The sequence below is a fragment of the Bos grunniens genome, chromosome 3, assembly GCF_055505025.1.
Source record: "Bos grunniens cultivar Pamir isolate PY7600 chromosome 3, Bosgru_T2T1.0, whole genome shotgun sequence".
Classification (NCBI taxonomy): domain Eukaryota; kingdom Metazoa; phylum Chordata; class Mammalia; order Artiodactyla; family Bovidae; genus Bos; species Bos grunniens.
The window spans coordinates 102,399,818-102,539,748 of record NC_141167.1 but is presented as its reverse complement, the minus strand read 5'-3'; the positions used below and the strand labels follow the sequence as shown (position 1 = coordinate 102,539,748).

The 139,931-nt window shown below is 43.0% G+C and overlaps 3 protein-coding genes, 1 long non-coding RNA gene and 1 pseudogene across 28 annotated transcripts; 1 reads left to right on the top strand and 4 right to left on the bottom strand.

Annotated features, from left to right (window-relative positions):
* Nucleotides 1–14,382: 14,382 nt before the first annotated feature.
* On the bottom strand, nt 14,383–16,386 carry LOC147376464 (uncharacterized). The gene is made up of 3 exons (XR_015161011.1): nt 16,246–16,386; nt 15,487–15,575; nt 14,383–14,521 (listed from the first exon to the last, which is right to left on the bottom strand). It is a non-coding gene; the product is annotated as an uncharacterized LOC147376464 (long non-coding RNA).
* Nucleotides 16,387–17,580: 1,194 nt separating this feature from the next.
* On the bottom strand, nt 17,581–24,945 carry RIIAD1 (regulatory subunit of type II PKA R-subunit domain containing 1). Of its 2 annotated transcripts, XM_086392718.1 has the most exons (6): nt 24,830–24,945; nt 24,253–24,329; nt 19,502–19,548; nt 18,774–18,929; nt 18,278–18,404; nt 17,581–17,699 (listed from the first exon to the last, which is right to left on the bottom strand). In XM_086392718.1, exons 1-4 carry the CDS (start codon nt 24,911–24,913, stop codon nt 18,823–18,825), a joined length of 315 nt encoding a protein of 104 aa, XP_086248844.1. In that variant the 5' UTR covers nt 24,914–24,945; the 3' UTR covers nt 17,581–17,699; nt 18,278–18,404; nt 18,774–18,822. The 2 variants fall into 2 exon arrangements, with proteins under 2 accessions (XP_086248844.1, XP_086248843.1); XM_086392717.1 differs by lacking the exon at nt 18,774–18,929.
* A 6,090-nt stretch (nt 24,946–31,035) lies between these two features.
* On the top strand, nt 31,036–46,409 carry CELF3 (CUGBP Elav-like family member 3). 20 transcript variants are annotated; one of them, XM_086392685.1, is made up of 14 exons: nt 31,036–31,461; nt 32,218–32,323; nt 33,531–33,613; nt 38,785–38,833; nt 39,171–39,299; nt 39,560–39,639; nt 40,723–40,866; nt 40,982–41,123; nt 41,358–41,507; nt 41,922–41,987; nt 42,266–42,394; nt 42,624–42,767; nt 43,696–43,833; nt 45,397–46,409. In XM_086392685.1, exons 1-13 carry the CDS (start codon nt 31,204–31,206, stop codon nt 43,821–43,823), a joined length of 1,608 nt encoding a protein of 535 aa, XP_086248811.1. In that variant the 5' UTR covers nt 31,036–31,203; the 3' UTR covers nt 43,824–43,833; nt 45,397–46,409. The 20 variants fall into 20 exon arrangements, with proteins under 20 accessions (XP_086248811.1, XP_086248833.1, XP_086248815.1 ...); XM_086392701.1 differs by lacking the exons at nt 31,036–31,461; nt 32,218–32,323; nt 33,531–33,613 and adding exons at nt 36,523–36,627; nt 37,568–37,590; nt 37,687–37,824 and having other exon boundaries at nt 42,269–42,394; XM_086392696.1 differs by lacking the exons at nt 31,036–31,461; nt 32,218–32,323; nt 33,531–33,613 and adding exons at nt 36,547–36,627; nt 37,568–37,590; nt 37,687–37,824.
* Nucleotides 46,410–51,845: 5,436 nt separating this feature from the next.
* SNX27 (sorting nexin 27) lies at nt 51,846–131,558 on the bottom strand. Of its 5 annotated transcripts, none has more exons than XR_015161009.1 (13): nt 131,096–131,558; nt 105,704–105,935; nt 83,428–83,620; nt 81,803–81,867; nt 79,878–79,982; nt 76,859–76,937; nt 72,898–73,061; nt 64,629–64,718; nt 58,006–58,155; nt 57,559–57,687; nt 57,144–57,203; nt 52,782–55,757; nt 51,846–52,626 (listed from the first exon to the last, which is right to left on the bottom strand). XR_015161009.1 is itself a non-coding variant. In XM_086392681.1 (12 exons), exons 1-12 carry the CDS (start codon nt 131,404–131,406, stop codon nt 55,710–55,712), a joined length of 1,626 nt encoding a protein of 541 aa, XP_086248807.1. In that variant the 5' UTR covers nt 131,407–131,558; the 3' UTR covers nt 51,846–55,709. The 5 variants fall into 5 exon arrangements, 3 of the variants coding, with proteins under 3 accessions (XP_086248807.1, XP_086248809.1, XP_086248810.1); XR_015161010.1 differs by having other exon boundaries at nt 52,782–52,850; XM_086392681.1 differs by having other exon boundaries at nt 51,846–55,757.
* Nucleotides 131,559–139,135: 7,577 nt separating this feature from the next.
* Nucleotides 139,136–139,526, bottom strand: LOC147376460 (small ribosomal subunit protein eS27 pseudogene; annotated as a pseudogene).
* Nucleotides 139,527–139,931: the final 405 nt, after the last annotated feature.

Genomic DNA, 139,931 nt, shown 5'->3' with positions numbered 1-139,931 from the left:
TAAAGAACAGACTTTAGGACTCTGTGGGAGAAGACAAGGGTGGGATGATGTGAGAGAATAGCATTGAAACATGTATATTACCATATGTGAAACAGATCGCCAGTCCAGGTTCAATGCATGAGAGAGAGCCCTCAGGGCTGGTGCACTGGGATGACCCTGAGGGATGGGATGGGGAGGGAAGTGAGAGGGAGGTTCAGGATGGGGGACACATGTACACCCATGGCTGATCCATGTCAATGTATGGCAAAAACTACTACAATACTGTAAAGTAATTAGCCTCCAATTAAAATAGATAAATGAATTTTTTTAAAAAAGCATGCATGTGTGCTAAGTCGCTTCAGTCATGTCCAACTCTTTGCGACGCTATGGACTGTAGCCTGCCCAGTTCCTTTGTCCATGGGGAATCAAAACAACAACAAAAAAAGAATGCCTAAGGAAATTCTCTAAACAGAAAGGAAACAATAAAGAATAAAACAACTTGGAATATCAGGAAGAAAGAAACAACAGGGTTAGTGAAAATATGGGTAAAGTCAATAGATCTCGAGTTTTATAAATTATGTCTGACAGTTGATGAAAAAACTATAACATTGTCTGATCTGCTTCTAACAATATGTGTATGTTAGTCACTCACTCATGTTTGACTCTTTGTGACCCCATGGACTGCAGCCCGCCAGGCTACTCTGTCCATGGAATTCTCCAAGAAAGAATACTGGAGTGGGTTGCCATGCCCTTCTCCAAGGAAATCTTCCTGATCCACGGATCAAACCCAGGTCTCCTGCCATTAGCAGGCAGATTCTTTGCCATCTGAGCCACCAGGGAAACTCCTAACGATACGTAGAGGAAATATTTTAAAGAATTATAAACAAGAGAGAACAGGGTATTATACAGATGTAGGGTTTCCATACTTCACTCAAACTGGTAAAGGATAACATCAGTAGGCTATGATACATTATGTATATATAATACCTGGAGCAGTCAATTTTTTAAAAAGCTATACAAAGAGATACACTCAAAAACAAAATGGAATTCTAAAAAATGTCCAAGTAATCCTCAAAAGGCAGGAAAAAGAATACAGAAACAGAATAAAAACAAAAAATGGCAGCCTTAAGCTCTAAACATACCAATAAATATATTAAATGCAACAGTCTAAATACATCAATTAAAGACAGAAATCAACAGTGTCAGTGAAAAAAAAAAAATGACCTAAATAGATACTGTCTACTGAGAACTCATTGGAAATATAATGATACAACGAGCAGAAGAGGAACTGGATGAAAAGTCAAAAGGTACAAGCTTCCAGTTATAAATAAGTACTAGGGATGTAATGCACACGATAAACATAATTAACACTGCTGTATGTTATAAATAAAAGAGCAAATTCTAAGAGTTCTTATCACAAGGAAACATGTATCTATTACTTTAATTTTGTATATGAGATAATGGATTGTCACTAAATTTATTGTTATAATCACTTCGTGATGTATGTAAGTCAAATCTCTATGCTGTACACCTTACACTTACACAGTGCTGTATGTCAAATATATCTTAATAAAACCAGAAGATATATATGTGTGTGTGTGTAAAAGATATATATATGTGTGTGTGAAAGTAAAAGTGTTAACTGGCTAATTTCTCAGTTGTGTCCAACTCTGTGCCCATGGACTGAAGCCTGCCAGGCTCCTCTGTCCATGGGATTCTCTAGGCAAGAATACTGAAATGGATTGCCATTCCCTTCTCCAGGGGATCTTCCCAACCCAGGGATCAAACCTGGGTTTCCTGTATTGCAGGCAGATTCTTTACTGTCTGAGCCACCAGAGAAGCCATATATATATAATATATATATAATATATATAAATAATGATACAGTCAAGTTAAAAGTAAAAGGATGGGAAAAGTTATACCATGCAAATATTAAACAATAGGAAGTGGGAGTGGTTGTATTAATATCAGAAAGAGTAAACTTCAGAACAAAGAATTACCAGAGTACATTATGAGAAACGCTGGACTGGAAGAAGCACAAGCTGGAATCAAGATTGCCGGGAGAAATATCAATAACCTCAGATATGCAGATGACACCACCCTTATGGCAGAAAGTGAAGAGGAACTAAAAAGCCTCTTGATGAAAGTGAAAGTGGAGAATGAAAAAGTTGGCTTAAAGCTCAACATTCAGAAAATGAAGATCATGGCCATCAGGTCCCATCACTTCATGGGAAATAGATGGAGAAACAGTGGAAACAGTGGCAGACTTTATTTTTGGGGCTCCAAAATCACTGCAGATGGTGACTGCAGCCATGAAATTAAAAGACGCTTACTCCTTGGAAGAAAAGTTATGCCCAACCTAGACAGCATATTCAAAAGCAGAGACATTACTTTGCCAACCAAGGTCCGTCTAGTCAAGGCTATGGTTTTCCCTGTGGTCATGTATGGATGTGAGAGTTGGACTGTGAAGAAGGCTGAGCGCCAAAGAATTGATGCTTTTGAACTGTGGTGTTGGAGAAGACGCTTGAGAGTCCCTTGGACTGCAAGGAGATCCAACCAGTACATTCTAAAGGAGATCAGCCCTGGGATTTCTTTGGAGGGAATGATGCTAAAGCTGAAACCAGTACTTTGGCCACTTCATGTGAAGAGTTGACTCATTGGAAAAGACTCTGATGCTGGGAGGGATTGGGGGCAGGAGGAGAAGGGGACGACAGAGGATAAGATGGCTGGATGGCATCACTGACTCGATGGACGTGAGTCTGAGTGAACTCCGGGAACTGGTGATGGACAGGGAGGTCTGGCGTGCTGTGATTCATGGGGTCGCAAAGAGTCGGACACGACTGAGCAACTGAACTGAACTGAAGAAGATCACTATATAATAATACAAAGACCAGTCTACCAAGAAAAACATGGCAATCCTAAATGTATATGCGCCAAACAAAGAGGTGAAAAACAACTGAAGCAAAAATAAACTGAACTAAAAAGAAGACAAATCCAGAATTATATTTGGAGACTTCAGTAATTCAGTAACTGATAGAACAACCAGAAAGTCAGCAAAGATACAGAAAAATTTAACACCACCATCAACCAACAGGACTTTATCAACATTTACAGAACACTCTACCCAACAACAGCAGAATACATATTTTTTATGTATAAAAAATAGGCCATATCCTGGACTATAAAACCAGTCTCAACCAGTTTAAAAGAACTGAAATCAAACTAGAAATCAATAACAGAAGGATAAGAGGAAAATCTCCAAATACTTGGAAACTGACTTATGGCTTAATGAAGTCTCAAAAAAAAATTTCTAATATATCGAACTAAATAAAAATGAAAATGCAACATATTAAAATTTGTGGCACACAGCTAAAGCAGTACTGAGGGGAAATTATAGCTCTAAATGCATACATTAGAAAAGAAAGATCTAAAATCAGTCATCTAAACTCTCACCACAAGAACCTAGAAAAAGATCAAACTAAACCCATAACAAGTATGAGCAAGGAAATAAAAAAAAATAAGGAAACAACAGAAATCAATGAAACTTATAAAAGAAAGACAATAGAGAATATTAATGAAACAAAGAGCTGGTTCTTTGAGAGGAAAAAAATCAATAAAATTGACAACCCCCTGGGAAGAGTGACAAGAAAAAGACAAAATTAAAACATAGGAATGAAACACGGCAGATCCCTAAAACCCCACAAATGCTAAAGAGATAAAGGAATACTATGAACTCTATACACATAAAATTGAGAACTTGGACAAAACAGATTAAATCCTTGGGAAAAACATTACAAACAACCCAATATGAAATACATCATTTGAACAAACCTATAACAATTAAGGAGAAAAGGAAAGATATATCCATTTGAATGCAGAGTTCCAAAGAATAGCAAGGAGAGATAAGAAAGCCTTCCTCAGTGATCAGTGCAAAGAAATAGAGGAAAACAACAGAATGGAAAAGACTAGAGCTCTCTTCAAGAAAATTAGAGATACGAAGCAAACATTTCATGCAAAGATGGGCTCAATAAAGGACAGAAATGGTATGGACCTAACAGAAGCAGAAGATATTAAGAACAGGTGGCAAAAATACACAGAAAAATGCTACAAAAAAGATCTTCAAGACCCAGATAATCATGATGGTGTGATCACTCATCTAGAGCCAGACATCCTGGAATGTGAAGTCAAGTGGGCCTTAGGAAGCATCACTACGAACAGAGCTAGTGGAGGTGATGGAATTCCAGTTGAGCTATTTCAAATCCTAAAAGATGATGCTGTGAAAGTGCTGCACTCAATATGCCAGCAAATTTGGAAAACTCAGCAGTGGCCACAGGACTGGAAAAGGTCAGTTTTCATTCCAATCCCAAAGAAAGGCAATGCCAAAGAATGCTCAAACTACCACACAATTGCACTCATCTCACAAGCTAGTAAAGTAATGCTCAAAAGTCTCCAAGCCAGGCTTCAGCAATACGTGAACCGTGAACTTCCAGATGTTCAAGCTGGTTTTAGAAAAGGCAGAGGAACCAGAGATCAAATTGCCAACATCCACTGGATCATTGAAAAGGCAAGAGAGTTCCAGAAAAACACCTATTTCTGCTTTATTGACTATGCCAAAGCCTTTGACTGTGTGGATCACAATAAACTGTGGAAAATTCTGAAAGAGATGGGAATACCAGACCACCTGACCTGCCTCTTGAGAAATCTGTATGCAGGTCAGGAAGCAACAGTTAGAACTGGACATGGAACAACAGACTGGATCCAAATAGGAAAAGCAGTACGTCAAGGCTGTATATTGTCTCCCTGCTTATTTAACTTCTATGCAGAGTACATCATGAGAAACGCTGGGCTGGAAGAAGCACAAGCTGGAATCAAAGATTGCCGGGAGAAATATCAATAACCTCAGATATGCAGATGACACCACCCTTATGGCAGAAAGTGAAGAGGAACTAAAAAGCCTCTTGATGAAAGTGAAAGTGGAGAATGAAAAAGTTGGCTTAAAGCTCAACATTCAGAAAACAAAGATCATGGCAACCAGTCCCATCACTTCATGGCAAATAGATGGAGGAACAGTGGAAACAGTGGCAGACTTTATTTTTGGGGCTCCAAAATCACTACAGATGGTGACTGCAGCCATGAAATTAAAAGACACTTACTCCTTGGAAGAAAAGTTATGCCCAACCTAGACAGCATATTCAAAAGCAGAGACATTACTTTGCCAACAAAGGTTCGTCTAGTCAAGGCTATGGTTTTTCCAGTAGTCATGCATGGATGTGAGTTGGACTATAAGGAAAGCTGAGCGCCGAAGAATTGATGCTTTTGAACTGTGGTGTTGGAGAAGACTCTCGAGATTCCCTTGGACTGCAAGGAGATCAAACCAGTCCATCCTAAAGGAAATCAGTCCTGAATGTTCATTGGAAGGACTGATGTTGAAGCTGAAACTCCAATACTTTGGCCATCTGATGCAAAGAGCTGACTCATTTGAAAAGACCCTGATGCTGGGAAAGATTGAAGGCAGGAGGAGAAGGGGACGACAGAGGATGAGATGGTTAGATGGTATCACCAACTCAATGGACATGAGTTTGAGTAAATTCCGGGAGTTGGTGATGGACAGGGAGGCCTGGCGTGTTACAGTCTATGGGGTTGCAAAGAGTCAGACATGACTGAGGGACTGAAGTGAACTGATAACAATTAAGAAAACTGAGTAATTTTAAAGTGTCCCCTTCTCCCCAGCCACCAAAAAAGCATAAACCTCTTGAGGCCCATATATTTTCTCTGGAGAATTCTACAAAATGTTTAAGAATTAACACCAATTCTATATAATCATTTTCACAAAGTAGAAGAGGAGAGAATACTTCCCAATTCATTTTATGAAGCTATATTACCCAGGGATGGGGAGAGGGGACAGACTACAACCGTACAAAAAAAAAAAAAAAAAGATAAGTACAAACAAATATCCCCCATGAATATAAATCTAAAAATCCTTAACAAAGTATCAGCAAATACAGTTTAGCAATGTATGGAAAGATTTATATACCATGCCCAAGTGGAGTTTATTCCTGGGAGGCAAGTACGGTTCAATATTCAAAAATCAACCCATGTAATCCACCATATTAAGACTCTGAAGAAGAAAATCACATGATTATATCAATTGATTCAAAGAATCATTTGACAAAATTCAACACCCACTCGTGATTTAAAAAAAAATAAAAGACTCTGGAAAATAGGAATTCGGAAATCTCTCAAACTTGACAAGAACATCTGCAAAGCCTGCAGCTAACACTATACTCAATGCTGAAAGTCTCAGTGAGTGCTTTTCCCCTAAAATCAGGAACAAAGCAAGTATATCTGCTCTCATCCCTCTTATTCAAAATAGTGCTAGTAGTTCTAGACAGGGCAATAAGGCAAGAAAGGGCAATTAAAAGGCAAACAGATTTGAAAAGAAAAGTAAAACTGTCCCCATTTGCGGATGTCCCCAAATTTTCTACATAGAAAATCTTAGTGAATCTACCAAAAAACTCCTAGAAGCAAATTAACACATTATTGACTGGGGGATTTCTGCAGAAACTAATGCCTGTGGCCAGGGAATTATCATGTAAGTGAATACTGAGATGTCTCCAGTCAATAACATTTGGGTAACAAAAGATGTATTAATGTCTCTGGTCAACAATGCATTAACACACACACACCCCTATGTGGACACCAAAATTAAAAATACTACTTATCATTGCTCAAAACATGCTTTTAGGTATAAATAACAAAACAAATACAAACTATACAATGTCATTGAAATAAAGATCTAAATAAAGAGAGACATTCTATGTTCATGGATCAGAAGACTCAACTTAGTAAAGGTGTCAATTCTTCCCCCAAAATTGATATGCAGGTTTAATGAAATTTACTATCAAAATCCTAACATTTTTTTGTTGACAAATATAGTATTGTTCCAAAATTTATATGGAAGGCAAAGGAACTAGAACTAAAATAATTTTAGAAAAAAAACACAATGAAGTGTAATAAATCTACCCAACTTTATTAATAATATAGCAACAATAATCAATGCTGTGTATTATAGATACAGAGACAGACACATCAATAAGAGGGAAAATATAGAGATGTCAGAAACAGACCCACACAGATATGTTCTACTCCTTTTTTGGACAAAGATACCAAAGTGACTCAATGGAGGAAAGATAGCCTTTTCAACAAATGACACTGGAGCAATGAGACAAGCGTAGGCCAAAACCGAAATTCAACCTAAGTGTAACGCCTCATTCAAACATCAAAACGGCCACAGACTTAAGTGTAAATTGTAAAATTATAGAACTTTTTAAAGGACAAAATCTTTAAGATCTAGGATTAGACAAAGAGTTCTTAAATTTGACAACAAAAACATGCTCTACAAAAGGAAAAATCAAGAATTTGGATCTCATCAATGTTAAAAGTGTGTGCTCCTTTGAAAGCTCATGTGAAGAGAATGAAAAGACAGACTACTGGGAAACAATGTTTGCAAATCATCTATCTACATATCTAAGTAAACTAGCTCTCAGTAAAAAAAAGACACAGGCAATGCAGTCAGAAAATGGGCAAAAGGCATGAACATATACTTCACTAAAAAGGAAATAACGAGGGACAGGAAGCACATGAAAAGATGTTCAACACAATTAGCCAGAGAAGTGCAAATGAAAACCACAAGGAAATATTACTATGCACCTATCAGAATGGTTAAAGTAAAAAATTGTGACAATACCAAATGCTGGTGAGGATACAGAGAAACTGGTCATACAGTGCTGCTAAGAATGTAAAATGCTGTAAGTGAAGTCACTCAGTCGTGTCCGACTCTTTGCGACCCCATGGACTATACAGTCCATGGCATTCTCCAGGCCAGAATACTGCAGAGGGTAGCCTTTCCCTTCTCCAGGGAATCTTCCCAACCTAAGGATCAAATCCAGGTCTCCTGCATTGCAGGCAGATTCTTTACCCGCTGAGCCACAATATATATGCAGAATGGGGTAGCCACTATGAAAAAGAACTTGGCAATTCTTTACTACCTTAAATATACACTTACCATTTAACTCAGCAGTCCCATTCCTAGATAGTTACTAAGGAGAAATGAAAAGTTACTAATAATATTAATTTAATGTTCATCAAAGCTTTATTTCCCCAAATGGAAATAACCCAAACAGCCATCAACTCGTGCATAAAGAAGAGACTACTATCTAGCAGATAAAGGAACAAACTAATGAATACAGATGGATTTAAATATATGCTATGCGAAGTAAGCTGGACACAGAAGACTACATGCTGGGGTTCAGTGGTTAAGCCTCCATGCTTCTACTGCATGGGGAGCAGGTTTGATCCCTGGTAAGAGAACTAGCACGTTTCCACGTGCCTCAGCCAAAAAAAAAAGAATACACTGTGAATCCTGCCCTCTCTCTAAGGGGTGAGCTACCTTTCTTTACACTCGATAGGCCTTCCCATAACATCTAGTGCAAGATGATATACAGAACTGAAAAATGAAAAGCATGGAGACGGAAGTGACCTTGAATGAGAGAGAGCTGGCGCACGCTCAAAATGTCTGTTGATAAATGAATGGATTCTGACCTCACCTACAGTTAGAGTAAGTTAATTATCCATGGACACATAGCACGTCCTTGTTCCTGAACTGCCATCTAGTTATTGTTCTCCAAACTAAACGAGTCTAGGTAGTTTTCTCCAGTGTGAAATACTGGAATCACATTAGATTTTGAATCAGGAGAGGGCTAGCCCCCGTGCCACACTGTCATGTGTGGGTACGTTTTTCCATCTGTGAAGTAAGACTGGCTGATCTCCAAAGCAATTTCTGCTTGAAGAAATTCTATGATTCAGTCCTTCCCTTTAGTTTTCATTTCTCTAAAGTGTGGAAACAAAACACAGTAACCCATTTAGCCTCTTTCCATCAGATTTTGTTCTCAGGTACATCTTAACTGATGTACCCTACAGCTTAATTGATGTAAACCCTACAACTAGCTTTTCACACTGTTGAAAGGAAACATACCCATCTGAATGCAGAGTTCCAAAGAATAGCAAGGAGAGATAAGAAAGCCTTCCTCAGTGACCAACGCAAAGAAATAGAAGAAAACAATAGAATGGGAAAGACTAGAGATCTCTTCAAGAAAACTAGAGATACCAAGGGAACATTTCATGCAAAGATGGGCTCGATAAAGGATAGAAATGGTATGGACCTAACAGAAGCAGAAGATATTAAGAAGAGGTGGCAACAATACACAGAACTGTATGAAAAAGATCTTCATGACCCAGATAACCGCAACAGTGTGATCACTCACCTAGAGACAGACATCCTGGAGTGTGAAGTCAAGTGGGCCTTAGGAAGCATCACTATGAACAAAGCTGGATAGAACAAAGATGGAATTCCAGTTGAGCTATTTCAAATCCTGAAAGATGATGCTGTGAAAGTGCTGCACTCAATATGCCAGCAAATTTGGAAAAGTCAGCAGTGGCCACAGGACTGGAAAAAGTCAGTTTTCATTCTAACCCCAAAGAAAGGCAATTCCAATCCCAATTTCATTCCAATTCCAAAGAAAGGCAATGCCACAAAATGCTCAAACTATTGCACAACTGCACTCATCTCACACACTAGCAAAGTAATGCTCAAAATTCTCCAAGCCAGGCCCCAAGAACAGTACATGAACCATGAACTTCCAGATGTCCAAGCTGGATTTAGAAAAGGCAGAGGAACCAGAGATCAAACTGACAACATCTGCTGGATCATCAAAAAAGCAAGAGAGTTCGAGAAAAACATCTACTTCTGCTTTATTGACTATGCCAAAGCCTTTGACTGTGTGAATCACAACAAACTGTGGAAAATTATTCAAGAGATGGGAATACCAGACCACCTGTCCTACTTCCTGAGAAATCTGTATGCAGGTCAAGAAGCAACAGTTAGAACTGGACTTGGAACAACAGACTGGTTCCAAATTGGGAAAAGAGTACACCAGTTCAGTTCAGTCACTCAGTCGTGTCCGATTCATTGCGACCCCATGGACTATAGCACACCAGGCCTCCCTGTCCATCACCAACTCCCGGAATTTACTCAAACTCATCTCCATTGAATCGGTGATGCCATCCAATCATCTCATCCTCTGTCGTCCCCTTCTTCTCCTGCCTTCAGTCTTTCCTAGCATCAGACTCTTTTCCAATGAGTCAGTTCTTGGCATCAGTTGGCCAAAGTATTGGAGTTTCAGCTTCAGCATCAGTCCTTCCAATGAATATTCAGAACTGATTTCCTTTAGGATGGACTGGATGGATCTCCTTGCAGTCCAAGGGACATTCAAGAGTCTTCTCCAACACCATAGTTGAAATAATCAATTCTTTTGGCGCCCAGCTTTCTTTATAGTCCAACTCTCACATCCATACATGACTACTGGAAAAACCATAGCTTTGACTAGACAGACCTTTGTTGGCAAAGTAATGTCTCTACTTTTTAATATGCTGTCTAGGTTGGTCATAGCTTTTCTTCCAAGGAGCAAGGCTTTTAATTTCATGGCTTCAGTGATTTTGGAGCCCAACAAAATAAAGTTTGTCACTGTTTCCATTGTTTCCCCATCTACTTGTGATGGGGACCAGATGCCGTGATCTTTGTTTTCTGAATGTTGAGCTTTAAGCCAACTTTTTCACTCTCCTTTCATTTTCATCAAGAGGCCCTTTAGTTCTTCTTTGCTTTCTGCCATAAGGGTAGTATCATCTGCATATCTGAGGTTATTGGTATTTCTCCCGTCAATCTTGATTCCAGCTTTTGCTTCATCCAGCCTGGCATTTCACATGATGTATTCTGCATATAAGTTGAATAAGCAGGGTGACAGTATACAGCCTTGTTGTACTCCATTCCCAATTTTGAATGAGTCCGTTGTTCCATGTCCAGTTCTAACTGTTGCTTCTTGAACTGCATACAGATTTTTCAGAAGGCAGCTTAGGTGGTCTGGTATTCCCATCTCTTGAATTTTCCACAGTTTGTTGTGATCCACACAGTCAAAGGCTTTGGGGTAGTCAATAAACCTTATTTAACTTATATGCGAGTATATCATGTGAAATGCCAGGCTGGATGAAGCACACGCTGAAATCAAGATTGATAGGAGAAGTATCAATAATCTCAGATATGCAGATGACACCACCCTAATGGTAGAAAGCGAAGAGCAGCTGAAGAGCTTCTTGATGAAAGTGAAAGGAGAATGAAAAAGTTGGCTTAAAACTCAACATTTGGAAAACTAAGATCATGGCATCCGGTCCCATCACTTCATGGCAAATAGATGGGGAAACAATGGAAATGGTGACAGGCTTTATTTCCTTGAGCTCCCAAATCACCGCAGATGGTGACTGCAGCCATGAAATTAAAAGATGCTTGCTCCTTGGAAGAAAAGCTATGACCAACCTAGACAGCATATTAAAAAGCAGAGACATTACTTTACCAACAAAGGTTCGTCTAGTCAAAGCTATGGTTTTTCCAGTAGTCATGTAAGGATGTGAAGAGTTGAACTATAAAAGAAAGTTGAGCACTGAAGAATTGATGCTTTTGAACTGTGGCGTTGGAGAAGACTCTTTCCCTTGGACTGCAAGATCAAACCAGGCAGTCGTAAAGGAAATTAGTCCTGAATATTCTTTGGAAGGACTGATGCTGAAGCTGAAACTGCAATACTTTGGCCAACCGATGTGAAGAACTGACTCATTGGAAAAGAGCCTGATGCTGGGAAAGACTGAAGGCAGGAGAAGGGGACGACAGAGGATGAGATGATTGCATGGCCACCGACTCGATGGACATGAGTTTGAGCAAGCTCCAGGAGTTGGTGATGGATAGGGAACCCTGTCATGCTGCAGATCATGGGGTCACAAAGAGTTGGATACAACTAAACAATTGAACTGAGTACAGCTACCAGACAACCATCTGGGTTTTGTTCTTCCAGTTCCCAGAGATGCACTTATCACTGTAATTCTTCGAGTGCTCTATGCTGTCACTTCTCCAGCTCAGTGACCAAAGTATAGGCCACCTTGTGAAGTCCTGCTCCTGAAGGGCCTGTCTTAGATTCCAGGCCAGCCGGGGCCTGTGTGAGATGGGTCCAAAGTATGACTACTGCTGTTGTGTGGGGCCCTGAAGAAGCTTTCTCCAGAAAGCTGTGAGTCTTCAGTCTCCCACAGATAGCCCTAAACTGCAACATATCAACTTGCATTTTAGTTTACTCCCTCTTCCCCTGGAGACTCTTCTCAGTAACCATGCCCTGTCCCAGGTTAAATTTACCACCTCACTGAAACAAGCACTGCTACCTACAGAGCCCTACCATGGGCATGCTGCCCGCAAGTGTAACAGCACCCCACACAAGTCCACAAGAGACATGTTATCCCCCTTATAGATGAAGAAACTCAGCACCCAAGGGGACAACAGGAATACTTTATCAGTGCCAACAGCCTGTTTTTTGTCAACAAGCATTTAGTGAAAAGCTACTGTATGCAAAGCACATTTGGTTCTTTCTGGTAAAGCAGAAGCCTCCCATGGATGCTGAAAAATTTCTGGGTTTGTATGTCTATAATGAATGTGCTAGCATGCTCCCAAGTTGTTTCTACAAAGCAAATGTTAGCATCCATAGAACTCAGATTCATGATGACAACTGTGCTCAAAGGTCAAATCTAGTAGCACGTCCCACTTTTTACAGATATGGAAAACCGAGGGCCTACAAGACTGTTAAGCACAGAGATAAGAGTGAGGAAAGAATTCAGGAAGAAGTCTGCTTGGAAGAAACAAGACTTGCCCTTCAGGTTTAATAATGGGGACATATGATATTGCGCAGCAACTTGGTGCCGGTCGATACCTGATCATCTGTTAGCATGTAGCTCCACATGCTGGGAAATGTTTTCTGGCCACGGTACCCCTCCTTGCCAACGGTTTGCTTGCAGCGGCTTGCCCTTTTCTCTTATCATTTCACTTTTGAAACTGATTATAATTATCCACGAATCCATGGGCACTCTCTAGACTATGGGTTCCTTGAGGAAAGAGTGTGTCTTATTTCCAAAACTTTGCATCCTGATTATATAATATACCCTAGTATTTGTTGAACCCACTCCAGCGTTCTTGCCTGGAGAATCCCAGGAATGGGGGAGCCTGGTAGGCTGCTGTGTGTGGGGTCGCAGAGAGTCGGACACGACTGAAGCGATTTAGCAGCAGCAGCGGCAGTATTTGTTGAATAGTAAGTGAACAAATAAATGAATAAAAACCTTGCAACCTTTCATTCTGACACTTTTAAGGAGATGTCAAAGGAGCTCATGAAGCAGCTCTGCTGGAGATAAGGCCCTGGATTTCACAACTTCTGAAAAACTTTCTATTATAGGGATCTGGGAATGTGTGAACACGGTCCCAACTCCTAGCCCAGTTCCCCTTCCTCTTGCTCACTACTTGGGCCTGGAGCGGGCATTCTCCGAGCGGCGTCTCGCCCAGGAGAGGGCAGCAGAGGCCCATCCAGTGAGATGAGAGCCCAAGCTTTCTGGCCCAGCCCTGCCTTCCCACCAGGTGAGGAGAGCAAGCCCATGAGAGCTTCTGATCCAATTATGAGGATGAGAAAACCGACACGGAGTTCGCTCTGGGTCACATGATGGCAAAGTCAGGCCTGCCCATTAGTCCCCATTACTTCTGGATGTCAGGGCCCATCTGACGTTTCCAAGATGCTCCGAACATTTTTTAGCCTAAAACAGACCTGCAGCAATGGAAGACGTCAGATCCCTGGATGCTCAGCATCTCCCGTTACAAAAGCCCATCCTTCACACCGCCTCTCCACCTACTGCGCTTCCTCCATTCTCCTCCCGGCCATGTTCCTAGGAGGTCGTGTCCATAGGGAGCATACATCCACTTCCACATCCTCAGCTCACAATCGCTACTACGTCTACGGCAGTCAAACTCCTGTCAACCCCACTGAAGCTAACCATCGGTATTACCCATGGTTATTACCCAGTTACACATCGGTGGAAACCTTTTGGTCTTAACTCCTGGGGAGTTCCCTGGTGGTCTAACGGTTAGGATTCAGTACTTTCTCTGCCATGGCCCGGGTTCAATCCCTAGCGAGGCAACTGTGATCCCACAAGCCACGCAGCACAGCCAAAAAGAAATCCATCTCGCCATTTCCTTTGCCCCTTATACAGCCCTTCTGCATAAGTAAATGATCCTCTCACCCCTCTCCTTGTCCACACAAGAAACCTGGAAGTTAGTCTAGAATCTACCACACACCCCCCCTTATAACTCCACCCCATTCAAATCACAAGCCCAGGCAATTCCTCCCCCTAAAGACAACTAGGATTCATTTCTCTTCATGCCACTGCCTCAATCAAGCCTTCATGGGACATAGTCAGGCTTCTAACCACCATCCACCCATCCAAGCAAGTGCTGCAGGTGCTGGCCCTGGAGTGACCAGCACGACAGACAAGGCCTGCTCCCCCGGGCTCACGTTCCTGGGCCACAAACAGCAGCAAGAAAACGAGCCAAAAAGATAGTATCAGACAGTGGTAGGTCCTGAAAAGAAAACAAACAGTGATGTGATACTTTCTTAATTAAAGACTCTTAAATGTCTGGGGGAGCTACTTCAGTTGGATCCCCAGGAAAAGACTCTCTGAGGAAGTGACAAGAAGCTACTAAGGGCAGTGTTCACTAGCTAAACCCTGCTTCCCAGCCACCCTTCAAGAGGGAGCCACGTACACAGTTCTGGCCAAGATGGTAATGAAAGGTGGGGGGCGGGGGCGGTGAAGGGGGTCCTGAGGAAGCTTCTGCTTTTCTGAAAAGACAGGCAAGTACCACCGGCAAGTCCCTTCCAGGTCCTCCTGCTTTTCCTGTGACCGTGGGGGGAGCCGCAGTGGGGCGGCCCCTGGACCAGCTCTGGCAGCTGCCCTCCGTGAGCAAAGCGTGGCCTGCCTGTTTAGCAGACTCTTCCCTCCAGCACAAAGCACCCCAGCTTGCATCACTAGCTCTATGAGGTTCTGAGGAAGGGAAATCCAGGCAGAGGTCAAAGGCCTTACAGTGGGAACAACCTTGGCGTGTTCGAGGAGGAGAGGAACGATGGTGTGGCGGGAGCCCAGTGCGGCAGGAGGAAGGGAGCAGAGCGGGAGACGTGTTAGAAGGTGGAGGGACTTGTGAAGCTTTGTAGTCCTGGGAAACGCAGCTGGATTTTAAGTGCATGGAAGACCACCAAAGGGTTTTAGGCAGGAAAGTAACACTTATTTAAGTTTCTTAAAAGATCATTCTAGCTGCGATGTGTGGAAAATGAGTCAGGGAGGAAGGGGCCAGAAGACACTGCTTGGGGACTGAGCCAAAGCTGCTCCCCTGCCCTCCTCTTTTGCCCTCTTCTGCTTTGGAAGCAAGGAAGAAAGGGGTGATGAGCATCAGCAGGCCACCAGCACCCTGCTGAGCAGAACAGAAGCACCGAGATACCCTGACTGCCCCAGGCCTCTTCCCTCACGTCTGCCTGGCAAACCCCTTCTTACCCATCACAGGCCAGCTTCCCTGAGGCTTCCCTCACTCCACAGGCAGACCGGGTGTTCTTTCTTCTGCCGCCTCGGGCATGACGCCCCTGCTACCATCATAGGTATACAACAAGATTGGTCACTCAACTATACAAGCATTCATGCTCTCCACAAACACACACTAAGCACTTGCTGTATTCAGACACAGTGATAGGAAGTCAGAAACTCGACAGTGAACAAGATCGCCTTTTAGGTGTGGTCCCTCTGCCCTGGTGGAGTTTTTGATCTAAAAGGTGAGGTAGGTAGACAGCTGAGGTTTAGGGAGTAAAGCGGCCAGTCTCCCAGACACTGAGCTGTTTACAGGGAGGGCGATCGCCGCCTTACCCCCAGGACCTGGCACATGTCTCACACTACGACCTGTGTTAAGTGCATTCTTCACTCTGCCGCTGCTGCTGTGTCGCTTCAGTCGTGTCCGACTCTGTGCGACCCCATAGACGGCAGCCCACCAGGCCTCCCATCCCTGGGATTCTCCAGGCAAGAACACTGGAGTGGGTTGCCATTTCCTTCTCCAATGCATGAAAGTGGAAAGTGGAAAGTGAAAGTGAAGCCGCTCAGTCGTGTCCGACTCTAGTGACCCCATGGACTGCAGCCTACCAGGCTCCTCCGTCCATGGGATTTTCTAGGCAAAAGTACTGGAGTGGGGTGCCATTGCCTTCTCCAATTCTTCACTCAGAAAGGCTTTCAAATGTATTTTCAGTGGAATGCATTTCTTCTTCTTACCAGGAAACTCCCCAAGCATGGACCGTTGTACTGTCGCAGTATTAAATCATGCATTCGAGCGCCCTGAACAACACTCTGCTCTCTCTTCACATTGCTGCAGGTCTCTTCTCCCACAGAAGGCTCCAAGAATGTCTGATGTAACACTTCACATCAGGGGTCCTTCGTGGATGTGTGTTTGGCTGATGGCTTCGTTTGGATTTTCTAAACAGGGACAGCTCATTATCAGATCCGTGGCTGCTGAACTGCGATTCTGAAAGCACTTAAAATAACTCCTCAGGTTCCTATCACATAGCTTATTATCTGCAGTTTTAATAGTTCTGTGTTAGTCAGTCAGTCGTGTCCAACTCTTTGTGACCCCATGGTCTGTATGTAGCCCAGGCTCCTCCACGGAATTCTCCACACAAGAATACTGGAGTGAGTAGCCATTCCCTTCTCCAGAGGATCTTCCCAACCAGGGATCAAATCCAGGTCCGTTGTCGCCTTGCAGGCAGATTCTTTACCGTCTAAGCCACCAGGGAAGACCAACTGTTCTCTAACTGCCCCATTTGGTTGCCTTTTCCACTACTTCAGTAGCTGGGGACAAGACAGCAGAGACAAGGCAAATAAGAATACAGCCCCCTGCTTCAGTCTGTATTATTAGTATTTGGTGTTTCTGTAACCATGGTGAGGCTGACAAGTGACACCCAAGTGAGAGGTCCTTCCCACAGCGGAGCTAGTATGTTGTGGAGCCAGAGATGCAGACACATACGTGCAAAACTTTCCTGCCTCCTAGGCCTAGAAAGGACTCCATAGGGCCAGCGGGCCCACTCTTCTGCCTCTAACGCTGAAAACGAAATGGCTGGGCAGCTTGTTCCTAAAAATCCCCAAAACCAAAGTCCACCGCCTCTTGAGTCCCTCACTCTTATGCATGAGCCTGAGTGGGTTTTCGATGTCTAATCTCATTCACTCTTGCTGTTCTTCCAACCCAATTCCTCTGATTATTGCTTCTATGGAAATAAAAGTTAATCATCACCTGTACTCTCGGTACAGTAACCCCGGAGGTAAGATAAAAAACAAAAGCCACCTCGGAAGCAGGGACTCCGCTCATTTGAGTACCACCACGGCCAGCTGTGGTCCTCTCCAGATACTCGCCACTGTTCTTCTGTCTAGTCTTGGCCCTGGGAGGGAGGGTCTGGAGGGGCAGGGAGCACACGCGGGCAGCCAGCCCACTGGCTGAACTGAGAGGCCTCTGCCATGGACACAGAGACAGGCCCTGCTACCTCCCAGGTCAGAGGAGGGGTAGAGCAGCCTCCCATGAAGGATGTCTTCCTCCTCCTGATTGAAATAAAGCAGAGAGCACAGGAAGGTCTGCTTTTAATGAGTATCTTTAAAAGCCTTTGCAACAGCAGGCGCAGCCCAGGGCAGCCTGGAAACCCACACTGAGGGCAACACAGCTCTCTGGCTTTCAGATGACCCTGCAAAAAAAAGAAATGGTGCTGCTAAATCAGGAGTGTGGCTTCTGCCCACCTCACATTTAAAACTCCCAACCTTCCACATCATTTCAGAAAGCCTGCCTGGAAAATGTGTGCTGGCCCTCACAGGGTAGCCTGGTTTGACGATGGGGGTGGGGGCATGCCCAATCCAAATGCTGCGAGGGAAGCGGCCTCCACCCCTTCCAGAAGCAGCGGGGAAGCCCTTCCACTCCCACCACCAAGGACACAAGGAAAAGGCCACTACAGGAGCTCGCAGGAAGCCTGTGGCAACAGATCCCACCCCCGCTTCCCTGCCTCTCTTTCCTCCAGAACTACTCCAACTTCCACTCTCAACCACGTCACTAGATTAAGAAGACGGATGTCTCTGCCACAGATACGCCAGACAAACCCTGGGCCTCTCTTCACAGCCCCTAATTCCCCAAGGTGGTGTCAGGAAAACTCAACACTTGCAGAAACTTCTCTGCAGACTGTTTGGTTTCTTTCACACCCCAGGCCGAGGAGCCAGTGCTTATTTCACAGGAGTGAAGAAGCCTCTGTCTGTAAGTGAGGTTAACACCCACCAAAGGCTGGATTCTTTCTGGTCTCTCTCAACAGCTGAGCATCGTGATTTTGCTAATTAAGCCGCTTTCTTCTCCTTAATTAGCTGCATGTGAATCTTGTTGGGAAGTCTTGGATCCGTGAAATAGTCTGGGATGAGAATCAAAAAGAAGAAATCATCTAAATCTAAGGGGAAGTAGACGAGGGGAGAGACAGCTCACTCTGCTAAAAAGTTAGGGACAGCTCTGTCTTGGCAGGACTGTTCCTGCAGTCCAGTTTTACGATGTAATATGAGATGTCACAGCAAATTCCAGGGTCACCATCTGCACTGCCCCGACCCCCAGCACTTCTGAGCCTCCAGCTCCAGTGTTCCCGGGAAGGGGGACACGGGGTGGCCCCGGTCCCCACCACACCACCCTGCCACTGGCTTATCAGCTTGCTGACACACAGGAAGCCGTCAGAGGGTTGACGAGTCTCTGGCTTTCTGCTCCAGGCCCATCTTGGGGCCCAAATAAATACCAAGTGTTATTCTTGTCTCCACTCGGCCTGCCGGCTCCTGTCTGAGACATCACGCCCTCTCTGAGAATATCCTCTCCAAGGAGGGCCAGGCTCTCGCAGGATGACGACAAAGGAGGATTTTTATACACCCGGCATAATGTGAATCAGAGGCAGCATCTGCTGTGGCAGCAAAGACGTACTTAGATTCAATCAGGAACCTTGTGAGGCTGTAACGGACTCCCAGGGCTAAAAGGACCTAAGAAATCTGTCGGCCTAGCCCCTTCCCTTTAAATACCATTGACCTCAAGCCCTCTCAGGGCAGCGGAGCCCATTAGAATCACCTGGGGAGCCTTTAAAACAGTGGATGCCAGGCCCCACCCCAGACTAATTAAATAAAACCCTGGGGTGGGCCCGGGCATCGGTATTTTTTAAAAGCTCCCCAGGTGACTTTAATGCACAGCCTGGGCTGAGAACCCTGCTTTAAGATTCCCGGGAAAAGAGCTGCCTGTCTGTCCCTTTGGGAATCTCAACATTCTTAACCATCTTTACCACGAGGAAGTTCTGCCTCATTTCTTATCTGTCCTCATTCTGAGGAAATAATATGGAGGAAAGAGCGTTTTGAAGAAAGCTCCCTTGGGAGACATCGGGTGAAGTGGTAGCCCAGGCTCTGCCTTGTCCAAGTCGCAGTTCACAGGAACACTCCTGGTGCGCGTTGACCACTCACCCCAAAGGGATGCTGCCTTACTCACCTGCGGCAAATTCTGGAATGTTGTCTGGTCTTTTCAAAAACATTTCTCTGGAAAACAACAAGGGGTACGGGGTGGAGGTAAAGCAGGTCCTGAGCTGTCTGTCGGCCAATGACCTGAGACACACCTGTCGTAGCAGGCAGAGAGCCAGAGGCCTCCTGCCAAGGACCCTTTCCGGTGTGATTCTCCTTCAAGTCAGGATCCGGGGCCAGAAGCAAGGAGCCTAGGGAATGATCAGCTCACGAGACAGCGAGTGCTGTAGCCAAGTGAAGCTTGTCATTCACTTGACAATCATTTCACAAAACCAAGGCCAGGCCAGGGTTGAAGAGCTCGCTGCCTCGTCCCTGAGGGTCTCACGTGTGGGGGACAGGTGTGGCACCCACAACCTTCTGAGGAAGAGCAACCAGAAATTGCCACGGGTGGGGCAAGAGAGCACAGGAAACAAAGCTGAGCAGACAGACGTGAGGCAGCTGTTGGCCCGGCAGGCCCATGGACGCTGTGACGACACTCGCAGGGCCGGCCCACTGGGCAGCTGAGACTGCCTCACATCCCACGGAGTTTTATGGCTCATAAAGCAGGTCCACAGATATTACCTCACTCTCCAACCCCGTGAAACAGCAATGACTGTGCCCCGTTTTACACAGGAAGAAACCGAGCTTTCAAAAGGTTGACCATTTGCCCAAGTTCATGAAGTGAGTAAATAAAGGAGAGGAGCCCCAGGTCGTGTGGCTCCAAGGCCAGGGTTCTGCAACATAGCCTCGTGGCTACAGCTGCCCTGCCTGCCCAGGAGGCCCCTGCCTTCCAAGTTTCGACAATTTTGCTTCCCTTCTTTTCCTTCAATTCAACTTGACAACTGCTGAGCACAAATTAGGTGTAAGTCACTATATAAGATATGAGGGATTGATTTTAAAAAGATAAATACAGCCCCACCTCAAAAAAAAGACAGTCAAGCACAAGGAAACGGGTAAGTTCCCAAAATGCCAAGTAACCTCCAGGTAGTGCTACAGGAGGGTTCAGAATAGTGTGCTGAGAGATCAGAGAGAGGGCAGCCTCTTCAAACAAGACCCCCCAGGTCATCACACAGCATCTGGCATTTGAGATGTGTATCTTGAGGTACACATGGGACAAAGGCTGAGGGACAAGAGCCTTCCAGAACAAGGAAGCAGCAGGAGCAAAGGTCTGGAAAGTCAAGGGAACAGCTCACATTCTATTGAGAGTGAACTCCTCCAGGGTAGGAACCGCGTCATCTCCACTTTTGTTTCCACACTGCCTAGAAGAGCGCTCAGTGAAACAACCAGAGGGGTCCAGTCTGGTTAGAGTGGGGGCACATGCAGGAAATAGAGGAAAGTGAAGGAAGGCCTGATATGGAGGGCCTTAAAGGCCAGGGAGAGACATTCCTACTCAGTTCAAGAGATGATGTTGTTAGTCACTCAGTCGTGTCCAACTCTTTATGACCCCGTGGACCACAGCCTGCCAGGCTCCTCTGCCCATGAGGATTCTCCAGGCAAGAATACTGGAGTGGGTTGCCATTTCCTTCTCCAGGGGATTTTCCTGACCCAGGGATTGAACCTGGGTCTCCTATATTGCAGGCAGATTCTTTACCGTCTGAGCCACCAGGGAAGCCCAAAAGAGGTGATGGGAATGGATAAATAAAGTGTGGTAAAGTGCTACCGTGGAATACTGCACAGCAAGGAGAATGGAGGGGCTGCAAGATATTGCTGAGCAAAAGAACCAGGCACAAGAGCACATACTGTGGAATTCCATTTATATAAAGGACACAGAGGACTTCCCTCATATCTCAGTTGGTAAAGAATCCGCCTGCAATGCAGGAGACCCCAGTTCGATTCCCGGGTCAGGAAGATCCCCTGGAGAAGGGACAGACTGCCCACTCAGGCACTCTTTTGCTTCCCTGGTGGCTCAGCTGGTAAGGAATCCACCTGCAACGTGGGAGACCTGGGTTCAATCCCTGGGTTGGAAAGACTCCCTGGAGAAGGGAAAGGCTACCCACTCCAGTATTCTGGCCTGGAGAATCCCTATATAGTCCATGGGGTCGCAAAGAGTCAGACACGACTGAGCGACTTTCATTTCACTTTCAAAGGACACAGAAAGGCAATATGAATCTGAGCAATTAGAAGTCAGGACACACACACACACAAAGAAGTCAGGATGCTGACTAACTTTTTGGAAGAAGTGACTGGAAGGGGCCACAAAGGGTCTGAGGTGCTGGTCAGATTCTAGTTCTTAATCTGGACACTAGCACCATGTGTATTCTCAGCTTGTGAAAGTTCATGCCACTTTTTTGGTATTTTATATTTCAATAGAATTTTTTAAGGTGATATTGTGGATCCACTGCAGATTTTTCCAGCCAAGGAATGATGTGATTGGTGCTACGGTTTGGGAAGATTCATCTGCCTGGCTGTTTACAGAAACACCTAGTAAAGCCTTCCTACAATGTCACACTTTGTTTCCTACCTCCAGCCTAAAACCTGAGATCTCTGGGTGCCTAAAAATAGGTTAGATCCCTACTCCTTCCATTTTTCAGCTTCCAAATTCAAGGTATGAAGAGTTCCGTACACTGTATATATAAGTACAGACCAGAAAGCTGTGGCTGAATGGCCATAAATCATCAGGATCTGGAAGAGCCAAGTGGGGAGCCAGTTTCCCAACAAAAACGCTGTGGGGCTTCTCACGGCTTGCAGTGAGTCTACAGCAGAGACCTGAGGCCAGGTGAGGACAGGCACGCCGCCTGGGACTCTGTCCCCGCTTCTCCCTTCCTCTTTTCTCATAGGAAGGACCATCAGAAGCATCCAGGGCCGATGACAGGCTGATTCTGGTTCATTCTGGTACCATCCAAAGGAAATAACAATCACACACACACACACACATACGCCCTGAAAACAAACCCTCAAACTTCAAACACTTCTGCTTTCCTCCCACTTCCATCCCAGAAAGAGAAAGGCCTAAAGGGGGCCAGGAGGATTTCATGAGAGGAGCTTGAGGGACAGCAAAAGGAGAGGCCTCGTGGCCCACCTGGCCCAAGAGGGGGATGATAAGGAAGGAGAGGGAAAATTGCCTGGGGCTGTCCTTGCAGACGCCAGGCTACTCCTGGAAACTGTTCCTGGGCAGAGAAGCAGGGCCATTCCTGCCATGTGATTAAAACAGTGCCCTCTTCATTCACTACCCCCACTGCTTTTAATCCTTTTGTCTGTGAACATTGCAAGTGAGATACTTCAGGTTTTACCATCTATTCCCAATCTCCATGCTGGAATCATTCCTAACTTGCATTGTGAGCTCCCCAGGACAGGACAGATGTCTTCCTTTATCTCCCTTTAGAAGAAAAGGTACAGAAAGTGATGGCCCGATCCCCAGGGCTGGCACTTCCCGAGGACCCCTAATCGATCTTTTGGCCAAGCCTAACCCCTAGCTCAAATAAAACCAAACTTCTCAGATAGGTTCCCATTTGCCCCTTCCCCTTCCCCTATCTGCCCCCTGAGACTCCACTGCCATTTGGAGAAATGGCTAAAATATGAAGAACAATGAAGCATGAAGAAAGACACCCCTCTAGGCCTACTTTTAAAAAGACAGGGACTTCCCTGGTGGTCCAATGGTTACCACACTTCTGCAAAAGGGGGCTCAAGTTTGAGTTCGATCCCTAGTCAGGGAACTTAAGATCCTGCATGCACTCCGGTACGAGCGAAAAAATAAAAATCTTTAAAAGACAAAGGAGAGCACAACTTCTGGCTCCCAGCTCCTGTGTGCTTACAGTGAAACGCGGTGGAAAAACCAGGGGTTTGGATCCTGGTTCAGCATCTGGGTAAAGTACATCATGCGTAAAATGGAACTGATAATAAACTATCTTTGTAGAGCTGCTGGGAGAATCAGCACACATGTACCAATTTGCCATACACTGTGTGGGCCCTGGGGACAAAACCATGGCTCTACTAGCTTAGAGCTTTGGTCCAGGGAGAGAGACAAAAGATGGACAATGCAATTACACTACAGTGTGATAACTGCTAATGGAGGAAACCAACGCAGTGCCTGGATATGGAAGCCATTATTATTTAAATCTTGTCTATTTGTCTGTAGCCAAACAGTATTTCTGAGATAGCTCTATTGTTTCCATCCATTGGTGCGCCATGATTTTTTTCCCTCCTCAGTTCCTTGCTTTTCATCCCATTAGGAAAATTTTCCATTCAAGCAAATGCCACGCTGAAAAGCAGTGTGGGGGAAGGGAAAAGGTCTCCAAGATATGGTGGAAAATGGTTTTCTTTTCCCCAGGACTTATAGGGGAGTGGCTTCCAACCCTTGGAGTCTTTCTACTATGTTCTCTGGTACATCTGAAAGGCCAGACAGCTATAATTCTTTTTTTTTTTTAAGTTCTAATGATCTTGTTAAATACCACTGTGGAGAATAGTGTTCTACACCCAGTAGCTGTCTGCTGAGTTTCTCAATGCCAAATTCCTTCTTCCAAGTGTCAGAAGGTATATATTTATCTTCACAGCTAAAATGAATGCATATTAATATTTCTGAGATAACTGAAGGAAGCCTCTAGAAATAACAAGAAAATCCTGGGTGTCACAGGCCCCAGCATTAGAAAACATTCCATCTTAGGATATTTTCTAATCTTCAGACCCTAAAGGAAGCAACAAGCTGTGTTTAAACAAAGAGGACGTGACTCACACTCATCTATCCCCAACGAGATTTGGTAAAAAATTTACACTATTTACTCAAGGCCAGTCTGGAAAACCACCTACCTGAAGAAACCACTTATGAGCAACTCCACTTCTTTGTGGGTCCTAAGGTACTTTTCATTAGTAATCCGAGTTTGAATCTGGGGGTCAAGAGCAAAAAGGTCACCCTCCATGAAGAGAAAGATTTCAGGGTTCCAGGCGGAGGTGCAGAGGGCTTGGGGAAACAAGGGGCTCCCTTAACCCGGGTCTCTTCCCAGGATGTTTGAACAGTTAAGCCATCTCTCTTCTTACAGATTATTAACATCTCCAGTGCTGTCTCAGGCTCAGGCTTAGGCGCCTTAACTAAAGTCGGGTGTCTACCGCTGGGAAGTTCTTGTTTGTATCTAAGTTAAAGTATCCGGCAGTCAATTCGGTCCATTTTTCTGGTACATTCCTATTTTAGTTCTTTTTGCACTTTCAAGCGCCTGCGGGGATCTGTTCAAGGACCCAGAAGCCAGGGGTCCGCCGGAGGTGTCCCCATCCCGCAGCCTTCCGCCCCTTTATCTGGGCACAGGCTCCCGAGTCCCTTCTCTCTGGGGCCCGGCCCTCACCCGGGGAGGAGCTGCACTCCGATGGAGGCGGGAGTTGGGACCGCACCCACCTTGAAGCCGCGCAGCTTCTCCAGCTGCTCTGGGCTCAGTGTTTCGGGGTACAGCCCCTTAATCGTGCCCGTCAGGTTCGCCATCTTGTCGCGGTCGTCAAGGCGACGGGCGGCACAGCAGGTGAGGACCCGCCCCCAGCCTGGCCCCGCCCTCAAGCCCGGCCCTCTCCAGCAGGGGGCGGGGCTGAGAGAACCAATAAGGGGGCCATTCTGAAGTCAGGGAGTGAGCTCCAGAGGGATTCTAAAGGACCCCCTTCCGCAGATTTGGAGACTGTATTTCCAGCTTGACTCTGTGTGAAAATGAGTCCTTCTTCTTGACCTCACCCAACCTCAAATAGTTTTTTCTTTAACTTGAGAGCAAAACTGGAAAGACAACTGTGGAAAATTCTTAGAGATGGGAATACCAGACCACCTTACCTGCTTCCTGTGAAACTTGTATGCAGGTCAAGAAGCAACAGTTAGAACTGGACATGGAACAACGGATGGGTTCCAAACTGGGAAAGGAGTACTTCAAGGCTGTATATTGTCACCCTGCTTATATGCAGAGTACATCATGAGAAATGCTGGACTGGATGAAGCACAAGCTGGAATCAAGATATCCAGGAGAAATATCAATAACCTCAGATATGCAGATGACACCACCCTTATGGCAGAAAGCAAAAAAGAACTAAAGACTCTTGATGAAGGTGAAAGAGACGAGTGAAAAAGCTGGCTTAAAACTCAACATTCAAAAAACTAAGATCATGGCATCCGGTCCCAACACTTCATGGCAAATAGATAGGGAAACAATGGAAACAGTAACAGGCTTTATTTCCTTGAGTTCCAAAATCACTGCAGATGGTGACTGCAGCCATGAAATTAAGATGCTTGCTCCTTGGAAGAAAAGCTATGACAAACCTTAAAAAGCAGAGATGTTACTTTGCTGACAAAGGTCTACTCAAAGCTATGGTTTTTCCAGTAGTCACGTATGGATGTGAGTTGGACCATAAAGAAGGCTGAGCACCAAAGAATCAATGCTTTTGAACTGTGGTGTTGGAGAAGACTCTTCAGAGTCCCTTGAACTGCAAGGAGATCAAACCAGTCGATCGTAAAAGAAATTGGTCCTGAATATTCATTGGGAGGACTGAAGCTGAAGCTGAAGCTCTGATACTCTGGCCACCTAATTGGAAGAACTGACTCATTGGGAAAGACCCTAATGCTGATAAAGATTGAAGAGAGGAAGACAAGCGCATGACAGAGGATGACATGGTTGGATGACATCACCAACTCAATGGACATGAGTTTGAGCAAGCTCTGGGAGACGGTGAAGGACAGGGAAGCCTGGTATGCTGCCGTCTATGGGGTCACAAAGAGTTGGACATGAGTGAGTGAACAAAAAAAGAGCAAAACTGGAAAAGGGATTCCTTAAGGCAAACTCTCCCAGAATTTGGTTCCTGACCCTCTCACTTAAAGCCTTAGTAGTAGTAAAGGAGAATCTAGGCTTCTTCCCTTTCCACTGGCCCAGAAGCCAAACCCCTCCATCTATCCTGTAGACACTGAACTCTTGGGTTCTTAACAAAATATGAAAGCACCCTATAGCAAGGAATGAACCGAGTTCTACAAAGGAAGGAACATTCTCAGACTAAAAATGCTGGACAGGACCTGGGGACTTCCTGCCAGAAGTTTCCCATCTTGGACTGACTTTCTTGTGTAGATTAACTGCTCCTTATAAATTCTAAATCATGTCTCCCACTCCCAATGATACACAGGAGGGGAAAGGCAGTTGGTCTTCAAGATGTGTTCTTCTACTAGCTAATTAAGAAGAGAAAGTGAGACAAAAAGGCAGAGAGCTGAAAATAGCACCTAGAAAGGGCAGGAGGCTGTCTGACAATACACACAAGTGCTGAGTTTCTACACCCGCAGAGATCATGCCCAGCAGATTGCCTGAGAGGCAGGGAAGAGAGCGCAAAAGGAGGCGGTCTTTTCAGATTTATGAACAACTGCATCACGTGGCACATACACCCAAGGAGCAAGGAAAGAGCTTAACAAACCCAATATCAGGCCATGGCCTGGGAGGGGTCTCTCTGCCATCTGCTTCTCAGAAAAGACTGAGGAGGGAATTCCCTGGTGGACCAGTGGTCAGGACTTGGTGCTTTTACTGCTGGGGCCAGGTTCAATCCCAGGTCAGGGAAGTAAGATATCACAAGCTGCAGTGTGGACAAAAAAAAAAAAAAGACTGAGGAAAAGAAGTGAAAATGTTGGCAGTTCTCAAGCCAGGAGAAAACCTCCAGAGGTAGATTAAATAGTGGCCTAAAAGCTTCTTCCCAGAAACCCCATCTGGGTTAGTAATCATTTGGGTTGTTTTTTAGGAGCGTGAATTATAGTGAGAGGCTGGCCAGATAAGCTGCCATCTGTCGGAAGTGATTCTTTTCGGCCAAAGCAGAGGTTAATCAGAGGTGATGCTTCTCCCGGCCAAGACCTGTCTCTGCCCACCCCTCCACTCCCCAAAGAAGTTAGTAGTAAAACCTCTAGGTTTGTACCGTCCACTGTGGTCATCACCAGACACCTGTGGCTGAAATTTGCTGCATCAGATGAGCTATAAGTGCAAAGTACCTGGATTTTGAAGACTTTATTTTTTTAATCTTTTGTTTATTTATTCTTGGCTGCACTGCATTTTTATTGCTGTGCGTGGGCTTTCTTTAGTTGCTGAGGGTGGGGGCTACTCTCTATTTGCTTGTTCAGGCTTCTCATTGCAGTGGTTTCTCTTGTTGCAAAGTATGGGCTCTAGACTGCAAGGGCTTCCATAGTTGTGGCTTGAGGACTCAATTGCCCTGCAGCGTGTGGAATCTTCCTGGACCAGGAATTGAACCTGTGTCCCCTGCACTGGCAGGCAGACTGTCAACCACTGGACCACCAGGGAAGTCTGACTTTGTATTTTAAAAATGTACAATATCTCATTATTAATCCTTATGTTGATTACATGTTGAATATTTTGGATATGTCATATAAACTCATTGAATAATATTTTGAATATATCAGTTAAATAAAATATGAAAAGATTTTTCATTTTTACTTTCTTTAATGTGGCTACTAGAAATTTTTAAATTATTTATATATATATATATATATATCTATCTTGCATTATAGTAAACAGTGCTGGTCTGGACTGGAAAATCTACACGCGCACACACACACACACACACACACAATAGGCATATACACACAGAATTCCCTCCACGCCCCCTACCCTCGTGCATAAAATGATTAATGTCCTCCTTCTTCTAGGCTATGATCTTCTTGTGCTTTGAGAATCAATCAAACCTTTCTTGACTGACCACATCCCGTGACCTAAACCCCAAATACACATATGTGGAAATAAGAGAAGCTACTTTCATTTTTTCAAACAGCTTCCCAGGTGGCACAGCGGTACAGAATCCACCTCACAGTGCAGGAGGTGCCTAAGACTTGGGTTCGATCCCTGGGTCAGGAGGATCTCCTGGAGCAGGAAATGGCAGCCCACTCCAGTATTCTTGCCTGGAGAATTCCATGGACAGAGAAGCCACGGCGTCACAAGGAGTCAGATACAACTGAGCATGCACGCGAGTGAAGGGCCAGTTCTCACTATTGTAGATTGCGTTGGCCTGTCTTACCTCTCCACTTGAGGGAAGGAAGGTTATAGCATCAGTTCTCTCTGTACATTCTTATAGATTCTGCTGCAGAAGTCTTCACTCTTGATTTCAATTAGTGAGACCAGCAAGTGTTTGGTGACCAGTCACTCTGCCCACACATGCCATCACTACATTTTGTCCTTTCTGAAAAGCATCCCAATTATTTAGCACTTCTCAGTTCCTAAGAATCTAAAACCAGGAGTGTGCTCTCCCTTTATAAAGTCAATAATCTTTTAATGCAGGACATCTTAATGTTGAGCGCAAAAGCACAAGAAAGAGGATGAGCTTGCAGTGGTGGGAAGAGAAAGTACCCTGGAGGAATGAGGAGCTGGAAGCCTCATTTCCTCCAGGAAGGCAATTCCCCAGTATGGGCCTCTGGGTCATTTCCCCCCCACACACCCCCCACCCCAGCATTTACCTCATAGAGATACCCTCTCCCATGGCTGGAAAGAAAACAGAGATGTGCCCAAAGTCACCTAGCAACGAGGGCCTAAAGAGAGCTCCCACCTCTTTCCCCTAAAGCCTGCCTCTCCTCTCAGACTGAAACCTTCCATCTGGGGACCACAAACTAAACGAAGGATTGAAGACATTTTGCTGCCTTGCAGCTGTCTCCTCAATTGCTGACTGGGAGGAGGAGTGAGGGGAGTTCATTATAATTCGCTTTTGTGAATGTTTAATATTTCAATTAATATGATTAGCCCCAAGCCTGAATGAGCAGCAGGGCGGCAGGTCTGCTGACAAGACACAGAGTAATGAGATCAACAGGGCCATGGGGTCTTCCTAGGCTCTGTCCTCAGAGGGCGAGATCTGTTTAGCATCTCCATAAATACCAAGATCAGATTAGGAGGCAAGGGAAGGAGCAGAGGGGGTGGGGAGGTGAGTGGAAAGTTACTTTTCAGATGTGTTTGCACTCTTGACTCCCTGGCACTGCCATCTCGTATTCTGGCCACTCTGGTCAGAATGCTGGTCAGGTGGTCCTCTACCATCTGCCACCACACCCATTTTAGAGGACCCTACAGGGAGGACCTGGACATTCATACAGTGAAGTATAATCATGTCTGTACACACACACACTTTCTCTCTCTCTCAAACATACATACCTGGAAGAATGTGACTTCAGGCCACAGGAGGGAAGGGTGGAAGGGGGTTAATGAAGGATTAAGTAGTAGAAGAAAGGATATGTCTCACCCAGGGCTCAGATGAAGACACAAGAGGAAGAAAAGCCAGGCTCAACCACTCCCCGCATTCCCACTAGGAGATGTGATAGGGGAGTTAAACCCGTGGATTTGGAACCAGACTGTCCGGTCTCCGGCCTCCGCTCTCAGTTAGCTATCTCTCTCTCTAATGCACGACCTTAGGGAATTCATTTAATCTCTCTGTGCCTTGATTTCCTCATCTTTACTGGGAGATAATGATAGAGCCTACATCATAGGGTGGTGCTGAGGGTTAAACAAGTTAGTCAATATAAAGCACTTGAACAATGCCTAGGACATGAACCAACACCATAAGAGCCCTCTAAGCAGTGTTACTATTATTTCCCTTTACAGAATAAGAAGCTGGCCTGCCCAGAGAGCCTAGGAAAAGGGGTGCTGGGATTCAGGTGGGACAGGTTTCAGATGTGGAGACATCAGCCTCATTCTGGGGTGACGAAAGGGTGACAGGAGGCAGGGTGTCCCACAAAAGCTGTGAGCCCTGGTAGGTGAGCACCAGATGGCGGGCAAGGGCTGCCCCGGCTAGGAGGTTTGAGGTCAGCAGATACTCTCTGCATTGAGGGGGAGCTGTGAGCAAGCCCAGTGCATGGAGGGGTCAAGCTCCTTTGACATCATCGGGTAAACTGATTATCTACAGTAGGGCTGTCTAGGGGAGTACTGGCCCCCAAGTGTGCTTCTGTGCGACCTGACTCGGTCTCAGAGTCCCACTCAGGGAACCTAACTGGGGCAGGGGGAGGAGAAGGAAGGAGCGTTTGGGTCTCCTCTGCACTGAAGGGGAGCTTGATGGTTGTGATTCTGCCCACTGAGGCAATCAGGAATCTACTCTCATCAGAGGTTCTTTGCTTTGACTATTTCTTCAAGAAATATTTGTTAAGCTCCTACTATGTGTGAATAAGACATTGTGCTAGACACTGTGAACAGTAAAATGCTGAATTAAACGGTGTCCTGGTCTTCAAGGAGCTTCCCAGTGAGAAAGCTGTCACCACCCGTGACGCTGTCACCACCAGCTGTCACCACCACCGCTGCCACGCTGCCCACGCGCGTATTACACACAAACCCCCCAGAGGGCAAGGAGGGGGCGTCAGCAAATGCCAGCAAGATCGAGTTTTCCTTGCTCTCTTTTCTGGAAAACATACAATTCCCTCTCTGTACTCTTCTCACCCTGCTCTCTCTTCCACAATCCCGTTTCCATATTTCTCTCTGGGTCCCTTCTGCCCTTTCCCCCAGGCTCCGTGACCTGCTTCCTTCCCCAGCTACACCCTTCTCCTCACCCGCCCCTAACCTGCCCAACTGTCTCTATGCCCTCTTCTTTCCCCTGATTTCTTTCCTTGGCTCCCCACTCTCAGTCTCCCCAGATGCCGGCTCCCCTCTCTTCCTCCCCCTTGCTCCCCTCTCCTGGGTCTTCTCTTCCAGCACCGGGGACAGCTCCAGCCCCCGGAACAATGGACCCCACCTTAGGGCTCCTCTGTAAATTCTCCATCTTAGTACCTTGCCCAACTCGTGATTGGGGAGTGAGATGGGGGAAGGGTTATTATCAACAGGACCAGCTGCTCTTCTGGGGGTGGGAAGGGAGTCAGGGATGAAGGAGATAGAAAGAGGGCGTGGCTCTTGTCTGGATTGTGCGTCCCTCTCCAGGGTAGAGAATTTGTATTCCACCCCTGAGACTGACATCACTGATGTCAGGGGAAAGGAGGTGGGAGTGGGGAGGGGGGTGTGGAGGGGGGAGGTTTTTGTTGAGGAGAGCGCGGCCGGAGAGCAGAGCTCCGGGACCCAGGTGACCGGGAAAGCAGGCAGCCCCAGCGGCGGGAGCAGCCAGCAGCAGCCCAGGCCCGGGGACCGGGGTGGGGGTGGGAGGGGGGCTGAGGGGAGGACCTGAAGGGGGGCGGCAGGGCCAAAGGGACCCCCGGAGCCCTGCCGCCATCAGAGACCAAGCATCTGGCATCAGGGATCTTCGGACCCAGCAGAAGGACCAGCCACAGGGGAGGTGTCCTCCAGGAAAGCCAAGGAGAACTCCACCTGCCCCACATCAGGAGTGCCCCCCTCCCAGCGCTGCTGGCCACCATACCAGGACCCTCAGCCCTCAGCTCCCATCCCCGTCACGCTCCTCAGACCCCCTCTGCCCTCCACCTCCAGCTCTCATCTCAACCCCCAGTTCCCAGTGCTTCTGCTACCACCCCGACCCTCCAGGTCTTGGCCACACTGCCCCCCATCCTGGGATCTCTGCCAGCTCTCTGGGAGGGAGATCATTTGTTTGGGCTATGCCCCCTGGTGGCATGACAGTGTCTGCCTAGACCCCTGACCCCTAGCCTTCCACTCCCTGGGCCTCCTTTGTGTGAAGAGCTGCCCCTCTGCTAGCACTGTGGTTGGGGCCACAGGGAAAGCCAGCCCCGGCTGGGCCCCAGCCCCCGCCACTTGCCTCCTTGCTGGGCAGCTCCCCCTGGCCTTCGGGCCTCTCCCTGCTCCCCTCGGCCCCTTCTCCTGGGCCGCCCCGATGAAGGAACCGGATGCCATCAAGCTGTTTGTGGGGCAGATCCCGAGGCACCTGGAGGAAAAGGACCTGAAACCCATCTTCGAACAGTTTGGTCGGATCTTCGAGCTGACTGTCATCAAGGACAAGTACACCGGGCTGCACAAGGGTGAGGGGTCAGGCCAGGCTGGAGAGGCTTCAGGGAGTGGGCTGGGAGGCTGGGAGGAGGGGACAGGCCAGGCTGGAGGGATGGAGTGGCTGGAAAAGGCTGATCTGGAAGGAAAAGAGTTCCTGGGATGGGGAGTGTGGATGGAAGAGCTAGAAGAGAACTCAGCTCGGGTGACCAGGGGACTTCAGGTGGAGGACTCAGGAGAGCCTCTTCGGGGGAAGAGTTGTCGAGGGGCTGCAGAGGTGTGGCTCCCTGAGCTGAGGCGGATGATGTGAACGTGTACGCAAGGAAGGATGGAGGAACGAGAGAGCTGGTTTGAGGGACAGAAGGTGGGCAGGGGTGTGTGTGTGAGGGAGGTGTCGCGCACAAGAGGAGAGTCTTAGTAGCCTCAAATACTACCGGGACAGGGGTATGGACCTGGGGTCACGTGCTCAACCTGGAGAGAGTGGATGGATGTTCATGGACTGGGCAGGGCAGCTCCAGAAACTAGAGAGGGGCCTGGAGTGACTGTAGAATGACAGGGGCTGGTGAAGATGTAGGAAGTGTAGGGACTGGGAAGTTAAGGGAGCTGGGGGTGAAGAGAGGCCTCAGGGCTGTGCAGCTAAGCAGGGTCAGGCCCAGGGTCAGTCAGGTCCGGGGTCAGGCTTTGGAGAGCCCCTGGTGGTGGGGCTCAAAGGGGCCACACTGCTTCCCCGTCCACCAGCCCAGGGACTCCTGTGCCCCGCTCTTCCCTTCCTTCTCTAGTCTGCTCTCCACGCTCAGAGTTGGAAAGAAAGGAAGAAATAGCAAAAATGGGAGAGGGGAGGGGTGATGACCAAGATGGAGGGAGGTGGAGGCGAAGGAGGAAGGGGAAAGAAGACCAGCTAAGGAAGAGAGGAAACCACAGACACGTACTTGTCTGGAGATCACATGCCCCTTCTCCTCCCCCCACACAAAGCCCCAGCTTCCGACAGCCCAGGCTTCTCTCTCTTCCATCACCCCACCGTGGAAGACTCCCGGTCTCGAGGTCTCTGCCCCGTGCTCCTCAGCCCAGAGACTCCTGGGGAGAACGTGCATCCCCTCTCAGGCACCTTCCCGCCCCAGCAGGCAGAAGGTAGCAAGAAGGGAGCACTCCCTGGTCCTCAGGCTCACAGGGAAGGAGAGCCTTTTAGGGAGGGGAGATGGGGACTCACCCCAACCCGGCCTCTCTGCCCCTGCCGCTTCTCAGGATGTGCCTTCCTGACATACTGTGCCCGCGATTCAGCCCTGAAGGCCCAGAGCGCCCTGCACGAACAGAAGACGCTTCCAGGGGTGAGTCCCACTCCAGAGCCAGAGGGCTGAGAAGGGCCATAGAAGGGGCACCACCTTCCCAAGACGCTGAACATATCTTCCACCTCCTCTGGTCACTAGGAGGTCACTTCCTCCTGGTAGCTCCCCTCCTCCTTGCTGAAGATGCATGCATTTCTTCCCACCGATATGGAAGGAAAACAGCGATGAGTGGAGTAGATACAACCTTTGCCAGCAGCAGAGGCAGCCCCTTCCCCACCCGCCCACCCGCCTCTGGGGCCACATGTAGAGGAAGGACTCAGCTGGCTGGGTGGTGTGGGGAGAAGACTGTGGGCACCAAGTGCAGGGCAGAGGGGGGCAGGAGGCGCTCAGGCACTCTTTCTGGCTCTGGGGAGGAAATCTGTGAGATGGGAGAAGCGTGCTTGCACCCTGAGATGAGCAGCTGGTGCCTGCTGGATAGGCATCTCTGAGCTACTTCTGAGGTCGAACAAGCTCACCTCGTAGCTCCCAAGAGAAACCACAGGAACAGTGTCACAGGGCATCGGGGTGGATCAGGGCCTGGTGGGCCTGGGCTGGGAGTAAGCCCTGAGGAGGGGGGCAAGGGGCAACAGGCAAGGGCAGGCAGCCATCAGCATGGAGGATCCGGCCTGACCCCACCGAGCGTGCCTAGGGAGGCAGGGTGGCCTCCAACGTGGCCTCCCCCCGCAAGGTCAGAGCTCTTTGTCTTCCTCTCAGCCATCCTTGCAGCTTGTCCCAGGCCTGGGTGGGGGGAGGGTGAAGACAAGAATAAAGGCTCTCAGACTGTGCCCCCCAGTTATGCATCCTGGGGGAAAAGGATGAGCCATTTCTTTTCCGTATCTCTCGGCTTCTGTGGCCTCCCCTGGAAAGTACCTCTTGAGAGATAACTCCATCCTTCCCTCCAGCCAATATTTGCTGAACAGTCTGAGTGCTGGAGACACACCTGTCACATCCCCTTGTGTGGGAAATGGAGATGCAGCCTGTTTTTCTAGCTCTTCCAGGGAGGGAAATAGACAAAACAGATGAAAAGAGGGTGCGGGGAATCCAGGAAAACAGGACTGTCTCCATCACTCCCAACTTCACACCCTCCGTGGCTCTAGACCCTCAGTGCCCCTAGGGCAGCAGACGCACTGCCAGGTCCCCGCCTGCACCCACCATCTTCCCGGCCACAGCCCATGAAGTGAAGGATCTGGGCATGTGTGAGCAGGCTCGGGTTCTAAGAAGCACATGTGTGTGTGTGTGTGCGCGCTCATTTGTGTGTATCTGTGTGTCTGTGTGTGTGCACTCATGTGTGTGTTTGTGTCTGTGCTCATGTGTGTATATGTCTGTGTGTGTGTGCTCGTGTGTATCTGCGTGTGCTCGTGTGTGTCTGTGTGTGTGTGCTTGTGTGTGTGTGTGTGTCTGTGTTTGGGCACAAGCATCTCCAGGAAGCCTGGTTTCCATCGCATGACCTCACGACCCTCCTTTTTCTCTTTCTTCTGTGGAGGCCCCACACAGATCAACAGTTTTCATTTCCATTGCTGTTTCTCTTTCTCTGTTGTCGCCCATCTCAGAGTTCCTGTGAAAAGAGGAGTGGGGAGGGCCAAGGGAGGAGGTAGAAAGCAGGGTTGGGGGTCATGGGTGAGAGAGATGGCAGGGATGGGCAGGAGCCCCAGGGCCATCTATGCCAGCAGGGGGCTTCCTCCCTGGCCCTGTCCCCCTCCGGCCGCCTGTGTGGCTCAGGCATGGCTCCATCCTGGGTATGGAAAGATGCTGCCTCCTCTTCCTGAGGAAGTAAGGCCTGGGCTCAGAGGTGAGTGAGGAGGGCACCCCGGTTAATAATTGTCCAGCCCTGCCCTGAGCTCCCAGCTGACGCTGAGTTCTCACTCTGGCCCCTGCCCCAGATGACAGAATCCAGACGCACCTCACAGAGCTTTCAGTAGGAAATGAGGGATTCTGTCCTCCAAGGGGGCCCGTGTAGGGGGGCCCGTGTTGGGGTTTGGGGGAGCAGACCAGGGCAGCCTAGGGGAGCCAAGCTCGGCCTGACCCTGTGTGCCCCAGGTCTTTTCTCAGCCACCTGCCTTTCTGGCAGCAGTGTTTTCCTTCAGATGAGTGTGCAAGTGTGTATGTGTGAGTGTATGTGTGTGTCCAGTCTCCAGCTCTGGTGCAATTGTGTTGGGAAGTTCTCCCTACTGTCTAATCTCCATGCTTCCTTCTGCAGGTTCTTTCTTTAATGGGGGCGTTTACTCTCCTTTCCCCCATCTTTGTCACCCCAGAATCTGGAAGGTACCGCCATATTTGGGTGATGTGTAATGCTGCAGAGAGAAAGAATGGGAGCTGGACCTATGGCCATGGAACCCCATTTCCTTCTCTCCTTCCTAAGAGTTCCCCGGAGAGGCTCTGTCACAGGACCCTGAATTCTCTCTGTGAGCATTCTCCCTGTGGCCTCCTGGAGGTGGTGGCGTGAAGGACTCCTTCTATCTGGCCTACCTTTCCTGCTCTACATGAGTCCCCCCTTCACCTTGCCGTTGGGCAGGAGGATTATGGCTCCACGGAAGGGGCCTCTGTGTGATCTGGGACACCGGGCTTGAGTCTGGAGCTGGGAGTGGCAGGGCACCAGGCCTCTGCCTTCAGAAAAATTAGATTTGTGGGCATGGGGAACTCTTCTTGGAAGTGAGGTCTTTGCTCTTGGTGAGAAGAACTTACTTACAAGTGACCATGTTGGTGGGGGTCTTATAGATACTTGGTTGGAGTATAAATAGCCCCTTCTTCTTTGGGAGGCCCTGGGGAGGGCTTATCACCTGGCGGGTAGTAGCTAGGGAAGAGAGGCACCCGGCACCTGGTTGCCAGGTAAACACGGCCCAGCTGGACTCAGGGGAGGGGGCAGGTGTGCCCGAGCTGAGCTAACAAAGGCTGAGCTTCCCACAGGAAGTGCCAGGCCAAGAAGGAGAGGCTGGGAATGGGGCACTGGGGGCTACCAAGGGAGAAGGCTGTCTGTGGGGGAGTGGGGAGAGCCTTCCGTCAATGTGGTCTATGCTGTGGTCTGTGCACTTGTTTTTGTGCGAATCTATATCAGCTGTGGATATTTATTGATATGCTATTTTTGTGCCTGGGAGCCTTGCAGGGCAGGAACACCATTCTCTCTCTCTGGATCCCAGGTTCCCCATCCCCAACCAGAACAGCAAATCCCCAGGGGCCTGTTGGGAAGGGTTAGTGCCAAGCCTAAGAATTCCCCAAAGCTGTGACTCAGGTCCTACTGCTCCTGTAGTGAGGTTGAGAGGTTGGCTGCTGAGATGCCCACGAGGGGACTTCCTGGTTGCTTAGACCAGAGAACAGGAGAGGAGGAGAGTGAAAGAACGAGAGGCTGAGTGGCTGACCACTACCCCTCACTGCATGCACACACACACACACACACACACACACACACAAACACGCCCTTGAGGAGATTGAGCCTCCGATGGGATAATCCCAGATTGCTGAAGGATAAAGCTGGGGCAGATTGGTCAGAGGATTTGTGTGTCGGTTACTACCCACCCCTGCCAGCTGCTCTCAGATCCAGAGACTAGGGGGAGGGGTGGACAGGGAGAAAGCATTGGTTGAGGTGGGGCCTAGATTGGATCTGGAGCTGAGAAAACCTCACCTGCAGAGTCCAGCTGGACAGACTGGCATGATCGCCACCTGGGGACAAGGTGCATGTGAGAAGTGGGCAGGGACAACTACCATTCCTGCACTTCGCTGGGTGATGCGCTGACACATGAAGTCTCAAGGGCTGAGGGCAACCTGACTCTAGACTGCCAGATCCAGCCCATTTCACAGATGAGGAAGCTGAGGCCTAGAGGAGAGAAATGTCCAAGGTCACCCAGCTAGTGAGTGGCAGGGCCAGCCCTCAAAGTCTATCTAGTGCCTTTCCTGAGGGTTACTTTGGTCCCACCCTTGGAATGTGGATGGATGGTTACTTCTGTTTATTTTTTTGGCCACTAGAACAAGGGCAGCTCCACCAGCAGGTGAGTGGGGTGACCAGGTGTGGCCCCAACAGTCAAAGTCTTCAACAGCAAAATATATTCAGACCTGAAATACTGAGTCCTCTCCTGCCTCTCCAGTTCCTAAGATGCTCCCCACCCTGGTGAAGGAAATCAACCTGCAGGAGTCATTCCCAAGTCCTCTCACCAGACAGGAACACAGAGAAGGGAACTGTCTGCATTTCCACCGGAAGCTGAACAAAGGGAGATGCTGCAGGGGTAGGGAGAGGGTAGAGTTCAGAAGGACTTCTGGGTACCCGGAGAATCTCAAAGGAGCACGGGACAGCATTTCCCCCCCTAGAGCTGTCTTGATAGTGAGACACTAAGGATTTGATCTGGAAGAGGAAGACAGGAGATTGGACAGTATGGCTCCAGTAGAGCCTACTCAGCGCCTCCCTCCAGAATCAGGAAGCTCTCCTGGGCCCCTCCCCCACCTTTCTGCCCCCACCAAATCCTCCACCCCCAACATACCCTGTTCCCACCCCCCTCCCCACTCCTTCTCCGGGTGTGTGGAGCAGCAGAAGTGATGACGTCACCACGGTCGCCAGGGCGACGGGGACGGATAAATCAGGCTGAGTGGGCGGTTGCCATGGCGCGCATTCTCCCGTTGCCACGGAGACTGGGCATCTGCTCCCTTTGTGCTGCCCGAGTGCCTTCCCCCTGGGGTCAAGGGGTGTAGGGGGGCAGAAAAAGAGGCAGCCACACCTCCAGGGGTCAGACGGAAGTCGGAGCATCTGTGGGGTCTCCTTCAGTCTAGAGTCTTCCTTGGGGCTTGCTTGATGGGGTGGCCTCTGCTGCTCCTACTTTGTAGAACTGAGGCAGCCTTGCTGAATAGCCCTTGGTTGGGCTCTATCTCAGGACCCGGGTCCTGTGGGCAGCCCAACTCTCCCCCTAAGGAGAGCAGCACCTCTCCTTGGCCGAATCACCTGGGGCCCTACCTGAGCTTGGAGTCCTGCCCCACGAGCACCCTCCTCTCCTTCCTCTCCTTCCTCTACCTCTAATCCCCTCGGGTCCTAATCCCAAACAAGACTGAACCCCATCCCTTCGTTCCCACCAACAGTTTAGAGGGCTGGGCCTGGGGCTTACTCCCTCTAGCCTCTCTGCAGGTCCTGGCCTGGGGAGGGCACCTGGGGCGGTCAGAAGTGGTCCCCAGCAGTTCCTTTCTCTTCTCTCCTTTAGATGAACAGGCCAATCCAGGTCAAGCCAGCCGACAGCGAGAGCCGAGGAGGTAGGTTCTGTACCTTTGGAAAGGTGGGCATGAGTCAGGGTGGCCAGAGGGGATGTGATCCAGCCCACTGCTGAGATGGCAAAACTGAGGCCCACAGGGGAGTGTAAATCAGCCCTTCAGAACCGGGGTGTCCTCTCTATGTAACTGTAGCCTATCCCCCAACCATCCCCATTTCACACTCTAGAGCCATTGGTCCCCAGGGTGAGGGGAGTCCCAGGGAAGAGCGGAGGTGAAGGGGAGAAGGGGAGGGGTCTCTGCCTGTCCCAGGCTGGAGCAGGGCAGGGAAAGTGCCCCCAAGGCCCTGCATCTGCCCCTCCTCCTATGCCCTCCCCGCCAGAAGACCGGAAGCTCTTTGTGGGGATGCTAGGGAAGCAGCAGACAGATGAGGACGTCCGGAAGATGTTCGAGCCTTTCGGGACCATAGACGAGTGCACTGTGCTCCGGGGCCCAGACGGCACCAGCAAAGGTAGCCGCCGCCGGCCCTCCCCCCCGGCCCTCCCCCCCGGGCCCTCCCCCACCGCCGGCCCTCCCCGCCGGGCCCTCCCCCACCGCCGGCCCTCCCCGCCGGGCCCTCCCCCACCGCCGGCCCTCCCCCCCCAGGCCCTCCCCCACCGCCGGCCCTCCCCCGCCGGGCCCTCCCCCACTGGTTCCATGGGCAATGGGGACTATGGGGGCACCCTCCAGGGTGGGCACTCACCCCTTCCTCTTCCCTCTTGAACTCTTCAGGCTGCGCCTTCGTGAAGTTCCAGACCCACGCGGAGGCTCAGGCGGCCATCAACACCCTTCACAGCAGCCGGACCCTGCCGGTGAGTCCCACCGCTGCCCTAGCCCTCAGGCCTCTTCCAGCCTCACTGGGCCCAAACCAGACCCTGGCTCAGAGTGAGCAGTCCGTTCTGGATAGGATCTTTGGATTTATTAAAAAAGAATTTTCTAGTGGAAGAATCAAACTTCTTAGGGACAGCTTTCCCTTGGAAAGACCATCTCTGCCCCTTGTCCCCATGCCCATCCCCCATCTTCAGTCCAAAAGCCCTTGCCCTCCTCTCCAGGCTCCTCCAGCCCTCAGCCCTCTTCACTTTTCACTTCTTCTCCTTCCTCCCCGCCACATCCCTCGCCCCCAATGGCTGGACATCAGGACACTTGCTTAGTGGCCCCACATGCCCTCTGCACCTTCATCCTGCTGCCCTACCCCCTCCCCTCACATTGGCAGTGGATTAGCTAGCTGACTGCTTTCACAGAGGGCTCCCCAGCAGAGCAAACCCCTCAAAAGAAACTAGCTAGCTCCCAAGGAAGTTTGAAGTTTGGTTTCCCCAAACTCCATCAGGTTATCTGAACAGAGGCTGGGCAAGCAGGCACTTAGCAGGGACCTGGGTGAGAGGATACAGCATCAGATAGAGAAATGCGTTCCAGAGCCCAGGATTCTACAAGGATTCTTGCAAATGTTCCAGGCTAGTTTTTATTTACTAATAGCTTAGGCTGGTGTTCAATGTCGAGCTGTGTCCCCTGAGCACACCGTGAGGACTGGGACACGGGGGAGCAGCTACAAGGCAAGATGAGCTTGAGATTAAACATTTGCTATAGCTGATCCACCCTGGGGATGATTTCCAGCTCAGGATCTGCATGGAGAGGCCAGGAGTGCCCTTTGCATTCTGGGAGCATCTTCTGCTTTCCAGAACATGGCTTCATATTCCTTGACTTTTCCTGGTCTCTTGCACGACCTGTCACGGGGGGAGGGCAGGATGAAAGCCTCCCCATTTGACATCGGCGCTATGATGGCTGCCCTCCCAACGAGGCCAAGCCAGGAGTGGAGGAACTGAGGCCAGGTCCTAAAGGCTCTGGGGAGGAGAGACACTGACTCCATCCCTCTGACCACGTGTGGGGCTGGTGCTCAGGGTGCCTCATCCAGCCTGGTGGTGAAGTTTGCCGACACGGAGAAGGAGCGCGGTCTCCGCCGAATGCAGCAGGTGGCCACCCAGCTGGGCATGTTCAGCCCCATCGCTCTCCAGTTCGGCGCCTACAGCGCCTACACCCAGGCCGTGAGCATCTCCCTCCAGGGTCCTGCCCCCATCTCCCAGTGCCAAGGCCCAGGGTGGAGAGGGGAGCCGGACCAGGGTGCAGGGGCCCCACTCTCCTCTCTTCCTCTGTTCCCAGCTGATGCAGCAGCAGGCGGCCCTGGTAGCGGCTCACAGTGCCTACCTCAGCCCCATGGCCACCATGGCTGCCGTGCAGATGCAGCACATGGCCGCCATCAATGCCAACGGCCTCATCGCCACCCCCATCACCCCCTCCTCAGGTAAGGTCCAGGCAGGGCTGGGCTGGGCTGGGCTGGGGTGCAGGAGGCAGCTCATGGGAGCTTCCACATGGTGGAGGTGGGGAGGGGGGCTCAGGGAAGCGTGGGGTTTGGGAGGGGTCGGGGTCAGACAGTAGCCTGCCTCCTCCCCTCCACCTCCAGACTTGCTGACCATTTCTCTGCATCTCCGTGTGTATCTGCTTCTCTGCCCTGTCTGTGCTGCTTTCTCCTCCCCAGGAACCAGCACGCCTCCTGCCATCGCTGCCACACCCGTCTCTGCCATCCCTGCTGCCCTGGGCGTCAACGGCTACAGCCCAGTGCCTACCCAGCCCACCGGGCAGCCTGCCCCTGACGCTCTATATCCCAACGGGGTTCACCCCTACCCAGGTGGGGTTTTCTGGCCGCCTGCCCACCGCTCTCCCCAGCAACCATCCCCCCACCACTCTCACTGTGGGCAGTCAGGACCCCCCTTTCCTCTCCAGACTCCGGGGTGACAAGGCACTTTCTCCTGCTCTGTCACCCAGGGCAGGGATGTTCCTTCCCCGTCTCGGCCAGGGAAGCTGAGGCATACAGAGGCGAGGCAACTTGTCCAGGGTGGCACGGCCAGCCACGACTCAAGTCTTGCTGATGCCAGGCTCTCCCCTCTGCCCGCGACTCGGTGCATGTCCACCCTCTCAGTTCACCCCCATGCCCTCCCATGAGGTTGTCCTCCCCGCCTGCCTGGCCTTGGCTCCCAGAAGCAGAGGTGGGGCTCCCTGCTGCCTCTGAGCCCCCTCTCATGGTCAGCGCTGCTCTCCCCAGCCCAGAGCCCCGCGGCCCCCGTGGACCCGCTGCAGCAGGCCTATGCGGGGATGCAGCACTATACAGGTGAGGAGCCCCGGGCTCAGCCAGGGTGGAAGGGTTGGCGAGAGGAAAAGAGGCCTGGGCTTCCTGCTTTCTGCCAGTCACCCCCTCAGATTTACCTCAGGCCATACCTTCAAGGACACACCTTTATGGGCATGGTCTGAGGCAGCCCTCCTCTGACACCTCTCATCCTTGTCAGCTCCACTGGCCAGCCTATGGGCAGAGGGACAGGGTTGGTTAGGAGGGCCAGGGCCAGGGACATCTCAGAACCCCATCAACTCTGTTCTCCACAAACCTCCCAGCAGCTTACCCAGCAGCCTACAGCCTGGTGGCACCTGCGTTCCCACAGCCTCCTGCTCTGGTGGCCCAGCAGCCCCCGCCACCCCCACAGCAGCAGCAGCAGCAGCAACAGCAGCAGCAGCAACGGGAAGGTGTGGTGTGGCCTGGGGTGGGGGGTCCCAGCTAAGAGCTTTCAGGGGTGGGGTGCCCTTGTCATGGGCTCCAAGGCTACCTCTGGCCCCGTGCATGGGGATGAGAGTGGGTAGGGGACAGACGCAGTGGCTGGATCCCTGGCCTACATGTTGGGGGCTGCCTTCCCCGTCTGCTTGCAGTCTGTCTCCCCATCACTGAGCACCTCCTTCTGTCTCTGCTGCCACCCAGGCCCTGATGGCTGCAACATCTTCATCTACCACCTGCCCCAGGAGTTCACGGACTCAGAGATCCTCCAGATGTTTGTCCCCTTTGGCCATGTCATCTCAGCCAAAGTCTTTGTTGACAGAGCCACCAATCAGAGCAAGTGTTTTGGTAAGAACACAATGATCCAAAAGAGAAAATAGGGCACATTTTGCCCAGACTCCAGATGAGGACAAGGTCTGATGCATTTGAAGGCACTTTGAGTTGCAGTGGGGCTTCCCAGATGGCACTAGTAGTAAAGAATGTGCCTGCCAATGCAGGAGACTGTGAGAGACATGGGTTCAATCCCTGGATGGGAAGATCCCCTGGAGGAGGGCATGGCAACCCACTCCAGTATTCTTGACTGAAGAATCCCATGAACAGAGGAGCCTGCCAGGCTACTGTCCATAGGGTCGCACAGAGTGGGACATGACTGAGTGACTTAGCATGCACACATGCACATCTGGTTGCAACAGGCCCAGTATTTGAAATCCAGATCATCCAGGAGTCTGAAAGAACCATTTCTTCCACTCCTGATACCCCATACCAGCTGCTGCCCAGGCCCATCCCCTCCTCCAGAAACCGCATCTTTCCTCCTTTAAGAGTTGGTCAAATCCATGCTCCGAGTGGACTGGAAGAGGCTCAGGAGCTGGGGTAGTTCAGTTTTCAAAAGGAAGGCTTAGGAAGCAGGGTTTAGTGGTCTTAGTTCTTTGAAAGGCTGCTTCGGGGGAGAGAGGGGACGTACTTGTCCTCTGGGCTTCAGATGTCATTTAGGGTCTGCAGTGGAAGTTTCAAAAGGCAGGCTCTGAGCTATCCAGGCCAAGGAGGGGCTTCCCCTCAAAGAATGCAGAAAGGAAGGTCCTGGCATATGCAAGAGGGTGGACTGGACTCATCCACTCAACTACTACTTACTGAAAGCCTCCGGTGTGCTGGGCAGTTTCTGGGCATTTGGGAGACATGGAAAAAGTAGGGTGATTACAGGAAAGCAAAGGGTAGGCCTTGGCCTAAGCTCAGGGGAGTGAGGGGGGCTGGGCCAGGCCTTATGACCCTCTCATCTTAGGCTTTGTGAGTTTCGACAATCCAGCCAGCGCCCAGGCTGCCATCCAGGCCATGAATGGTTTCCAGATTGGCATGAAGCGCCTCAAAGTCCAGTTAAAGCGGCCTAAGGATGCCAATCGGCCCTACTGAGGGCACCCAGGTGGGTCCCGCTCCCGTCCTGTCAGCTCTCTAGCCCCTCACTGCAGCCAGGGCCCCCCCCTTTTCCTAGCCCCCTCAGGGATTCCCACCCCTGGCTCTGGGCACTCAGCGACCTGGAGCAGCTTCCTCAGCTGTTTTCAATCACCCAGGTCTTTCTCTTTCACTTTCTCTTTCACACACACACACACACACACACACACACACACCGTGACCCCAGAGAGAGCCAAGTCTGTATCTACCTGTGTCCACTCCCTAGAACTTCCCCAGTACCTGGTCTTGTTTGTCTGGTCAGTGTCCATGTGTCTATGTGTCTCTCTTTCTGGTTTTCCTTTGGGATGGAGTAGAATTAGGGGAGTAGGGTTTGGGGACTAGGGGGACTGGTTTAGGGTACTGGAGGGTCCTAAAATCACTGGCTCCTAGAATATCTGTTGTCCTGAGGAGTGGGGACATCAGGTCATGGTGCCCTGGACCCCAAGTGGTAGCAGTAGACCCATGGCACAGGGGAGAGTGACAGAACAGACTGGGGGGAGTCTGAGTGTCAGGCCTCTGGGAAGTACCGTTGGTTCAGGTGAGGTGGCTGGAATGCTGGACTGCCTGTGAATTTTACATAACAGGCCCCCTCCTCCCCATTGCCCGCCACCACCCCAACCTCATGGCCACAGAGCTGTGAGCTTTGATTACTTTTGTGTTGTTTAATCTCTTTTGGACCAAACCCCTGAAAAAAACACAACCCAAGAACAATACCCACATTTTCTGTTTTTCCCCCTTTCCCCCCAATCCTGGCTGCTTAACTCCCCCCCAACCCTGGGGGTCCCCCAGCCCAGGGCCCGTGTCCATTGTCGGCCGAAGCCCCCATCCCCGGACCCCTGCTCCGGGCCCCTGTAAGTTGCATGGAACGAGCGTGTTGTCTTTGGAGCCGATTGTTTGTTATTTGGGGAGGGGGCCGCGGAGGGAAGCGCCCCCCAGCCCAGGGTCAGGGCCGGGGGCAGCTCGCGGGACGTGCTTGGTCAACAGTGGTTGGTGACTGTGGTCTGTGTTCCGTGCATTCTCTCTGGCTTTCTTTGTTCCTTTTCCAAAAGGAATGAGAGCACCCCCTAGGGGCTGGGGCGGGTCTCGCCCACGAGACTGCAGCCCCGGCTCCGCCCCGGCCTGCTCTGCCGCCCTTTTGCGGACGCCCCCTTGCTCTTCTCCAGGTGTCTGTCCCTGTACCTCACCCTCCTTCCTCTGAGTCCCCTTTGCCTGCCTGTGTGTCACCTTGTGTCTTTGCCTCTCCTCCTCTGGCCCCTGTCTCCACACCCTCCAGCCTTTCTTCTCACGGGCTGTTTGAGTATTTCCTTCCTAACATCCTTCGGTTACCTGTATCATCCGCCTCACCCTCCCATCTCCTCTCCTCCACCCTGGCCCCTTGTCGAATAGCTGGGCGGCCAGACGGTTCAGTTTGGACCGAGGCCTTCCTGATGACCTGCCTTCCTCAGTGCCCGCGGCTCCCTCTGACCCCAGGGCCCATGACCTGCATCCGCTGCCGTCTTCCCCCAGGCCTCACCTGTGTTTCCTTCCTTCACAGGTCTGGAGACACCAGAGGAAGGGGTGCCTCACCCCTCTTCCCACGGCTGGCCCCGGCCCTCTCTGCACATCCGCCCTGGGCCTTGTCTGGGCTCTGGGGCAAACGCTGCTTCGTGGCCCTGGGGGCACAGGACACCGGCCCACTCCCATCACCCCGCCTCCCCCAAAGGGCCTTTTCCTGCCAGGTGCCCTTTTGGCCTTTTGTGAGGGAGCACGGACCAGGCTCGAAGGCTCGGGGATATCTGCCTTCTGCTGAGGCTCCTGTGATGGGCCTCCTGTGCCCAGCTTTCGCGCCTCCCTCCTCCACCACTGGGCCTCGTCTACCTGTGTGGCCCAGGAGGGCAGTGGGGGCCTCCGACACGCTCCCCACCCACCTCACCCCAGCCTCTTCCCCACATTAGGGGGTTTCTCAGAAGCTGGTTTTCACACTCCCTGCCACCCTCAGCTTGAGGTAGGATAACCCTTAACCCTGGGCTCCCAGCCCTAAAACACTGCCTCCCCTGAGGGCCCCCCTAAGGAGGGTGTGGGGGAGCCCTGAGGGCTGCCTCTCCGCCAGTCAGCCACAGAGACCCTCCTCCTTTCATGAGGAAAAGACCTCCCCCAAACCCCTAAAAATGTTTACAGTCTCTGCTGGTCCCCTCCGTGTAAATACCACTACCACCCGTGCGTTATCCAGCCCGGCCCAGCCCGGACGCTGCCATCTCTCTTTCTGGGAGTTTAGACAATATTTCCCTTGGATTTTTTCTCTCTCTTGATTTCTCCCTTTGCTTTGGGGGGTAACTGGGTATTTGGGAAGAGGGGTGCGGGGCGGGCTAAAAGGGTTTATTACCTGATCATTTTCTTTAGAAAGAGGTTTTAGGGAAAAGAAATGGGGTGGGGGTGGGGGTGGTAAGGGGAGAGTGGGGAGTCAGTTTCAGACACTTCTCTATGCTTAACTTATTTATTTATTGCATTTTACTTTTAAAGAGTTGGTCTTTTCTGTCTAAATAAAGAAAAAAGTTTAAAAGCTTCAAATAAGTGTCTTGGAAGGATGGAGGTAGAGGATCTGGTGCCCACAGTGGGTGGGGGGAGGAGGAGGTACGGAGGGTGAGGTTGGGGAGAGAAAACTCTATGAGGAAGGCCCAGACTTCCTCATAGGAAGTCCTTTGAGCACAGCCTAGGCCTTGATCATGCCTTCATGATCTTGTTCCTCTGCCCTTCTTTTGGGCTTAGTTCTGGAATGCTCTACAGAGCAGGCACAGAAGGGAGAAAGCAGGTCAGCAGGCCTCTTTCCCATAGCCAGCCCTGTCCATCTGAAGGCTGAGGACATGCGGCCTCACACTTCAGACCTCCACTTGTCCCTCGTTCACATGGGGGAGCTGTGGGATACTGGGAGCGGAGTGTGCCACCGCTGTTTGTAATGCAGTTCTCTGTACCTGCCTGATTCTCTTCTAGGCCCTTAATGTGCATTTCCTCATTTCAACAACCCTCTGTTCTTGCTGTTCAGTTGCTCAGTCGTGTCCAACTCTTTGCTGCCCCATGGACTGCAGCATGCCAGGCTTTCCTGTCCTTCACTATCTCCTGGAGTTTGCTCAGCTCAAATTCAGGTCCATTGAGTTGATGACATGAGGCAGGATATAATTTTACAGACAGGGAAATGGAGGATGTGGAGGTGAGCTCACTTACCCAGCGTCACAGAGTGACGAAGGGATGGTGCAGGAAGGGAACCCAGGCCCCAAAGCCCATGGCGCACTTGTCTCACAGCTTCACCTACCTGTCGGTGACCTGAGGCAAAGATCCCAAGAAGTATCTAGCAGGCCAGAGCAGTAACTCCTATCAAGCAGAAAGCGGATGCATTAGCCCTAGTCTCTCGGGTTTCTAGATTCCACTCTGTAAACTGCTTTCCTGCTGGGGTTCACACAGTGTTGTCTTTAACTTCAAAACATAAGGGCCATTTGCTTCTAGGCGGCTACCTGCAACCTCACCCTCATAACTTGCTTACTTTCCAGCCTAGATCTGGCCTCAGACCAGAGCTCTTCCGTGAGAGGACAAGGATGAGTGAATCCCCACAACTCACCCCCATCTACGCCCCATACTTCTGCCTTTTCTTAAACTGCCCCAAACTAAGAAGAGACAGAAAGAGAAGTAACATGTGTGGCACTGGAGGGACTATCTGTGGACATTGTTTCAAAAAAAAAACAAAAACATGTCTCTTGGCTTGGTAAGGCATCAGGGATGGGACTTACTCAGGATTCTGAGCCAAGTCCGCAGCATATGAAATCTCCAACAGAGACATGGGTGTGTGTGCATGTGGTCAGAGATGGGATGAGGTGTGCACGAGGAGGAAGGTCACCAGAGCTGGAATTAATATTGTGAATTTTCCCCTGAGCTGCTCACTATAGCTTTGCAACAGTTTCTGGGTCAGGACAGAAAGATGGAAAGTTGGGTTTAAACCAAAAGGCACCTCCAGTGACTTACTGACAGCTGGGATCTCCTGAGATGTGGGGATTGAGGGGACCAGGAAGGCTTCCCCTTCCTGGCATCTTTCTCTTCACACAAACAGGGAAGGCAGCATTCGTTGCTTGTCACTGCTTGCTGCTGTCCCGCCTCCCTCAAGGCTGCAGCCAGTTTTTCTCCAGAGAAGTATTAGGCAAGTCAGGGTGAATGATGAGGGTGAAGAAGACAGGGTTCTTCTGAGGAATCAGAACATCTGGGCAAAGATTCTCCAGGCCCTTTGATGACAAAACAAAGGAGGCCACCTGAGACAGAAAAGGGGGCTCCTAACTTGCCTGGCAAATCCCATGGACAGAGAAGCCTGGTAGGCTGCAGTCCATGGGGTCGCTAGGAGTCGAACACGACTGAGCGACTTCACTTTCACTTTTCACTTTTATGCACTGGAGAAGGCAATGGCAACCCACTCCAGTGTTCTTGCCTGGAGAATCCCAGGGACGGGGGAGCCTGGTGGGCTGCAGTCCATGGGGTCACTAGGAGTCAGACACAACTGAGCGACTTCACTTCCACTTTTCACTTTTATGCACTGGAGAAGGAAATGGCAACCCATTCCAGTGTTCCTGCCTGGAGAATCCCAGGGATGGTAGAGCCTGGTGGGCTGCCATCTGTGGGGTCGCAGAGTTAGACACGACTGAAGCGACTTAGCAGCAGCAGCAGCAACTTGTAGGAACACAGATTTTTCAGACATCATACTGCTTCAAACATAGCAAGAAAGGTATAAAGGAGAGGTAGTTCTGTTAGCTGATGAAGTTCACCAACCTTTCTTCTGAGCAGAAGAGGCCTCAAAATAAAATGCAGAAGAAATAGGAAATGATGACAACAGGATCACTTACCTTCAAGCCAAACAAGAGGAAACCGCATTAGTTTCTTCTAAAATAATCAAGTTACTGTTCAAATGTTTATGGCAGCATGAAGAGAAGAGAGAAGGAAAATAACTTAAGGCAGAAGAGTGGAGCGGACAGGTTAATAGCAGGGATTGGGGGAAGCCTTCTAGTTTTAGAGATAAAAAGACATTTAGGAAAATATCCTCAGTTGGGAGGGGGCTGTGGTGATGAGAATGTGGTAAGTCCCACCATTCCTTCAGTGCATTCCCATCCCGTCTGTGTTTTCAGATCTTTAAAATACATGAATGTAATACAAGCTGTCTCGCTTCTTTAGGGTTGGACTCTTCAGTAGCTTGAGGCCCTCTCTGATTTTCAGGCTCTCCATTGTCTTTTCATTCTCCTGCTAAAATTTCAAAGGCTTTCACAGCCTTGGCTGCTTGAGTTTGTGACTGAAGCAATTCCCACTCTTGGCCAAGCAAACCTCATTCCCTTTTCCAAATTTGAAAACTTGAGCAGCCCTGGCTCAAGCTCCCAGCTCTTAGATTCTCCCCTCTCTGGCTCCTCTTTCAGGCTATCTTCCCGAGTAGTCGGCTTCCTTTTGCTCCTCATAAATGGGGTTGCATCTTCTCTTTACTCAAAGAAGATGATGGCCAGATACGTGTTTCTAACCTGCTGTTTCTCCTGAACTCCGTTTCGGTAGTGCCTCTCCTCCCTCCATCCTCCTCCAGGAGAGGCTCCAGTAGAGGCTCACTGTGAACTGGCCCAGCCCAAACTGCAGTCACACCGTTGCTCTCAGGTCTCGGATCCAACCCAACTGCAAAGCCCTACTGGCTCGCGCTCACTCACGTCTGTTTCTCCATCTCACCGCCACCCACGCTGTCCAGGTTCTCCTCACCCATTGGAGATCTAGTTTCCTCCCCACCCATCTCCACATCCCCCCTCCTGTTCTCCGGAGAAGTCATCCATCTTCTACAAATTCATTCACAGGTATCTACTCTGCCTTGCTCATCTGCCATGTCCCCACCATCCGAATCAGTGCCCAGAACATTAGGAGGTGCTCAGCAAATAAGAAATAGCTGCTGGACACCTGTATCCACATTTCTCACACAGGCTTAAACTGCAACAGGTCCAAAGCTATTTTCTTCCCCAAAGTTTCACATCTTAAATATATCCATTTGCCACTGAGCCATGAAACCTTGAGAATCTTTTACTACTCTCCAGTAAACTCAATGTTTAATGCTAAATCGTAAATGATTTTACTTCCGTAATTTTTTCATATTCATTTCCCTCATTTCAAGTTAGTACTGCATCCACTTACTAATCAAGACAGTCTCCTACTAACTGACCCGTGTATGTATTCTGCAACATCAAAGTTTCTCAAGTGCAGCTGATGAAAGATGAAACTTCTCTTTTTTATTTTTTGGCCATGCTGTGCGGTTTCTGGGGTCTTAGTTCTCCAATAGGGTCTGAACCTGGGTTCTCAGCAATGAGAGCGTGGAGTCCTAACTGGGGGATCACTGGGGAAATTCTCTTTAAAAAAATGTAGAGACTTTACCTGGCATTCAAGGCTCTTCAGAGGCTTATCTTCCATTTTATTCCTATACACACCTTAGATTCTAATCAAACAGAACTGTTTGTTGTTGTCTAGACAAGTATTTTGATACCTCCAACCCATGTATTTTCATTCCCAATTACCAGTGTTGGCACATAACAGATCAATGAGGTTTGCTGAATGCCTTCTTGTTGAAATCCTGCTCTTTCTAAACAGTTCACTTTAAACACCATTTTCTTCATCAAGATTTAACTGCTTCATCCAAAGATCTTTCTCTCATCTTTTCTAGTCCTTTTGCCACTTAACCTTCCACAGCTGGGGATCACGGCCATTCCTCCAAGAGCCTGAAAGTCAGGAGAGTTTCTTACTTTGCTTTTGTATCTATTGCAGTATCTAACACAACACTCTGCACAAAGTAGATAATCAATATTTGACTTTACCTTCTGTTATTCTAACTCTGGAGTTCCACTTTCTACCCCTCTGTGGATTCTTTCCTCATTAAATAAAAAATTGTTTTTCCCAATTAACACAGTAGTATCTGTTGTTGTTCAGTTACCCAGTTGTGTCCGACTCTTTGTGACCCCATGGACTTCAGCACACCAGGCCTCCCTATCCCTCACCACTTTCAGAAGTTTGCCTAAGTTCATGTCCATTGCATTGGTGATGCCAGCCAGCCATCTTATCCTCTGACGCCCTCTTCTCCTTCTGCCCTCAATCTTTCCCATAGCAAGGACTTTAATATTTACCAAATTTCAATTATTTAGTACTGGCGGCTGAGTGAGAGACCCATGCAATGTCTCTCCCCGAACTGCCAAACAAAATGTCAAACTACTCCTTGCTCTCATGGTCTCTAATCAAGGAGCAAAAGCATGTGGCTCACGATTATAGAAATAAAATAGGAGGGTCTATAAAAATAATTTAAAACATCCAACCAAACAAAAACGCTGAACTTTTCACAACAGATTCAGTCCAGAAACTAACACACAGAGTAGAATAAGGATTCTAAAGTACAGGTGCTCAGTCCACAGCAGCTGAGACTCTTCTGCAAGAGCTAAAACATGCAAGACCATGTGTGCAGAGGAAGGACTCCAATCACCCGAGTACACAGTACAGAGCTGGGACTCGTTAGAGGTGACATGTACCTTTCGGTTCAGATTCCAGAGGGAAGTTTCCTGTTACTTGAAAAGTGAAAAAGAAAGTACATGTTGCTGGGCCAGGGGGACAGTGCTAAAACCTGTCCCAAGGGCTCTGCCAGACTCTATCTACATCAGGCTGAGGGAGAGATGTCCTGTGAGTCAATGTGGAGCTTCAGTGAACTGGCACAACCAATCCTGAAAGCTGGAGAAGGAACTTTCTGGAAACTGAACTGTGGACCAGGGGCCTCCCAGCTTCTCCTTTCTCCTTCTCCTTCTTCCACCTCTCCCCAACTCCTGCTCTCAAACATCCGCCTCACTAGTTGTGCAGGAGAGCCAGTTACATGTTTCTCCCCATCTTCAGATGGATCATTCAAACTCAAATCTCAAACATCCTTCTTCACCTCTTCCCACACAACCCAAAGGATTTGTAGTCAAGGAAACCAAAGAATAGTTTCATCAATAAATCAATTTATTTAAAAGAATATGTTACAATTAATTACACTAAGTGACATTACCAAACAATTTTAGAGTGGTTAGCTCTAGAACAAGGAATGAAAGAAACACTGTTAGCCATTATGTGTCTGTGTATTTTCTCTTCACATTTCCTAAATCACAAATAAAAAATACAAGATACTGCAGTGAAAATACAATTAGAGTTTCTCTCAAATAAATTAAAAGTGTGCATGGTTTGGGGAAAACTGAAGCCCAGCTCACTGGCTTACAAAGGGGGCGTGATATAAAACTGGTGTCCAAGTTTAGCAGTTGGCCAGTGCCTCCACCCACATCACTCCCCTCTTCGATTCTGTTCCTCCCCAGAACCCTAAGCTTCCCACACATCCTAGATTACTGCTGAGGAGTGAGCTGACGCCACTGCGTATGAGTGAGCCTTGGCATGACGTGCTCAGGTTTAGAGGAAGAGGAAGGCAGGAGGTGAAACCGGAAGGTGGGGGACTAACGACGCACACCAACCCCCTCTCCTCTCTGAGTATTCAACCACATCACCCTCCCAAAGGGAAGCTAATGTGACACAGTGAACCTGGAAGGAACCTAGCAGGTGTGCTGGGGCCCAACAGACCAAATGGTTTCTACTGCTGAATCAATCCAGAGAACACCAAGGACAGAAGGGAGGGCACCGCTGTCCCTCTAGGTTTGGAGACTTCCGGTCACCCAGGATGACATCCCCTTTAAGAAAACTGCCTTCCAGAGCCAGGTCCCCGAGTTGGCAAATTCTGAAATGAGAGACAGAGGTATCACCTCCCATCAGAGCCCTATACTGCTGCTCCAAGCACTGAATTTAGAGGTACAAGAGAGAGTGACCCAAAGCTACTGGCCTGGGCAAAGGATGAAACCAGATGGGCCAGGTATGGGGATGCTGAACATTTACCTAATTCCTCCCTGAGAGCTGTCCAGGCCTAGGAGCTGCCCTGAGCACACACCTGTGCTGAGCTTAGACCTAGAGCAAGGGGAGGGGAGAAAAATGGAGAGTAAAATTAAACTATAAAGAGCAGAAAACCCAAAGCACGGGCCAAGGGAAACTTTCTACAGAGATAGGTTTCTCAGGGCCTGCATTTTCTCCTGACCCCTAACAACTCTGAGCTTTTATCAAAGACGATGGGAACTCTCTGTGGGGGTGAAAGGAGAGGAGACCAGGGCAATCCTGCTGGCTTTGCTGCGGGCAAAGCAGGGCGCAGGGGGACTTCTCCATTTCCTGGAGACAAATTGCAAAAAAAAAGACTGAGGAGAAGCCTCCCTGAGCAGAACCCAGGACTAAGAAAGATAGTAGGGATTCAAGAAAGGAAGTGCAGAGTAATAGGGAAAGGGTATCACACGAACACTGCTTCATGCAAAGAAGAGCTTGACCCTAGGAGCTGCACAGCCCCAGAGACCTCTGCCTCCATCGCAAGACACCTGCTGTGAATGGAAGAGACGAGAAAGCCTTCCTCTGGGCCTTCCCTCCTTCCCCTTCTCCCCAAGCTGGGGCTTTGTTAATGGAACAGCCTCAAGTAGGGGCTGGCCCTCAACATATTCTTCCAACAGGCTAACCATCCAGTGGGCCCCACCCAATCTCCAAGTGCAAAGTGAGTGCCAGGTCAGGGCGGAGGGAGGGAACAGCGTCTACACACGCTAAGAGCACCCCCGCTGCTCTCACATCTGCAGGGCAGCCTTTGGGCTTCCCATGGACTCCAGGATTTGTTCATTCCTCTCCCACTCTGACAGAATAGGAGCAAACTGCTATTTTTAAAGTGTGAACGGAGCTGGGGCCAAAAACCTCTTCAGCTCCTTGGAGTGGGCAATCAACATACCTTCTTCCCATGGTCCTCTGGCTCATTATTAAATTCACTTATGCCAGAAGAAGTTAATTCTGTGCCAAAGCCTCCAAGGCAGGGCTCACTCTCTGCGACTTTAAGCACAGCCTCCTTACAGTTTGCACTCTGCGATCCCGCCTGGTTTGGAGAAGGCGAGGAAAGACTGGATGTCCTACATGATACCACACCCCCTGGGGCAAGTGCCTGCCAGGGTAACAGAGTGAGAGAGAAAGTAAAGTGCCTCACAACCATCTGCAGAAACAAGTTACAGAAACAGAAACTTCAAACCACCCCAACACTGCTCAGTGACTACAGCCAACTATGGTTGCCTCCCAGTTAGACAAAGCAAAAGATGCCACTCTGTGAGGGCTTTTGTGCAGAAGGCAGAGAAGGAAAAAAGTAAAAGAGGCTCAAAGATGTGTTTCAGAAACAGGAGAGCCTGACTACGAGCTCTCAACACCATCTCTTTGGAGCCTGGGGGTTGAGAATGTTGCTCCTGCTGCTCTCACGCCCGGAGGGCAGCCTTTGAGAGAGCGACATTCTCAACCCCGAGTCAGCCCTGGCCCCAGACCCAGGAATGCAGTTCTTAGGTCTCAAAAGGTCTAACTGCAAGGTCAGATGAGGCGCTCTTTTAAGGGACAAAAATATTTTCCTTCAATCTCCTTTTAATTAAAAGTTGAGATCCAACCCAAATCAACCATATTCCTACTGTTCCTTTCTGGGTCCTCAGCTGGCTTAGACGGGTTATGGTTTTGCTTGGCTCAGATCACTGACCCATTCCAAGTTTCCCCAAGGCCTTGGGGATATGGTCAGATCCTTCCCCAACATGGTTGTTTAAGGAAGTCACAGAGAACCTAACAGTTACGGTGTTACTGGTAGGAACGGAGTAGGAAGAAGCTTACGTACACAGCGCCTTTCTTCTTTCCTCCCCTACCTAAGTCCAATCTTTGTGCCTAAAGATGTCAGCTTTGACTCTGGTCCCGAGTACGACCCCTGCTTTACAAACAGCAGAGAAATGGGCAATCATGACCATGAAGTGTTTCAGGCGTCTGGGCATCAACCTCCTGAGCTCCCCTTCCCGTTCATTCTAGGCCTGCTGGAAAAGCACACAGGGGGCCCTTAGGAAGCAGGAAGATGTGGAATGTGGCTAAAGGCCATGAGTGGAAGACAGAGAAATGGACCAGGAACGTTGTCTTGGAATCAAGAGAGACCACACCAAGTCTTCAGACTCTTCCTGCAGATCTGCAGCCCCACTGCCCTTGAAAAACACACTTCTGTCTCCTCCCCAGCAGCCTTTTGAAGATAAAGAAACTATGCTCCTTGCTCCTCAGACTCTATGGCAACCCATGGTCCAAAATCTTCATTCAATACAAAAAAGGGGGGAAAACCCGAGCAGGTTGTAAACTTTTCGAGTCCTTCATGAGGAGAGGTATTTTTCCCTGTAAAATTTTTTTTTTCCTTTTTAAAGTTTGTTTCAAAATAAAGAGAGCAAGAGAGAAATCATGAGTTCTAGTGAAAGGTGTGTAAAAACACAAGCTAAAAAAGGTACTGCCATCAATATGAAATTTAAAAAGAAATATATATATGTATATACGTGCAGCTAATTTGCGTATATATAATTTTTACATACATACATATATATGTCTGAACAGTGCAAATGGATGGAGTTCATAGTTCCAGTTCTAAAAATATAGTACAAGGAGAGTCTGTTGGTATGAGGCCCAGAGGAAAGGACAAAGATCCCTTTGGCGAATTGGTTGGGCTTATTTCTTTTCCTGTCTTAACTCAGCTGACTCCTGGTGCTGACCCATCTATTGTTCTCTACCAGCTCAATTACAGAGATATGAAACTCAGAAGGATTATTAATGACATTTAGTTTAGGGCTTTTGAATATAATGACTTTTTTCCTTTTTCTCTTCTTTTGTGTTAATGGTTACTCTGTCTGACATGGGAGACGAAAGGGATAAGAGGATGAAGGTGAAGAGAAGGAACAGGGTAATGAAAGGCTAGGTGGCCACATCTCTCTGTTGTGACCTCGCCATCTGGAAAATGTTCTGAAAGGAAAAAAAGACAAGAGTTACTGGGAAGCCTCAGGTGTCTTCATCTCCTCCCATCCAGAGACAACCCCTCACACAGAAAATGTACGACAGGATGACTCGACATGATGGGCCTCATCACTGGATACAACTTTCCATCAAGAATCACAGCCTTTTAGAGCTGGAAGGGACCCAGGATATAACTTATCCAGCTCAGTCTTTCAATCTCACAGATAAGAAAAGATGAGAAAACTGAGATCCAGGGAGGCCAATTTGAACAGAATCACAGAAAGAAAAATGGTCAGGAGAGAATCCAGATCTGATCCCCAAAGCCCTGTGTGCTTCCTACAAAACCAAGAATATAAATGTTCATATTCCTTACTTTGCTTTCTGAACCTCAAAAACATCTTCTTGGAGAGTAAGCAGCTAATTATTCAGAATCTTTTAAATTCTGTTCCATCACTAGCATGTACAGACAGCAGGAAAGCAGCAGCAGAAACCACACACACACACACACACTCCTGGTTATCCTACACGCTCTTTAACATCTCATCTAGTCAGGACTAAAGCTAAGTACAACTGCGCTTCTGGACCAGGAACAATACGGAGGGCGACTGATAAAAAAATAGGTAGAGGAGGGTCCATGAAGCCACGGAGATGAACAGCCTGTGGCCAACAGCCACCCTCTTGACACGGGAAACAGGGATTTTTTTTGCACAGTCTGGTTTAGCATCCAAAGCTAATGACCTCTCTGGAAAAGTATCCTGGTTCATGTGGGATGACTGGTCTCTAATACTCCTAGAAGAGTGTCCCGGCTCACGTGGGATGACAAGTCTGTACCTAATATTCCTAGAAAGTGTCCTGGCTCATGTGGGATGACCGGTCTCTAACTAATACTCCTAGAAGAGAATCCTGGCTCATGTGGGATGACTGGTCTCTAACTAATACTCCTAGAAGAGTGTCCTGGCTCACGTGGGATGACAAGTCTGTAACTAATATTCCTAGAAAGTGTCCTGGCTCATATGGGATAACTGGTCTCTTAACTAATACTCCTAGAAGAGCATCCTGGCTCATATGGGATGAACGGTCTCTAACTAATCCTCCTGGAGGAGTGTCCTGGCTCGTGTGGGATGACTGGTCTCTAACTAATACTCCTAGAAGATCCTGGCTCATGTGGAATGACTGATCTCTAACTAAGACTCCTCGAAGAGTGCCCTGGCTCACGTGGGATGACCAATCTCTAACTAACACTCCTAGAAGAGCACTCTGGCTCATGTGGGATAACCAGTCTCTAATATTCCTAGAAAGATGGAAGTGAGGGTCCCAGGTATTTGGATAAAGGAGTGTACATTATAAACAAACAAATAAAGATGAAAAGGTCAATTCAAGATTGTTTAGAATTACCTCTTTTCTCCACTTGAGCTCGCAGAACACCCTCTCGAAGCATTCATGCATGTAATTAAACTGAAAAACGACAAAGCAACATTCACTGCCTTCTCCAGACCAGGCATCACAAAACCATTCCTTTAAACTCCTACCCAGAGTCACCTTCCAAACTTGCTCAGCCTGAGAACAACCTTAAGAGACTCCATAAAACCCAGGCCTGGCTCATCTCCTATTCTCTGGCTCCTTCTAGTGGTAATTGTGAGTCAAGAGGAAAGTGAAACTGCTAATCTAAAGGAAAGACAGAAGAACCTGGGGATTCAAACAGGTTCAGATCTTGCCTGTTATCCCTACAGCTCCATTTCTGCATTTAGCTTTCGGAGAACTTTAAACCCAATCTACTTTCCCCAAGCATGTTTCCCCAACCATCACTCACATATGGTGTGAAGATTTTAACCCATCGAGGCTTCTTCTCTCCTCGCGCATATTCAAAACAGAAGGCCATTCCTTCTTCATCTGTATCCCATCGCTGCATCTCATCCCATTCAAATGCTATTACCTGGTTCTGAACAATCAAGAGCATAAGTTTGAGAATGCTGGGGAGCTTAGGTAAGATGGGTTCTGAACCAGGCAGCAGAAAAGAAATGTAGAGATGTCTATAGCATTTCATGGAAAAGACTGACAGAAGAATAAAAGTCAATGTAAACAGCCAGTGAAGGCAAGGAGCAGTGTGCACCCAGAGCCCAGGTATCCCAGTCAAAACAATTTTGATTCCACTCTCCCCCACCCCAAGTAGGACCGAAACGTAGCGAGTGAGCACCAAGCATTCCCTGCGTTCCCGGTCCTGCCCCGGCCTCCTGGGGCGTGCTCAGTGGGCTCTCACCTCCAGCTGTCCTTCTTCAGTGCAGGCATGCAATTTAAAGTGCGTGATGCTGATGGCTGTGATGACATGCCCCTTCCTCCTGGAGTCGCAGGCACAGTGGGGGAAGATAATTTCATTGTAGCCCTCACAAGTCCTTAGCATGTTGAGGTACTAGGGGAAAAAAAAGGAAAGAGAAACAGTGCTACTCTAGAACTATACCATCCTCAAGAGCTGCTGAGAAGGTACAAAAGAACCAAGAAAATCCTCGCAACCTACAGACCGTGCCTCTGGCCTCACATGCATCGTTAAGCTGGGACAGGACTCCTGGATGATCCTTCAGCCTCCTTCTAACTTTCACTTTCATACTTCAACCCTTGTCTCTTTCTCTACTTAACAAAGGTAAATAAATGAAGCCAGAAAAGAGACTGCAACCAAGACTCCAAGGAGGGAACTCATAATGCCATTTAGTCCCGCCCTCTATTTTCACTGTACCTAAGGGACGAAGGCAATGGCAGCCCACTCCAGTGTTCTTGCCTGGAGAATCCCAGGGACGGGGGAGCCTGGTGGGCTGCTGTCTATGGAGTCGCACAGAATCCGACACGATTGAAGTGGCTTAGCAGCAGCAAGGGACAAAATCTAATCTATCTGAGAACTAATGTTTCTCATGCCCTCTCCAATCAAAAGTTAGAGTGATCTCAGTGATGAGGAGTAAACCACCCAAATCTCATATTCATAAAAGGTTTAAGCTGAGAGAAACTTAAAACTTAGTCACTTTATAGAAACCCAGAATAATATGAGACTTGCTTAATGTTACACGTAATAATAAGTGGTATAACCAGGATTACAAATCAGCTTTAGTTTCTAGGCCTCTGATCCTTTTTCTCTATTACCAACTAGTCCCCTTCAGCCCCGCTGTCCCCTGGGTCTCCAGCATATATGTCTCCTTAAAAAGCATCTGGACCCGAATCAAGTGACCTATGTGACCCTCGCAGGTACAAGGCTCCCCAGAGAGGTCTCTGAACTCTTTTGACTCTTTTCCTCCACAGTTAAGGCTAGCCTCTCTCTTCCTTAACACTACTTTGAATTGAGGGGACAGAGTAAAAGAGAAGGAGCGGGAAAGAAAGTAGGAGAGAAACAGAGAAAAGACGATAAGAACAAAAGACGACGCATGGACTCTGACCTGGTTTCCTCATAGCCTGCCTGGGAAACAAGCAAATGGTCTTGCATCTGTGTGACACCACCATCTGCATGTCACACAGGAACAACAGGCACAGTGGAAATGTGTGCAGATAGAGAGTTAGAGAGAAGACAAAGGTGGAGCCCCTAGCTGATTTCAACTAGATGCGTGAGGAAGTTGGAATACACTGGAGAGCTGCCTTCTGCCTCACCAAGAGAGACACAGGCACAGAAAGACCCTACGCTGCCTACACCTGTGGCTCTGGTGCCGAGGGGCGGTGCCCAGCGCTGCTTCCTACTGCCACCAGGGACTGTGTGGGGAGGTCTAAGAGGCGGGGCGGGAAGGAGTCACACCACAGGTTCCCCTCCCTACTTTGTTGTTACTTCTGCTCAGGTAAAATAACCACCACTTTAAAGGTGAAAACTTAAAAAAGGGAAGCAAGAACACAGGGTCAGTGTCAATTCAGAAGGGCCAAAATACTTGTTTGCATCATTTTTCTTCTGTCTCCTTCCTTCCATTACCCCACTGATCACCCTTTATCATCATCCTTCCTGAGTCAGTGATAAACTGCCTAGCCCTTCTACTGGCACTATGATCAAAAGAAATCTCTGGCTACTTCATTCTGGTAAATATGACAGGCAGTGGATGATACAGGAAAGACCTCTTCTGGGGTTATGACGAGATAGGAAACTGCACCAAAGAGTGATCCAGCTCCTGGGCCCAGATGCCCTGGGCTTGAATCCTGGCCCCATCACTTCCTAAATGCGTAATCTTGGGCAAGTTATTTGAACTCAAGCAAATTACTAAACCTAGGAGCCTTAGTCTCCTCTTCCAGAAAAACAGAAATAATAACATTAAATAGCATCTATACCATACAGCTATTTGTAACCTCTGAAAGTACTTAGTACATAATTAGGTATTCAATATATGACAGCTACAAAAAATAATTTTAAAGGCTCCATTAAGGTAAAGTGTCACTGGGGAAACAAGATTTTCCCAAAATTATCAGGTCAGGTAGTATTTCTCAGCTTTAAGAGGGCAATCTCTATATTCTAGGATTTGCAGAAAGTGCAGAGAAGAAATACTTAAAATTTTACATGTATCAAAATTTCCAAAAGGGAAGTTAACCTTTATTTTCAAACATATTTACTTAAGGGTATAACTATGTATCTGTTTGTATTTCAAACAAAAATTACCCTGTCCATTCTCCTTTCATATTATATTTTTAATAAATATGTATCCTAAATTAGCTTCTCTGATTTGCATACCACTTAGATGACTGCCCCGCATTAGGCAAGAGAAGAGGACAGGTATGGCCTGAGACATTTTATAAACATTCACTGTTCAGCAAGATAGGTAAATACCAAAATAGGACAGTTATTCAGGCAGAGACAAAGTACTTAACAGAGCAAACACTTTCAGTGGGGGGATGGAAATCCATTCTGGAGAACTCTCTGTTATCCCAAACTTCCTGCGGAGGGTCAAACCAGATCTAATATTGAAATCAAGGCCTGAGAGGAACCATGGGAACCAACTCTCCCAAATTTCAAGGGCAGCAATTCTCAAGCACCTTAAGTTTCAGACTCATTAGGGTGCTTCTGTAAAAATCTTTACAAAGATTTCTAGATCTTGCCCCTAGAGATTCTGGCTTAGTATATGTGAGGCGGAGTCCAGAAATATGCACTTGAAGCAGGCTTCACAAGTGACTCCTGTGTAACTGAGCTGGGGGACTACACTTTGAGAAACACTGACCTCCACATATACCACCTTATGTGAAATCATTAAAATTACGCTGACAAACACAAACCCAGAAACCTCTATTTGTCAGTTCAATAATCATAAGACATAAGTTACACACATTCACTATTTGAAAGAGAGTAAAAAAAGACAGAGAAAAAAGAAAAAACAAGTCTTGTATACATTATATTCTCAACCATCCAAATTTGAGATTCAATCTAACTTTGTAAATAAGTAAAAGACAAAAACATTTTGATCATACTGGGTATTACAAACTACGGCAAAGGTATGAGCTATCCTCTGTATGTGGGGAGCAAAGGAACTTATGCAAAGCTTATTTATCTGTTAAGAACTTTGTGAGGTTTCGTCAAGACTCTACTTGATAACAAGCAATCCTAACATCCCCAATTTACAAAAAAGAAACTGAGAGTGAGAAGTTTGTGAATGGCTGAAAGTCTCACAGTTATCTGGCAAAATATCGTAGTGATCAGGCCTAATCTTAGGCCTATCAACATGCTAAGCTATTATACATAATGGTATCAAGACCCACGGGCTCTGAGGGATCCATCAGAGGTGGAAGTTTCAGTGTATTGACCATGACCACTGTCTAGGCTAATGTCTCTGAACACTAACACTTGAATAAAATCTAAGCTTTTTGGGGGGAGGGGGAGGAGAAGGCAATGGCAACCTACTCCAGTACTCTTGCCTGGAAAATCCCATGGACGGAGGAGCCTGGTGGGCTGCAGTCCATGGGGTCGCGAAGAGTCGGACACGACTGAGCGACCTCACTTTCACTTTTCACTTTCATGCACTGGAGAAGGAAATGGCAACCCACTCCGGTGTTCTTGCCTGGAGAATCCCATGGACGGGGGAGCCTGGTGGGCTGCCGTCTATGGGGTCGCACAGAGTCAGACACGACTGAAGCGACTTGGCAGCAGCAGCAGCCGGAAGTCTTTAAAGTCAGGTTGCGATATTACATGGCCAGTACAAAACTGTACACTGGCACCAGGCTTTCAGGAGAGCAGACCCCATGAACGCTTAAGCATGCTTTACATGGATACTCAAGACGACCCAAGGGAACATCGACGCACGAATTGCACTTGAGTTCTTCACCTTGTATGACAAGATACAGACTTGAGTCTAAGAAATAACTTCAAAATAGATTACTATGTTTGTTAAACTCAGACTTGCTATATTTTGCCACAGAACAACTCAAACCTATTTATTTCTCTAGCACCTTGCATTGTGCCTGGCACACACTTGGTGCTCAACAAATATTTTTTGTAAATGTATAAATGGAAGACAGTGCACTTAGAGTGCTATCTGTACAAAGAAGCAGTATGTATTCCACATTCAGAAGCTTTTATGAAATTACTTTGATTCTGTCGGTTTTGATAAAGCCAAAGAACTATTGTAGGGGTTAACAGCCCTTTTCACCAAAAGATGCAGACGTTTTGGTCAGAATTATGCATTAATATATAGAAGACAATACCATTAAAGAGGAGGTGGAAGCTCAGTTTTAAAATCTTGTCTCCCACACAGCAAAATTTCCTTAACCAAAATTCTGCGAAGACTTAATTCCATTTAAAAGACTTGGGGAATGTCTATTTCAGCCTGTTGGTATGCAGAACACTGGTAGATGGTTCCCTCTTTGTCATATGAGTGATAAAATAAATATCCCACCTAGATACAAGACTAGGAGCTAAATAACTTCAGTGGCTAACTTGTTTGTATTCTTATTCCAAACATTCCCTCCTAAAAACTGCTCAGAAAGTACAAAAGAAACTCAAGTGGCCTATTAGAATTATTACCAATGCAATTATTGCCTTCTGTAAAAACTGTGCTCAACTGCTCAGTTGTATCTGACTCTTTGCAACTCCATGGACTGTAGCCCACCAGGTTCCTCTAACCATGGAATTTTCCAGCCAAGAATACTGGAGTGAACTGTGATTTCCTATTCTATCGTGTAAAAACTATATGAAAACTATTAGGAAAAACTATAATTGGAAAATTCTCAACTATATGAACTGGCCAGGAAAGAAGTTTTAAAATGATGAGTAGAGTCTTTATAAATGTTCTTTATACATTTTATTTTTGACAAGTTTCATCTCTCCATTTATGGCAGATATAAATTCAAAACTATTTTTGAAATATTCTAAGAATATAGTAGTAGCCCTCTCCAACAGAACTTTCTGTGGTGATGAAAATGTTCCGTGTCTGAGCTGTCCAATACAGTAGCTACTAGCAACTCACTCAATACCTGAAATGTGCTAATGCATCTGAGGAATTGAATTTTAAATTTTATTTAAGTTAAATAAATTTAAAATTAAATTTAAGTAGCCACACGAGGCTAGTAGCTATGGAATCAAACAGCATAGCTCTAGGATATCACACTAACCAAGAGCACTACTGAGCATAAATGTCTGAGCAACTGCAGAGATGGGAGTTGTGAAAACAAATGACTTCACCACTGCTAAACCAGAACTAAAATAATTTCTAATGTTAAAACACCTAAATATTCTCATAGAATTTTATTTTTATCATATTAAATGTTTTGCACATCTTTTAGGCCTTTTTATTATAAAAAAGAATATTGTTTAGTAATCACTAATAATAAAGTTATATACCCATATATAAAACAATAAGCTCTTAGTGTGCTAAATAGAGGAACACAATAGACTTTATATCAAGCTCTATATCCCCTCTCCTTTTTTGTTTCTTTCGCTGCACCATGTGGCACTCAGAATCTCAGCTCCCTGACCTGGGACTGAATCCATGCCGCTGCCTTGGGAGTGTGGAGTCTTAACTACTGGACTACTGGATAGTCCCAATACTACTCCTTTTTAAATCAGTTAAGTCACTGACCAGGTTGCAACATCTTTCAAAAATGACTAGAACAACATTTAAAAGATAAGAAGGGGAATTTTCAAAAAACACATGAAAAGATGCTCAACATTTTTAATTATTAGATATGCAAATCAAAACTATAATGAGGCATCACCTCATACCAGTCAGAATGGCTATCATCAGAAAGTCTACAAATAACAAATGCTGGAAAGGGTGTGGGGAAAAAGTAACCCTCCAACAACTGTTGGTGGGAATGTAAGCCGACGCAGCCACTATGGAAAATAGTATGGAGATGCCTCATAACACTAAAAATAGAATTCCCATATGATCCAGCAATCCCATTCCCAGGCATATATCCAGACAAAACTATAATTCAAAAAGAGATTATCATACTGAGTGAAGTAAGTCAGAAGGAGAAAGACAAATACCATATGATATCATTTATATGTGGAATCTAAAAAAAGGCTACAAATGGACTTATCACAACTACTTACATGTGGAATCTAAAAAATAATACAAATGAATATATACAGAAAACAGAGACTCACAGACTTGGAAAACAAACATAATTTTCAAAGGGGAAAGGTGGGGGCGGGGAGGACAAATTAGGAGTTTGGGATTAATATATAGAAACTACTATATATAAAATAGATAATCAACAAAGACCTACTGTATAGCATGGAGAACTATACTCAATATTCTGTAAAAACCTATATGGGAAAACAATCTGAAAAAGAATGGATATATGTACAACTGAATCACTTTGCTCTATACCTGAAACTAACATAACATTTTAAATCACCTGTTCTCCAATATAAAATTAAATTAAATTTAAATAGGGATAAGGGGCATTTTATAAAGAGATTATGGAACATAAACCTACCATGACCATTTTCCTTTGTTCATAGAGCTTCTGTAATTGGTAGGATTTTTCCTCTGCTTTGATGTAACCTTTTTTCACATCATCAACAGCCTGTCACCAAAACAAAGGCAAGGAAGAAAGAACTGTAAAAATTATCATCAAGTACATTCTTGATAAAAATAAAGGGATACAGATTCATTTTCACAATAATTCCTATCCATCTGGACCATCATCATCATTGCCTGTGAACTCTGCAACTCTTATTCTAGGTCTGTCCTGTTAAGAGATTTAAATTCAGGTTAATTTATACATGTGAAATAATTACAGAACACTGAAAGATAGTACACAATACTGTATTAAAGATAACGATGAAGTAGCAAAAATGTGTGACATAAATTGTAAGTGATGCATGCAGCCAGAACAGGAAAGCGTATTGCTAACTGTAGTTATCAAGGAAGTCTTGGTTGGACCCCACAGGATAGGCTGAATAGGAGAAACTTCAGGCTAAAGTCAGGAAACAGAAATGGGTTTGAATTTAAATATATTCAGGAGACAAACCTGCCTGATCAGAATAAAGGATACATGTTAGTGGACAATGAAAAATAATTCTGGATGCACAGATTAATAGAACATGAATGATCCCAAAGAGCAGGCATAGGAATTTAGACTTAAGGACAGTAGAGAGCTAAAACAAATAATAAAAAGTTGTTGTTTCAGAAAGATTGATCTCTACATGACTGCCAAATGACTTAAGCTAAGAAGAGAATGAAACAAGGAAGATCAATGATACTGTGGTACTTTAAGCATGAAGTGAAACAAGACCTTAGGCCAGCGGGGTAGCAACTGGAAGAGAGAAGTGATAAATATGAGACCATAAACAGAAAAGCTTCCAGCGAGAATCTGATATAAAAATGAAGGTATCCAGATATAATATACTAAACTATTCCTGGTTCAGCTGTATGAAACATACATCCCCTTCCCAATCTTACTCCACCTCTCCTCCACTCCAAGAAAAATTTTAAAAATCCAATGGAAGGGAAAACTGATCTTTGGGAGGAAAAAAAAGAAAAAGAACAAACAGAACCATTTGTCCAGGGCATTCAGGATGTACCCTCAGTGAGTTACTCCAAAGACAACCCTATGCAGACACCAGGCAGGGAACCACCTGAATCTTCATCAGAAAACTGCCGATTTCCTTCAGGTAGAAATCATTCCCCATAGTCTTTTACAGGAAAACATTTGCCAATTAGAATGAATTCAGGGTTGAAGTCAAGAGACAATTTCAAATTCTAGCTGTCACGTACCCATATACATTTGAGTACGTCACTTAAACCCTCTCAGTCTGCAAAACAAGAATAAAATCTATATTGAAGGTAGAGAACAAAACAAGATAAAAGATGTTAACAGCTTTGTAAAATATATATAAATAGTTTTTATTACTATCATTGACATTGCCATCATTTGCCTGTTCTGAACCACACAAGGATATATCCTCCCTGGGACTGCCACTGGAAAGAGTATCCCAGTGTCTCCCCAGTCCTAGCCATACAAGTGAGGGTTCACTTAGGCAGAGAGATTATATTCCCAGAGGCGATGCTCAATGAGAACTGCCACCAATGTCCTGCAGAACCTGAACACTATCACCAAAAGACTTGGTGCTCCAGCTAGATCAAATTTAAATCAGTTAGACTGAAAAAGTTGGGAGAGAAGTAAAGAGGGAAAACAAACAAATATTGGTTTATCAATTCAGTATTTCTAATACCTAGAACTGTCCGACTAGTAATAGCACTTAAGTACTTACTGATGACCACTTCCCCTGGGCAGAGGTGGGCCAGAGTGAACATCTACTCCCGCAACTCTAAGTGAACTATTTTCATGTGGGGCAGTAAAAATGTTCTCTCCTCACTCATTTCTAATCAAGATTATATTGCCTGACTAGCTGAGTGGAAAACATAAATATCAGGACACTGGATTCCTTTTTCCCTTAATTGAAAAAAACTTATGAAATAAAAGAGATAATAGTTTTTAAAAATATGTATTACTGAGAGGCACCTAACCAAAACAAGTTTGATCGCACAGCCTCATTCCAGATATTGTTAAGGACTGTAAGCAGTTTTTTGTGATATTCCTTTCATAATTCTAAATGTCATGCTTATGCTAATTCCCTGTCAATTTTAGACAATGTTGAGTTGCTGCATTAAAATAAGTTTTGGGCTTCCCTAGTGGCCCAGTGGTAAAGAATCCTCTTGCCAATGTAGAAGACATGGGTTCAACCCTTGATCCCAGAAGATCTCACATGCCTCAGAGCAACTAAGCCCGTGTGCCACAACTACTGAGCCTGTGCTCTAGCCCGGGAGCCGCAACTACTGAATCCACATGCCACAGCTACTGAAGCCTGCGCGCCCTAGAGGCCATGTTCCCCAAAAAAAGAAGTCACGCACTGCAACCAGAGAGTAGCCTCCTGCTCACCTAACTAGAGAAAGTGCTTGCACAGCAACGAAGACCCAGCATAGCCATAAATAAATAAATTATTTTTAAAAATAAATAAAAAGAGTTTTTTAAAAAAAGCTTTAGGGACTACCCTGGTGGTCCAGTGGTTGAGCATCCATGCTTCCACTGCAGAGGGCATGGGTTCAATCCCTGGTTGGGGAACTAGGATCCCGCATACCATAATGTGCAGCCAAAAATCGTAATGTTTTAGCTTTCATATACCACTCCTGCACTCTCTCTTCTTCCTCCAACATCTCAATAAAAACTAAATCAGTAATCAGTATTGAATACTGTACTCAATACATTATTATAAGCATGTAAACATTATTCACAACTAAATCATGTGCTGTTACCAGGGCTTCTTTTCTTATACATTTCGTTCTCCTTTTAAGTTAACTGCCTTACGTTTGTAACTTTCCACATGCCTCTTACCAATTCTTCCACAATAACCAAATACCAAAGTCCTGCTGACTCATTCAAACATTCGTTTTCTAAAAAGTGTTGACCATTCTCATCTATTGCGTCCCGCCTATTCTCTTCACAGGTTTACGCCTCTTAAAATCCATTACGATTATTCTAGTAAGCTTTCAAAAAGTAGTTTAAATGTATGTTTAATCTGGTAGGTTTAGCCAGAAAATAAATATATCCTACTATAGATTTTGACTTTATCAATTTTTTAAGGAAAAGGCACATTACCAGCATTATTATCTAGTATTTCATCAATTCTAAGATGCATAGTTTTCTCACATTTTATTATTCCTATAATTGGGATGTGTCTTATAATCAATGATATATGTTGTTTAATTGGTAGCTTTTTTCTCTTAGCAGTACATAAAATACTAGTGCATCTTACAACTGATGGCATCTTAGAATTGATGAGATGCATGAGACGGTCCCACCATCAAAATATGATACAAAAATATCAACTAAAATTAAGTGAGGGAAAAATTTCAGTATTATTTTCCAAAAGGCACAATTGTTTACCTAGTCAATCATAAAATCATTTGAGCTGCTGTGTACTGCTGGGAATATAAAACGGTACAGCTGCTATGGAAAACAGTGTGGCGGTTCCTCAAAAAATTAAAAACAGAATTTCCATATGATCCAGCTATTGATCATGATTCTGGGGATATTAAAAGCAGAATTTTGAAGAGACATTTACATAACCCTGTTCATAACAGCATTATTCATAATAGCCAAGAGGTAAAAGCAACCCAAATGTCCATCCACAGATGAATAAACAAAATGTGATATACACATACAATGGCATATAATTATTCAGCTTTAATAACATGAATAAGCCTTAAGGACATTATGCTAAATAAAATAAGCAAGTCACAAAAGACAAATAATATATTATTGCACTTACATGAGATATCTAAAGTAGTCAAGTTCACAGAAAGTAGAATGAGAGTTGCCATAAGTAGGGGAGAGGAAAATGAGTTGTTTAATGGGTAGAATTTTAGTTTTGCAAGAGGAAAAAGTTCTGGAGATCTATCACATAATGAAGTGAATTTAACACTACTGAACTGCACATTTTTAAACGGTTGAGTATAAAAACAAAAACAAAAACTTACCAAATTATAAATTTTAAATATATACAGTCTATTGTGTCAACTATACTTCAATAAAGCTGTTTAAAAAACTGAAGAAACAGGAGAGTTGAAAAAGTTTTGGGGTATGAGACACTGATACGAAAATAAAAGCTCTTCTATCTATCCACCTAAATGTTTTGGACTGTTGTTGTTGTTTAGTTGCTAAGTTGTGTCCAATTCTTTGCAACCCCATGGACCACACAGCCCACCAGGCTTCTCTGTCCATGGGATTTCCCAGCCAAGAATACTGGAGTGGGGGTTACCATTTCCTTCTCCAGGGGATTTTCCCGACCCAGGGATCAAACCTCTGTCTATATTGGCAGGTGGATTCTTTACCACTGAGCCACCAGGGAAGCCAGCCCTACTTTTGCTTTACAGTTTTATAATTCAAAAAGTAATTTCACAACCTCTGCTTTGTTTAAAGTTTGATACTGATTAAAAAAAAAAAAAAAAGTGAACTACTACTATTACCCTTTAACAGATCAGAAAACAGATGTTAACAAAGCTATGTTAAGTATTTAACCAATGGAGAGCTTGTACTTGAACCAGATAGTCTGACTTCTAGAAAATAACTTTTCTACTTCAACAACATAAAGAAAAAATATTCCATTCATAACTGTAATAAAAAAATAGAATACTTGGGAATTAATTTAAAGGGGCATATGTGATCTGATGGCTCAGATGGTAAAGAATCTGCCTGCAAGGCAGAAGACTTGGGTTACACATACACGCGCGTGCATGCATGCACGCGCGAGCGCGCGCGCACACACACACACACACACACACACAGTGGTATATTACTGAGCCGTAAAAAAGAATGAAATAGCGACATTTTCAGCAACATAAACAGACCTAGAGATTATGATACTAAGCAAAGTCGGTCAGAAAAAGACAAATGCCATATGACATCACTTGTATGTAGAATCTAAAATATGACACAAATAAACATATCTGTAAAACAGAAAACACACTCACAGACACAGAGAACAGATCTGCAGTCACCACAGGGGAGGAAGGATTCTGAGTTTGAGATTAGCAGATGCAAACTATCATATATAGGATGAACAGAGAACAAAGTCATATTATATAGCAATGGGATCTATATTCAATATCCTGTGATAAACCATAATGGAAAAGTATACGGAAAAGAACATGTGTATACACATGCATAACTGAATCACTTTGTTGTACAGTAGAAATTAACACAATTATAAATCAACACTTCAATAAAAAGAATTTTTTAAAAAATATGCTCAATATCGCTCATCATTCAGTTCAGTTCAGTCACTCAGTCCTGTCCGACTCTTTGCGACCCCATGAATCACAGCCCGCCAGGCCTCCCTGTCCATCACCAACTCCCGGAGTTCACTCAGACTCACATCCATTGAGTCAGTGATGCCATCCAGCCATCTCATCCTCTGTCGTCCCCTTCTCCTCCTGTCCCCAATCCCTCCCAGCATCAGAGTCTTTTCCAATGAGTCAACTCTTCCCATGAGGTGGCCAAAGTACTGGAATTTCAGCTTTAGCATCATTCCTTCCAAAGAAATCCCAGGGCTGATCTCCTTCAGAATGGACTGGTTGGATCTCCCACTTCACAATGGTCAGAATAACCATCATTTAAAAGTCTACAAATAAGAAATGCTGGAGACGGTGTGGAGAAAAACGAACCCTCCTACACTGTTGGTAGGAATGTAAATTGGTGCAGCTACTGAGGAAAGTAGCTACACCAATTTTTGGGGGCTCCAAAATCACTGCAGATGGTGACTGCAGCCATGAAATTAAAAGACGCTTACTCCTTGGAAGGAAAGTTATGACCAACCTAGACAGCTTATTAAAAAGCAGAGACATTACTTTGCCAACAAAGGTCCGTCTAGTCAAGGCTATGGTTTTTCCATTGGTCATGGATGGATGTAAGAGTTGGACTATAATGAAAGCTGAGCACTGAAGAATTGATGCTTTTGAACTGTGGTGTTGGAGAAGACTCTTGAGAGTCCCTTGGACTGCAAGGAAATCCACTCAGTCCATAGTAAAGGAGATCAGTCCTGGGTGTTCATTGGAAGGACTGATGCTGAAGCTGAAACTATAATACTCAATACTTTGGCCACCTCATGCAAAGAACAGACTCATTGGAAAAGACTCTGATGCTGGGAGAGATTGAAGGCAGGAGGAGAAGGGGACAACAGAGGATGAAACGGTTGGATGACACTACCAACTCAATGGGCATGAGATTGAGTGAACTCCGGGAGTTGCTGATGGACAGGGAGGCTTGGCATGCTGCAATTCATGGGGTCACAAAGAGTCGGACACGGCTGAGCAAATGAACTGAACTGAACTGTGGAAACCAGTATGGAGGTCCTCATAAAACAGAAAGTAGAGCCAAGTTACCATACAATCCAAAAATTCTACTCCTGGGCATATATATGGAGAAAACTAATTCAAAAAGATACAAGAACCCCAATGTTCACTGCATTACTATTTATAACAGCCAAGTCATGGAAGCAACCTAGATGTCCATGGATAGATGAATGGATTAAGAACATGTGTGTGTGTGTGTGTGTGTGTGTGTGTGTGTGTGTGTGATAGAGTATTATTCAGCCATAAAATATAATGAAATAATGCCACTTGTAGCAACATGGCTGGAGAAAAACAAATATCATATGATATCATTTATATGTGGAATCTAAAATATGATACAAGTGAACTTCTTTAAAAAACAGAAACAGGGGACTTTCCTGGTAGTCCAGTGGTTAAGACTCCATGCTCCCAATATAGGGGGCATGTGTTTGATCCCTGGTCGGGGAACTAAGATCCCACATGCTCACCAAAGGGGAAAGTGCAGGGGATAAGTTAGCTTAAGATTAACAGATACATACTACTATATACAAAATAGGTAATTAACAAGGACCTACCATTTAGCACAGGGAACTGTATTCAATATCTTGCAATAAACCATAAGAGAAAAGACTATGAAAAAGAATATATATATGCATAGCTGAATCACTCTGCTGTACACCAGAAACTAACACAACATTGTAAATCAACTATACTTCGATAAATTTTTTTAAAAAGATGGAATAAGTAACAACAGAAAAACAAAGGTAAAAAGAGGTGAAAGTGGTTGCCTATGAGAGGAAAGAAGTGGGAATAACTAATATTTTTCATAATAACCTGTGTAGAACTATTTGATGCTTTAAGCTCTATGGATGTATAGTTTTGATGAAAAAAATTTTTAATTTATTATTTTTAATTGAAGGATAATTGCTTTATTGTGTTGGTCTCTGCCATACATCAGCATGAATCAACCATAGGTAATCCGTATGTCTCCTCCCGCTTGAACCTCCCTCCCATCTCCCACCCAATTCCACCCCTCTAGGTTGTCACAGAGCCCCAGTCTGAGTTCTTGAGTCATACAGCAAATTCCCACTGGTTATCTATTTTACATATGGTAGTGTATATGTTTCCATGCCACTCTCTTCAGTCATCCCACCCTTCTGCCTCCCACGCCCATAAGTCTGTTCTCTATGTCTGCATCTCCACTGCTGCCCTGCAGTTAGGTTCCTCAGTACCATCTTTCTAGATTCCATATGCTGCTGCATATATACACATTAATATATGATACTTTTCTTTCTGACTTACTTCACTCTGTATAATAGGCTCTAGAGTCATCTACCTCATTAGCACTGGCTCAAATACATTCCCTTCCATGGCTGAGTAATATTCCGTTGTATATATGTAGCACAGCTTCTTTATCCATTCACCTGTCGATGGACATCTAGGCTGCTTCCATGTCCTAGCTATTGCAAATAGCACTGCAATGAACATTGGGGTACACATGCCTTTTTCAATTATGGTTTTTCTTGGGTAGTGGGATTGTTGGGTCATATGGTAGTTTTATTTCTAGTTTTTAAAGGAATCTCCATACTGTCTGATAAAGATCTTTTTGAAAAAGTACACAGCCCCGTAATCTTCATTTGCTATTGCTTTAAAAAATAATAATAAATACATTTTGAATTCCAGGATATCCATTTCTTAAACTTATCTTTTGTGGAATTTTACGAATTTCACAAAAAAGAACATTTTATAAATTTAACTAAAATCCAGGAGGCAAAACAGCTTACTCAAGGATTCACACAGGATTGGCAAATGACCATTATATACAAACAGAAAGAGAAATTAGGCTTCTCCAGGGAGATCAATTTACCTACCTGATGAAAGAAGTACGTAACAGCAAGGTCATTGTCATTTAAGAGGATTTCTTCTTCTGTCGTAAAAAGCCACTTTCGAATGGTCAAGCAGGTACCTGGCACAGCTGATGTGTAATTCTGGACGTAGAGTTTATGGGGAAATTCATTAGGTGCCAGCTTACGCACTAGAGAGAAGACAAAACAAAGCAAGCCAGAGTGAGAAGACATAAAAGGCATTTCCTTAGTATGAACTGTGTAAAGCAGACAAGAATGGAGTTGATCATTAACCAGGACATCAGCTTAGACCGTCAAGGAGCTCTGCCTTGGGACCACAAAGTATCAATTTGTCTAGCCAAATCTATGCCTTCTAATATGACCGGCCAGTTGAACCTCAAGCTAACTGAAATCTATCACCTGAGTGACACGCCCTTCAGTTAACATGCTGACTCTGCGGACAGCACCTGCTCCAACGTCAGTTAAAATATCTGATCCATTATTGGGCAAGTATGGCAATGACCACTGAACCTCTTTAAAGCAAGTCTCCCCTTTTATCCAGCTATAGTGTATTTTATTTACTTATGGTGCTTTTATTCTTAAGAGCTGAAAGGCTCTCCCTATCCCTCCACAAATATAAGACATTCATCAAAGTGAAAAGTGTCTTCTGGGTAGCATTATTTCCTCTTCCTAACAATGTCAAGCAAGATAAAACACTACCACTTTTAATTTCTATACTGTTTCTCTTGAAAAAGGCTGAGTTCTTTCTCTTGATGTTTACTATCTTTGAAGGAAGTGAAGTTGCTCGGTCGTGTCCCACACTTTGTGACCTGTGGACTGTAGCCCACCAGGCTCCTCCGTCCATGGGATTCTCCAGGCAAGAATACTGGAGTGGGTTGCCATTTTCTTCTCCAGGGGAATTTCCTGACCCAGGGATCAAACCCAGGTCTCCCGCATTGCAGGCAGATGCTTTATTTTAAGCTCTGAGCCACCAGGGAAGCCAGTGTTACTGTCTTTGTAACACTGCAAAAGACAGATTTTGTATTTTTCATTTTATTTGCTAACTAAAGCTTATACAGCGGAAGTGACAAATAGATTCAGGGGATTAGATCTGATAGAGTGTCTGAAGAACTATGGACGGAGGCTCGTGACATTGTACACGAGGCAGTGATCAAGACAATCCTCAAAAAAAAAAGAAATGCAAAAAGGCAAAATGGTTGCCTGAGGAGGCCTTACAAACAGCTATGAAAAGAAGAGAAGCAAAAGGAAAAGGAGAAAAGGAAAGATATGCCCATTTGAATGCAGAGTTCCAAAGAATAGCAAGGAGAGATAAGAAAGCCTTCCTCAGTGATCAGTGCAAAGAAATAGAGGAAAACAATAGAATGGGAAAGACTAGAGAAATTAGAGCTACCAAGGGAACATTTCATGCAAAGATGGGCACAATAAAGGACAGAAATGGAATGGACCTAACAGAAGCAGAAGATATTAAGAAGAGGTGGCAACAATACACAGAACTGTACAAAAAAGATCTTCATGACCCAGATAATCACGATGGTGTGATCACTCACCTAGAGCCAGACATCCAGGAATGTGAAGTCAAGTGACCTTAGGAAGTATCACTACAAACAAAGCTTAGTGGAGGTGATGGAATTCCAGTTGAGCTATTTCAAATCCTAAAAGATGATGCTATGAAAGTGCTGCACTCAATATGCCAGCAAATTTGGAAAACTCAGCAGTGGCCACAGGACTGGAAAAGGTCAGTTTTCATTCCAATCCCAAAGAAAGGCAATGCCAAAGAATGCTTCAATTACTGCACAATTTCACTCATCTCACACGCTAGCAAAGTAATGCTCAAAATTCTCCAAGCCAGGCTTCAACACTACATGAACCGTGAACTTCCAGATGTTCAAGCTGGATTTAGAAAAGGCAGAGGAACCAGAGATCAAATTGCCAGCAGCCACTAGATCATCAAAAAAGTGAGAGAGTTCCAGGGAAACATCTACTTTTGCTTTATTGACTATGCCAAAGCCTTTGACTATGTGGATCACAACAAAATGTGGAAAATTCTGAAAGAGATGGGAATTCCAGACCACCTAACCTGCCTCCTGAGAAATCTATATGCAGGTCAAAAAGCAACAGTTAGAACTGGACATGGAACAATAGACTGGTTCCAAATCGGGAAAGAAGTATGTCAAGGCTGTCTATTGTCACCCTGCTTATTTAACTTAAATGCAGAGTACATCATGAGAAATGCTGGGCTGGATGAAACACAAGCTGGAATCAAGATTTCGCCAGGAAAAATATCAATAACCTCAGATATGCAGATGACACCACCCTTATGGCAGAAAGCAAAGAAGATCTAAAGAGCCTCTTGATGAAAGTGGAGAGTGAAAAAGTTGGCTTAAAACTCAACATTCAGAAAACTAAGATCATGGCATCTGGTCCCATCACTTCATGGCAAATAGATGGGGAAACAATGCAAACAGTGACAGACTTTATTTTGTTGGGCTCCAAAATCACTGCAGATGGTGACTGCAGCCATGAAATACAAAGACGCGTATCCTTGGAAGAAAAGCTATGACCAACCTAGACAGCTTATTAAAAAGCAGAAACGTTACTTTGCCAACAAAGGTCCATCTAGTCAAAGCTATGGTTTTTCCAGTAGTCATGGATGGATGTGAGAGTTGGACCATAAAAAAAGTTGAGCACCAAAGAACTGATGCTTTTCAACTGTGGTGTTAGAGAAGACTCTTTAGAGTCCCTTGGACTGCAAGGAGATTCAACCAGTCCATCCTAAAGGAAATCAGTCCTGAATATTCATTGGAAGGACTGATGCTGAAGCTGAAACTCCAATACTTTGGCCACCTAATGCAAAGAACTGACTCATTGGAAAAGACCCTGATGCTGTGAAAGATTAAAGGCAGGAGGTGAAGGAGATGACAGAGGATGAGATGGTTGGATGGTATCACGGACTCAATGGGCATGAGTTTGAGTAAACTCCGGAGTTGGTGATGGACAGGAAGACCTGGCGTGCTGCAGTTCATGGGGTTGCAAAGAGTCGGACATGACTGAGTGACTGAACTGAACTGAAAAGCTTAGAAAAGAAGGATAAGATTAGAATCCAAGTGTCCTTGTTCCTTAACAATTCTTTGCAACATTTATGTCTGCCTATTAGACTACAGAGAGTTGGGAAGACAATAAATAATTGCAAAATAGCTGCTTTAGGGGGAATCAAAGTTGTTCTACCTTGACCTGGGATGACAGGGCGATTCAAATCTCCCAAACTCTCTCCCTTTCCAGAATGGGGAATTCTGATCTATTGATATTATCTGTTGTTTCTGGCCTTACCCCTATATATGTATGATGTGGAAAAACCCATAAACCATTGGAAATCTGTCATTTGAAGACAGCCTTCCGACTTCCTCCCCTTTGTGGTCTCAATGAAACTGTCCCTAGCTTTTATAAAATAATATGTAAGAGAAAATCTCTGTCACCATGCAATAAAACCTCCTAGAGGACCTGTTTACACAGAAACTTAAATACATGCATTAAAGCAAAGCCTTTTAATCAGTGTATCTCTTTCTAACTCCTGAAAAGAAAAAGCTATTCTTAAAAATCTACAAAAAGCATAAAGAACACTAAAACAAGTTGTAGTTAAATAAAATCTCCTCTTTTTAAGGTGGTTTCACTAGAATATATTAATTTTAAATCTCTGATTTTTAAAAATCTCATGAAAATATCTGCTTCAGTGCTGGGTGCAAGGAATCAACACTGACAGAAGAGGAAAAAGGCTATCAGATACCTAGACTTGGGCTTAATGGGATTTGTCCTGTCTGCTTGTTAGAAACAGGTCCAATTAGTGGGACTGCCCTGTGTCTTCAATATCTTCTCTAGGCCAACAGTTTCAATCTGACAGCTTCTGGGATATTTGGTACATTAGTATTAGAATAAAATATTCCCAAACTTAATATTAGTCACTGGCACTTACCAAAGGAATGATTGATCACTTCAAATAAGGCAAAGTAATTCACTGTCGTACTGTCCATGCCAACCTTTGCTGCAATTGCCTAAAGTGTAAACGAAATAGATTAGTTTCAGGGAAACTAAGCACAGTTTCACGGGGCTGGGAAAAGATAGATGTATGCATGAGAAGCAGGGAGAAGAGAAGGGCCTCATTACCTTGGTTTCATATAAACTAAATCCATGGTCCATAGCTACTCTTCTTTGTATGTATGTATACATACATGCATCAAACAAAAGGGTAAAAATACCTATAGTATTTGACCCAAATAGCTATGACCTCTAAATACAAATTTTGAAGCTATTAATAGTCTCTCCTTAAATATCAGCTTTGCTCTCTGAAATATAACTTCATCTCATAAGGGTCTTTTTTAACAGCACTTAACTGAAGTGGCTTAGCAGCGGCAGCAGCAAGGCATGTGCTTCACAAGGACAGATTTTAAGAGGAAAATAAATTCTTATAAATATCTAGTCTTACACATTCAGCCTACATTTTAATACAGGCCGTTACCATACAAGATCTATATCCTTGGTTCTTGAGCTTAAAACACTGGTTATCAATTTTTTTTCATACTTCACAAATTATTCTTGTTTACTTTTCAGATAATCCATGTCTCATGCTTGGGACCTCCATTTCCTAAGAATTATTGTCATTCTTGTCCACATGAAAAAAGCAAATTGTTGGAACAACATGTCACTTTGAACAAGTATCAGTCCTCTCTAGAAACTAAGGTCCTAACGTGACAAATAAAAAGAAACTGAAAGATCTATATGCAAATAAACGAAAACCGAAATTACATACAAACAACAACAAAACACAAAGCAAAAAACATAACTAGTAGTATCAAAGTTCCTTTTCAAGGTCAATCCCAAAATGTATAAATAAGGTGTTAATTAAACAAGAAAAAGCTGTTGAGTATTAGTGTCTCAGTAAACCAAACATAAGTATATCCTTCTTCCCAGATCTGCTCACGAAGCAGACCTAGGGTCATCCCTGAAGTGAGGTAGAAACTGGAGACTCTGAGTGATCTAAGCTACAATTCTATACTGCACCAGACAGGAACTGATATCTTCTCAGGGTCTGGAAAATGGCTTATAGCTAGAAGTCTCAGTAATCAGGTAAGGAGAGAACTGAAAAAAAAAATTACACCTTTGTAGAGAAATACTGAAAACAAAACATCATTAAGCTATATAAAATTAATGTTTTCCTTGTAATCAATCTACCATTTTATAACTTCTGAAATACCTCAGATCCTGTACACACCCTTTGCCATGGTATAAAGTAAATGTTTGGGGGATAATTTATTTGCTACAAAGTAGAAATAAGCACTAATATCCAGACTAACCTGCTAGTCTCTCTGAAAACCTTTATCAAATCAAGATTAACGACCAAAGAAAAGGCCTAAAAGAAACAATTATACCCAGCACCTGGATCATGATCTTTAAATACCATTCCTCACTGAAAGGAAACAGGACTCCTTGGGGAAATGGCTGATTCTATATCTAGTATAGGAAATATACAAAGATGAGCCCAGAGCATCTTGTTGTAAGCAAGGATGCTATCATAAACAAATGAGTTGCACCAAAAAAACCCACAGAAGCAGACATGAAGGAGCTCCCAATGACCAAAGACAGAACAATGTGAGCACCAAAAAGAATACTGCTTTTGATTAAATCATGCTGAGTATCTAAAAACCCACATGATACTAAAAAAAAAAAATCTCACCGGATATCACTGGAATCAATAAGGGCACCATTTCTTTATACCACAAATTGGCAATAAAAGGGAAGAATTACATATTTATCCCCTCTTCCCTACAAACTGTATTTCAGGATACCAAATAGCCTTAGTTGATAAGGGAACATTCTTATAGAAGAATTCTAGTTAATAAACGTGAAGACATGAGAGAATTGGAAAATCAGCATTTTGCAACCCTTAATAAAATCACTGGTTACAACAACAATCATCAGTGAAAAACTCAATGAATAAAAAAAATCAGTGGAGTAAACAATGGAGATATCAAGTTATTACCACCTAAAGCTACTAATTAATCACTAAAAGTGGATAACCAAATATTGTGTTCCTCTTGTTGAGAAGTAATATGAAGTATATAGCACAGATTATGACGTACTCTTAACAGAAAAGCAGAACCTAATCGAGCCTCTAGAGAAAAATTCATTTATAGAAAATATAAGGAAACAGAAAGACATATTAAATGACATAAACAGACAAAAGAAACAAATGGGTACATTCAGAATGTGGAACATTCCACAGGACACAGACCCAATTTCTGCAATAAAGCAAATAATCTGGGGGGAAAAGTTGGGGAAGGGGAGGAAAGGGAGCTGGCCCTATATTAAAACAAACATAAAAACCAAGTATCACATGAGGACCTTGTTTAGATCCACATTTTAACAAACCAACTGTAAAGAATCATTTTTAGACAACTGGGAAAGTTGACTATGGATTTGTTATTAGTTAATACCATGCAAGTAGTTAATTTTTTAGGTTTGATAATGGTTTTGTGATTATATAAGAAGAATGTCCATATTTTTTAGAGATGCATACAGAAATGCATACAGGTCCAATAACACGGAATTTGTCTTAAAATATTTAAACAAAGGAAAAGGAAAACTGTATATGCAACACAAATGTGGCAAAATCTTGAGGATTATTAGATATGAGTGATGAGAACATGGAACTTCATGGTACTAGTCTATTTTCATGTACATTATAAAGTTTTTACAATTAAAAAGAGGGGGTACTAATCACAACCAATACAACCTAAGACATTTATTGCCTTTCTTTTAAGAAAGACAAAGTACATTCAAATTAATAATAGTTAACATCAACAGTAGCAGCTAATATTTAATAAATTTATTACATGCCAGATACTCCACGCACTTTATATGTATTAACTCATTTAATCTATCTTTCTCCATTTTAAACCAACCAATGTAAGTCCACTTGTTCAAGTTTAATTTACCTGATATACTTGGTCTGTAGTACTATTCTTTTTAACCCTGACTGTAACTGTCGTTGCATCTGGTAATGCTACTCTCAGCTCTACATCGGACACACCATTGTAATTCTGGGGAAAAGACAGAAAAATAATTAATTAAAAAAAATTATGACCCAGTATATCTTCACTCTCCTTGCAACATGCTAGCTAAACAACAACCTAAACTTGTGACAGAAAGAAAACGAGTTTCAATGAAAAGGGGAAAAAAGACATCTTATAAATCAATACATTTACATTTTATAAGTCAGTCATAAAGCTGACTTTCGGCTGCAGCAAAAGTTAACCTTTAAGAGGAACAGGAAGGAAAGAAATACGTTAAACTCAATGTGTTCATATCCAAAACAGAAAACTTGTGTGAAGCAGTTTAGGTCAAACACAGATGAGATTTTTGGCTTACTTTCAAACATTCAGAACTCACAAATGAGAAAAGAAAACAACTGAAAGCAGTAGTTTCAACAAATATTCTCTGGTTTTAAATGGTCAGGCATGGGCTTCCCTGGTAACCGGTCAATGGTAAAGAATCCACCTGCCAATGCAGGAGACACAGGTCTGATGCTGGGTTGGGAAGATTCCCTGGAGGAGGAAATGGCAACCCACTCCAGTATTCTTGCCTGGGAAACCCCATGGACAGTGGAGCCTGGTGGGCTACCATCCATGGGGTCTCAAAGAGTTGGGCACAACTTAGCAACTGAACAACAATATCAGACTGGCTCAAGTGGAATTCCAAGTTCCTTTCCAGACTCTGAAATAACCACCACACCTTTGAAAGGAAAAATTGATGAAACTCAGGAATCTGCATTAGTCTGGAACATGTACAATTTTCTTCAAGCAAAGAGTAAACAATTCTTATCCTCCTTAATTCAAAAGAAGTCCTTTTCTCTTACTGCTTTTGATAAATTTACACATTCCTCTAATAAACTGTGACCTTGTAATTTTTACTATAGAGAAACAACTATTTAGGAACAAATAGTTCCTAAATACCACTTTTAAAAAAGTAAAATTGCCTAAAATCATCCTAAGCATTACTTTGTTATAAGCCCTTGTCTGTAAGAACTTTTAATCCAGTTGGGAAAATAAAATATATACATATAAAATAATCAATGAATAACATACTAGTACAATAGCATTACACAGTCATTTGTCTATTCAATTAGTATTTATTAAGCACCTACAATATGTTTAACATTGTGCTACGGCACTGGGAATATAAAGATGATCAAGATTTAGCTCTTGTTCTGAAGATCTCATGTACAGCATGGTGATCATAGTTAACAATACTATTTCGTATATCTGAAATTTGCTAAGGGGCAGATCAGAAGTGAAGAAAGGAAGGAAGGGAAGATGGAAGGATGGAAGGAAGAAAAGAACAAGAAAGAAGGGAGGAAATAGTAATGAGGTGATAAATATGTTAACTTGACCATGGTGATCATTTCACAATTTATACAGATATCAAAACATTAAATCATACACCTAAATAGATACAATTCCTATCTGACAATTATATGTCAAAAAGCTGAAAAGAAAATAATTAAGATTTAGCTCTTACATACATGTAGCTCATACTCTAGTAAAGTAAAATTATAAAGTGATAACCTGACTATATGTATAAAAAATTAGAGAATGAGATAGCAACAAGGTGATAATTAAGTGGTACTGACTGCAGAAGTTCTTGGTGGAATAGAAAATTAATGACTTGAGCATCAGGAAGGAGTCAAAGAGAAGGTGGACATAGCACTAGGACATGAAGGATAAGCAGAACACGTAAAAAAAGGAAGTTGAAAAACTAGTCATTTGGAGAATTTATGGCAATTTAATCCAGAATCAATAACTTCAATTTTCCCCACAAGGAGCCAAGAGGGAAATAGTCACTGTAGTGGGTTTTCACCTACCTCATCTGATTCTGATAGAAATTCCTGCATGATGTCACTTTCGCCAATGACTCGTATTGAGCACACTGTAGAAAACAAAGATAGAATCTGGCATGAGGCCCTAAAATCAAGAATATATAGTCAAGAACATATCAAGATTTAAATATAAATCATCAGTAGCAGGCAATGCTGAAGTAGTATGCCATCCATGACACATGGTATTTTAAGGCACAACAAACATTTATATATGAAGTAGAACGGAGGAATAATAGAATGTACAAAGAAACAGCTTGCTAAAAACATTAAATTAGACAAATGAAGTCATTCATAAAAGAGAAATAAAAGTTCAGTAAATCCAACTTTGCTGGCTTGTGTTAATAAGCCAGAGAATAGAGCAAGAGTACGGACAATTAGGAATGTATCAAACACACAATTAAAATACAAAGAAAAATATCTATTTGGCATAGGAGAAGGTCAGTAAGAGAATCATTAACATTTAAAGCCACTTTGGGAAAAAAGGGGTAATCAAGTATTAATCTGAGTACCTCTTCTCATCTCACAAAGTTTAACTTCAAAACAACTACAAGTGAAAAAAAGAGAGAGAGAGAAAGGGAAAAGGAAGGAAAGGAAAACAGGCAGGTAGGTAGGTAATCATCTAAGAGAGTCAATTTCTTAACATTCTCATGGGGATAATAAATTACACTGCTGATTTTACTTCATTTTATTAAAAAAAACCTGTACTCTTTTTCATTTCCCAAGGGCTGTGTTTAGAGGCCATTCCACATTAGAGAAGTTAAAAATAGATGAAGTTTAACTACCTTCTATGGAGGAAACGGTTTTTCTTCAGGGAAAGCTCTCTACCAAAGTTTTAAAAAATTCAACTAGGTCAATTAGTTCTTCTATAAGGACACAGAATTACTAAATACCACATAAGACCATTATTCTATTAAATGAGTATTTTCAACAAAAAACTATTGCATGCCCAGCAAATTATATAACTCAATATCAAAGCAAGGTCTCTTCTCTGTGCCACAAACTGAACCATCATATTTAGGAGATCTTTGTCATTTCTCCCTGCCTTTCTAGATAAATGAATGTCTCAGCTTCCACATACAAAGATTCCTAATGTCTTGTTTGCAAGCCCTGAGATATTAATAACAAGTTAGTTTTAATATTTCTACCTATAACCTGCTAAGAACAAGGGGACTTTAGTTTGCTCACAACTCAGCAAACCTGTCCAAAAGGAATAAGGAATTTTCAAGTAGGCTATGTCAGTAAACTAAGAATCACTTTCATTAAAATGTCTTAAATACCTAGCTTCCAAATAAATTTGGCATGTTGAGTGTGTATGTGTTTGCTGGCAAATAATATAACCCTATAAATAAAGGTCCTTAATGCATAACAAAATAATTACGCATTTTTCTATTGTTGTTAAGTGTTCAGTGAATCAATAATATAGGCTATTAACTGTTGTACTGAACAGTTCAGTGTTGGGCTTTAACGCTCAGATCAATCAACATCTATAGTCAGAAATGTGACTTTCACTATTGAGTTTCCGGAAACTTAGCTATGCAGCTTAGGAGCCACAACATACTATCTTGACCAGATGTTTACTCAAGATAATAGAGTTTAATAGGCTGGCTTACCTTTTTCTAGATATTCTTCCAACCCCCGACGTCGGGCATCTAATTGCTGTTCTGATAAAGAGAATGGCCACTTCCCTGGAAGTCGGGGAAATGTAAAGTTGGCAAACTCTCTCTTCAGGTTCTGGTGTAAGATGGCAAATTCCCGGTACCGCTTAGAACACAGCTGCCTCCCTGCCATGTAAACATTGTAGACCTGGTGAGGGGGAAGGACAAAAAAAAAGCCTACTTACTACATATTAAATCACAGAATCACCTAGAGTCAGGCTCAGATTACCACTGGTTAGATCAGAGAAGGCAATGGCACCCCACTCCAGTACTCTCGCCTGGAAAATCCCATGGATGAAGGAGCCTGGTAGGCTGCAGTCCATGGGGTCATGAAGAGTCGGACACAACTGAGCGACTTCACTTTCACTTTTCACTTTCATACATTGGAGAAGGAAATGGCAACCCACTCCAGTGTTCTTGCCTGGAGAATCCCAGGGACGAGGGAGCCTGGTGGGCTGCCATCTATGGGGTTGCAGAGTCGGACACAACTGAAGTGACTTAGCAGCAGCAGCAGCAGCAGCAGGTATATTTCTCTATATACTTAACAGAGAATTTACGTTCAAGGTCACCATAAAACAAGATTTACTTTTAATAAATATGCCAGAAATTGTATGTAAAAAAGACAGATACTGCCTTCAAGGGGCCCATGATCTTATTTTTGCTATTACAATTAAACTCCAGCACACTGTTTTAAATATCTTTGGAGCCAATTATCAGTTTTTATTTTCAGAAAATTAAAAATCATTCAAAGCCAATGTGAATGAACAAGCAAGCAAATTTGGAGAGAGATGTAAAAAAGTTAGAACTGATCATAAAGCAAAGTGACTGACATTTGTGTGTGAACCACATTTCCAAAGAAAAGGTCTAAACAATGATGTAAGCAATACTGGTATTTTTGCTACCAAAAAGATCATTTTTCTACCAAAAAGATCATTTTTGCCAAAGCTCCTTTTTAAAATCAGATGTCCCTAGTTTTGGTCTTCTCCTTTCCAACATTAAAACAGAGTTAACAAAAAGCTGAAGAATAAATGTACTCTAAGGACCTCCTCATAATAATAAACAGTTAATAATCCTCATAAAAAAGTAGACAGATTTTTGTCTATTGTTCACAGATGCATGCCAAGCTTCTAGAATAGGGCCTGGCACACGGTAGGCACTCAGTAAATATTTGATGGAGAAATGAATGTATATATGTGCAATTCTTAGATATGTGTCCTCATAAAGGAAAGTGATAGGATACATGATCCAAAAACATCAAGTAAGTAACTTTGTAGTCTCAGAACATATCAAATTACACAGAGATGGGAAAATTAGCCCCAAATCACACTTACTGGATTAGCAAACATCAGTCAAAAATTTAAACGTGCACAAAACAGGTCATCTACTCGTGTAATCAAGACTTAGTCACTGAACATAGAACAGACTGGTGGTTGCTAAGAGGGAAGGGGTTGGGGGAGAGATGGGAGTAGCAGGCTGGGGTTACCAGACGTAAGCTTTTATATACAGAATGGATGAACAACAAGGTCCTACTGTACAGCATAGAGAACTATATTCAATATCCTATGATAAACCATAATGGAAAAGAACATAAAAAAGAAAGTGTATATATATATATGTATGAATGTATACCAAAAAGAATATATATATATTCTTATAAAAGAATATATATATATAACTGAATCACTTTGTTGTACAGATGTAGTTAACACAATTACTCTAAATCAACTATACTTCAATTTAATACATAAACAAAGACTTAGACACTGAGAATGTATACACCAAACCATTTCCTTCAGTCTCAAGAAGAATCTTTTCCATGCTTCTATGATTTAAGAAGTATAAATTAAATGTAATAATAATTTAGTCATTCAAAACTCCTCTCTCACAACTCTCCTCCTATGATCCTCCCATAAGCAAAGCCTCTAACTACTATCAGTGTCCAGGGAATGAATATAATCCTGATCAACAAGTTTTCTTCTTATAATTATCATGCAAATTTGTAACTGATTGTAATGAATCACACGTAATACCAAGTATTCCCATCACTGCCTTCTAAAGACTATGACTACATTTCCCCAGTGATGATCACTTGAGTGATCTCAAGTCTAACAAAACATTTCTTAGGGTAGAAAGAATCCTAAAACTTAAGAGGCCTTTGTGACAATTTCAACCCTAAAATTTCAGTTTCTCATAAGGTGAGAACAGTAACATCAAATAGCCTCTCACCACCCACCTCTTCCCACTTAAATGTGAAGTCAAAGGGAACAGAACTATAAATAGGATGCCTGACAGTTCAGTAATACATCCACGCAGGTAGGAATGGCTTCCACAAGAGCTAAACCATTTTTATATTAGCGGTGCTTAGCAAACGAAAAACATACAAAAATATATTACAACAGTGATGCTTTGTTCTTCATTTGTCCTTAAAATTAACCTATGATTCATTAGTATTCATTTCGCTGATTTGGACACACTCATTTGCAAAGAAAAGGACTGATTCCCCACTGAATCAACTCGTGAAAGTCCATGAGAAATGACCATGGTCTCATTACAAATGAGAATGGTCTGTCAAAAAATATATTTGCCAGACAAGAAGGAGATTATCATAAAATAGGGACTAAAGATATAGGCAGGCAGGCAGTACTTTTAGGATCTTTCCATCTTAATGTAAACCCCAGACTGGCTGGCTCATACATGGAATTAGACAGTTTGTCTAGCTTGCGAGAACATGTTGAATTTAACGATCACTGGTCACTGTCTTCTCCAACTGACCATATCCTACAAAACTTCAAAAGTTGGAATGTTCAGATTGCAAAGTCAGCTTCCAAGGGTAACAAGTTATTGCCCTCTTGAGATACTCTTTGCTGAGTTCGACCCCCATGAGGGAAAAGGAATGAATTATGAGTGGGGAAAGTGTAAAACTTATCTGATCGGTGATCTGGATTCTGCAAATAAAAGTTTCAAAATTCAGCTTTGAAATAATTTCTAAATTTCTGGATTCTGCAAATAAAAGTTTCAAAAATCAGCTTTGAAATAATTTTTAAATTTCTCTATATGTAAATGTTGAAAATCCATGCCATACCATTTTGCTTTATCCTCATGACTCAATTCTGTGGAATGAATGCCAGAAAGTGGTAATTGATAAATTCTCACAAAAGCACAAACCACTGTAGGGAAAGCAATTCTAGTAATATCTGGGCTCTATATTCAATATCAAAAAACAAAATTCCAGATAACAGAGATCTTTATTTTGTTGGTTCCTTAATCCCCACTTACAGATTTCTTAAGGCTTTTACATGGTAACATCTCATTCTGTGTAGGATCTGAATATTAAAATGTTCTTTCTCAAGTCTCTAGTAACCCACATGAATTGTGCTACTGAACACACAGAAGAGAATCTCCTTAAACAATGCAAAAGTGATCAGACACAATATTGTAAAGCAATTATCCTCCAATAAGAAGAAAAAAAGAATGACAACACCACCCAAGTTCTGCCTCCAAATGTCAAACAGACATTCATCTGGTTCATGCTATTGATCTGGATAAATCCTCAATGTACATTAGGACCAACAAATTGTTTCCAATGCCACCTTGCCATTTAATCTTGCTTTTAGCTGAAAATTTGTCTTCCAAAGGATACCTTATTGGCTATTCACAAGCTGCTTATAACAGCAAAAGGAGATTCAGCATTCTTATCTGATTTCTGAGTGAAATGCATGAGATCCTTAACTAAGGGATTCTTTCCCAATGCTGAAGTATTTAGGTTTCTTCTTGGAAAGAAAAAAATCAAAAGACAACCAGATGCTACTAAAGAACTTAGGCTACGTGTGTGTGTTTTCCCTAATGTAGATCGTAAATGACATCTATTTTCTTTATTTGGACCTCAGGTGTATAGAATTGGGTTAACAACAATCCTTGGTTCATAACACAGTCTCATTTTGATGAACTCTGTTTGGATATTTAATTCAGATATTTTTATCTTTTAAAATTTATTTAATTGATTTTTTTTTTTTTTTTTTTTGCCATTCCACACTGCATGTGGGATCTTAGTTCACCAACCAGGGATTGAACTCACACCTCCTGCAGTGGAAGCACAGAGTGTCTTAATCATTGGACCACCAGGGAAATCCCAATTTAGTTATGTTTAATGTGAGAGTTGGACTGTGAAGAAAGCTGAGTGCTGAAGAACTGACGCTTTTGAACTGTGGTGTTGGAGAAGACTCTTGAAAGTCCCTTGGACTGCAAGGAGATCCAACCAGTCCATCCTAAAGGAGATCAGTCCTGGGTGTTCATTGGAAGGACTGATGCTGAAGCTGAAACTCCAATACTTTGGCCACCTCATGCCAAGAATTGACTCACTGAAAAAGACCCTGATACTGGGAGGGATTGGGGGCAGGAGGAGAAGGGGACGACAGAGGATGAGATGACTGGATGGCATCACCGACTCGATGGACATGAGTTTGAGTGAATTCCGGGAGTTGGTGATGGACAGGGAGGCCTACCGTGCTGTGATTCATGGGGTAGCAAAGAGTCGGACATGACTGAGTGACTGAACTGAACTGAACTGAACACTGTAAAAAATAAACTAAAAACTAAGGCCTTGACAAAAACATCCCTAACCACATAGTCTCTGCCTCCTTCACCCCATCTCCCTGTTTCTCTCTCAAAATTATTAGGCTCAACCATGTTTCATTATTCCTGTTTTTCTTTTCATAGTTTATTCCTACGTTTACATGTACTCTTTACATTTTTATTTTTTATGTTCATTTTTTGGCTGCCCTGGGTCTTTGTTGCTGTGTGCAGCTTTTCTGTAGCTGTGGGAAGGTGGGGCTACTCTCTAGATGTGGTGTGTGGGTTTCTCACTGCAGCAGCTTCTCCTGTTGCACAGCACAGGCTCTAGAGCACATGGGCTTCAGCAGTTGTGACACGTGGGCTCAGCAGTTGTGGTGCATGGGTTTAGCTGCCTCAAGGTACATGGAATCTTCCCAGACTAGGGATCGAACCTGTGTCCTCTGCATTGGCAGGCAGATTCTTAACCACTGGACCATCAAGAAAGTCCTTATTTTAATTTTTGAAGGATATTTCAGTTTTATTAAAAGTCTATCATGCAGAATAAGACTTTTTGGCACTTATTTTTTCACATAGTCTCATCCACAATGCTATATATCTTTGTGGTTTATTCTACTGTACATAACACTTTGTTGTTTTACATTTTTTAAAAAATCTGTTCTGTTGACATACATTTAGGTTGTTTCTGGGTTTTAATATTTCTTGGTTTTAGCCATTATGAACAATGCTACTGTGAACATTGGTGCATGCGCTGCCTGTAGTATATACAGTAATATAAGAGATTCTCCTGGATATACTCTATGTGAGGAACTTCAGAATTATAAGGTATGTGAACATTCAACCTAAGGAGACAATGCCAACTTATAAGCTAAAGCAGTTACATAAATTTATGCTCCTTACACTCCTTTTCAGTAATAATATAAAAAGATTCTCTTAATTTTTGCAAATGGAATGGGTATGAAAAGATTTCTTGCTCTGGTCCTAATTTACAGTTCCAAGATTATAAATGATGCTGATTATCGTCTCTCCATATATATTTATTGGCCAGCTGCCCAGGGATCAAGGCTCATCCACCAATGGGCCAATATCAACTGTGGAAAACCCCAGACCCCTCAGCCAGCTGAGTCAGGAACTGGCCCCACTCACCAGCAGTCTGACATCTGACCCAGAACCCTCCCAGGACACGGCCCCACCCACCAGTGGCTGATAGCTTTTGCACTAGGCAAGGCTTGGCAACCAACCCAATCAGGAGTCAGCCATGCCTACCAATGTGCCTCAAGTAGTCAGCCTGCCACAACAGAAGGGCTCATGCAGCCCATATAGATGGCACCCCTAAAGCATAAAGGTCTGGAGACCAGAAGCAAGTATGCTGCTGGCCCACAGGTATTTCCTACTTAAGGCCACTTCTCCATGATAAGGAAACATACCAACCTACCAAATACATAGAAATAAAAACACAGAACTGGCAAAATGAGGCTACAGAGGAATATGTTCCAAACAAAGGAATAAGACAAAACCCCAGAAGAAGAACTAAGTGAAATAGAGATAAGCAATTTATGCAACAAAGATTTCAAGGTAATGACCATAAAAATGTTCAAAGAACTTTGGAGAAGACTAGATGAACACAGTGAGAAGTCAGAATTTTTCTAACAGAGAGTTAGAAAATATAAAGTAGACCCAAACAGATGAAAAATACAGTAACTAAAATAAAAAATACACTAGAAGGATTCAATAACAGATTAGATGATACAGAGGAATGAATCAGGAAACTAGAAGACAGAGTAAAGAAAATAACTCAAACTGAACAGAAAAAAGGAAAAATAATTTTTAAAAATGAGACCTTTAGGACAACATCAAGCATATAACATTCATTTAACAGGGGTCCCAGAAGGAGAAAATAAATAAAAGGTGCTGAGAGCTTATTTGAAGATGTAGTAACTAAAAACTTTCCTAACTTAGGAAAGAAAGCAGACATCCAGATCTGGGAAGCACAGTGAGTCCCAAACAAACCAACCCAAAGAGGACCACACCAAGACACACTGTCATTAAAACAGCAAAAATTAAAGATTAAGAAAGAATATTAAAAGCAACAAAGGAAAAGCAACTAGTTATGCACAAGGGAACTAACTCCCATAAGGCTATCAGTCAACTTTTCAGCAGAAACCGCAGACCAGTAGGGAGTGACACAGTATACTGTAATGATGAAAGGAAAAAAGCCACAACCAAGAATACTCTACCTGGAAAGGATATTATTCAGATTTGATGGAGAAAATCAAAAAAGGTTTACAGACAAGCAAAAGCTAAAAGAGTTCAGCCCTATGAAACCAACTTTACAAGAAATGCTAAAGGGACTTCTCTATGCAAAAAAGGCCACAACTAGAAATAAGAAATTAGGAAAGGAAAAGACAAACATACAGTAAAGGCAGTTAGTTGATCAGTCAGTTATAAAGCTAGAAGGGAGGTTTAAAGACAAAAGTATCAAAATCACCAATATCACAATAAGCAGTTAAAAGATATACACATCAAAAAAGGATGTAAAATATGATGTTAAAAACAATAAACATGGTGAGGAGTAAAAACACAGGATTGTTAAAATGCATTCAAAATTAAGGGATCAGAAACTTAATAGAGTGACAGACTGCTATATATAAACTTCATGGTAATCACAAACCAAACGTCTACACAAGATATACACACAAAGAAGAGAAAGGAATCCAAACAGAACGCTAAAGACGTGGTAAAAAGCAAAAGACAAAGAAAAGAACAAAAAAGGGCCATAAAAACAACCCCAAAACAATTAATAAAACAACAATAAGTACAAATCTATCCAATTACTTTAAATATAAGTCGACTAGGTATTCCAATCAAAGACACAGAGCTGCTGAATGGATATACAAACAAGAACCATATATATGCTGCCTAAGAGAAACTCACTTCAGATCTAAAGACACACAGGCAGAAAAGGAGGGAATGGAAAAAGGTATGCCATATGAATGAAATGTAAAGAAAGCCAGAGTAACAATACTTATATCAAACCAAATACACTTTAAAACAAGGTCTGTAATAAGAGATAAAGCAGAAAACTACATAACAATCAATGAATCAATCCAGTAAGATGTAACAATTGTAAATATGTATGTACCCAACACGCTGTTGCTGCTGTGTTAGTCGCTCAGTCATGTCCGACTCTTTGACACCTCATGGACTATAGCCCGCCAGGCTCCTCTGTCCATGGAATTCTCCAAGCAAGAATACTGGAGTGGGTTGCTATTCCCTTCTCCAGGGGATCTTCACAACCCAGGGATCAAACCCAGGTCTTCTGCATTGCAGGCAGATTCTTTACCATCTGAGCCACCAGGGAAGCCCATGCACCCAACATAGGAGCACCTAAATACATAAAGCAAATATTAATAAATATAAAGGGGGACAAACTGACAGTAACACAATGACAGTACAGGACTTTAACACCACACCTACATCAATGGAGAGATAATCCAAAGAGAAAATCAATAATGAGGGATAGTCCCAGCATTCCAGTGGTTAAGACTCTGCACTGCCAATGCAGGAGTTGTGGGTTCAATCTCGGGGGGGGGGGGGGGGGCGGGCGGGGAACTAAGACCCACATGCCAAGTGCTATGGCGAAAAAAAAAAGAAGAAAATCAATAATTAACACTAGCCTTAAATGACACATCAGACCAAATGGACTTAACCAGATGGACAACTATATATATATATATAGTTGCTGTTGTTGCTATTCAGTCACTCAGTTGTGTCCGACTCTTTGCAACCCCATGGACTGTAGCACGCCAGCCTTCCCTGTCCTTCACCATCTCCTGGAGTTTGCTCAGACTCATATCCATTAAGTTGGTGATGCCATCCAACCATCTCATCCTCTGTTACCCGCTTCTCCTCCTGCCTTCAGTCTTTCCCAGCATCAGGGTCTTTTCCAGTGAGTTAGCTCTTCCCATCAGGTGGCCAAAGGATTGGAGCTTCAGCTTTAGCATCAGTCCTTCCAATGAATATTCAGGACTGATTTCCTTTAGGATTGACTGGTTTGATCTTCTTGCAGTCCAGGGGACTCTCAAGAGTCCTTTCCAGCACCACAGTTTGAAAGCATCAGTTCTTCAGCACTCAGCTTATTTTACTGTCCAGTTCTCACATCCATCCATGACTACTGGAAAAACCATAGCTTTGACTAGATGGACCTTTGTAGGCAAAGTAATGTCTCTGCTTTTGAATATGCTGTCTAGGTTTATCATTCCCTTTCTTCCAAGGAACAAGTGTCCTTTAATTTCATGACTGCAGTCACCATCCACAGAGATTCTGGAGCTCAAGAAAATAAAGTCTGTCACTGTTTCCACTGCTTCCCCATCTATTTGCCATGAAGTGATGGGACCGGATGCCATGACTTTCATTTTTTGAATGTTGAGTTTTAAGACAACTTTTCACTCTCCTCTTTCACTTTCATCAACAGGCTCTTTAGATCTTCTTTGCTTTCAGCCATAAGGGTGGTGTCATCTGCATACTTGATATTTCTTCCCACAATCTTGATTTCAACTTGTGCTTCATCCAGCATGGCATTTCACATGATATACTCTGCATATAAGTTGAATAAGCAGGGTGACAATATACAGCCCTGTCATATCCCATTCCCAATTTTGAACCAGTCCATTGTTCCATGTCCAGTTGTAACTGTTGCCTCTTGACCTGCATACAGGTTTCTCAGAAGGCAGGTCAGGTGGTCTGGTATTCCCATCTCTTTAAGAATTTTCCAGTTTGTTGTGATCTACACAGTCAAAGGCTTTAGCATAGTTAATGAAGCAGAAGTAATCGCTTTTCTGGAATTCTCTAGCTTTTTCTATGATTCAACAGATGTCGGCAATTAGATGTCTGGTTCCTCTGCCTTTTCCAAATCCAGCTTGTACGTCTGGAAGTTCTAGGTTCACATACTGTTGAAGCCTAGCTTGAAGGATTCTGAGCAGTACTTTGCTAGCATGTATAACATCCCACCCAAAAGAAGCAAATTATTCATTCTTTTCAAGTGCACATAGAACAGTCTCCAGAACAGATCACATACTAGACTACAAAACAAGTCTCATGAAATTTAAGATTGAAACCATATCAAACATCTTTTCTGACCACAATGCTATGAGACTAGAAATGAATTACAGAAAAAAACTGCAAAAACCACAAACACATGGAAGCTAAACAATATGCTACTCAACAAAAACAATGGGTGAAGAAATAGAAGAGGAAATTTAAAAATACATGGAGACAAATGAAAACACAATGATCCAAAACCTATGCAAACAACAAAAGCAGTTCTAAGAGATGTTTATAACAATATAAGTCTACTTCAGGAAACAAGAAAAATCTCAAATAAACAAGCTAAACTTACACGTAAAGTAACTAGAAAAAAACACAAGCAAAACCTAAAGTTAGTAGAAGGAAAGAGACCATAAAGATCAGACCAGAAATAAATGAAAGAGACTAAATAACAACAGAATAATAGAAAAGACTGATGAAACTAAGAGCTGGTTCCTTGGCATGACATTTTTAATGTACTGAAAGAAAAAAAATCATCATCCCTGAATTTTATGCCTTTCAAACATAAGGGTGAAATAAAGACTTCTTCAGATCAACAAAAGCTAAGAGAAATCACTGCCAGCAGATCTACACTACAAGAATATTAATGGAATTTCTTCAGGCAGAAGGAATATGATACCAGATGGAAACTGAAACTACAATTATACAAAGGAATGAAAAACACAAGAAATGGAAATATGTGCTTAAATATAAAGAAACTCTTCTCATTTTCAATCTCTTTATTTACTTAAAGCAAAAACAACAACAAAATCTCATAAAATTTATCATACATATAGAAGAAAAATGTATAACAACAGCACAAAGGATAAAAGGTAGAAATGAAATATATCATTAGTAAATTCTTACACTGAGAAGCAATAATGTATTAAAGATACTATTTATAAAGGTGCATACTGTAAACCTAGAACAACCACTAACAAAATGAAACAAATTATATAGAGATAACATGGTATCATTAAAAATATTCTATTAATTGAAAAGAGCAAGAAAGGAGGAATAAAGAACAGATGAGATACAGATAACAAAGAATAAGATGGCAGACTTAATTTTAACTATATCAATAATTATACTAAGGTAGCAGACTACGCACTGTAAATAAAAGACCAAGATTTCCAGACTGCATAAAAAAGCAAGACACAATTATATGCTATCTACAATAAACTCATTTCAAATATAATTATACAGATAGGTTAAAAAGGACGGAAGAGATATCCAATGAAAACAATAATCAAAAGAAGGCTGAAATGACTATTAGTGGCTATATGTTAACATTAGAGCAGGACTTCAGAACAAAGAACATTACAAGAGAGAATGTTTAAGGGATCAATTCATCAAAACAACATAATAGTTTCATTACACATAAAAAATGGGTAGAACTGAAGATTATGCTTCAGGTAAACTCACTATAGACCAACCCTCACAGTGAACAACCACAAATTCTGGAAAAAAAATACAAAAACCAATTACTTGAGGATTCTGAATAGTACCCTAAAATTGTAGATAGGAGTCAAAACATAAAGCAACTGACAAAAAGCTGGGGAGTTTCCTACTTTGGGGAGTTTTGCTTTCATAGTAGACCTCAGTCAAAGAGTAGCATAACTTAAGCAACTAAAACTCCAACAGACCTCTTTCTGGCTGGAGGAAAGAGAGACAGGTTCTGGGCAATCACAGATGCCACCAAAATGAGTGGGGAATCCCAAAGGAGAGAGAATCAGAGAAAGAGATGCCTTAACTCTGTGAACAAACATCACATACACCTCAGGCTGATTCCTCCCTAAATGATATACACACCAGACAGACTCGAAAGCAACACAGCAAAAGCTTAAAGAACTGTAATGAGACTTGTACAACTCACAGAAGCTGACACAGCTTACTCAGTTAACTGCCAGGTAAAATAAACACATCAACATTCCTCAGAAGAATATCACAGAATCCAGAGCCTACACAATTGTAACATTCATAATAACCAGGACACAGTCCAAAATTACTCACTATACAAAGAACTCAGAAGATATGAGCCATTCTCAAGGAAAACAAACACACTAAACAGAGGACAAACTCAAAATGACATAAATATTAAAATGTTCAGACATATACTCAATGAATACAAAAATAAGAACACACATATATGTTCAACTGATTTTCAACAATAATGTCAAGACGTTTCAATGGGGAAAGAATGGTCTTTTCAACACAACTGCTGAAACAAGATGTCCACATGACGGGGGTTGGGGGAGAATAACCTTGACCCCTAGATTATACATATAAAACAGTCAACTCAAAATGGACCACAGACCTAAACATAAGAATAAAACTGGGATTTCTCTGGCAGTCCAGTGGTTAAAACTCCACACTTCTAATACAAGGGGTGTGGGTTTGATCCCTGGTCAGGGAACTAAGATCCTGCATTCAAGCACAGAGCAGCCAAAAAAAACACAACAAATAAGAAAACCAGGATCCAGCCACTTTGGAAAACAATTTGGCATTTCCTCAAAAAGCTCATCATAAAAGTTATTATATAACCCAGCGATTCTACATACTCCTGAGTATTTCTTTCCAAGAGAAATGAAAACAGGTATCCACACAAAAACTTGTATACACATGCTCAATCCAGCATTATACATAAGAAGCAAAAAGTAGAAAAAACCCAAATGTCCATCAACTGAAGAACAGATAAGTTAAATGTGGTATATTCATAAAATGGAATGCCATTTGGTTGATACATGCTACAACATGGATAAACTTTGAAAACACATATGGCTCCATTTATATGAAACATCCAGAATGGGCAAATCTACAGAAATGCAAGGTAGATGCCTACGACTAGAGGGGATAGGAGGTTTGAAGAATGAAGGCTAAAGGATACAAAGTTTCTTTTTGAGAGGATGAAAATGTTCTAAAATTGTGGTGATAGTTGCACAATGCTGAGCATACCAAGAACGACTGAACTGTATACTTTAAATGGGTGAATTTATGGTATGTGACTCAAACCTCAAAATAAAGTTATTGCAAAAACAGAAAGGTAAAACTATAAAACTTTCTTAAGAAAACATAAAATATTTGCATCCTTGGGGCAGGCAGATTTCTTAGAACACAAAAAAGTAACATCCATAACAGAAAGAAATTGACAAACCAGACTTCATCAAACTTTATAGCTTTTTTTTTTCCCAAAGGCAGCTAAAAATAAAATAAAAAGGCAAGCCACAGACTGGGAAAAATATTTTACAAGGCATCTATCTGATAGAAGAAATATACAGAATACATAAAGAACTCTTACACAAAATAACAAGACAAACAGCCCAATTTTTTAAATGGGCAAGAGTAGAACAGCTACCTCAACAATGAAGATATAAAAAAAGCCAGTAAGCACATGAAAATGCACTCACCATGAGTCACTAGGCAAATGCAAATTAAAATCAGAGAGAGCTACCATTATATTCAGAATGAGCAGAATTTAAAAACTGAAAATACCAAGTGTTCAAGAGGTTATGGAGCAACTGGAACACTCCACTACAGATGAGAATACAAAAATAGTACAGCCTCTTTGAAAAACAGTTTATAAGGTTACTTACACTTAGCATTTGATCCTGCAATTGCATTTCTAGCTATGTATATACTCAAGGGAAATGAAAACATAACTCTACATAAAAACTTGTACGTTAATGTTATTTCACGGCAGCTTCAGTAATAATAGCCCAAACTGGAAACAACACAAATGGGCAACAACAAGTGGATGGATAAATAAATTGTAATAAATCCATCCAATGGAATACTATCAGTAAAGGCAATAATCTATTGGTCTATGCAACCACACGCATCAATCTTAGAAGAACTACACTAAGCGAACAAACCTAGACATGAAAGATTATAGACGGTATGGTTTCACTTATTTTCAGTTCAGTTCAGTTCAGTTGCTCAGTCGTGTCCGACTCTTTGCGACCCCAGGAACCGCAGCACGCCAGGCCTCCCTGTCCATCACCAACTCCTGGAGTTCACCCAAACCCGTGTCCATTGTGTCAGTGATGCCATCCAACCATCTCATCCTCTGTCGTCCCCTTCTCCTCCTGCCCTCAACCTTTCCCAGCATCAGGGTCTTTTCAAATGAGTCAGCTCTCTGCATCAGGTGGCCAAAGGACTGGAGTTTCAGCTTCAACACCAGTCCCTCCAATGAACACCCAGGACTGATCTCCTTTACGATGGACTTGTTAGATCTCCTTGCAGTTCAAGGGACTCTCAAGAGTCTTCTCCAACACCACAGTTCAAAAGCATCAATTCTTCTGCACTCAGCTTTATTTATAGTCCAACTCTCACATCCATACATGACTAATGGAAAAACCACAGCCTTGAATAGATGGACCTTTGTTGGCAAAGTAATGCTCTGCTTTTTAATATGCTGTCTAGTCAGTCATAACTTTCCTGCCAAAGAGCAAGCGTCTTTTAATTTCATGGCTGCAATCACCATCCACAGTGATTCTGGAGCCCAGAAAAATAAAGTCAGCCACTATTTCCACTGTTTCCCCATCTATTTCCCATGAAGTGATGGGACCAGATGCCATGATCTTAGTTTTCTGAATGTTGAGCTTTAAGGCAACTTTTTCACTCTCTTCTTTCACTTCCATCAAAAGGCTCTTTAATTCTTCACTTTCTGCCATAAGAGTGGTGTCATCTGCGTATCTGAGGTTGTTGATATTTCTCCCGGCAATCTTGATTCCAGTTTGTGCTTCCTCCAGCCCAGTGTTTCTCATGATGTACTCTGCGTATCACAGTAATCCAAGTCTATGCCCCAAAGAGTAATGCTGAAGAAGCTGAAGTTGAACGGTTCTATGAAGACCTACAAGACCCGCTAGAACTAACACCCAAAAAAGATGTCCTTTTCATTATAGGGGACTGGAATGCAAAAGTAAGAAGTCAAGAAATACCTGGAGTAACAGGCAAATCTGGGCTTGGAGTACAGAATGAAGCAGGGCAAAGGCTAATACAGTTCTGCCAAGAGAATGTACTGGTCATAGCAAACACTCTCTTCCAACAACACAGGAGAAGACGCTACACCTGGACATCACCAGATGGTCAACACTGAAATCAGATTGATTATATCCTTTGCAGCCAAAGATGGAGAAGCTCTATACAGTCAGCAAAAACAAGACCAGGAGCTGACTGTGGCTCAGACCATGAACTCCTTATTGCCAAATTTAGACTTAAATTGAAGAAAGTGGGGAAAACCACTAGACCATTCAGGTATGACCTAAATCAAATCCCTTACGACTATACAGTGGAAGTGAAAAATAGATTTAAGGGACTAGATCTGATAGACAGAGTGCCTGATGAACTATGGACAGAGGTTCGTGACATCGTACAGGAGACAGGGAGCAAGATCATCCCCAGGAAAAAGAAATGCAAAACAGCAAAATGGCTGTCTGAGGAGGCCTTAAATAGCTGTGAAAAGAAGAGAAGCGAAAAGCAAAGGAGAAAAGGAAAGATAAAGCATCTGAATGCAGAGTTCCAACGAATAACAAGAAGAGATAAGAAAGCCTTGCTCAGCGATCAATGCAAAGAAATAAGAGGACACAATAGAATGGGAAAGACTAGCGATCTCTTCAAGAAAATTAGAGATACCCAGGGAACATTTCATGCAAAGATGGGCTCGATAAAGGACAGAAATGGTATGGACCTAACAGAAGCAGAAGATATTAAGAACAGGTGGCAAGAATACACAGATGAACAGTACAAAAAAGATCTTCACAACCCAGATAATCAGGAACGTGTGATCACTCACACTCACCTAGAGCCGGACATCCTGGAATGTGAAGTCAAGTGGGCCTTAGGAAGCATCACTATGAACAAAGCTAGTGGAGGCGATGGAATTCCAGTTGAGCGATTTCAAATCGTGAAAGATGATGCTGCGAAAGTGCTGCACTCAATATGCCAGCAAATTTGGAAAACTCAGCAGTGGCCACAGGACTGGAAAAGGTCAGTTTTCATTCCAATCCCAAAGAAAGGCAATGCCAAAGAATGCTCAAACTACCGCACAATTGCACTCATCTCACACGCTAGCAAAGTAATGCTCAAAATTCTCCAAGCCAGGCTTCAGCAATATGTGAACCATGAACTTCCAGATGTTCAAGCCGGTTTTAGAAAAGGCAGAGGAACCAGAGATCAAATTGCCAACATCCGCTGGATCATGGAAAAAGCAAGAGAGTTCCAGAAAAACATCTATTTCTGCTTTATTGACTATGCCAATGCCTTTGACTGTGTGGATCACAATAAACTGTGGAAAATTCTGAAAGAGATGGGAATACCAGACCACCTGACCTGCCTTTTGAGAAACCTGTATACAGGGAAAAAGCAAGAGAGTTCCAGAAAAACATCTATTTCTGCTTTACTGACTATGCCAAAGCCTTTGACTGTGTGGATCACAATAAACTGTGGAAAATTCTGAAAGAGATGGGAATACCAGACCACCTGACCTGCCTCTTGAGAAACCTGTATACAGGTCAGGAAGCAACAATTAGAACTGGACATGGAAAAAAAAAAAAAAAGAACTGGACTGGTTCCAAATAGGAAAAGGAGTACATCAAGGCTGTATATTGTCACCCTGCTTATTCATTTAGTTTACATTCAAGAAAAGACAAAATACAGTGACAGAAAGGTGATCACTGGTTGATGAAAGCAGTGGAAGGAGTGAAGATGACCGCAAAGGGGTGTGAGGCAACTTCCTGGGACAACGAAAATGTTCTATATTGACTGTGGTGATTATAAAACTATGTACATTAATTAAAACTCACGAAACTGGACATTTAACAGTGATGAATGTTAATCCAAGAATATTATGCTTAATGAAGTTTATTTTTAAAAAAGGACAATTAGTAGTTTCATTCCTTTTCTAAGTCTACAGAGGTTCTCAAAGTCTTAGGCAATTCCCCAAAGGTGCCAACATCCAATGTGATCCATTTTTAGAACCTGACCTTGATTTCTACTTCTTACGTGTCTTATGATTAAAAGTACCTCTATGAAGGATCGTAAGAGACTACTACGAGCAACTATGTGCCCATAAAATGGACAACCTAGAAGAAATGGACAAATTCTTAGACTAGTACAATCTCCCAAGACTGAACAGGGAAGAAATAGAAAATATGAACAGACCAATTACCAGTACCGAAATTAAATTAGGAATTTAAAAACTCCCAACAAACAAAAGTCCAAGACCAGATGGCTTAGAAGGTGAATTCTACCAAACATTTAGAGAGGAGTTAACAGCTATCCTTCTGAAACCATTCTGAAAAATTGCAGGGGAAGGAACACATCTGAACTCACTCTATGAGGCCACTATCACCCTGATACTAAAACCAAAAAAGATATTACACACACACACACAAAATTACAGGCAGATATAAAAATCCTCAACAAAATACTAGCAAACCGACTCCAACAATACATTAAAAGGATCATAAGCCATGACCAAGTGGGATTTATTCCAGGGATGCAAGGATTTTTCAATATTCACAAATCAATCAATGTGATATACCACATTAACAAACTGAAGAATAAAAACCACAGAAAAAGCTTCTGATAAAATTCAACACCCGTTTATGATAAAAACTCTTCAGAAAGTGGGCACAGACAGAACATACTTCTACATAATAAAACCATATATCACAAATCCACAGCTAACATCATACTCAACAGTGAAAGGCTGAAAGAAAGTATTTCCTATAAGATCAGGAATAAGACAAGGATACCCATTCCTGTCACTTTTATTCAACAGTTTTAGAAGCCCTAGCCAAAAGCAATCAGAGACAAAAAGAAAAGGAATTCAAACTGGAGAAGAAGTATTCAGTTCGCTCGCTCAGTCATTTCCAACTCTTTGCGACCCCACAGACTGCAGCACACCAGACTTCCCTGTCCATCACCAACTCCGGGAGCTTACTCAAACTCATTTCCATTGAGTCAGTGATGCCATCCAACCATCTCATCCTCTGTCGCCCCCTTCTCCTCCCGCCTTCAATCTTTCCTAGCATCAGGGTCTTTTCCAATGAGTCAGTCCTTCACATCAGGTGGCCAAAGGATTGGAGTTTCAACATCAGTCCTTCCAATGAATATACAGGACTAATTTCCTTTTCGATTGACTGGTTTGATCTCCTTGCAGCCCAAGAGAATCTCAAGAGTCTACTCCAACACCACAGTTCAAAAGCATCAATTCTTCAGCACTCAGCTTTCTTTATAGTCCAACTCTCACATCCATACATGACTGCTGGAAAAACCATAGCTTTGACTAGACAGACCTTTGTTGGTTAAGTAATATCTCTGCTTTTTAATATGCTGTCTAGGTTGGTCATAGCTTTTCTTCCAAGGAGCAAGCATCTTTTAATTTCATGGCTGCAGTCACCATCTGCAGTGATTTCGGAGCCCAACAAAATAAAGTCTGTCATTGTTTCCATTGTTTCCCCATCTATTTGCCATGAAGTGATGGGACCGGATGCCATGATCTTAGTTTTCTGAATGGTGAGTTTTAAACCAACTTTTTCACTCTCCTCTTTCATTTTTATCAAGAGGCTCTTTAGTCCTTTGCTTTCTGCCATAAGGGTAATGTCATCTGCATATCTGAGGTTATTGATATTTCTCCCGAGAATCGTGACTCCAGCTTGTGCTTCATCCAGCCCAGCATTTCACATGAGGTACTCTGCATATAAGTTAAATAAGCAGAGTGACAATATACAGGTTTGCCATATTCCTTTCCTGATTTGGAACCAGTCTATTGTTCTATGTCCAGTTCTAACTGTTGATTCTTGACCTGCAAACAGATTTCTCAGGAGGCAGGTAAGGAGGTCTGGTATTCCCATCTCTTGAAGAATTTTCCACAGTTTGTTGTGATCCACACAGTGAAAGGCTTTGGTGTAGTCAATAAAGAAGAAGTAGATGTTTTTCTGGAACTCTCTTGTTTTTTCGATGATCCACTGGATGCTGGCAATTTGATCTCTGGTTCCTCTGCCTTTTCTAAATCCAGCTTGAACACCTGGAAGTTCACGGTATTGTTGAAGCCTGGCTTGGAGAATTTTGAGCATTACTTTGCTAGCATATTAGGAAGTATTAGGTTGGTGCAAACATAATTGAGGCTTCAAACTGTGAATTTTAAAGCATTATAACTAGGCTCAAACACATCTTTACTAATCAAAATAGAAACCATTACAATCAACACATTTTTGCCAACGAGAAACATTTGTTTATTCCTGTAATGTAAAAATCCATGCCTCCCGGTTCAACAAACTCTTGAAAGCCGTTTTCTGCCTCCTGCTGGTTGTGGAAGCATTTTCTGCATAAAAGTTGTTGAGATGCTTGAAGTAGCAGCATTCGGTTGTCGAGAGGTCAGGTGAACACGGTGGATGAGGCAAAACTTTCTAGCCCAATTCATTCAATTTCTGAAGTGTTGGCTGTGCAATGGGCAGTCAGGCATTGTCATGGAGGACAACTGGGCCCTATCTTTTGACCGACACCAGCTGTTGGCATTGCAGTTTTCAGTGCATCTCATTGATCTGTTGAGCAGACTTTACAGATATAATGGTTTCACTGGGATTCAGAAAGTTGGAGTGGATCAGATGGGCAGCAGACCACCAAACAGTGACCATGACCTTTTTTTTGGTGCAAGTCTGGCTTTGGGAAGTACTTTGAAGCATCTTTGCAATCCAACTACAGAGCTGGTTGTCACCTACAGTCATATAAAATCCATTTTTCATCTCAAGTCACAATTAGATTGAGAAATGGTTCACTGTTGTTGCATAGAATAAGAGAAGATGATACTTCAAAATGATTGTTTTGATTTTCAGTCAGCTCATGAGGTACCCATTTATTGAACTTCTTCACCTTTTCAATTTGCTTCAAATGCTGGCTAACTATAGAATGGCCAATGTTGAGTTCTTCAGCAACTTCTCATGTAGTTGTAAGAGGATCAGCTCTGATGTCACTTTCAGTTGGTCACTGTCGACTTCCAATGGCCAGCCAATACGCTCCTCATCTTCAAGGCTCTCGCGCCCTGTGAAAACTTGTTGAAGCAACACTGCACTGAACGTTTATTAGCAGTTTCTGGGCCAAATGTGTCATTGATTTTACAAGTCGTCTCTGCTGCTTTATGACCCATTTTGAACTCAAATAAGAAAATCGCTTGAATTTGCTTTTTGTCTAACATCATTTCCATAGTCTGAAATAAATATAAAATACACAGCTAATAATAAGTCATCAGAAAAAAAAAATACAGCAAGAAATGCACATTAACATGATGGACAACATGACCACATTTCTTTAAGAATGTATTCCAATATCAAGCAGTAATAGTTCAACAATGAATAACTGCAATTGCTGTTTCATCAACTTAATAGAACTGTCACAGTTTGCAGATGACATGATGCTATACACAGAAAATCCTAAAGATGCTATCAGAAAACTACTAGGGCTCATCAATGAATTAGGTGAAGTTGCTGGATACAAAATTAACACAGAGAAATCTGTTGCATTTCTATACACTAACAATGAAATAATAAATGCTGAAGAGGGTGTGGAGAAAAAGAAACCTTCCTATACCATTCATTAGTGGGAATGTAAATTGGTGCAGCCACTATGGAAAACAGTATGGAGGTTTCTTAAAAAATTAAAAATAGAGTTATTATAGGACTCAGAAATCCCACACCTGGGCATATATCTGGAGAAAACTCTAATTTGAAAAGATACACGTATATCAATGTTCACAGCAGCACTATTCACAACAGCCAAGACACAGAAGCAACCTAAATATCCACTGACAAATGGATAAAAAAGACATAGAACATTTATAGAATGGAATATTATTCAGCCATAAAAAGAATGAAATAATGCTATCAGGGCTTCCCAGGCAGCACTAGTGGTAAAAACCCTGCCTGTCAATGCAGGAGACATAAGAGAAGGAGGTTCAATCCCTGAATCAGGAAGATCCCCTGGAGGAGGGCATGGCAACCCACTCCAGTGTCCTTGCCTGGGAAATCCCATGGGCAGAGGCGCCTAGCAGGCTATAGTCCATAGAATCACAGAGTCAGACATGACTGAACCAATTTAGCACGCAGTACACATGGATGGACCTACAGATTATCATACTAAACAAAGTAAGTCAGACAGAAAAAACAAATATATGATACCACTTATATGTGGAAATTTGAAAAAAAAATGATACAAATGTATTTATTTACAAAACAGAAACAGGCTCACAGGCACAGAAAACTTAACGGTTACCAAAGGGGATAGTGGGATAGCAGGGGGTGGGGGTGAGGCAGAGATAAATCAGGAGTTTGGGATTAACATATATACACTGCTGCATATAAAATAAACAAGGGCCTACTATACAGCACAGGGAACCAGATTCAGTTATCTTTTAATAACCTATAATGGAAAAGAATCTGACAAATAATAGACAGAGGGTTGGTCAAAAAGTTCATTTGAGTTTTTCCATAAAATGTCGCAGAAAAACCAGAATGAACTTTTGGCCAACCTGATATATATGTATATGTATAATTGAATCACACCTGAAATTAACACAACATTGTAAATTAACTATACTTCAATTTAAAAAACGGTTAAAGACAAAAGGTATATCACCTCTGTAAAACAAAACTCTAAATTTTGTGTGTATGGCTCTGAGAATACATACACCAGCTGACATAAAATTCTAGTAGCTCATTCCTATACAGGGGACAAATCTGTTTCAGAGACTGCAACTTTAAAGAGCTTTAAACACATGTAGTCTGTTTGCCAATACTAACAGAACATAATGTATTTTTCACAAAGATTAGTGAATTTCTCATTGTACCATTACTCCCAGACTAATCAAAGGTAAATAAAGAATACCGCAACCAAGGGAAAAATTAAGTAGATTGGGCGATCACTGCAATTAGGTTTTGAAGAACAAACAAAGGCATTTAAGAAAGGGGCTGGCACATATCATCCAAATTCAAGATGGGCTTTCCTGCGTATCTACAACAGCAAGAAATTGGAAATGTATAAAGTAGCCCATGTGAATTGCATTCAGAATATAATGAGGACCTTGGAGAAAACCTGAATTAACCATTCACACAGATATCTCCAAAGAAAATGAAAAAGAACAAGACATGAAAGGGGTATAGGGCACTCGTAGGTTCTAACATGGACAAACTATATTACCCAAATGCTTTAGAAGATACCACACTTTAAAATTAATCTTGCTCTATAGCTCTACAGAGTCAACAGTGAGACACTAGGAGATATGACAACCAATAAAAGAACAAACAAAAAAAACGTACACATGATTACAATAGGCCCGAATGGAAACTTCAAACTGTCTAGAAATACTTAAGCAGAAATAGGACTCTTCTTCATTACTGCAGTTCACCCCTGCAATAAACCAGGGTCAGTGTCCTTTATTTATGTGTAAACCCACATTCCTTATAGGCAGACTGACCTAGGTTGCAGTCATGTATCCCAGTGCGCTAATATATATCATACATTATAAGATTGGGAGAAACAAAAGCTAAGTGTTTGAGGATCGAGTTGGGCTGACACTCACCACAAATTTCTCACCATTCTGCTCCACATGTTTGTATGTGGGGACCGATATGGGCACTGCTTGCTTTTCTGTGTAATCATAAAATGATTGTCCCAACGAGTCGTCACTGGGATCTAGATTATCTGCCTCATGAGGAGGTACCGATAACACTGTCAAGATCAATTCCTTCTCGCCTGCTCGGATCAGGTCCACCACCTGCTTGTGTGTCGCCCCCTCAACATTCACGCCGTTCCTAAGGGGAAAAAGGGAAAAAGACAATCCCATAAACCAGAAGGGTCCAAACACCTTAGAGCTCCACCCTCCTGCCCCCACTCCAGTGTCATGAAGTATGAACTAGAAAAGAAGAAGGATCAGTTTGGTTCCAGAAAAGCTGTTTATGTTTTTACAAATCATAATGTGAAAAAGTGTGTGTGAACTTAAGGCAGGGGGAAAAAATGGTAACAGCTAAGAAGACCTACTCTTCCCCTATACTAGAACTCCAGCCTTAGGAAAACACACGGGAAGCTGAAGAGGAAAACAAAGCTTTTAAAGCCAAAGCGTCCAATTTCCTCATCCTAACTAAGCATGTATACAATAAAGTGACTTTAAACAAGCCTGTCAATTGAACTGTTCTGTGTCCTTTATAAACCTCTTGGAACTGGGAATTTCATTAAGAGAAAAATTTTACAAAATGCGCTTCCTTAATTTGTAAAGACTCAAAAAGTGTGACTGACTTAAGATAGTTATCTGGCATTTGTATCTGATTTCTCCCCATATATTCAAGTCAGACAACTTCATTTTTCCTTATATCAAGTTTCATTACCTTGGGAATTAAATGATCATATCTTCATACACACTAGTTTCTTCTATCACTCAGTTTTAAGAAAAGCAAGGAGATAACATCTCTAAAATTTTATTATCTAACCCAACATCCTTTGTTCTCTCCCAATCACTTCAATTAGTCTCTTTTAGGAGTCTATCTACTTTTTTTCTGTTCTGTGCTGTCTCAGCCCTGTGTAATCAGTTCAAACTAAAAAATGTACAGTTAAGGTTACATAGTAAATCAGCCTACGCATTCTCCTTCCTGTTCCACTGTGTATATAAAGGCTAAAACTAGGAAAAGTACAAGGTTTGGAAGAACAATAATTTTGTCAAGAAAGATGCTGAGTCTCACAAAACTCACTCAGCAAACTGAGCTACGTTCCCAGAATGCTGACCCAGCCTGCTATCTCAGCAAAAACCACTAGGCAGCTAGCTGACCTGGAGGTTCCCTCCATGGCTATCCCAAGAGGGTGAGGAAATACACACCTGGCCTTTAGTCAATTTGACAAAAGCTTATTTACCCTTTAAACTTTTTCAGTCCTGTTCCAAACCATTAGGGTTTTTCCTTCTTGAAAATGATGCTAAGTTTAGTAACAAGCCTTCCACCAACTTTTCAATCACTAGAATTGTCTGTCAGCATATGGTATCTGAAATATTCATTTATATAAACAGAACAGGCAGGAGATCATCCAGCCAAGCCTCCTTCCTTATTTCAGATCTAACAATCTAGCCAGTAAATTCAGCACTCTTGACGTTTCACAACCTAAAATCTAACTTACACACATACACACACACACACACATAAATATGGCAATTTTACAACTGGCTAGCTATAGAAGAAAATCAGCCCCCGATGGAAATTTCAGCTTTTAAAGTTCAGATCAGGTCAGACCAGTGACCAGAAGAAGCAGTCAGTTCTTTGACCACAAAGCAGGATGATAAAATAGAAAATGGGCTTTGGAGCGAGACCTACATGGGCTTAAACCCTGGCCCTGCCAGAATTGATCTTAATCAAGTCATTTAATCTTTCTTACCATTGCTTTCCACATCTATAAAATGGAGACAGTAAGTCCCTAACAGATCACTGTGAAGATTAATGTAACATAACATTACACGTAATGTAACATGTAACTTGCTAAGATCAATGCCTGAACACTCACATTAGAAGGTGTATTAAGGAAAGAAGTACTATGTAGCTATGTGTTATGAACAGATTTTGGTTAAAGAAGAAATGGACAACTAAATTTGGGGACTGGTAAAGGATTTCATCTAAATCTTTGATCTAATTAGCAGTTCTGGGAAAATGTTTTGATGGTAGAAGAAATAAAATTGAAAAAGTAAAAGTTAAAAAATCAACATAGAAAATTTGATCTAGCCCTAAGAATCAGCTTAACTTACAAATATCCTTAAGTTTTTAAAAAAAAAAAAAAAAAGTGAAAAACTAACACTTCAGAGACTGAAGAAAACACCTTATATACTAAAAATGTGATTTTTATGTGAATACAATCAACTTTATGAGATGAGCGCTTGTGAAAAAAGTTAAGAAGCAATGCTCCACTCTTATTTTTCAGCTCCCTAATTCTTCCCCTTTAAAGGATTCCTAATCTGGGGAACTCTGTTGATAGGCTTGTGGTGGCGGCGGAGGAAAATCAGTGAACCCCTACAGAAATTGTATGCAAAATTGTATTTGGCTACATATATGCATTTTTTTTTTTTTTTCAGGGAAGAGGGCTAACAGATTTCATCCACTTCAAAAAGGAGTATGTAATCTCAGAAAGGTTAAGAACTACTGCTTTCAATACACACCTCCACTCATTCAGTTTTCAAGTTTAATAATAATTTAATATTTCAATATTAATTATATCAGCTGGACAAGCAGGTTGGTAGTATTTGGGGCTCCTGATGATACAAACCTTTTCTACGAACAATTTCCCTTGCTTTTGTCTATGTAACATAATCTAGTTGCCATTCATTTGAAAATAAATGATTGAACCCTCAGCCAGTGATAATAATAGGAATCACAAGATAATCAACTTCAAAAACGAACTACCACATCAGAGAACCATTAAATCCTACACCACACAAAAGCAACTAACCATCCAGTAGGTTCTACCCATCAATGCTTCTTCCACAAAGAAAGGCTTAAACACATCATCAAAATTTTTCAACAGATACATGATTAAACAAACACAGCGAAATGTTAATTACAGAATCCAGATGGTAGGTAAAACAGGTATTCGTGTGCAATTCTTCACGTTTTCTGTATTTTTGAAATTTTTCGTAATACATTGTGGAGGGGAAAAAGGCTTCTTTCCAAGCCTCCAAAAAATCCACAACTAAGGCCAATTTTTTTTTCCTTTAGGCAATTAGATGATATCCAATTAATTTGTGCCTTCAACATTTTAAAGATACACTTTGATAATTTTAATAAAATGTCCCTCAATTTTTACATAAGACCAAAATTTGGCCCTATCAAGAGGCCTTTAACTAGCTAATAAGAGTGACTTCAAGCCTTCCCTGGTGGTTCAGATAGTAAAGAATCTGCCTGCAATGCAGGAGACCTGGGTTCAATCCCTGGGTCTGCAAGATCCACCAGAGAAGGGAATAGCAACCCACTGCAGTATTCTTGCCTACAGAATTCCATGGACAGAGGAGCCTGGTGGACTACAGTCCATGGGGTCACAAAGAGTCAGACATGAATGAGCAACTAATACTTTCACTTCTCAAATTTAGCCAGCTGGGGAAACTGCAAAACTAATATAAATACTCCCAAAAAGCAAGGAAAAAAAAATGCTCTAAATAGTCAGGATTTGTATACAGTTTATGAAGGAACCTATATATCATGAAAGTAGGTATGGATGGAGATATGACAAAGTCAATCACTACATGTGGCACAGGAAAGAGCCCTTCCGTGTGGCAAGCACAATATCACCTTGACCCCCTGTGACATGCAGGAAAGCAGTTACAGTGTAGTTAGTCTGAAGCCTGTAAAAAACAGACAATAAATTCCTATAACTGCAAGCAGTAGGACACACTCCAATTCTAGAGGTTAAAGCATAATGGCTACATGTTCACAGAACAGTTAAATTAAAAAAGAAGTTTTGCCAAGGATATGGAAGAATCAGAATTCTCCTACATTGCTGATGGGAGCATAAAACCAAAACAATCTGGCAGTTTCTTTAATACTTATTTGTATTTATTTTGCGGCTCCAGGTCTTAGGTGTAGTACCTGGGATCTTTATTTGCAGCATGCAAACTTAGTTGTGCCGTGTGGAATCCGGTTCCCCCACCAGGGACTGAACCCAGGCCTCCAGCCCTGGGAGCTTGGAGTCTTAGCCACTGGACCACCAGGGGAGTCTCTGGCAGTTTCTCATCATGTTAAACATACATTTACTATATGACCTAGTATTTCCACTCATAGGTATCTACCCAAAAGAAATGAAAACATGTCCATACAGACAGTTAGAATCAAATGTTCACTGAAGCTTTATTGATCATGGTCCAAAACTGAAAACAACCAAATGTCAAGAGGTAAACAGAAAATCTGTGGCATATTCATGAAATGGAGTATTATTCAGCAATGAAAAGGACCAAACTACTGATGTCCACAATATGGATGAAACCCAAAAACACACTGAGCAAAGAAGACAGAAAAGAATCTTTTTGATTTGATTCCATTTATTTGAAGCTCCAAAACAGACAAAACTATCCTAAAGTGATAATAATCAGATGGTAGGGAACAACACACACAAGGAAGCTTTCTAAAGTAACAGATGTGTTCTGTATCTTGACTGGTGTGGTAAATCTATACTTTTCTCAAATCTAAAATTGTCAAAATGTGTGCATGTAAACTAAGTGTGTATATAAGTTAAACCTCAATAAAGCTGACTTTAAAATTATATAATATCCTCATTTATAAATGTGAAATAGTAGTCATCAGAGTGAAAGAGCCTCTATTCAACTTTTAGGTTACTTCAATTTTTTTTTTTTTTTTTGCTGTTATTGAATAATGTTATGAAGATCCTAGTAGATGAATCCATACACATATCTGCAATACAAAATTGTTTAATGGATAAAACACATACTTTTTCCTTCACCTCCCATATCTTTGTGGAAAATAAACTAAGCCTTCAATACTTTCATGTCTTACAAGCCTAGTCCACAGAAATAATAAAGACAAAATTACACCAGAACTAGTTTTATCCCTACTACTGATCTGGCATTGTCTTAACCTCCTATAAACAACAGAACACGCATGTTATTTTGAGCGCAGTGTAGCTAAGAACCTCAGCAATGGATGATTATAAAGTTAAGCCAGAGAGCAACAGCATCTCTCTCAAGTTTATTAAAACCATAATGTGAGAAACAAACTTCAAACTCACTCAACACTTGATTAATACTATTACATTCTAAATATAATCGATCTTTTTAGGAGTCCTAGAATCCCCTTGTTAAATTTTTAAGCATTCAAAACTATAAAGCATTTTCTTCCCATAGAGTATTTGAAAAAGAATTTGTTTAACCAAATAGCTAACATTAGAAAAACTTTTAATGACACTGAAGTACATCAAGCAAATGGACTTACAACTTTTGAAAAATATTCAGGAAGACTATATGCAAACTGGGAAAAGTCTGTACAGTATGCAATATGCAAAAACAAAAGACTGTATTTTGGAGGTTTTTCCATTTAAAATATAAAAATATCCATTGTGATTATGAGCACATAAGATATTTTTGTGCCAAAAATAGGCACGATATGTAAAATATGAAAATAACTGAGTTAGGGTAATTATGGAACTACAGGTAATTTTTTAAACTTAACAAAGTTTTTCCATCTTTTCAATTATACAAAGCTTTTTAAACAAACTATTTTCTCTGTAATATATCTTCTTGGAAACTGGGTGAACACCTTACAAGTTGGAGAAAAACAGTCCCCTGACACTTTAAAAGAAAGACCTTTCCTTTGACTTTTCACTGGCTGTGACTGCCCAGTTGGGTAGTTATCCTAGACACTAGACTATAAAAAGAAACCACTCTACTGAAATGTAAAGACATGTCCTTTTAAATTCTGCAGTTAAATTGGCTGGTTTAGGTTGACTTCTTTTCATCCAACTGTGCCTCTTTGCTACCTTACTTAGGCAAACAATCAAGTCAGAGAATATTTTTATTGACTAATTGTCTCAGGAATGATACTGTACTCTGCCCTTACACTCTGGAGATAAGGGACTCAGGCATGCACAAGCAATGAAAATAGCCAAAGGAACTCAAGCTTGAACATGTCCACACCACTGTATAATTCCAGATTACTAAATATCAAGAACTTTTTGGAATTCTGTTGCAGAAGTAACATTTTAGAACACCTAATCTACTGATAGGAAAAGAGAAATACAACTAAAGAAAGTAAATGATCAAAGGTTTCTAAAATGTTTGCACTTTTTTTTAAAAAACAGTAAATCTGGTTAACAATTTTAAAGGTGCAAAACTATTATCTCAATTACGATTAATGTTAACACACGGAAAATGAGATGATGACTATATAAATAGGTAAAATCCTCTTGGAAAGCAATTTCACTGGTAATACGCATCTAAAGTCATAAAAACGTTCATGTTCTTTCAACCCCAAGTGGCCTGAGGATTTATCCTAAGGAAATTGCCAAAATATGAGTTCCATGAAGACAAGAACTTTATAGTAACATGTAGACCATTCTCAACTATTTGTGGGAAGAAACGGAACAATTCTGAACACGGAAAAAGCAAAGTGCAAGTATGCTCATCATTATTTAGGTTGTTTCCAATTTCTGTTCTTATAAAAAGTCAACAATAGGGGAAAATGAATGGTCAAGACAATTATGGTAAAACAATTTGACTATAAAGCAATCATTTAAAATTTTAAATATGAACAAGATAATCTAGACATATGTTTGAGTCAATGCTAAGAAATGGATAACAAAAATGCAACTTCTAAAAGACAACATGGGAGAAAATCTAAGTGATGGATATGACAATGACATTTTAAACAACAAAAACGTGATCCATGAAAAAAAACTAAGATGAATTTTATTAAAATTAAAAATGTCTACTCTGCAAGATACTATTAAGAGAATGAAAAACAAGCCACAGACTAGGAGAAAATATTTGGAAAACATATCTGATAAAAGACTTGTATTCAAAATATAAAAGAACCTTAAAACTTAAAACTCAACAGTAAAATAACAAGCTAAAAACAGACAAAATGTCTGAACAGACACCTCTGAAAAAACATATACAGATGGCAAATAAGCATATTAACAGTTACTCAACATCATTCATCATGAGAGAACTGCAAATAACATTAAACACCTATTTGAATGGGTTTTTTAAAAATGATAATATCAAATGATGGTTAAAATGTGAAGCAACAGCAACTCATTCAATGGTATAGCCACTCTGGAAGACAGTTTGACAGTTTCTTTAAAAGCTAAACATAGTCTCACCAATAATATCCAACAATCACACTCTTAGGTATTAACTCAATAGAGTTTACAACTTACAGTCACACAAAAACCAGCACATAAATGTTTACGGCAGTTTTATTCATAATTGCCAAAACCTGAAAGCAATCAAGATGTCTTTTATAAGTGAATGGATAGACAAAAATGGTACATCTAGACAATGGAATATTATTCAGCTATAAAAAGAAATAAGCTCTCAAGCCATGAAAAGACATGAGGGAATTTTAAATGCACATTGCCAAGGAAAAGAAGCCAATCTGAAACAGCATTGTATGATTCCAATTAATTACATGACATTCCAGAAAAGGCAAATATCAGTAGGCTGCCAGGGCTTTGGACGGAGTGGAGGGATGAATAAGTGAAGCAGGGGGGATTCTTAGTGCAGTGAAACTGCTCTGTATGAGACTGTAACACTGCATACATGACAGGATGCACTTGTCAAAACCTACAGAACTTTAAAACACAAAGTGTAAACCTTAAACCTTCAACAGAAAATCGGATTAAAGATTTACTGACCATGGCCCCGCCCATCAGAACAAGACCCAGTTTCCCCCTCAGTCTCTCCATCAGGAAGCTTCCATAAGCCTCTTATCCTTCTCCATCAGAGGGCAGACAGACTGATAGCCACAGTCACAGAAAACTAACCAATCTGATCACAAGGACCACAGCCTTGTCTAACTCAATAAACTATGAGCCGTGCCATGTAAGGCCACCCAAGACAGACAGGTCATGGTGAAGAGTTCTGACAAAACGTGGCCTGCTGGAGAAGGGAATGGCAAACCACTTCAGTATTCTTGCCTTGTGAACCCCATGAAGAGTATGAAAAGGCAAAAAGATAGGACATTGAAAGATGAACTCCCCAGGTCGGTAGGTGCCCAACATGCTACTGGAGATCAGTGGAGAAATAACTCCAGAAAGAATGAAGAGACAGAGCCAAAGCAAAAACAACACCCAGTTGTGGATGTGACTGGTGATGGAAGTAGTCTAATGCTGTAAAGAACAATACTGCATAGGAACCTGGAATGTTAGGTCCATGAATCAAGGTAAATTAGTAGTAGTCAAACAGGAGACGGCAAGAGTGAACATCAACATTTTAGGAATCAGCGAACTAAAATGGACTGGAATGGGTGAATTTAACTCAAATGACCATTATATCTACTACTACTACTACCATATCTACTACTAGGCAAAAATCCTTAGAAGAAACGGAGTAGCCATCATGGTCAACAAGAGTCCAAAATGCAGTACTTGGATGCAATCTCAAAAACGACTGAATAATCTCTGTTCGTTTCCAAGGCAAACCATTCAACATCACAGTAATCCAAGTCTGTGCCCCAACCAGTAATGCTGAAGAAGCTGAAGCTGAACAGTTCTATGAACTAACACCCAAAAAAGATGTCCTTTTCATTATAGGGGACTGGAATGCAAAAGTAGGAAGTCAAGAAATACCTGGAGTAACAGGCAAATCTGGCCTTGGAGTACAGAATGAAACAGGGCAAAAGCTAATAGAGTTTTGCCAGGAGAACACACTGGTCATAGCAAACACCTTCTTCCAACAACACAACAGAAGACTCTACACATAGACATCACCAAATGGTCAACACAGAAATCAGACCGATTATATTCTTTGCAGCCAAAGATGGAGAAACTCTATACAGTCAGCAAAAACAAGACCAGGAGCTGACTGCGGCTCAGTTCATGAACTGCTTATTGCCAAATTCAGATTTAAATTGAAGGAAGTGGGGAAAACCACCAGACTAATCAGGTATGATCTAAATCAAATCCCTTACGATTATACAGTGGAAGTGACAAAAAGATTCAAGGGATTAGATCTGACAGACAAAGTGCCTGAAGAACTATGAATGGAGGTTCGTGACACTTTACAGGAGACAGGGATCAAGACCATCCCCAAGAAAATGAAATGCAAAAAGGCAAAATGGTTGTCTGAAGAGGCCTTACAAATAGCTGTAAAAAGAAGAGAAGCAAAAGCCAAAAGAGAAAAGGAAAGATACACCCATTTGAATGCAGAGTTCCAAACAATACCAGGCAGAGACAAGAAAGCCTTCCTCAGTGATCAGTGCAAAGAAATAGAGGAAAACAATAGAATGGGAAAGACTAGAGATCTCTTCAAGAAAATCAGAGGTACCAAGGGAACTTTTCATGCAAAGATGGGCACAATAAAGGACAGAAATGGTATGGACCTAACAGAAGCAGAAGATACCAAGAAGAGGTGGCAAGAATACACAGAAGAACTATACAAAAAAGATCTTCATGATGCAGATAACCACGATGGTGTGATCACTCACCTAGAGCCAGACATCCTGGAATGTGAAGTCAAATGGTCTTAGGAAACATCACTACGAACAAAGCTAGTGGAGGTGATGGAATTCCAGTTGAGCTATTTCAAATCCTAAAAGATGATGCTGTGAAAGTGCTGCACTGAATATGTCAGCAAATTTGGAAAACTCAGCAGTGGCCACAGGACTGGAAAAGGTCAGTTTTTATTCCAATCCCAAAGAAAGGCAATGCCAAAGAATGCTCAAACTACCACACAATTGCACTCATCTCACATGCTAGCAAAGTAATGCTCAAAATTCTCCAAGCCAGGCTTCAACAGTACGTGAACCGTGAACTTCCAGATGTTCAAGCTGGATTTAGAAGAGGCAAAGGAACCAGAGAATAAATTGCCAACACCCACTGGATCGTTGAAAAACCAGAGAGTTCCAGAAAAACAGATATATATTTCTGCTTTATTGACTATGCCAAAGCCTTTGACTGTGTGGATCACAACAAACTGTGGAAAATTCTTCAAGAGATGAGAATTCCAGGCCATATGACCTGCCTCTTGAGAAATATGTATGCGTGTCAAGAAGCAACAGTTAGAACTGGAACAACAGACTAGTTCCAAATTGCAAAAGGAGTACATCAAGGCTGTATATTGTCACCCTGCTTATTTAACTTATATGCAGAATACATCATGAGATGAAGCATAAGCTGAAATCAAGATTGCCGGGAGAAATATCAATAACTCAGATATGCAGATGACACCACCCTTATGGCAGAAAGCAAAGAAGAACTAAAGAGCCTCTTGATGAAAGTGAAAGAGGAGAGTGAAAAGTTGGCTTAAAACTCAACATTCAGAAAACTAAGATCATGGCATCCAGTCACATCACTTCATGGCAAATAGATGGGGAAACTGTGGAAACAGTGACAGACTATTTTGTCAGGCTCCAAAATCACTACAGATGGTGACTGCAGCCATGAAACTAAAAGACACTTGCTCCTTGGAGGAAAAACTATGACCAACCTAGATACTATATTAAAAAGTAGAGACATTACTTTGCCAACAAAGGTCCATCTAGTCAAAGCTATGGTTTTTCCAATAGTCATGTATGTATGTGAGAGTTGGACTATAAAGAAAGCTGAGCGCTGAAGGATTGATGCTTTTCAACTGTGGTGTTGGAGAAGAGTCTTGAGAGTCCCTTGGGAGCAAGGAGATTCAACCAGTCCATCCTAAAGGAAATCAGTTCTGAATATTCATTGGTAGGACTGATGCTGAAGCTGAAACTCCAATCCTTTGGCCACCGAAGCAAAGAACTGACTCATTGGAAAAGACCCTGATGCTGGCAAAGACTGAAGGCAAGAGGAGATGAGAATGACAGAGGATGAGATGGTTGGATGGCATCACCAATTCAATGGACATGAGTTTGAGTAAACTCCAGGAATTGGAGATGGACAGGGAGGCCTGGCACACTGCAGTCCATGGGGTCACAAAGAGTCGGACACGACTGAGCGACTGAACTGAAACCTTAACATTTGCAACTTTTTCTTAAGTCAGTAAGTCCAGAGAATTCCAGTTGTGACAAGAGAGTCTAACTGTATTTCAAATCTATTTCAAAAAGTCTCACTGAACAGGGTTGGGGCAGGGAGAAGGAGTGGGCAGGGAGATACAGATCTAAGTATCTGGAAATGAATTCAAGGCCAAAGGGATTGCATGAAAGTACTGTATTCTAGTCAATAAAGTTGTTTCTCACAGGGTACTGGTTAACAATTCTGGTACTGCTACATATGTATACTGGAACTGAACAATTAAGTAAATAAAGGGTGGATGCAGGGAGTCAAGTTCCTCAATGTCAGAGTGAAAATGAACAGATCAGCAAGGGGAAGGGGACAAAACATCCATATAGTAATGAAGAAAAGCCAGAGACATCAGAAAGAACTCATGTTTAAGTTTCTACAGATACAGATGGTTACATATAGAAATATTTATAGATATGTAGACATAAAAGTGAAATTGCTCAGTCGCGTCCGACTCTTTGTGACCCTGTGGACTGTATGTAGCCTACCAGGCTTCTCCATCCATAGGATTTTCTGGGCAAAGGTACTGGAGTGGGTTGCCATTTCCTTCTCCAGAAGGTCTTCCTGACCCAGGGATCAAACCCAGGTCTACCTGCACTGCAGGCAGACGCTTTACCCTCTGAGCCACTAGAGAAGCTCATAGATAGATATGTAGGGGTGAGTGAAAAAGTTGGCTTAAAACTCAACATTCAAAAAACTAAGATCATGGCATCCAGTCACATCACTTCATGGCAAATAGATGGAGAAACCACAGAAACAGTGACACACTATTTTGGGGGCTCCAATATCACTGCAAATGGTGACTGCAGCCATGAAATTCAAAGATGCTTTGTTCCTTGGAAGGAAAACTACAACAAACCTAGATAGCATATTAAAAAGAGACATTACTTTGCTGACAAAGGTCCATTTAGTCAAAGCTATGGTTTTTCCAATAGTCATGTATGGATGTGAGAGGTGGACTACAAAGAAAGCTGAGCACCAAAGAATTGATGTTTTTCAACTGTGGTGTTGGAGAAGACTCTTGAGATTCCCTTGGACTGCAAGGAGATCAAATCAGTCAATCCTAAAGGAAATCAGTCCTGAATCCTCATTGCAAGGACTGATGCTAAAGCTGAAACTCCAATACTCTGGCCACCTGATGCGAAGAACTGACTCATTGGCAAAGACCCTGATGCTGAGAAAGACTGAAGGCAAGAGGAGAAGGGGGCGACAGAGGATGAGATGGTTGGATGGCATCACTGACTTGATGGACATGAGTTTGAGCAAGCTCTGGGAGTTGGTAATGGACAGGGAAGCCTGGCGTGCTGCAGTCCATGCGGTTGCAAAGAGTTGGACATGACTTAGTAACTGAACTCAACTCATGAATATACACAGGGGTTTATAAACACATATATTTCTTTGCTCTGTCAGCTGAGAGGGTCTAAAAGAAGGTACACCGTTGTACCAAGAACCATACCTAATGCCCAGACCTTGGTTTCTAGTCATATGCTTCAATAAAAAGAACCAGTGCCTCTTGGAGAAATGACTGATTCTAGGACTGGAGCAGGAAATACCCAAGATGAGCCTAGAGCATTCTGTAGTACCAGAAAGGAAGAAAGTGCTCAAAAACAAAACAAAAAAACACACACTGATGAGAGGCTGGCAGAAGAGCACACAAGCCAAATGAAAAAGCTAGCAGTGGCCAATTCTGGAGCAACAAAATACAGTGGCGGTATCGGATTTTATAACCTAAGCAAAAAGCCAAAACGTTAGTCACTCAGTGGTGTCCAACTCTTTGCAACTGCATGGCCTTGTTTAGGCAAGAATACTGAAGCAGGTAGTCATTCCCTACCCAACCCAGGAATCAAACCCAGGTCTCCAGGACTGCAGGTAGATTCTTACTGTCTGAGCCACCAGGGAAGCCCCTTACATAACAAGAAGTATAAAATAAATAATTCATTATCCCATACTGATACAAATAAATGATAGAATAAATACACAAAGAAGAGACATTCTACTTCTGTGTAGAATTCCAAATACATTATATAGTTATTACATACTAAAGGGGAAGAGCCCAAGTATGGGCTGCATATATAGTGACTCCTATCCAAAGTCTACAGTATGAAAAGGGGGGAGAGGAGGATATAGTAGGGAAACCTGGCAAATACTATTTTAGCCAGATGATCAAGGTCAATATAAATAGTCACAAAGCATGATGATAAAATACACCCTTGATATGAACTGATGAAAACGGCACTTTACTTCTGTGACCGTCTTCCCAAAATTCCAATCTAATCATGAAAAAAACTCAGATAAATTCTAATAGTCAGGTGTACTATACTTGACCAGTACTCCTCAAAAATGTCAAGGTCATCAAAATCAAGGAAAAACTAAGAAACCGTCACAGCTAAGATAAGCCTAAGGAGACATGACAACTAAATGCAATGTGGTGTCCTGGATGGGATTCGGAAACAGAAAGACAACAGGTAAAAACTAAGGAAATCAGAATAAACTATGAGCTTCAGTTAGTAATAATGTATCAACATTGACTTATTTTAATAAATGTTAAAACAATTAACAAATAATCATACTAACATAAGATGTTCATAAGGAGAAACTGTTTGGGAGGAGTGGGGATATATATATGGAAACTATACTATCTCGGAAGCCCAAACTGTGGTAGAACTAGACAAAGGAATATTATTCAGCACTAGAAAGAAATGAGTTATCAAGCCATGAAAAGACATGAAGGACACTTAAATGTGTATTACTGAGTAAAAGACAGTCTGAAAAGGATACATAGTATATGATTCCATCTATATGATAACCTGGGAAAGGCAAAACTATGGAGACAGTAAAAAGATTAGTTGCCAGTACTTAGGGGGAGAAAGGAATGAATAAGCAGAGCACAGGGGATTTTTAGGGTAGTAAAAGTACTCTGTATGCAATAATGGCAGACACGTCCTTACAAATTTTTCCAAACCCATAGAATACGCAACACCAAGAGTGAACCCTAAAATAAATCATGGACTCTGAGTGACAATGATGTATCAATGTAGGCTCATCAATTCTAACCATCTCTGGTGGGGGATGTTTACAATGGTGAAGGTTATGCATTCTATGGAGACCCCTAATTCACAAACTCTTGGTGCCTTTTTTAAGTATCAAAAGCAAAATGCAATATTTACACCAATATTTTAAAGTGCATCCAAAATTTTAGTGCTGGGCAAAAGAGTACCACATTACTGTTAATAATACCAATAGAGTATGCCCTGTCGTGCATCTGGTCTTCCCAAAGAGGGAAAAAAGAATAAATAACTTGTCAAATAAGCTGCTCATCATCACTGGGACTTTTTAACCTTGGCTGGGTGTTCTATTCACAAAGAATGCTGTCTGAAGCAGTAAAAGCACAAATAAACCTCATCTGACTTTCAACCATAATACCTCCAGCCACAGTTAACAAGGGTTGATTACTTGGGAAGGAGTAATAGTCCTCAAACTTTCTAGTTCCAAGGCAATCAGGATACAAACATAATCAACACAGACAGACTTATTTATAAATAAATAAATCTTATTTGCCATTCAATAAAAAAAAGTATAATAAGGCTTAAGGTTTTCAGACATTTTAAAAATCAATATAAAATTATAATCAAGCTATTTAGAAGAGAAGTTCATTTGTTATCTGATAATTACCTACAAGGCCAATGGAACAACTTGACACCAAGAATAAAAATAAACTTGTTCATTTCCCTCCTAACAGAACACAAAACTCTAGTCTTAGAATTTTTAAACAGCTTCCTATATTTAAAATTACCAAGGCTATAGATTTGTGTTCCAGGTGGCCAGGACACAACTAGTTTACATGTTCCTTCCTAGCATAATTAATGGGTCCCTTTCATTCTCAAATGTCTTGGTTTGTACCATCCACTACATAGTCTTCCCAGTTTTAGTATATTTTGTGCCTGGAAGGCTCCTGTTAATAGGCATATGGTCTCTGGGCACCTGCATTACTAGTTTAGATAACTAAGGGTAGAAAAGTACTTACCGGGACTTGGAGGAATTGCTCTAAACTTGTTCATTCCATTGTGGGGAGGCAGGATGGGAGAGGTTAGCAAGGAGGAATGAGACTTGAGGTCAACTGGGCTTAAGAAATGACCTGAGGCTGCCAGATTCCCCATCAGACCTAAAATTCCTTAGGGCAAAGACTACTTGTCATTCAGCTTCCTATCCCCAGTGTCCAATATTGTATATGTCATGTAGTAAGTACTCATTAAAATTTTTCCCTGGAAGTCTTCCCTGGTGGCTCCGTGGCAAAAAATCTGCTTGTCAATGGAGGTGACAAAGGTACAATCCCTAGTCCAGGAAGATCCACATGTCGCAGAGCAACTAAGCCCAAGTGCCACAACTACTGACCCTCTGTGCTCTGGAGTCAGGGAACCGCAACTACTGAGAGCACGCGCTGCGGCTACTGAAGCCCACACACTCTAGAGCCCATGCTCCGCAGCAGAGGAGCCACCACAGTGAGAAGCCTGTGCCCCGCAACAAGACTCAGCACAGCCAAAATAAGTAAGCAAATAAAAATTTAAAAAAATTTCCCCTGAATGAATGAAAGGTGATTATCAAGGCTAGCATATAAACTCATACTAGTTTTCCTTCAGGCACTTTCATAATTTCATTCCTTATTTTTAATTTTTATACTGGTTTCACTGTTTAGTAAAAGTGTGAAAGTGTTAGTCACTCAGTTGTGTCCAACCCTTTGTGACCCCGTGGACTGTTGCCTACCAGGCTTCTCTGTCCATCGAATTCTCCAGGCAAGGAAACTGGAGTGGGTTGCCATGTCCTTCTCCAGGAGATCTTCCCAACCCAGGGACCTAACTTGAGTCTCCTGCATTGCAGGAGATTCTTTACCAACTGAGCCACCAGGAAGATCCTGTTCACTATTTAGAGGGAAGAACTAAAAATATTATGCAAGCTCTACATTTTTCAAGTTTTAGTATTAGTGACAGTTTTCCTATTATGGGAAGCAATAAAAATAATGCTTAAGAATAAAATATGACATTCAATTATGTAAGCAATTTCAAAGTGAGGCTATGTTTTCCTTTACTGAAATATACTGAAAATAAAAGTTTTTATTAATTTAAAAAAATAAACCTTAATTCCAAGGATAGCAAAATGAGGTAAGAAGGAATAAGAAACAGACATGCTGACATTTAGAAAGTAGCCTTTATTTTATGTTAATTCTGGGAATAAAATCTATTACAATTATACTGTTTCATCTCATAAAAAATAAATGCACCACACTTAGCAAGAAAAAATTAAACACAATGGGTTTCCTCACATAATAGAGGCTAAATATTACCAGTAAAGTCTTAAAGAAATTTCTGATGCTAAAGCTGTAAAGATATACATTTATTTTGTCTGGATAAGATTATTTTGCTTACTTACTTTTCAATTTTTATCTTTAAAAACTTGATCAGCATACAACAACTCTATGAAAGTGAAACTGTTAGTTGCTCTCTCATATCCAACTCTATGCGACCCCATGGACTATTGCTCTCAGAGGGTCCTCTGTCCATGGGGTTTTCCAGGCAAGAATACTGGCGTGGATAGTCATTCCCTTCTTTAGGGGATCTTTCCAACCCAGGGATGGAACCCAGGTCTCCCACATAGAAGGCAGATTCTTTACTGTCTAAGCCACCAGCTGGGTGTGAAAATGGGTTACTTCTTCGCAGTTTGGGATAATGAATGCTACAGGGAAGAAAGTTGCTAATAGCCATAATAGTTTCCCTAACTTAATTCATTCTCTTCCTATGTACCCTATTTCTGAGGATACCTCAATCAGTTATTCACCAGCAAAACAAACATAATCAGTCCTAAATCATTTCTCAACACCAACTCAGGCTCTTGAGATCTGCTATCATTTGAACCATAGCCTTTACAGCCAATTTAAATGCAACTCTCAAATGTTTTTAGTTTGGTATACAGTGAAAGTTAAAGAATAAGATATACTTGCTTTATCAACAACCTTTGAGTTTGCAACTCAGGTAAATTACCAAAGAAGGCATCTTAATATTCTAAAGTTCTGTTTCATTACTATTTCTGGATTACCACATAAAGCAATTAAAAGCATGATTCTTCACGTGATCGGATAAGTCCATTCTGGGGTGACAGATGGCACCCTGAATCCCAACACCCATTTCCTAAATATTCAACTAGTCTTCAGAGGTACTGTATTTGAGTGTGAGTAGAAGTGTAAGTCTATCACTACTATTGAAAAAGCAGCTCAAAATACCTTCATCTTTGAAAGAAGCCCTTAGAAATTAATAAAAAGAGAGATACTTTTTAAGTGATATGACCCACTAGCAATTAAATGCACCCTTTAATCCAAATTAAATTTGTGCCATTTCTTTTGAAAGCTGAGGAACACAGACTACAGTATAGTTTTTGTAAGCTACAGTCTATTTCAACATATTGAGAAAAAAGTTACAGTAAGACTTTTTCCAAATTAGTTAACATAAAAGATAATTTTGTAGGCCAGGGAAATCTAAAATAATCTATCAGCACACAATTCATAAAGGGAAACTTCAGTGTCACATTTCCTTAGATTCAAAACACCAAGTAAAACAAAATTCATTGTCATTTCTAAGAAAAGAGATGTAAGCTACATATCTTGAGAAAACAGATCCAAAAAAGTTTTTAACCCTACCAGAATCAAAATAATCGTAACAGGTAAAAAGAATTAAGTAACCTTCATGGTACATTCAATAGAAAAACTATATACTTTATAAATTACAAATTTTATCATGATTAAACTGATCAGCAAAGAAGTCAAAGAAGTTTTCAGAACTTTCACAGAGCTCATCACAATTTTCCAAGATCTCCAACCATTAAACTAATCAACGTCCCAATTTTCAGAACATACTAAATAAATATAACCAGAACTAGACAGACACACAGATCTAAAAGCGCTGTGGGGGAGGTGGAGGAGTAGAGGGGAGAGAGAAAACTTCCTGGTTAATTCACTGAATAGCTCCCCCTAAGAGTAATCAAGCTCTTGAACGCAGCTGGGAGAAAATCCACACAAGCAGCTGACTCTCTGCCGACTGCTCTGTACTTTTCCAAACAGAAGTAAACTAGTTACTTGTGCTTGAAGTCCACGAATACATAAACCTGTCATTCTAGTCTTGCTCTATAGCCTGAGACAAGAATCTGCAGTTTCAGAGAGCTTAAGCAAAAACAAATCATTTTTAAAAGATGTTTTCATAATAACGGAAGTTCACTGAAGGAAGTACACACAAGAGTCCTCAAATACAGTACCTTACTCTGCAACTTTAATACCCTGCAGACAGGTGTATTTCCTCAACTATATGAGAGCTTTATTAGTTAGCAAAGAAAATAAGTAATAAACAAAAGAAGCTACACACATACTCCTTAGCATTTGACTAACGTTATATCACCTAATTTAATTAAGTACCCCTCACATTACTGACAGCAGAAATTCACTGTACAGTCTCCACCAATTCTTAAAACTTATTTGAAGAATCGTAAGAATTTTTTCATTCTAAAGGTAGACTGCACGTATAAGTCTTAGTACTGTACGTATTCAGTTCCTTAAGTCTCCCTCAAATCCCAAACATGCTGTATACGCCAAAATAGAAGATTTAAAGGAGGCATCTTCAAATCAGAGGAGTGCAGCTAAAACAGAACATCTGTACGTCAGAGCACAAGTGGGCCTGTAGGACACAGGATCAACTGTAAACACAGTAGCAAGTACAGTCACGTAAAACATAGAGAAAGAGAAAAGGACACTTGGAAGCTGAACTGGACTGTGAGATAAACTACATATACAAATTAAAGCCAACTAGCGCCTCATCCGCTACTCTCACCTCTGGGCATTAAAACTTAGTTGTCTTTAGTTCCCTTCTTTATATAACAGTACAAGACAGCCCGAGAGAGTAGATGCTCTGAAATTCTTCTAACAGTGATTCTCCTCTCCGGTCTTGTAAATGTTATTCAACTTCTTCAGATAAATAATTAAAAACTAAATGCACAGGGAGTCCTGGGTATTAATGTACATACAACCATATTCTGACCTCAAAAACAGTATAAAATCCAAACTTTATAGCACTGCAATGAAAACTCTGTTTGATCTAACTTCAAGCAGTTAGCTCTAACCCACCTGCAGTGCAGGTTTCTCAAGGGCAGGGATGCTGGGACTCTGGGACTCTTATGAGCCTAACAGTGTTTTACACATAGCTTGTGCTTAATTGTGGTATCAGGCTGAATATGAGGTGATGTTAGTGGGCCAATATCAGCAAAGTGACACTCTAAATCATTGTTTTTCAAACAGTGGATTACAACCTAATGAGTCAGGAAATTAATGCAGTGGGTCACCATCAGCATTCAAACAAAAAAATAAAATACTGAACAGACTAAAAAATACCAGAGTGCAAGATACTAGTAAATTCAGTTTCGGGAAACTTGTTTCAGGTGGGTTGTTGGGTTGTTGTTTTTAATTGGACTGAAATACAAAATGTTATCTCTTACTATGAGTTCCAATTAATATTTTTAAACTGCCTAGATAGTGTTTTTTCCAAATGTAGGCCTGGAATAGTTTTTCCCCTAAATGTGGACCCATACATAGGCTCTTACTAGACTGCCCAAGGGAAGCACAGAAACTATCTATACAGCTGACAGTCGAAGAACAGAATGACCCTAACTGGCTCTAACCTAAACCACTACAATATCCTTTGTGCCATCATCTAACAAATGAACTCACCACAGATCATGCTCCCTAAGCGCCCTGCCGTGATCATAAATCGTAAATGTTTGCTTGTCAACTGAGCCTCTTTGCTTATCTACGGATCATAAGAATTATTCCCAATGGGACTTATCTAAAAAAACAATTATCCTTGAGAGCATGGTAACAAACTGTCTCCTGAAACAAACTGCAGAGTAGTGGCTGCAAAGAGAACTGTCCTCCACAGTAACTTACATGACCCAGACAAATCTTCTTGTTCCCAAACAAAAGATCTTTTTCCTGGTCATAGCAATGTTGCGGAAGTCATTTCTGAGGGGAAAACAATGCTATTTTCAAATTTAATTGTATTATTTTGCTGCCCCACTACCTATGGAATTAAAAGTATTTCTCGGGGTTACAGTTAGAATCGTCATGTTCTCTTCACTGATAAAGATAGCAAAAAATAACAGCAAAGAATGACTATTTTGTCCCTGTCTTCCACCCAATTTAACAGTAAGAGAAACAGGGTAAATAAAGTTATAAAATAGTTCCACTTCAAAACTATAGAACTAAAGTTCAGTTGTTACCCAGCTTCACAGGAATGTGACTGGATTTTAAGAATTTTCAGTGACTTCAGTCAAGAATAGTTGACCACCCTGTCTCACAATGCTATTATGAAGATCAAATCAAACATAAAAACACTGTGCAAACTGTGCTGTGTGCTTAGCTGCTCAGTTGTGTCTAACTCTTTGCCACCCTAGGGACCATGGCCCACCAGGCTCCTCTGTCCATAGGATTCTCCAGGCAAGAATACTGGAGTGGGCTGCCATGCCCTCCTCCAGGGGATCTTCCCAACCCAGGCTCTCCCACTGCAGGTGGATTCTTTACCATCTGAGCCACCAGGAAAGCCACTATACAAACTGCAAAGTGATATGATTATTATTACTATTAACTTGTTCTACCTCTTAACCCTCATCTTTATTACAAAAGCTCAGCAAGATTCAATGGCATTATCAACTGAATGGACATGAGTTCAAGCAAACTCCCAGAGATAGTGAAGGACAGGGAAGCCTGGCGTGCTGCAGTCCATAGGGTCACAAAGAGTTGGACATGGCTAAGCAACTGAACAAGCAACATTCAATAAATAAAGTACAGATGACTAGATATAATAGTTAGTCCATTATCTACTGAACTGATTGTCCTAAGGGCTGGGATTTCACTTTGTTTGTTCTTGACTAATGACTCTCTACATAACCATGACAATAAAATGAACTGAGAATTCAAGGCCTGTAGATTCACTCCAGGTACAGGTTTGGTATGTAGACTGCATTAACCACACCTCGCAAGGGAGTAAAAAATAAAGACTTCAGGCCACCATGCAAGACCTACTGACTCATAATCTTTAAAGGGTGAGCCTGAGAATCCATACTTTTGACAAGCACACCCAGTGATTCTTATACTCACTAAAGCTTGAGAATCACTGCCATAAAAACTTCCTTTGATCAATAACCACGATTTCAAACACCATTTTCAAAATCTACCTTGAAAATCTAAGCTAAATAGAATTCAGCTACAACTGAGAAAGCAGATCTTAAGAAGGTACTTTTTAACTCATAAAAATACTTGTGGCCCCAACCTCTTTTTAGTCAATTTTCAAATAAAATGAAGCAAAAAGAGAGAATGCCTATGACATATTTATAAGTTTTAAAAATAAATTACAAATAAATATATATATACACACAAACATCTTCAATTTTTCTTATGGTTTAACACAGGAAAGTTATATTATCTTGCTGCTATCAAGAAGTAAGGCATACACCCTCTGCCTAGCATAAACATATCACAATTCTGAATGCTTACAAGCCAACCTTAGGGTTCATGCTTATTGAAGACCATACTACACAAATACCAAAGAGACAAAACAAACTAGCCAACAGACAAACCTAATCTCTCAAAAACAGACCTATATCCATATCCAGTGCACACTTAGACCCTCCTAAAGGCATCTCTTAAGAAATCAATCAAGAGCCCATGAAACTACCTTAAGAAAAATCAACCTGAAGTCAAATATTTCATACGCTATATAATTAGTGCAAAGACATATTTATTTTGGTTCTACTTGCTGAAAGTATCCTTTCTCACTAGCCTCCAGGTATATACACATCACAGGGAAGACACTCAACATATATTACACTGTGAAAAATTACAAGGTGGAGACTAACAGTGTCATTTGAGAAAACTTTCCATCTGCAGTAAAAGTCACAGAGGCTTGTTCCTACTCTAGTATCTAGCCTTGCAACATGACTCTTTCCCAAACCAGTTAAGAATCTAGTCAGTTTTGAAGGGAGAAGGACAAACCAAACCATACTGAATTCAGTTTAATGACTTCTCCAGGATTCAATGAGGACAAGGCCATAGTAAGGAGCCTTTAAAGAAATGCACAGAAATAATGCTCTTTTTTGTCCAAGCCTGTATTCTTTTAAATCTCAAAGTTATTCTATTCTTTCAAACTTCTGTCAGTTGTCAAAATTACTGCAACATATGGAAATTGTAATAATTTATGTATTGAAAGGAAGCAGAAAAGTCTGAAAGGGCAATTATCAAGGCCCAAACATCCACCTTTGACTCAATACAAACTACACCTATACAATAATAACCTACCTAGACCTACCCTGACCCTACCTGGCACTTCATCAACATCCAAAACTTTCCTGGGACAATAGAGAGCTTAATTAGGGAACCTGGGTGAGAGACAGAGAAAAGTATTGCCTAAAGAACGCTTTAGGAAAATCAGCATCAATCTAACCAAGATCAAAACAAGTTCCAGATACAGGTATCCCTCAAGAACCATGTCTCTGATTTCCTCCTCTCACTTGAAAACTAAGGAGAAAATATAGACTTTAGTAGAAGGAAGGAAAGAGAAAGAAGCTGTGTAGTTGAGGACCCAAACAACTTACCAACTACCTTGGCTTTGTGGTGCAACTATCACTGTTTTCACTATTAGCAGAGGTGCCTCAAAGAATTTGGAAATCAAAATACAGTTGGAAGGTGAGAAACCAATGTCGGAAGATATCTGATCATCACAACCTTCCAAGAAAGGTTCTCTAAGCAAAGAGTGCTCTTTTTGCTCTGCCCATGAAAATAAAGTTCTCCACTCACCACTAATGATGGGCTAAAATGTAATGTCTTTTCTCTAGAAGGAGAAATGGGCCTAGACTGGAACCTGTGCCTGCGGCAAGTCTTCTATAGGGAATCACCTGAGGTCTCCTTTACAATACCTAGTTTATATCTGAACTCTGGCAAAAACCACAGAAAAGGCAAGCCACCAACTACACTAGTTAGTATATATAAAATGGTCATGTTAGCTGTTGTCTTCTACAGAATTCTTTGTTTCAGTTTAGTTCCTTTACCTCCAGTAAAGAGTACATGATTTAGAACTCTATGATAAATTTATAATTTTAAATAAACACTTCAGTTTTAAATTCAAAAATAAACAGCTGGATCCAAAATTAACTTTGAAAAGGAAAGGGAAATGACAATTCCAAGAGCTTCTACCAGAAGGAAATGTCAGTCACAGATTTTGAGTTATCTAGGAAAAAAACAAAGAATTAGGTGCCCAGGTATAAAACAAAAGGTTGAGAATAAAACCTCAAAAGATTAAGAATATTTTGCCAGAGAGAAACCAGGAAAGACTGTAGGACATTAACAGAAAAATAACTCATCCAATTACAAAAAGGACAGAGGAAAGGTATAATAGCTTCAAACACTTACTTTGGTGAGCTACTCTTTCTTGAAGTGTAAGGTAAGAGGAAACAATGAAGGGATACCACAGAGTAAGAATGTCAAGGCTAAGGGTAAGAGGCCTGAGCTGAATAAAAAAGGACAGACCCTCTACAGGTCCTTCAAAACATTATTCCCTTGAAGCTTTGATCAAACCTACTGTTCTACTAGAGAAGAGGCTGAAGGTTAGGGAAATTATAGTTAAAATAACATTTATAAAAATGAGAAAGAGGGAATTCCCTCGCGGTCCAGTGGTTAGGACTCTGAGCTTTCAATTCCGTTTGGGGAGGGGGGGGGGGGGGGGGGACGGAGATCCTGCAAAGAGCAAAGCAAGGTCCAAAAAAAAAGAAAAGAGGAAGATTCATGAGGACAAATCTAAACTCTGAAAGGAAGAACAGAAGTATGGGAAAAAAGGAATATACAAGGCAGAGTCAGCAAGATTGAAGACTGCTGAGGAGAATGGAGAGACAGCGTATACACCATCTACCAGTGTATCAGCAAGAACTATAAAAATTTTAATACAAAGTATAAAAACACAAATGTAACAGCTGGATTAAAGGAGTGGAGGAGGTCTGCAAAGAAAACGCAAAACAGGGCAGCATCCCGCCAGAGTTTTAAAGGATGCAGTGAGGAAGTAAGGATGAAGGAATACGAAGGGGGAGGGGTTGCAGCGAGGAAAGAGGAAGGGCTGCAACAGCAGAAGGAGCCTAAAAAGAGAAAAAAGGGAAAGCAACCCAGAGGAGAGAAAGACTAAGATAAATATAAAGCATGAGATAACAAGGGAATACAGCAGAGAATGAAAACGGCATGCCCTGTAAAAGTGCGGAGGTCAAAGACCCAAAAAGGGCCGTAGTTTGGGGGAAGTACCAGCTAGGGAGAGTTCTACCATAAAGCTCTGACTCAAAAGAAGTATGAGTACCGTGCAGGAGTAAAGACGAGGGCCAAAACAGGTGTGCTCTCAGGTGTGATGGAACACTAGACTCAAAATCCTGATGTGATGTAGGGACTACTGTGAAGAGAAACCATCGTGTCAAAGACGACGCCGCCGCCACCACCACCAGCAAAAAAACCCAAGGGTCAGAGAAGAAGGTATTCTTGGAGTATGAACACAAAAAAAGAGGGGACACACGGTAGGATACAAAAATACAGCGAGTGCTTAACCATAAGGAGAGGGTAACTAAGGGAAGAAAAGGAAGTGCAGCGTGGAGGGATATGTTTTCGGAGAAAAGTAGGAGCAGACCAAAGGTCCTGCCTCTTTGGTCTAGAGGACAGAAGGGACGGTCCACGGGGGCTGAAAGGAGTGGTAGAGAGCAAGAAACTATGATGTTCAAGATGAGAACTGGGGGGGGGGGGGGGGGGGGGGGCGGTGGGACACACAGTGGCTGGGTCAGAAAAAGAGACGCTGTCAGTCAGAAGCAGAAAGAGGTTCAACTAGAGGAAAGCGGAGAAGGCGGCAGCATGCCGAGGGGGAAGGCAAGCGGGGCAGAACAGAAGCCAAAGCAATGGGGGCAGGGGTAACAGCAGGAGGGACGCTGGGAGATTACAGGGAGGGAGGTGGGGGTCCCAGAAACCCAGGGTGTGGGGAGGTAAAAGGGCCAACCTCCGTGGAGGGGCAGGGGACCAGAGGGCAGGTTCGGGGGTTGCAGGGAGGTGCGGCCTGAGGGTGACAGGGTTAGAGGAGAAAGGCAGGGACAGACGGAGGGGAGGGGGCGGGGTGAGACAGCGGGCAGCCCCAATACTCACACCTCCAGAATGCGGTCTCCCTTGCGCACCCCGGCCCGGTCGGCTGCCCCCCCGGGCAGCACGGCGCTCACATGCTGCAGCGGCGCGTACAGCTCTCCGTTGATGCTCCGCAGTTGCCCGCCCTCGCTCACTTGGCCCCGCACGTTGAAGCCGTAGCCGGACTCGGACTTGACGATGCGCACGACCCGCGGGCCGCCGCCTCCCCCGCCGCCGTTCCCGGCGCAGTGGAGCCCAGACCCCCCGCCGCCGCCGCCACCTCCGTTCCTGTGAGGGGCTGCGGGGTGAATCCCTTCCCCGTCCTCGTCCGCCATCTTGCGAGCTAGCAAGCCGTACTCCCACCGCCCTACACCTCCACTCCCTCCGCGCGTACTCGCCCTTCTGAGCCGCCGCGCGACCCCCGGCGCGCGCGCCCGCTCCGCTGACCGCGGGACCCTAGTCGGCCACAGAGCTACCGGCGCGGATTAAGGGGAGACAGGGGGCGGGGGAAAAAGAGGACGGTTAGACGCCTTGAAGCCTCCTGGGAGATGTAGTTTCTGGTTGGTGGGGGAGGGGAGAGGGCTGGGCCCGGGCCGGAGCTGAGGTTATTCGACGCAATTCGGGGCGCAAAGCCTGCTGGGGGTTGTAGTTCGTCTTTTATGCTCGTTTTATGCTGTTGGACCAGGAGTCCCTAATCCGGCCTAGAATGTAGGTGACAGATTAATCTTTTGGTGCGGGGCAAATTTAATTTTCTTTTCATTTCATAACTTCTAAAAATAATTCTATTAGGACAGATTTGACATTTGTGATTCAACACAGTGTTAAATTATAACTCGTTTGCTCAATATTTTGTGTCTACATACATCATTGTTATTACTTTCTTTTTTTCCCTAAGTCCTGCCTGCCAGCATACAGAATCTTAGTTCCCCTACCAGGGATGGAACCCGTGCCTCTTGCAGTGGAAGTGCAGGAGTCTTAACCACTGCACTGCCAGGGAAGTCCCTACATACATTATTGTATTTCAGGACTCCCAACTATCTTGTGAGACAACTGGGTCATGAATGAGGAAACTGAACTAAAGTCATCCAGCTATTAAGTAACAGGAACTAAAGCCCAGTTATTTTTGTGCAACGTTCTTTTCTTATATTGCAACTACATAAGAACTGTTGTGTCTGACTCTGTGGGGCCCCATGGACTATAGCACTCCAGACTCCTCTATCCTTGGAATTTTCCAGGCAAGAATACTGCAGCAGGTTGTCATATCCTTTTCCAGAGGATCTTCTCAACCCAGAGTGCCCCATCTATGTAAAAAGCTTATGTAGAGGAAACTATGCTGCTAAGTCGCTTCAGTCGTGTCTGACTCTGTGCGACCCCATTGACGGCAGCCCACCAGGCTCCCCCATCCCTGGGATTCTCCAGGCAAGAACACTGGAGTGGGTTGCCATTTCCTTCTCCAATGCATGGAAGTGAAAAGTGAAAGTGAAGTCACTCAGTCGTTTCCAACTCTTAGCGACCCCATGGACTGCAGCCTACCAGGCTCCTCCGTCCATGGGATTTTCCAGGCAAGAGTACTGGAGTGGGGTGCCATCACCTTCTCCGAGAGGAAACTATAGTCTCGGTAATTTAGACCTGGATATTAGAGTGGCCAAGTAATAATTTCAATTGAGTAGTGATTTTGTTTTCTGGGTTTTTTTTTTAGTTTTAAAATGTTCATTTTTTTTTCTTACTGAAATATAGTGATTTACAATATTATGTAAGTTTCAGGGATACAACATAGTGATTCACAAGTTTTAAAGATTATACTCCATTTATAGTTATTATAAAATATTGGCTATGTTCCCAGTGCTGCTCAATATATCCTTGTAACTTACTTATTTTATACCCAGTAGTTTGTACCTCTTAATTCCCAACCCCTATCACGCTCCTCCTACCTTCCCTCTCCACACTGGTAACACTAGTTTGTTTTCTGTATCTGAGAGTTTATTTGTTTCTTTCTTTCTTTCTTTTAAGAATCTGTTCCTTTTTTATTATATTCATTACTGTGTTTTATGTCTTAGATTTCATATATAAATGATAACGTAGTATTGAGCAATGATTTTGAAGTTACCTTTATTTCAAATTCATTTTGTTTCCCCCAACAGCACAGTAGTGTTCTTTGCAAATAGCAGTAATTGATGTTTTTTGGCTTAGAAACACAAACACAAGCTTATAAATATTGTGCAGAATGCCTGGCAAGCCAAGTAAGAAGAACAAGAACAAAAATATGAAAAATAGCTTGCTTAAGCACTTACTGCTCAAGTCTGGCAAGCTAATAAGCCTGTTAGTTTCATGAATGCTGAAAAAAGATCCAAGATTCCTGGGTCAGAGACAAAGGAATTTTATTCATGACAGGAGCAACAACTTCAGCCCCTTTGTATTAATTCCTCTTGCCCCACCAAGTGCCACGAGGATAACATGAAGGCTCAGATGAATGCTGTGCACTTGGTGGATTTAAACTCCACAGTTGAGGAACAGTGATCTTGGGGAACCTACACTATTCTGTAGGGAGTAGTAAACAAATGTATTCTTTATCCTGGAGGGAGAGCTTATTTCGTTCCTCACGTCTGCTCACTGTAAACATAACCCTGAGAAATGACCCTGGTAAAAAATGGTCAGGGCCTTGCATTCTTGTCATATGCAGGAAGGTGGATTTGGGTATGTGCATGCTCAGTTGTTTCTGACTTATTGCAACCTTATGGACTGTAGTCTGCCAAGCTCCTCTGACCATGGAAATTTTCAGGCAAGAATACTGGAACAGGTTGCCATTTCCTACTCCAGGGATCAAACCCACGTCTCTTGCAGATTCTTTACTAATGTGCCACCTGCGACGCCCCAGGAAGGTGGGTAAAAAGCATAAAAAACCCGTGAAGGATTGTCTCTCTCCACATTACTATGTGCCAGACACTAAGCACTCAACACTAAATACTTTATAATTTCATTTAGTGCTTACAACTCTTTAATGTTCTGTATTTCATAGATTAAGTAAACAGGCATAGAGAGCTCACACAGCTAACAAGCTATGAATCTAGGAAAAACAACAGGGATACATAGTTAGAAGAGAATAAAAGTTAATTTACAGAGGTTTGATGACTTGTAAAAGCAACAAGCAACCCCTCCAAAGAATTTATGGACTATATAAGCGCACCCGGGAGAAAAGCAGTAGAATAGGGAATTCCCTGATGACTCTGCTTTCACTGCTGAGGGTACTGGTTCAGTCCCTGGTCAGGGAACTAAGATCCCACAAGCCAAGAGATGCAGCCAAAAAAACAACCCCAGTAGAATAACTAAGATATCTTATTAAAATGTGGGATGAGGACTCAAAGTTATTGTATTATAACATAAAATTAATGTGCCATATTTTATAACCAAGCTAATGAAGAGGGGTCTTGAATAGTTAAATAAATATGGAAATGAATAGAAGTTGGAATGAGAATTTTGCTCCAAAATAATAATGGCATTTAGATTGAACATGAATCATTTGGTTTGAACAGAGCACTGGATGGGAAGAAATTTATCCAACAAAGCAAGGCATCAGAGAAAGGAAAAGAGAACTTGCACTAAAAGAGCTGGGCTTTTTTTTTTTCTTCATTTGTGTATTTGTCAAAGATATACTGAATGCCTATCTGCTTTACACTCTGTAATAGTGGCTAGGGATCCAAACATGGTATCTACAAACTCCATGAAGGCAATATGACATGATCAAACCTACAAATGTGCATGCTCCTTGATCTGTTGGTTCCACTTACAGAAGTTCATTCTACTGTCACACTTGCACATGTGTGAAATGACATTTTTGTGAAGTTAGTCACTGCAGTATTGTTTGTCTTCACAAAAGCTAGGAAATAATGTTCATTGGTTAAGATACAGCCACAATGAAAAACTGAAAAACTGTAAGTAAAGAATAAGGAAGTTCTTTACCAAAGAGGAATGACCTCATGGACACTAGACACAATTAAATGAAAAGGTGCAGTCTGTAGAGTATGATACCACTTCTGCATAAAAGGGAACCATCAGTTCAGTTCAGTTCGGTCGCTCAGTGTTGTCCGACCCTTTGCGACCCCATGAATCACAGCATGCCAGGCCTCCCTGTCCATCACCAACTCCCAGAGTTCACCCAGACTCACATCCATCGAGTCAGTGATGCCATCCAGCCATCTCATCCTCTGTTGTCCCCTTCTCCTCCTGCCCCCAATCCCTCCCAGCATCAGAGTCTTTTCCAATGAGTCAACTCTTTGAATGAGGTGGCCAAAGTACTGGAGTTTCAGCTTTAGCATCATTCCTTCCAAAGAAATCCCAGGGCTGATCTCCTTCAGAATGGACTGGTTGGATCTCCTTGCAGTCCAAGGGACTCTCAAGAGTCTTCTCCAACACCACAGTTCAAAAACATCAATTCTTCGGCGCTCAGCCTTCTTCACAGTCCAACTCTCACATCCATACATGACCACAGGAAGAACCATAGCCTTGACTAGACGGACCTTTGTTGGCAAAGTAATGTCTCTGCTTTTCAATACCTTATCTAGGTTGGTCATAACTTTCCTTCCAAGGAGTAAGCGTCTTTTAATTTCATGGCTGCAGTCACCATCTGCAGTGATTTTGGAGCCCCCAAAAATAAAGTCTGACACTGTTTCCACTGTTTCCCCATCTATTTCCCATGAAGTGATGGGACCGGATGCCATGATCTTCATTTTCTGAATGTTGAGCTTTAGGCCAACCTTTTCACTCTCCACTTTCACTTTCATCAAGAGGCTTTTGAGTTCCTCTTCACTTTCTGCCATAAGGGTGGTGTCATCTGCATATCTGAGGTTATTGATATTTCTCCCGGCAATCTTGATTCCAGCTTGTGTTTCTTCCAGTCCAGCGTTTCTCATGATGTACTCTGCATATAAGTTAAATAAGCAGGGTGACAATATACAGCCTTGACGTACTCCTTTTCCTATTTGGAACCAGTCTATTGTTCCATGTCCAGTTCTAACTGTTGCTTTCTGACCTGCATACAGATTTCTCAAGAGGCAGGTCAGGTGGTCTGGTATTCCCATCTCTTTCAGAATTTTCCACAGTTTATTGTGATCCACACAGTCAAAGGCTTTGGCACAGTCAATAAAGCAGAAATAGATGTTTTTCTGGAACTCTCTTGCTTTTTCCATGATCCAGCGGATGTTGGCAATGTGATCTCTGGTTCCTCTGCCTTTTCTCAAACCAGCTTGAACATCAGGAAGTTCACGGTTCACGTATTGCTGAAGCCTGGCTTGGAGAATTTTGAGCATTACTTTACTAGCGTGTGAAATGATAGATATGTTTATATCTCTGGAAGTATTCACAAGAAGGTCTTCCCAGGTGGCACAGTAGTAAAGAATCCGCCTGCCAATTCAGGAGATGCAGGAAACTCAGGTTCAATCCCTGGATTGGGAATATCCCCTGGAGTAGGAAATGGCAAACCACTCCAGTATTCTTGCCTGGAAAATTCCATGGACAGAGGAGCCTGACAGGCTACAGTCCATGGGTCGCAAAGAGTCAGACAAGACTGAGCCCACACACACACATTCACAAGAAACCAATAACATTGATCGCCTCTGGGAAAGGGGACCGGACAACTGCGGGGAGCAGGGAGGACAGGAGTGGGAGACATGTCACTATATGCCATTTTGTAAGTTCTTTTAGATAGATGAATGTGTTGCCTGTTCACAAAATAAATACAGAAAATACTTCGAAGGATCAGATTGGAAGAAAAGGTGATCAGAGCATCAAAATCGGAAAATAAAATAAGACACCATTACCACTCTCAAGAATCTAGCAAGAGAGACAGCAAAAGAAAAAGTGATTACAGTACAAGCCTTGGCACTCCTGAGCAATGAGAGCTGTGACAGAGGCTGCGCCAGCTGCTCAGAGTGCACACCGGAGAGGGCTTCCACACGGAACGGCTGACTGATCGTAGAGGAGTTAGCCAGGCAGGGAAGGGTAGAGGTGGAAGGGCATTCTGCCAAGGCAGAGAGAGTTTTTTTCAGCTTTTTATTTTGTATGGTGTGTAACTGATTAATGATATTGTGACAGTTTTAGGTGAACATCAAAGGGACTCAGCCATACATACACATGTATCCATTCTTCCCCAAACTTTCCTCCCATCCAGGCCACCACACAACACTGAGCAGAGTTCCATGTGCTGTCCTTGACAGCTATCCATTTTATATTTTATTTTTTATTATTATTTTTTTTACTTCCAAAGGCATAAGTCTGAAGTTTTATTGAGGACAAAATTATGTTCCCTAGAAATGACAGCTGAATAAAAAAGGACAAGTGGCTCCTGGATTTAAGAGGTCATTGTTCCAGATTAGAGGGATTAAAAGTTGAAGGATGTCACCTGGGAGTTAAAGTACATAGGAGAGATAACAGGCATTTTACAGCGGCAGAGAATTTAAACATTACTTTGCAAGTTGAAAAGAAAGGCTCAAGAATTGTAGTTTGTTACATTAGAGTGGTAAAAAGCCAAAAATGTAGAGGCACCAAGTATAGTTCACCACTTTTTCTCTGGTAAAAAACAAAAAGAATTTCCCAAAGGGCTAAGTTTTGAGTGTTTCAGCTAGACATCTCAGGATCACACAATTTTTAAATGCAACATCTGTCCTGGATATATCAAAAAACTATCTTCTTTTATTCTGCCAATGCGTAGATCAATGTGATGGTTCAGGTATTCTCCAGAAGTTCGCAGGTTCTTACCAGATTCTCCTCTTTACCCTCTCTGTGGTGTTGGCATCAACAGCTTTCCTCTTTCTAAGTAAGGAGTCCTTATATTCAGCTCTGTGGACTTTAAACTTGGAAACTGCCTTCATTTTATTTCACAAACTAAATGAAGAGGAAAATTAACCATTTATCACATCTAATTTGGGACATGCAATTGAAACTGACGTAGCCTCCCTACCCTTAGTCACCTGGTGGACCAAAGATCCTGACCAACTTACTGAGAAGCAATAAACTGCATGCAGCAAACAGATACCACTCAGAAGTGGAAATCACTGCTAAACTTTAGATTATAGCTAGTTTTGCTCAAATGCATAGTGAGAGATGATTCAGGCAACACAGCACATACCATTACCTACACGTGCATTTCCCATCTTTCCGACAAAAGTTGGAATACCTCTAAAAAATCACTGAATAAAAATTTCCTGTTAAATATATAGTGTTATTTAATTTGAAGCATTACTTTTTTATAGCAATACTTAAGAACGGACTTGACCCTTAAAGCCTTACTCCAGTGAAAATAGATCTCCTTCTTGCCATCTCCCTTATTCTTTTTCCAGCATACAATGCCTTCCTGAACAAGATGCAGACAGTTTCGGTTGTTTATGTACCAACTCTAGGTACACAGTCAGGTAATGAACATCATCTGTATCTCGAAAAGTTCAGGTATCACCCTCATTCACCTCTATTCACCTTCTCTTTCCTTTCCTCCTTTACTTCTAGGTTCTTACACATCCACACGTTCTCCCCCTCCTTTCATGAGTCCACAACCCCCACAAGCTCAGAATCAGCTGCAACACTGGCTGTGGAGTATAAGACACTAACTTCTGCCTGGACAAGTCTTTAACTATAGGAGATTTCTAGCCCCAGATCAGGTGCCTAGCAGGAACCTCTACACTCACACACCTTCAAGCAAGGCTTCTGAGAACTGTAAATAAAGCATTCTAAGCTGTTTTATATTAAAGTGGCATGCTGGATTGCGTTTTAAGTATCAACTGTCAGTTCTTAATTCTAGGAAAACAGAAAAGTGAAAGGAAATACCCCATTTACATACTATTCCAGTTTTTAATCAAGCTCTGCAGATTTACTCCATGAACCTAGGGATAGCAATGTCCCAAATGGACTTTTTAAGTACTTGGCCACTTACTTGCCCCAGACTCTAGAGTGACTCTAGAGTCCACTCTACTGGTTGCCCCTGAATATGTGAGGTAAGAGCTTCCTAGCAGTAAAACAAGACAAGAGACGGGATGTATCCAAAACGTGTTTATTGGGATGGTTTCCCATTCGTCTTGATACAGGGTACTTTTAGTGCTGCTTCCGTCTGAAGGAGCATCCTTCTGTAAGCCTTGCTTTTTTCTCCTGCAGGCTGGCAGAGGACAGTAGAGTAGCCAACACACAAAACTACTACTGTTTGTGCATGGCTAAAAACGGTGGTGATTTTATAGCATCCAAGGCATTTTACATCCGTGAAGTAGGAATTGGGGCTCTGCACCAGGTGCTTCTTCTTGTGTTTCTTCTTCTCCTCTTCTGGAGAGGGATGAAGAAGACTCTTTGCAAGAGGCATGTTCTCATGAGGTTGTCACTGCTGGAAAGTTATCCATTTTAAATATGGCAGGACACACAGAGATTTGTAAGAACATGGAACAATGTGAGAACTGCAAGCTAGAGCAGAAGTGACAGGGAGGAAGTGGGCACAGAGGAGACAGGAGAAGTGGGCAAGAATCAGATCCGGGAGGGTTGCAGATACTGAAGAGGGTGCCCAGGAGTTTGGATGTCATTCCAAAGTACTTGGGGGCCTCTGAATGCTTTTGAGCTGAGCAGCAGTATCATCAGATCTGTGCTTCAGAAGGTTCATTCTGTGCAGTGTGGAGATAGAATGAGATAGATCAGTTAAGAAGCGACTGCAGTGATTCAGGTGACAATTGATGAGACTCGAGCTAGGGCAGTGGTGATGGAGGGGAGAAAAGCTAAAGAAAAAGGACTTGGTGACCATTTGGCTCTTAGGTGGGTGGGGGAAGAAAGAATGATGACTTGCCAGCGGGATTCTTTAAGAGCAGGCATGAAACGGAAGAGGAAAAAGTTTGGGCGG

Coding starts and splice junctions, on each gene's coding strand:
- RIIAD1 (XM_086392718.1), bottom strand. CDS start 24,913: ATGGCGAACCTGACGGGCACGATTAAGGGGCTGTACCCCGAAACACTG. Junction 24,330..24,829: donor AGAAGCTGCGCGGCTTCAAG/GTGGGTGCGGTC, acceptor CTTGACCCCCAG/ATTCAAACTCGGATTACTAA. Junction 19,549..24,252: donor CTCATAAGTGGTTTCTTCAG/GTAGGTGGTTTT, acceptor GTTGTTTTCCAG/AGAAATGTTTTTGAAAAGAC.
- CELF3 (XM_086392685.1), top strand. CDS start 31,204: ATGGGGGAAGGGTTATTATCAACAGGACCAGCTGCTCTTCTGGGGGTG. Junction 33,614..38,784: donor AACAGAAGACGCTTCCAGGG/GTGAGTCCCACT, acceptor TCTCTCCTTTAG/ATGAACAGGCCAATCCAGGT. Junction 39,300..39,559: donor CCCAGACGGCACCAGCAAAG/GTAGCCGCCGCC, acceptor TGAACTCTTCAG/GCTGCGCCTTCGTGAAGTTC.
- SNX27 (XM_086392681.1), bottom strand. CDS start 131,406: ATGGCGGACGAGGACGGGGAAGGGATTCACCCCGCAGCCCCTCACAGG. Junction 64,719..72,897: donor TTACGTACTTCTTTCATCAG/GTAGGTAAATTG, acceptor TTTTGGTGACAG/GCTGTTGATGATGTGAAAAA. Junction 57,688..58,005: donor CTGAAGAAGGACAGCTGGAG/GTGAGAGCCCAC, acceptor TTGATTGTTCAG/AACCAGGTAATAGCATTTGA.